This window comes from Lagenorhynchus albirostris, chromosome X (assembly GCF_949774975.1).
Source record: "Lagenorhynchus albirostris chromosome X, mLagAlb1.1, whole genome shotgun sequence".
NCBI lineage: Eukaryota > Metazoa > Chordata > Mammalia > Artiodactyla > Delphinidae > Lagenorhynchus > Lagenorhynchus albirostris.
The window spans coordinates 15,591,568-15,734,763 of record NC_083116.1 but is presented as its reverse complement, the minus strand read 5'-3'; the positions used below and the strand labels follow the sequence as shown (position 1 = coordinate 15,734,763).

Below are 143,196 nucleotides of genomic sequence, written 5' to 3'. Positions count from 1 at the left end.
AGTTTTATAGTTTTTTGTCACGTAGCTCAAGCACTTTTCTTATTAGATTCATGCCAAGGTTAGTTGGTGTCTGAGAGTTACTCGGTGGTGTGGAGACGCCCTCCACACGTTGGACACAGTGACCAGAACCCTTAGTCGGTGTCAGAGAAAAGGGGTTTGCTAGAATGGCCCTGGCTCACACAAACACGTGGTTTGTTAAGAGAAAGGATAAAGGGTGAGGGATGAAGGATGTTTGACCCCTGGAATGGCTACCTGGTCACGCATGGTATGAAGCTGCCATCAGTTACTAATCCAGTGAGTAAGTGGGTTCCCTGAGCTCTGGGAGCTGCTCTAGCAAATTAGTCAAATCCACAGAGAGAATCGTCAGTGTCCAATCTGTAGCCAGTCAGTCAGAAGCACAGTTAAAAACCTGGGCTTGTGCTTGCTGTCTGAAGTGGAGGGCAGTCTCGTGGGTCTGAGCCCTGACCTGTGGGATCTGATGCCGTCTCCAGGTGGATAGTGTCAGAGTTGAGTTGAATTGTAGGACACCCAGCTGCTCCTTGGTGGTGTGGGAACTTCCCCCCACAAACACACATTGGAATTGGGTCCAAAACCTTATAATGTGTTATCTAAGAATGGTTAATGCAGCTTGTAAAAAGCTGTTGCCTGTCTTTTTAAAAATCCCTGGAAAAAATTTTCACACAAAGGGCTAATTCACAGAGTTGTAAAGGGCATTGAGAATAAATAGAAGGAAAAGTTATAAAGCGTTTACTCACAATAACACGCATTCCACTCTGCTATGCTGGGAATTCCATTTACATATGCAAAGTTTACATGAACTTCTTTGGGATACAGCAAAAACCTTTGATTGTATTCAGAAAAAAGAAGAAAAAAACACCATGAAATAGCAAAAAGGAAAGAGAGGAGTCAAAGATTCAAAGTGAATGGAAACTCTTGGCCAACTAAAAAATTTCACACCCCCCCCAACTCTTTCTCTGCCTCCTGAGGCAAAGCTCTAAGGCATGTAAACACTAGAAATTAGTGTTTCATGCAAAAGCCTTCTCAGAGTATATAAAATCAGAACAGAGTTCTTAATGAATTAAGAAACTATTGAGAGAGCCCAGCACCTTTGGAGTTACTAGCTCCTCAAAAGCAGGACTGTGTATTTTACTTCTTTCAACCTGCCCAGAGCACAATGGAAAGATATTCAATAAATGCTAACTGAATTGAATCTTGATGAGAAGCAGACGACACCGTTCTTCGAACTATTAGTTCTATTTTATGGGGCTAGCTTAAAAATTAATCCATGTAGATGGTGACATTAAGGTCAAGAATATTCTCCGTCCTCTTCCTCACTCGATTTGTGATGCCTTCTCAGCTTATTGTATTCATTGTTCTTCCCTAAAATACAGAGACTGGTTATCCGAATTATCATAAAAAATTACAAACAAAATTGCAAAATTACAAAGTGCTCCTATTAAAAGTTTTAAAAAGTCATTTCATCAAGAGAAAAGACTTTAGTGTTCTCTTCAAGTCCAATAAAGGGCTTTGAGAAAAATACTGAGCAGTTTTCTTTGCTAAGGTCCAAGAAAGACAAAAGGGACCTAAAGTGAAACTCAGTTTGAACATTTTACTTATTCAACCTTCATCAGAAAATATTTCTAAGTGCCGACTGCATACCAGGCGATGTGACAACTAATTGTTCACACTGGGTTATCTGGGAAGTAGTATAATGTGAATCATTACAGATCTTTGATCTGCAGAAGCAAGATAGCTCTCTATCTTGGGGGGCTAACTGGAAAATAGCACATGGAAGTAGGTAAAACTCAAGGTGCCTCTGTCAATCTAACTCTCACTCCATGTTTATCATAAACCAAGAGGGAAAAATCTCAGACATTCTGACTTAGGAGGTGTTAACAGATCACAGTCTGTTAGGGAGAAACAAGCCTTGGCACCGCTCTGTTACCTGAACTTCCAGTAATGAAATTAAGTGAAATGAAACTAAGCATTAGTGAATAACTTAATTTGGTTCAGTGAATCAGCTATTACAGTTACTCCAAAATCATAATGAACAAAATAGCGAAATTTTTCTGTCACTTGGAAACCCGTGATGTACGAAACTAGATCAAGTGCGTTGCGTTCTTAAGCAACACTTAAAGTCTGGATGAAAGACATTTCTAGACCCACTGGCTTCCCTAAGGATCTCTAGATGTTTAGACTCTTTCAGAGCCGCCATGTGGGCCACCAGGGCAGACCTGGAGGACCATATTCTCAGGAATGAATCTAGGAGTTATACTAGGTAGGTGTAAATGGTTCCTTATCCTTTTTGCTACTCTGAATTTAATCTGGAATGACAGAATTAGGATCTAAAAGCAAACAGGCAAAATGGCATCCAAAGGTTAAACAAGGGATTGAACCTAACAAGGCAAGTTTGAAATGATATTGGAGAAGAAAGCTGAAAATAGGCAGAAATGGGTCTTATTCGCCCCTATAAGGAGCCAGACAGTTACTGACATTTTGGGAGGGACAGTTCATCATTAGGGCATTCAGGTTAGGGTTTTTAATGACAGTGTTAGGGATGAAGGCTGCAGGGGGCCCGATCAGCTTGTGGACCTTCTTCTGATTGGCTGGTGGAGGGGTAACAGGGTAATGTCTCAGGAATCTCAGTCAACCTTCTGGTTCCAACCAGTCTGGGGTCTAGATGCTCGTGGTCAGCATGTGGTCACCATCCTCCACTAGGTGGGAATGGTGGGAGGGTCTTAGTTTCTAAAGAACATCTCAAGATCTGCATCAGATTACTATCTCTATCCCTTCAGGAGGCACTAGGGGTCCTGTGACACTACTGTTCCATTCACTACTGGAGTCTGCTCTTTGGAACTGGGGAACACCTAGGATATGAAAGCCTTTCTTCTACAAGCAAGAAACAGGGGGACACGGAGGGGCATTTGTACCCAGGAAGGCCCCTCAGTGTCCTGCTTGGTTTCAAGCCAAGTTCAATTTTCTCTTTAAAATTTTTAATCAGATTTTATTTGGGAATTTTAAACAGATTCAATATTTAACATTTTCCTGAATACTTATCATTTTATTTTTCTTTTAATCGTCCAATGCAGAGAAAATGCAGTGGTGTTTTCACCAAGTCCATCCGGACGCCGTCTCCTCGTCCCCTGCAGGTGACCGTGTGTAGATGACTATGCTACTTTCCATGACCACCGACCGGGACGTGAAAGGGCTGAAGAGCACAGATTTCCTTTGGTTGTTAGATAGAAACTTGACTGACACATTCTGCTCCCAACCCTTCCATAAGGCAGGCCCCAGCTCTACGCTGGAGATGCAACATGTGGATGTCTTCTGCTCATGTATTTTTCAAGGGTTGATGGTTATTTTTGCCTGCAGACCCTTTACCCCTGCCCTCCTGGTCACTTCCCATGTGACTGAGCTGCCTCACCCCAGGGCCCCTCCCTGGGACAGCCTGAAGCAATGGGGTTTTGTATGAACCTCACTGTGGACGTGATCCCTGCCTGGAAGCTGCTGACCTGCTTGCTCTTCTTCCAGCCCTGAAAGCAAGGGCCCAGGTTTCCAAGAACCTGCAGCTGTTGGGAAAATTAACTCCTCTTTTCCATGGTGCACACATGCCCTTACTGTGCCAGGAGTGGTAAAAAACTAATTCCCCTAATTCTCCTCTTTGGTTAGGAATTTTCTCTTCCTTTCCCACTGGGTCTCTGAAGGGAGGGGAGGTGGCAATGAATTTGCTTGTGTATTTATCACAGTTGCAAGGCTGAGCTCTGTGAACCATTCATCTGGCAGGATGACTACACGTTAGGATCACCTGGAGAGCTTTAAAACCTTACCAATGCCTGGGCCAAACCCCAGACAAATGGGACTGGAATCGCTGAGGGTGGAGTTGGGGCGTCAGGAGATTTTAACAGCTCTCCTGGTGTTTCTAGTTTTCAGCCAAGGTTGAGATCCCCTGCTCTTAAGGGATCTCAAGAACTAACTTAGAAAGATCTAAATTTCAATCTCCATATCAGTGGTGTAAGATTACACTTTAGAACCCTCGTCAAAAATGTTTACAGAGGGACTTCCCTGGTGGCGCAGTGGTTGAGAGTCCGCCTGCCGATGCAGGGGACACGGTTCGTGCCCCGATCTGGGAAGATCCCACATGCTGCAGAGCGGCTGGGCCTGTGAGCCATGGCTGCTGGGCCTGCGCATCCTGAGCCTGTGCTCCGCAATGGGAGAGGCCACAGCAGTGAGAGGCCCGTGTACTGCAAAAAAAAAAAAAGTTTAGAGAATTCCCCTTCTTGAGCACCGTGTCTTTTTTTTTTAATTAATTACTTAATTAATATTTATTTTTTGGCTGCGTTGGATCTCCATTGCTGCATGCAGGCTTTCTCTAGTTGTGGTGAGCGAGGGCTACTCTTTGCTGCAGTGCGCAGGCTTCTCGTTGCGGTGGCTTCTCTTGTTGCAGAGCACGGGCTCTAGGTGCACAGGCTTCAGTAGTTGCAGCTCGTGGGCTCTAGAGTGCAGGCTCAGTAGTTGTGGCACATGGGCTTAGTCGCTCTGCAGCATGTGGGATCTTCCCGGACCAGGGCTCGAACCTGTGTCCCCTGCATTGGCAGGAGGATTCATTAACTGCTGCGTCACCAGGAAGTCCTAACTGTGTCTTTTTCTTGTCTCTAAACCTTGTAGGGGATTTTTGCACACCTCCCTTACCTTGCAGGCCTAGTCTTCTGAGATAGACACAAGGAGTATAACTAACCTAAGTTAATGCCAGGGCAGTGTCAGACGGGTAAGACATTCCCTTTTTCAATTCATTCATTCCCTTTTCCAATTTCACTCATTCCCCTTTTCAAATTTGTTATCAGTTTATTCCACGAATATCAAATTATGTGCAAGGAAGTATTCTCATCTAGTGTGGGATAAAAAAGATCCTTGGGACACTTCTGTGGTCTTCAAGGGTGCTTTTGGTCCAGATTTCTACAACTAGCTAAACCCACAGCAGTGTGTGATGGCTTGAGTGAGGTTCAAAAGTTTTCTACTTTAGGAGTGGTGGAGTGAAGATAATAAGTAGAATTATGACTGATAACATTATACGAGGACATCAAAATTTCAGGAATTTTATAGTTTCTAGAAAATTTATATTAAAAAAGTCACCCTTATACTATGACCTAAGAAGGTTTATCATTATTTATTTTACAATACTTCCCATGTAATTCAATATACCAAGTAAGCTAGTTTAACATCTCTTCCCCTCCCCCTCCTTTTTTTAAATAAGGCAGGAGAACATCCTTTAAGATGTTCCAAGGGCATTCTGGAAATCTCAAATTAGTTCAAGGGCAAAAAGACTTCATTTAGAATTTGAATTTGGGGAATTTTATCAAAAATATCAAAAAGGTTTGCACACTTGACGAAATAGGATCACAGACTATTATGAAACAATAATTATCCATTTAACCAAACTGACAATAAAAGATTTCAAAGGCAAATGCAGAAGGTTACATAATTATGAGTAAAACCAATCAAAGACCTGATAAAGCACAGAAAATAATTTTGATAAGACACAAAATCTTTGCTTTCTAGGCAGATCACTTAAGAGGTAAAGAAAAACTTTTAATAATCTCTTATCAGGATCAGACCAATAATCTAAAAAAACTTTGTCCTTTTACAGAGAGAGAAACTAATTTTAATTTTGTACCACCTTACTTTTGATATTAAACTCATTTTTTAACTTAAATACATTAATTCCAATCTTAGCCAGCTTGACCACACATAAAATTCCTATCCCAAGATTTCAAAAAATAAGGCTTCTGTAATTTTCTCTGTCTATTTTAGTTTGTTCTTCATTTTCTTCCTTCTCATTCTGAAATAACTGGCTTTTAGGACAAAATCACTTTTATTTCCTCAACAAAAATGCGTCTCCATTCCTTACACATTTTCTTGCCAAAAACACGTACCCTACTTTTCTTGCATACAGAGATATTTCCCTTATTATTTCTAGGAGTTTTGATTACATATATTAATTAGAATTTTTAACCCTTAGAAACCTTAATTTCTAGTGAAAACTAAGAAGTAAGCAATTGTGTACTGTCTGTTATACCAGCATTCTTTAGGTGGACAAATTTATAAATATATTTCATAATTTCTAGAAACATGCCTTTTCATGCTGTGGGCTTTCAGTGTAGCACAAGACATGTTTACTAATAAACCCATATATCTTTAGTTTCTCTGTAATAAGACAAGAAAGAGTAGGTAATTAGTGCTTCATTATTTTATCTTATTTGGAAATGATCTAGATATTTAATTACTATTCATCATTTAATCTAAATTAGCAAAAATTCTAAGGTTTCAAATTACCAAAGAGATGTGGAAAACTATTTTTAAGTACACATACCGTAAAACATAATTACTATTAAAAACTTCACCTAAAAACTCTTATCCCACTTACATTTATCTAAATTATTTGCTCCCAGCAGTTATGTTTAAACTACTCACGAAAACTTCATGAGTCATTAGACAGAGTCAGCTATCAACCTAAGCTATTTTTCCACAGACAAATTTTTGCAATGGAAATAACGTGAACTTATTTGCCTAACAAACCCAGATAGACTGTAAGTTGTTTATCTGCACTATATTGAATGCTGATAACTTTGAAAACATGTTTAATTAAACCAACAAACTTAAACTAGCTTTTATTTACCAAAGATTATTAGGGTTAAGTTGTTTTTGTTTTTTTAATTTTATTTTTATTTTTTTGGCTGCGTTGGGTCTTTGTTGCTGTGTGTGGGCTTTCTCTAGTTGTGGAAGGACCTGGGGGTGGTTTCCAGCTTTTGGCTATTAGAAGTAAGCCCGTGTGAACATTTAATTGTTTGCTGAATTATTTTTATGGTCGATGCTTTACAATCATGGTCAGATCATTCTGACACCTAATTCACTTTGGAGTTAGTGTCACTTGATCGTCTTTTCTCATTCAGGTTGTGAATTTCCTGGTTCTTTGTATGAAGGATGATCTTCCATTGTGTCCTGGACATTTTGGTGTCGTGTCAGGAGACACTGGGTTCTGTTGGAGCTGGGTACTGTAGCACAGGGGTCCCCAAACCCCAGGCCGAGGACCGATCCTGGTCGGAGGCCTGTTAGGAACCGGGCCGCACAGCAGGAGGTGAGGGGCGGGCGAGGGAGCGAGGCTTTGTCTGCGGCTTCCCACGGCTCCCATTACCGCCTGGACCACCCCCGCTCCCCCGTCCGTGGGAAAATTGTCTTCCATGGAAACCGGACCCTGGAGCCAAGAAGGTTGGGGACCGCTGCTCTAGCTTGCAGTGCCCCTGTTGAGGTTTGGCGAGCAGGCCCTGGCCTCCTGCCGTGGGCTGTGCTTGGGAGGACAGCATGAATTTCCAAGCCTCTGCGGTGCTGTTTTGGTTTGCTTGGTTTACCGCAGGCTGCTGGGGATGCTGCCTGGGGACATGGAAGGAGCTTCCCCAGGCCGGGCCACCTTGGGATTCTAGGCGGGGGAAGGGATTCCACCTGCTGCCTCCGAGAAAGGGATGCTTCTGGAGGCAGGAGCCCCCGCCAGTGGGCAATGGGGAATGTTTCCTGGGCCTGGGCTCTTTGTGGCCGGTGCCTCCCAGCAGTAGAGTGTCTCTTGGGGGCGGAGAGGGCAGGTTCAGGGCCAGCAGAGAAGCAGTGTGCTTGCTTGGCAGGCACTTTATTGTGATCCAATCCCCCCTTTGTGTGTCTTTGCACGGAGGAATGGAGTCTCAGCTGTGAAGGAAAGAATTTCCCAGGTTGGGTGCTCCTTTTGGTGACCCGTCCCTTGCCAGTGCCCCCAGTTACAAGATTTCTCTGTGTGAGGGAGGGGAGCCTCAGACCGGGTGGGGAGGGGAGTCCTGTTCAATGTGGAGGGAGGGCCCCTGGATGACAGGAGCCCTACAGCCAGCAGGGAAGGATGGCCGCTATTCCTTTACTGTGACCTCACCATTTGGGATATTATTAAGCCCCAGTTGCCTTCTCTTTTTAGAGTGTTTAGTCCTAAGGAGCAGGGACTGGGTTTGGGCGATGCTGTTGTCATTGTGATTTCCGTCGCCTTCAGCATTTTCTGTCCCCAGACTTCCTCTCCTTCCTCCTGAGGGAACCATGGAAGACAAAGTCATGATGGCCCCGGGTGGTGTGACAGATGCTACTGTCTCCCCACAGTGCCCTTCCCCCTCCTGAGTGCTCCTCTTGGGGGGCCCTTCCTGCCACTTGCAAAGGGTCCTTCTTCTGTCACCCACACGTGTCACCCCACCCTCCTTGTTTGTCTCCCCCCATCTCAAATGCAGGCCAGGCCTGCTCCCCTTCTCCCCCATGAAACCTGTTCTCGGCCCGACCATTTTGTCCCTTTACCCCCTGCCTCTTTTATAGAACTGTTCTTGATGGATCTGGAGCTGAAGGGGACTTTGTGCTCTTTCCGGTGACTATGTACTTCTCCCAGGAGCCATGGGGTGTCAGGGTCCCGGCAAGAGGGTCCTCTCCAGGGACACGGTACAGGAGATTAATGGGAATGTGGACTCAGTGGGTGAGGACTTCTTTTCCAGGGATGAAGACTGGGCTGTTTCTGACCAGGATCCTGTCCCTTAGACACCCACCTCCTGACATCAGCTCTGAGTTGGGCCAAGAAAGCTCCACAGGAGGTGTCCCTTGATGTGATGTCCCCTTGACTAGGATCAGTTCAGCATCAGCTAAGCAGCACAGTAGCCTCAGACTCAAGCCCCAGCCACCAGAGCCCTTTAGATTTTACATAGTTTCTCTTTTTTATTTTGTGTTTCAAACATATTAGCCAAGACATTACTATGGATGGGATCTGGGTGTTATGGGTTTAAATTATAAACCTTTAATTTTGTAGAGTTTTATAAAAGAAAACATGACTCAGTGCATGCTTTTACCACTAACCATATTAACAATATGTGATGAAATTTGTTTTAAGGGAATTACAACTTGTCTTCCTGGAACCTCTAGTCCTTCTCAAGAATTTTCTCTTTTCTTTGAAGCGTAAAAGCCATAGTAGGCTATAAGAAAAATTGAAGAGATCATTATATTTATGTCCATATTCGTTCTAAATGGCTAACTATATAATCTATAGATAATTTCTATTGAAGACAATTACAAGGGATAACTGGCAGATTAATATTAAACTCCACACGGTTTAAAAACCTTACTATTTCAAATAAAAAGGAAAAAGAAAAGAAAAAGAAAATGCCTTTATCCGACCGTCCTCATTGGTTAGTGACTCAGCTGAAAGGTAAGCCTGGGAATTGTCCAGAAGCAACAGTGCTCTGACTTCCCCTTCATTGTCCTAAAACATTCGGTTGACAATGCCTGACCTCAGGAACAGAGCTTTGAAGGAATCATTCTGAAAATGATTCTCTGGTGAAGCAAACATCTTTACTAGGTTTACAATCACAGACAACGCAGTGTCCTCTCGCACACTTCTGGGCAGCTTTACTTTGCAAATATGGATTGACCTTATCTTCTTAGAGTAATCTTCATTTGCATGTAAAAAGGTGGACAGGTGATCCTTGTTTATTTTCCTCCCAGGCATGCAGAGCTCTTGTCCCCTAGCCTGAGTGGTTTCTCACACTGATTTACAAAAGACGTCAATTTCATCCCCACTGTACAATTGAGCTACATACAGTTTCTCCTCTTTGATTCATACGGATAACTTCTGTCCAGATGGCTCAACACTAGGTAAACACTGAAAATTTGGAGACACTGACAACCCGAGATATTCGGGTTCTTAGAAAGAGGCCTTCTCCAGAGGACTATGCTAAGCATTACAGAAGATATAAGACGAAACAAGGTTCCTCTCCTTCAGGGAAGCATAATGTAGTAGCAGAAACACGGGGTATGCCAACAGGAGACCAAAATTGGTCTAAAATCTGCCACCGGTAATCCAAGTGACCCTGCGGACGTCGCGTCCTACATCTCAATTTTTTTATATGTCAAGGAGAGATATAAATGGAACCCACACCATACGGTTAAAACCTACCTAACAAGAATAAAATAATAATAGCTGGGAAGGAAGTGCCAGCGAACCAGACAAGGGATTTAAAAATATAAGGGGCTGTTATTCCTGATCTAGCGAGGGGTCTGACCAGGAGGACCAAAGGCCTCTTAACTTAAGGAGTCCCGGGACGAGCCTAGGGATGATTTTCGGGGTTGGTGGCCCTAACCAGGCGAACTTCCCGGGAGAAAGGGAAACCGACTGCCAGAACGCGACGCAGGAGTAATCTGGACGCCACTCCGCAAGTCGGGGGTCCGAGATCACAGCGTCGCGCGTCAGCAGGCTGCATCATTCCCAGGAGACGAGACGCCTATTGTGGCATAGCTAGGCCTCCCGCGGGCCCGAAACGCGGTGACCAGAACTCTTCCATTTGCATCCGGGGCTAAACCCGGGATGGGAAGGACCCGCGAGCCCTTCCGGACTCGCTAGGCTGCGACTCCCCAGACTGAGGGAGGGCGAGGTTGGGCGTGGCTGTCACGGAACCACCGGAAATGCATTCTTCCTTTTCCGGTTGGGGCCAGTCCACAGCCCGCGACCCCGAAATGGCGGGTTGCGGAATGTTCTCGGGCCGCTAGTGGCATTGGGCTGGGGACTGAGCTGCCAAGGCCCCGCGCTCCCGGACCCCGGCGTCTTGGCGCGACGCTCGCGGGGCCTCGCGCTTTCCCTGTCGACATCGCCCCCGGGAGCGCGGGAACCCGGACCTTCCTTCCTCCCCGCGGGGCGAGAGGCGTGGCGACTTCATAGCCGAGCCCAGAAAGAGGGAAGTGGCGTCCACGGAAGCCGGAGCTGGGTGGAGGTAATTTGATTTTCCTTCTGGGTTTGGTCAGGAGGGCCCCCGAGAGATGCCGGCCGCACGCGCCAGCTGCGTGGTGGCGAGCTGGGGTGCGGGCGCGCAGCCTTTTCCTTTTCGCGGTGGCGTCGCTGCCGGGCGGCGGGTCGGCCTGAGAGCCGGCGGGACCTGTTCTCAGCGAGGCCGGCACTCAGTCTCCTACAGCCGCATCTACTCTCTGGAAGCAACCTCTTTGTACCCTGTGTGCAGATATAACCCAGGGCTGCTGCTGAAGCACGCTCGGAGGCTGCCGGTGTGCTGAGTGCACGCGGGCGCCCTCGCGGTCGGTCCTCACATGTAGGTGTAGATGGGGGATGGGGCGTAAGGCCTACCAAGGAGCCCAGCGAAACTTGCCCGTTTCCGCTGGCTTATGAGCATATCCCTGGAGAAAGGGTCATTTCAGCTTCTTAGACATTAGTTTTGGCTGACAAAGAAAAACAGGACGTGTCCCTGTACCTCCTGAGCCTGTACAGGCAGCAAGGAACCAGCCAAATTATTTCTTTGAATACCGGTGACATCCTTGAAAGAACTTTGTTGTTGTTTCTGCTGGATCACCTCCGAGAAAATCAGACTCTCAAGGCCGTCCTCAGCCTTGCTTAAAGATCTCTATGACCCTGAGGAAGTGTAAAGTCAAGAGAAGGCTTACGTTTATAAGGACCCTTCCTGTCTCTGAAGAACCTTAATCGTCACCGTTTCTCCTTTCCTTTTTTATAGTTTGACGTTTGGGTATCTTGTAAACAAAGCCAACTGTCAATTTTTCCAGTAAAGTAAGCAAAAATTTTCAGACACAGGTACAAAGCCGCTCAGTGCCCTTTATAAGTCTTCCCCCCCAAAAACAATGTTGATGCCATCTGATTGCTTAGTGGGGGGATACTTGCTGAGAGGAATAAGGTTACTTTTTCTCTAATTACTTCTTTTCTGATCTGGCCGCCTCAGTTTCCTTTCCAATATTAGTATGAAAAGAGAATATCAAATGTTCCATGAAGCAAAGGCATCAGTCTCCATAATAGGATGAAGGGGCAGAGAAGTTGTTTTCACCCTGACTAAAGACAAAAAACTGGGGTGATCTATTACAATTTAGAGAAAGTCAAATATGCCCCATTTGTAAAGGTGGGACAGGAAGCACACAGATTAAGTATTGGATAATATCAAAGCTTGTTTTAGTGAATGGGTGCCAGTTTTTTCACCCATCAGCCTTAAAAAAATAAAGTGATCAACTGACTTTTGTCTTCCCTGAGCTGTGCTTTGTTTCAGAGTTGGGTAACAAAGGAAAGGGGAAAAACATGTCCAGAAGTAGTATTGAGTCATCCTGAGTGGCAGTTGATTTTAAAGGCGAGGCAGGACAGGAACTTTTCTGTTCTTTCTTCTCTGATAACTATAAATAGCAAGTAAATATGTGTCATGTGGCTTTCTTCTTGACGTTTACTTTTTTTTTCTGCCCTCCCTCAGTGACCTTGGGGAGAAGATCCACTCATTGGTTTTGTACCAAGCCTGACAAGGCCTCAGTTGTCAAAGGTGGCACCAGGAGGATGTCACACATAGGAGTAAAACTATTCCTAGAGCAAATGATGATGAGACATCTGAAGGTGAATGCATGCTTGTACCCACACGTGGAGGCTTTGTGGGAGACTAAGGGGTCTGTGAAAGAGAGCTCCAGTCAGAGTAAGAAATCCAGCCCACAGATGGACAGTCTTGGTCCTGAGAGCGCTCGCCAGCACTTCCGGAGCTTCTATTATCATGAAGCACCTGGACCGCTTGAGGCTGTCAGCCAACTGCAGGAATTATGCCATCAGTGGCTGAGGCCAGAGATCCACTCAAAAGAGCAGATCTTGGAATTGCTGGTGCTAGAGCAGTTCCTGACCATTCTGCCCAGGGATATCCAGAACTGGGTGCAGAAGTATCATCCACAGAGCATCAGAGAGGCTGTGGCCCTGGTAGACCGTTTTCAGAAAGAACATGGTGGAATAAGTAATGAGGTGAGCAGAAAGATTCCTTACGGGTACACTGAAATAGGGTAAAAGTCCGGGGCGGGGGCTGCTAATTGGATAATGGGATGGATTAGGTCATTCTTCTGTTGTTGCTTTAGAACAGTTAAGTGCGATCTGAAATCACAGACTGGCAGCGACAGTCAGCCTCCAGGTTTCGGAGTTCCTGGGAGTCTTTCCTGGCCTTCGAGAAAAGAAATGCATTTCGCCCTCTTCAGGGCCAGGGTGAATTGAGGGTGATGGGCCTGGTCTAGCATGGCTGAGGAGACAGGACTTAGCAACAGAGAAATAAAAGGCAAGAAAGACTTGGGGAAGGAGAAAAAAACCTGAAAGCATGGACAGCACTTAGAGATCAAAGGCAAGAGAGGGTAGCAACCGAAGTATAAATCAAACATCTCTGGGGAGACTGCAAAGGAAGAGAAGAGATAGAAAAAAGGGAAACAGGGATACGGAAAGAAGAAAAGTGCCAACAGAAAAATGGAGAGAAAGTGCTGAGGGGTGGTGCCCTCTGTGGTGGGAACACACATCTCAGGGCCAGGAGGAAAGAGCCCTGTGGCCTCCCTTAGTGCTCGGCCTTGGCCTTGCTGGTGAGTGGGGAACCAAGGTCTGTCCTTGGGAGATGGCAGCACACTTCCTTTCCTCGAGAGTCCACCTTGAGGTGTCTTATTACAACTGAAGCATATGGAGGAAAGTTAGAGTCCCAACTCTTCCCTCATTTTTTCCCTCCGCTGCATCCCCTTTCTCCATGAAATCGTTCCCTGGACATGGGAGGATTGGAAAATCTGACTGACAGGAAAACCTTTTTTCTTTGCGTCCTTATTTTGTTTTAGAGAAAACTAGAAGATACAAATCCACTAGGTCAAGGATCCAAGTCTAGAAAGCAAGAGAGTGGAGGCAGCAAAAGGACAGGCAGCCTACCCCACCCTGCTCGTGGCCTGAGCTGTGGCCATCTGTGGAGGGGTGGAGGCCGGCAGCAGTCACAGCTTCTCTCATTTTATCCTAATCTTCCCAGATCACATGTATAGTTCCTTGTGAGGAAACCATGGTGCAGTATCTCTTTTTAAAAATGACTTCCTGGGCTTCCCTGGTGGCGCAGTGGTTGAGAATCTGCCTGCTAATGCAGGGGACATGGGTTCGAGCCCTGGTCTGGGAGGATCCCACATGCCGTGGAGCGACTAGGCCCGTGAGCCACAACTACTGAGCCTGCGCGTCTGGAGCCTGTGCTCCGCAACAGGAGAGGCTGCGATGGTGAGAGGCCCATGCACCGCGATGAAGAGTGGCCCCCACTTGCCACAACTAGAGAAAGCCCTCGCACAGAAACGAAGACCCAACACAGCAAACATAAATTAATTAATTAAAAAATGACTTCCTTTAACGTTACACACTCCCCAAACCTGGGCTCTAGTCTTGTTTGTTCCTCCACCACCACCCCAAGGCCAAAAGTTCTTTGCTAACGAGGATGGGGATTATTTCTAGGTCACAGCCCATGAGCTGGGAAAGGAGGCATTGCTCTTGGGAGGAACAGCAGTGGCCCCAGGCTTTAAGTGGAAGCCAGCAGAGCCCCAACCAATGGGTGTGTTCCAGAAAGAATGTTGGAATACATACCGGGTACTGCAAGAACAGCTGGGCTGGAATACTCAGAAAGAAACCCAGCCTTTATATGGAAGAGGTGAGGAGCTTCATAATAATTCTCTTCTCCTGGGAGCTGTGATAGTAATTGGTTCAGCTAGAATGTCACGGAATTTTCCAGCTGCCCAGCCCTGCTGGCACTTAGGATGTCTCTCTGGTGGGAGTATAGCAGGCCAGTGGTGGGTGAAGGTGAGGGTCATTCTGTGGTACAGAAACATCCCAACCACAGAACCCTGGTATTTACAATGTGGACCTTGCTCCTTAGAAATCTGAGAGGAGAGGAAGATACAGCAGGAACAGGCGGGGTCATCTCACCCTTACAAGTTAAAGGAGAAATTGGGATCAGAAATGGACTGTCATTGGCAGAATGGGAAGATAATTGTACACCAGGAAAAAAGTAATAAATCTCCCACATTTCCTACCGTACACTGGAGGACCTGAGGCTTTCATTTTCAAACACCTCTAATTCTTGCCCAGCTCAGCAAACAATTTATTTTATGAGAGGAAAAACATAATGGATTTCCTTTTATTTCATGAAATCTGTGGAAAGAGTCAACTGGGAACCAATTCTGCGGAGTGGTGGATATTTGGTTCTTGTTTGCAAGGAGAAGGCCACTTCTGGCACAACACATCACACGCACGCACACACACGTGTGCGAAGATGAGCCATCTTTACCGAAGGAGTCCTATATTGTAGAAATTGCCTCAGGGTATTCATAAATAGAAAAGAGAAAGTTTTTCTGGCTCTTTCCCCCCACAGCTGTGCCTGCTCAACAGATTCTAGCCTTTTCTGAGCAGGAAAGCACCCCAAGCTGGAAGATGGCATCTGAGCTCATCCTGCCTGAGTCCCAGGTGAGCTGTACTTTCCAGCTTTTCCAGGCAGCCTGAACGTGACCTTGTCTGCTTTTCTCTGCTACCCATGACCCACCGTACCTGGCAGGTGCTCTGAGGTGCGTTAGCCCCAGGTGTTCTCTAGGCAACGAGGCTTGGCCCTGTGGGAATTGGGCACCTCCCAAGCTGTGTACTGATCTCTTTGGTGCCTTCCTTTTCTGCCATCTCACTTCTTTTCCCTTAAATATTATACTCTTAAGGTCTTCAGTGACTGGCCTCCCGTGTCATTCGGAGATGAGTGATAGGATGGCTTTTGTCGTGGCAAGTACTGAACTACAACTTATTCTCTTCTTTAGAGTCTGTTGACATTTGAAGATGTGGCCTTGTTTTTTACCGAGGAAGAATGGCAATTACTGGACCCTGCTCAGAAGATCCTCTACCATAATGTAATGCAGGAAAACTATGAGACTGTCATCTCTCTAGGTAAAGATTCTTCCTTTCCTTTGTGTAGAACTTGTGTAATCTGTCCCGTCCTCAGTTCATGAAAAATGAACTCCTGTGAGAAAGTCCCAGTGTTCCAGTGGCGGGTTGGTTCTCAGCTTGATGGTGTGGGGAAAAGGAAAGGCATATCCAGACCACCCGGAGAGCTTTTTACGAATACACATCTCACTTCTTTATTCTAGGTAGAGTTCTTAATCTCTCATACTCCTGCCCCGCCCTGCAAACCCACTCTTCCCATATCTTTTCCATGTCAGTAGCGGGCACCACGACTTACCCAGTTGCTCAGGCCCAAAACCTCTCAGTTATCCTTCTTTCTGGTCTTTTTGTTACACCCCCCCAGCCGATCCGTCAGCAAGTGCCCTGAGCTCTGTCTTCAAAATAGGTCCTGCAACGCCGTTAATCAACTATACTCCAGTATAAGATTAAAAAGTTTTTAACAAAAGGTGCTGAATACAACCACGTCTCAACCTCTTCTGCTCTCACCATCTGGTCTAAGCCACCTCATCTCTAAGCAGGTCTGCTGGAATACCACTGGACTCCCCGCCCCCTCCACGTCGTTTCCATCTGTCCTCCTTATAGGTTTAGTTCTTCGCTTCCTCATTGCATATCCACCTACAACCACAGTAAGAGTATAAAGAAGATGTGGAATCTAAGATTCTGCCCATTTAAATGTTGGGAGTAAATAAAAGTATAAAAGAGTCATTCACTTTTCCTGAAAATAGTCTGGAATTAAGATGGCAGTCCATGACCTCAAAGTTTTATTCTCAGAACATTATCATTGCACCCTAAACTTAAAGCGATCTGTTTAGCACAAGGGCAAGAACCATAGACCCGAGGTCCCCAAGAGTTCAAGGACAGTCTTAGAGAGTCTCCTTGAGGTAAGTGTATACATAGGAAGAGGAGAAGATTCCTTGATAGGAACCTTTATAGGAGCTTAACATTTTTAAGATTCTGTTCCTGTATTTTTTCTTTTTTTTTTGCGGTACGCGGTCCTCTCAGTGTTGTGGCCTCTCCCGTTGCGGAGCACAGGCTTCAGACGTGCAGGCCCAGTGGCCATGGCTCACGGGCCCAGCTGCTCCGCGGCATGCGGGACCCTCCCGGATCGGGGCACGAACCCATGTGCCCTGCATCGGCAGGCGGACTCTCAACCACTGTGCCACCAGGGAAGCCCTGTATTTTTTTAAATTAAACTTTTAATTGAGTTAATTGTAGATTCATATGCATATTTAAAATGTAATACAAAGAGAACCCATGTACACTTTACCCATTTTCCCTCAATGATAACTTTTGCAAAAGTATATAATATCACAACCAGGATATTAATACTGATATAGTCCACTGACCTTATTCATGTTTCCGTTTTCCCTTGTATGTGTGTGTGTTTAGATCTATAAAGTTTTATCACATGTTGAGGTTTGTGTATTCACCCCCACAATCAAGATACTGGACAGTTACATAACCACAAGGAGCCCTCCTGTTGCCCTTTTATAACCACACACATTTCCCTCCCACATCCCACCCCATCACCAACCTATGCCAACCACTGATCTGTTCTACAGTTTTTTAATTTTGCCATTTCAAAAATGTTATATGAATAGAGTCATGCAGTATGTAGCTTTGGGGGATTAACTTTTCTCATTCAGAATAAGTCCCTGGAAATTCATCTTAGCTATTGCGTGTATCGGTAGTTCAGATGAACTGATGAGAAGCATTCCATGATATTGATATGCCACAATTTGTTTAACCATTCACCCATCGAAAGGTATTTTTGCTGTCTTCAGTTTTTGGCTATTGCGAATAAAGCTGCCGTGAACATTCACGTACAGGATTTTGTGTAGAGATAAGTTTTCGTTTCTCTGGGATAAATGCCTTTAAGGGTGCAATTGCTGGTTCATATGGTAATTATATGTTTAATGCCAAACTGTTTTTCAAAGTTGCTGTACCATTTTACATTCTCAGCCAGCAATGGATGTGATCCAGTTTTTCTACATTCTTGCCGTTGTTTAGTAGTATCACCATTTTTTAAAAAAATACTTTTTTTGCCTTTCTGCTAAGTATGTAGTATTATCTCATTGTGGTTTGGATTTGCATTTCCCTAATAGCTAATGATGTTTTGTATCTTTTCATGTGCTTATTTGCTATCTCTATGTTCAGTGAAATGGCTTTTGCCCATATTTTAATTAAGTTGTTTTTTAACTGTTGAGTTTTGAGAGTTCTTTATAGATTCTAGATTCTAGTGCTTTCGTGGATATGTGGTTTGCAAGGAGTTTCCCCAAGGCTGTGTATTTTTCTTTTTATCCTCTTCCCATGGGCTTCCACAGAGTAAAAATTTTGAATTGTGATAACCAATTTATTTTTTCCTTTTATAGATTGTATTTTTGTTATCAAGGCTAGCAGTCTGACTAGCTATAGATCCCTAAAATTTTCTATGTTTTTCCTAAAAGTTTTATAATTTTACATTTAAGTCCACGATTCTTATTGAGTTGATTATTATATAAGGTATGAAGTTTAGGTTGAAGTTCATTTTTTTTGCCTATGGAGGTCCAATTGCTTCAGCCTCGTTTGTTGAAGAGACTGGCCTTCCTCCACTGAAATGCTTTTGCACTTTTGTCAAAGATCAGTTGGGCATATTTGTGTACATCTATTTTGTTCCATCGAGCTATGTGTCTATCCTTCTGCCAGTATGGCACTGTCTTGATTACTGTAGCTATACAATTTAGGAAGCCTTAATATCTATCAGGTAGAGTGATTCTTCCCACTTTATTCTTTTGTCAAGATAAAATTTTATTTTAGCTATTCTAGGGCCTGTTCCTTTCCATGTAAATTTTAGAATAAGCTTATCTATGTCTACAATAAACTTTGTTGGAATTTTGCTAGAAATTACATTAAACCTATATATTAATTTGAGGGGGAGTGATATCTTTACTATGTTGATCTTTCTAATCAGTGAACACAGTATGTCTATTTATTCGGGTCTTCTTTGACTTCTTTCATCAGCTTTTTGTAATTTTCAGTGTACAGATCTTTTGCATGTTTGTTACGTGTATGTAGAAGCTAATTTTCATTGGAGCAATTGTAAATGGTATTATTTTAAATTTGGTTTCTGCATGTTTATTGTTTTTGTATAGGCGTGCCACTAATTTTGTTTTGTTCTCTTATCCTGTGACCCTACTGAACTCACTTATTAGTTCTAAGAAGTTTTTTAAGTCTTTCACTATTACCTATGATGTTAGTACAGGTTTTTTTGTTGATACTCTTATCAGGTCGATATAATTCCTTATTTTCTGAGTGTTTTTATCGTGAATGGATGTGGGGTTTGTCAAATACTTTTCTGTGTCAGTTAATGGGATTATGATCTTTCAAAGCTCGTTGATATGGTGGGTTATGTTGATTGATTTCAAATGTTGAACCAGCTTTGCATACCTGCAGTAAATCCTACTTGATCATGGTATATAATTCTTAATTATTGTTACATTCAGTTTGCCAGTATTTTGTTGAGGATTGTTGTATTTAAGTTCATGGGAGATGTTAGTCTGTAGTTTTCTTTTTTAGTACTGTCTTTGTATGATTTTGCTATCAGGGTAATTACTGGCCTTATAAAATGACTTGGGTAGTATTTCTTCCTCTTGTCTTTTCTGGAAGAGATTATATACAAGTGGTGTTAATTCTATAAATATTTGGTAGAATTCTCCAGTAACACTATATGAACCTGGAGATGTCTTTTTTAGCAGCTTTTAAATTATGAATTCAGTTTCTCTAATGGTCAGAGTGCTATTCAGATTATCTATTTCATATTGGTTGAATTACGGTAGTTTGTGGATTTTGAGAAATTGGCCCATTTTTCCTAACTTTTAAAATCCATGAACATAAGTTGTTTATAGTATTCCCTTATTATCTTTTTTTTTTTTTTTTTTTGTGGTACGCGGGCCTCTCTCACTGTTGTGGCCTCTCCCGCTGCGGAGCACAGGCTCTGGACGCGCAGGCTCAGCGGCCATGGCTCACGGGCCCAGCCGCTCTGCGGCATGTGGGATCTTCCCGGACCGGGGCACGAACCCGCGTCCCCTGCATCGGCAGGCGGACTCTCAACCACTGCGCCACCAGGGAAGCCCCCTTATTATCTTTTTAATTGCTTCAGAATGTGTAGAGATATACCCAATTTCCTTCTTGGCACTGATGGTTTATATCTTCTCTCCTATTATTTTTGTCAGTGTTGATATAGGTTTATCAATTTTATTTTCTTTAAGAATAAGCTTTTTGTTTGATTGTGATTTCTTTTGTGATCTTTATTATTCCTTTCTTCAACTTTTTAAAATTTTATTTTGCTTTTTTTCTAGTTTCTTGAGTTAGGAACTTAGATTATTTATTTGAGACCTTTCCTCTTTTTTATTGTAAGCATTTAGGGCTGCACATTTTCCTCTGAGCATTCCCTTAGCTGCATTCCACATATTTTGATATATTTTAATTTCATTTTCATTTAACTATGTATTTTTAAATTACCCTTGAGACTTTCTGTTTGAATCATGGATTATTTAGAAGTATACTGTTTCATTTCCATATATTTTTAGATTTTTCTGTTGTCTTTCTGGTTTTGACTTCCAGTCTGATTCCATTTTTGTCAGATTGCCTTTTCTCACTCAAGCTGTGATTTTTTTTTTTTTTTGGTTCTAGGTGTGATGTGTTATTTTCTTTATTGCATCCTGATCATTTTGTCTGTTATGTTAGGAGAGTCTGGGTCCTATTTAAATATTTTATTTTAATGGGCAGTCACTCTGTTTTAATTTAGCACACAGGTTCTTTCCTACTTTTGTGGAGTATCTGTCTAGTGACAGTTTAGTTTTCAGAGCCTTTATAGTGTTATTGTGGTCTCCTTGGTTTATATGGTACTGCTAGGGTTCCCTTGCGTCCCCGCTGGTGCTGCCTGATGGTGAGGAAGATATTTACCTAGGCCAGAGTGTCTCTCAGTGGGAATCTCTGACCTGTAGGGATGAAAAGGCTTCCTGGGCCCGGCCACTTGTGGCTAGGTCCCTCTTGCTAGTTCTGCATGCCTAATTTGGTGTCTCCTCACTGGAGTTCTAGTGTTGTCAGAAGGTTTCCCATTCAGATTTGGGAAGGAATAAGCCTATCCAGGTAGCCTTCTGTTGCTAGGTTGCGGTTTGGAAAACACTAGATCTGGTTTGCCTTCTTTTTTGGGTGTGGGGATGTAAGACACCTGCTGTGTTACTCTTGTAGTTCTGGGGTCCCAAACCATTTTGCCTTCTTTTTACCACTTTTTAGAATTCTCTGTTCATTGTGTCTTGCATTCTTGAATGGGTTTGTTATTGTGCCTAGCAAGGAGGATCAGGGAGAAATGGGTCTATGCCATTTTGTCCAGATTGGACCAGAAATCACTTGTTCTTGTATTTTTTAAAAGCTGTCATCATTGATTTTTCTTTTCATTCCTGTAGTTTTCTTGTTCTGGGATCAGATGTCTGATTCTTCTGTTTATTCCAACAGGGTTAAAGCTCAAAAATGACACTGGAAATGACCAACCTATGTCTCTTTCTACATTAGAAATACAAGCATCAGGATGCAAAGTATTAAGAAAGGCCAGAATGAAAGTTGCCCAGAAAACAACGGGCAGAGAAAATCATGGTGGTACACACAGGGTACGGAAACGGCATCGAGCTTTTCCAGGGAAGAAAAGAAAGAAACTTACAACTTGCAGACAAGAGCTTCCAAAACGTATGGATCTTCATGGGAAAGGCCATGCAGGAGAGAAACCTTTTAAATGTCAGGAATGTGGGAAAAGCTTCAGGGTTAGCTCTGACCTAATTAAGCACCAGAGAATTCACACTGAAGAGAAACCCTATAAATGTCAACAATGTGATAAGAGGTTTAGGTGGAGTTCAGATCTTAATAAGCACTTACTGGCACACCAAGGAATAAAACCATATAGATGCTCATGGTGTGGGAAAAGCTTCAGTCATAACACAAATCTACACACCCACCTAAGAATTCACACAGGAGAAAAACCCTTTAAATGTTATGAATGTGGGAAAAGATTCATTCAGAACTCCCACCTTATTAAACACCAGAGAACCCACACGGGTGAGCAGCCTTATACTTGTAGCATATGCAGGAGAAATTTTAGCAGGCGGTCAAGCCTTCTTAGACACCAGAAACTCCACAGGAGAAGGGAATCGTGTCCAGTGTCTCCAGTCTGAAGAAAGCCAGCAGCTAGAGCTTGGCCCTAGAGGTGATAAAAGAATACAAAATGATGAGGCACCCAGTGATAGGAATCTATCATCAACAAAATTTGGGAGGGGCACATGTTGTGTTTCATAAAAAGGAATCTAAACTCTCTTTTATTCAGCATTGTATCCTCAGTGCCTCCTAGCACAAGACTGATCCATAATGACTTCTTTATAAATAAAAGAGTGAAATAGTTCTCATATATCTAAAGTTACCTATCTATCTATTTCTAACTATCTGTATCTGTCTGGTTACTCAGCTTCCCCACCCCCCGTGATCTAAATTCTTCAGGTATCAGGTGCTCAGCAAATATGTGATGGCCATGAGTCCTACTCCCATTCTTTCTCAGGAGAGACGGAAAATAAGAGTATTCAGGTCCTCTGAAGGGAGCTCAGAGAGAATTACTAAGTTTGAGGCAGTTTCTGTGGCTACCATTCTGGCTACACGAACAACCAAACCAGGGTTCAGGGAACTTCATTCTGGAATAGGAAGAGAGGGTTCAGTGTTTGCCCTGGGAGAAGTACCCCCATTCTAGTTGCCTCTCTCCTGAGCAGCCACTACTGCTGCAGTGTTTTCTGTCAAAGGAATTCCAAGCAGCACGCAGAGGCCTGAATGCCAGCACAGACCTAGGGACCCTGGAAGCACTTGATATCTTTCTTCCTGCTGGTCCTCTCAACACTGAGGCATTCAGAATGAGATGATGAAGGAGGTAATCGGGGCCCTCATCCAGGTGTCTGTAGAAGGCAGAGGGCAGTGGTGAATGGCCTTTTTTTGACTTTCACTACGTGGACTGGAAGGCTTTCAAGTTGATGCCACCCTGCTCCAGGACCTAACAGGAGGCCCATTTTTATGGCTGTTCAGCCACAGCCCCATATACATGGATGCTTTGCAGGAAGGTCTGGAGATGTGCAAACTGATTTACTAGAGTGGTAAGGAGAGCCACGTGGCCTCATGGCCTCGTAGCCTCGGTGAACATTGGATGTGAGGAGGGAGTGTCCAGTCAGAGCAGGGTGAGGCCTGTAACTTAGAGTGATGGCTCAGTGAGAGCCAGGTCAGACAGAAACTGGTTTGTTCATGGTGGTTCCTTTTCCTTCCCCATTGGCCTGAGGTTGCACAGTTGGCCCTCTATATCCACAGGTTCCACGTGCACAGATTCAACCAACCACGGATCAAAAAAATTCCAGAGCTTAGGAAAGGTAAAACATGAATTTGCTGCATGCTGGCAACTGTTTACATAGCATTTACATTGTACTAGGTATTGTAAGTAATCTAGAGGTGATTTAAAGTATATGGGAAGATGTGTGTAGGTTATATGTAAATACTGCACCATTTTACATAAGGGACTTAAGCATCCTCAGATTTTGGTAGCTGCAGGGGGTCCTAGAACCAATCCCCTGCAGGAGAGACAACTGTATCTCCTGAGAAGACGATGTGATGTCAAGGGAAGGGCAGGGAAGTTGGAAGACATGGGTTTATACCTGGGTCAGATCCTAGTTTAGGATGTTGGTCAAGCCTTCTATATACTTATTATTTCATAAAATTTTACTTTTTAAATGAAAATGGCATTTTGTTTCATATGAGATTTAAACATCAGACAAAATTCCATTGTTTCCATATTACCCAGAGATGACCAACGTTCACTTTTTTAGAATAGGTGTCTTCAGATAATTTTTCTCTTTTTTTCTTCTTTTTTTTTTTGGCCACACCGCACGGCATGTGTGATCTTAGTTCCCCAACCAGGGGTGGAACCTGGGCCCCGGCAGTGAGAGCGCTGAGTCTTAACCACTGGACCACCAGGGAATTCCCCAGATAATTTTTCCATGAAGAGTCCTTTCTAAGCTTGTTTACATGTTTATAAAATGGAGATAGTGATTCCTTCCTATCAGGGCTGCTGTGAGAATTAAGAGAGACTGGTGAGCATGCCTAACATTGGTTACAGAAGATGGTCCATAAACATTTGGAACAGTCTATGTTCACGGTCCATAAACCATGTTACAGAAGATGGTCCATAAACATTTGGAACATCTTTCATCTTGTTTTAAAAAATCAACTCTGTCTACTTATTCAGCTTTTAAGCATCCTTACTGAGTTTTCCATCATTTCCAGCTGTTTTTTTTTTATAAATTTATTTATTTTTGCTGTATGCAGGTCTCTCACTGTTGTGGCCTCCCCCGTTGCGGAGCACAGGCTCCGGACGCGCAGGCTCAGTGGCCATGGCTCACAGGCCCAGCCGCTCTGCGGCATGTGGGATCCTCCCAGACCGGGGCATGAACCCGTGTCCCCTGCATCGGCAGGCGGACTCTCAACCACTGCGCCACCAGGGAAGCCCTGTTTATTTATTTTTGCCTGTGTTGGGTCTTCGTTTCTGTGCGAGGGCTTTCTCCAGTTGTGGTGAGCGGGGGCCACTCTTCATCACGGTGCGCGGGCCTCTCACTGTCGCGGCCTCTCCCGTTGCGGAGCACAGGCTCCAGACGCGCAGGCTCAGTAGTTGTGGTGCACAGGCCTAGCCGCTCCGCGGCACGTGGGATCTTCCCGGACCGGGGCTCGAACCCGTGTCCCCTGCATTGGCAGGCGGATTCTTAACCACTGCGCCAGCAGGGAAGCCCCTCCAGCTCTTTTTAAAGCTGGCTCATGATGGTCAGAAGGGTAGCCTTCTGGTGTGACATTCCTTTCTAGAGATGCTCCTCTCTAGTCAGTGGTAAGCAATAAGCTAATGTCCCCATTCAGCTAGATACACTGCTAATGAGTAACAACCACAATATATTAGATTCCTTAAACTTGAGATGCTTGAAAAAGGAGGGCAAGTGATGGCTAGGGGTGGAATTTTTGTGGACAGTATTTACACTATTAGATGTATCCTCAAACTCATAAGAGGTGACTGTAGAACGGCCACTAAAAAAGAATGAAAGAGTTAATCTCACAGGAGGAAGTGACCCGGAAGGAAAGGAGACCATTATACTGCAAAAGGCTTGGAGAAGGACTGCCCCACCATCCCTTCCAGGTCTCTCTGTGATTGTGCCCTTGGAACTAAGGGGAAGTTCAGCTTCCTGCAGAGGGCACTTTCTGTGTGAATCCATGTTTGGTAGCACCCTAGATAGCTGGTATCATGCTGCCACGGAAAGGGCATTTATTTGTGTAGCTTTTTTTTTTTTTTTTTTTTTTTAGCCGCGACACGTGGCTTGCGCGATCTTAATTCCCCGACCAGGATCGAACCTGCGTCCCCCTGCAGTGGAAGCACGGAGTCCTAACAACTGGACCGCCAGGGAATTCCCTGTTTAGCATTTAGAAAGAAGAGATGGATTCAAAAGTTGAAGGAAGTACCGCGTGGATGGAGCCCACAGTTACTGCCCCTTCATGAGATTCAGCAAAGTTCCTGAAAACGGGTCAGCAAAAGGGCACTCTGTTTTCCCAAAGCTGCCATCCCCAGTTACAACACCTTTTAGCTTCAGAGCTCATCTTCCAGGTCCTCGTCTATGCTGACCTTCCCAGGAGAGGTCAGAAGCATGGAACATGGGTCCTGTTTTAGAGATTTTTTTTTTAAGGCAAGTGGCAGGAAGACCTTTAGATGTGAATGGGCAGAAACAGGAAAAGAATCGAGGATTCCTGGTTCCAAGTTCAGATACTCCAGCACCCTTTGAACACAGGGGCTCCAGGAAGAATGGACATTCTTGTCCCAGCTGTTGTGGCACAGGATGTAGAAGTTGGGGCTCCTAGCTGACTCATTAGTACCTCTTCTTCCCTATCAACCCTCTGCCACAGCCTCGCAGGGGCTCCTTGCTCATGCATCCTGACCACTCACATCAGCCCTCATCATCTCAGACAAAGAAGAGACGTGGGCACTAAGGAAGGAAATGGCAGGAGGGAATGGAGGGGAGATGTCATTCTGCTTCATACTCACCTGCCACCTCCCCAGCGTGTGGCTGAAAGACGAGAACTCTGATGCTTTTCTGAGGACACAACAGGAAGACATCACACAAAAGCCCGGGGGCTGGAGACACAGGCCGGATATTCACTCAGGGGACAGAACGGAGAGGCAGAACACTCTAACTTCAGATCCCACAGGCGGCGATGGCACTGAGGAGACGAAAGCTGACCTGAGCCAGGTGTGAGGGGTGTGGGCTCCTATCCCCACCCCTGTGCTCCGGCCCTCAGCAACTGAGGGACATCAGGGAAAAGATGGGCTGAGCAAAGAGGATGAGAAAGGAGCCAGGAGAGCAGAGGCCAGCGGTCCTCTTGCACTCTGATCGGTCTGCATTTGTGATGCCTGAGGTTGGGAGTCAAGGGGTCGGGGAGCAGGGGGCCACTGCCCGCTGTGGCCGAGACGCTAGGGCGTGTCCGCGTGTCCAGGCCAGATCTGTCCAGCCGCGTGCAGGGCCTGGCTCTTCAGCTTCTCCCTCCCAGAAAACAGCGAGGTGACTGCTACTCAAGAGCCTGTTGTTGGGGGGGGGGGTCCCTTCCAGCCCTTCCCCCACTCCAGCGGCCTCTTCCTCCTTCACTGCCTGGCTCCCTCTGCCATGGCCACTGCCAATAGTGAGTGTAAACTGTCCCACTGTTCCCAGAGGAACGGCCACGGTGACTGAGAATGGGCAGGCAGGGCGGGAGAGAAGAAAAAAGGAATCATGGTCTCATCTTTGTCAGGAGATTTAAATGCTCTCCTTGCTACCTTCTCTCTGTGTCCGTTGAAAATCATTATATGTTAGGTTGTCGGTCACATAAAGGAGGGGACTCCCTGCCAAAGTCTGTCCCAGGCTCGGCAGCCAGACGTAGTCGCTTCTAAGCCCTACCATTCCCGTGGCCGTCTTCGCCTCTCTTCCCTCCCTCTGTGCCCCCTGCTTCTTACTACCATCGTGGTGCCAGGCAAGGGATGCAGCTGTGGACAAAGTGACAGGGAGTCAGGGAAGCCCTCCCGAGGGTCAACAGTCATGAGCGTATGAGGGGGAGAGGGCGGGAGGCGAGGTGAGAGGAGTGGTGGTGAGCACCCTTCACCCTCAGATCTGGACAACCCGGGGGAAGGAGGGAGGGAGGTGGCCAGGCCAGCTTCCGGAGGGAGCTCTGCTCCAGGGTTGGGATTTAGGGGGGAAGTGGAGAGGAAGAGCCACGAAACACCAAGAAACATTTCCCTCGTCCCTCCTTAGGCTCTGGTATGGCCGTGTGCGACTTGGGGTGACAAGAAGGAACTGACTCCGACCCAAGGGCTGCAGACACCTCAGAGGAACTCGAGTTTGGTAGCAGAAGATGTCATGGCTGAGAGCATTCTCTCTTCAGGTAGTACCCATATATCTGCCATCCCCAGGCCTCCCTTGGGGAGGCTCTCAGCTTTCCTAAAGGGTGTTATTCTGGGTTTTCTTCTTCACCTCGTGCCCCATTCACTGGAGTGTCAGCACCTTATATTTTGGGCATTCCCCCTGTTGGAGCTGGTGCAGGATCTCACACAGAGTAGAGGTAGTATGGGCGAAAGCTGTCTGCAGATTTTTGTGTGTGAGAGAAATAAACCTAAAGGGATAAATGTAACCCCCTGCCAAGATTGAAAACTAATCATCTCAACTCTATACATTGTTTGCTTTTAAAATCCTTGCTACAACAGGGCAGCGGGAATGTGAGCTGAGAAAAATACAGCAGCATAGGGCAGTCTATATGGATTATACTCTGCTTTGTCCAGTCCCCACTCCCACAGATCCTGACACAGTGGGTGAAATCTTCCTGAAAATTCTCAAGAATGGAGAAAATTCTCAAGTCTTCAGGCTCAGTGGACATAGGCCTACCCAGGGCCAGGCTCCTAATGGTCCTTGTGCAAAGACTCTCCCCCTCCCCTGCCAAAGGGATCCAAAGCCTTTTCCACCCATTTTGCTGGCAAGGGCCCCTCTGGGAGCTGGGCATACCCACGGGATAGATCAGCACACAAAAAAACATTGGATTGGCCAAAAAGTTCGTTCGGGTTTTTCGTAGCATCCTATGGAAAACCCAAATGAACTTTTGGGCCAACCCAGTATATCAATATCTTTCCTTCAGTGGTCTTTGACCAACCTGGGAAGCAAGGCTTCCTCATCTGGGGGTCCATGGATGACTTCAAAGGGCCTTCAAAGTTTTGAGGATGTGGGCAATTGTCCAAAAAGCTAGCCCGTACCTTTTTGGGGTTATCAAAAGTCTTCGTGACCCCCAAGCATTTAGGCACAATTACAGCTGCAGTAACTTAAAGCTGTATCCCCGACTCCCTCAAGTCTTGTAGTGCATTAGGGCTGAAAGAGCCCTTGGAGAAGCCGTTAAATGGGTTAGGGTTAAATGTGATCTTAATCTGCGCTTTATTTCTTTCTTTTATAAATTTATTTATTTTTATTTATTTATTTTTGGCTGCGTTGGGTCTTCGTTGCTGTGCATGGGCTTTCTCTAGTTGCAGCGAGCGAGGGCTACTCTTCGTTGCAGTGCGCGGGCTTCTCATTGCGGTGGCTTCTCTTGTTGTGGAGCACAGGCTCTAGGCGCGCGGCCTTCAGTAGTTGTCGTGCGTGGGCCCAGTAGTTGTTATGCATGGGCTTAGTTGCTCTGTGGCATGTGGGATCTTCCCAGACCAGGGCTCGAAGCTGTGTCCCCTGCATTGGCAGGCGGATTCTTAACCACTGAGCCACCAGGGAAGCCCTGTATTTTTTAAAGTTATTTTCTAAGTGTTTACCCTGGGGACTACACTTGACATATTAAACTTTTAACAATCTAGTTTGAATTAATAACAACCTAGTCTCAATAGTATACAAAAGCTTTGCTCCTATACAGCTCAGTCCCCACTCTTGTAGTTATTATTACAAGTTAAATTTCTATTTATTGTTTCCATTAACATAGATTTGTAAGTATTGTTTTATGTGTTTGCATCTTAAATAATGTAGGAGAAACAGAGGTATTACAGAGGTATTACAAACCGTAAATATGATAAAAGTGGCTTTTATATTTACCTGTATTGTTATCTTTACCACTGTTCTTTATTTCTTCATATGACTTACATTTACTGCCTAGTATCCTTTCATTTCAGCTGGAAGAATTAACTTTAGCATTTCTTCTAGGGTAGGTCTACTAGCGATGACTTTTCTCAGCTTTTTTAAAATATGGGGATGTCTTAATTTCTCTTTCTATTTTTTTTTTTTTCGGTACGCGGGCCTCTCACTGTTGTGGCCTCTCCCGTTGCGGAGCACAGGCTCCGGACGTGCAGGCTCAGCGGCCATGGCTCACGGGCTCAGGCGCTCCGCGGCATGTGGTATCTTCCCGGACCTGGGCACGAACCCGTGTCCCCTGCATCGGCAGGCGGACTCTCAACCACTGCGCCACCAGGGAAGCCCTCTCTTTCCATTTTGAAGCATAGTTTTGCCAGATATAGAATTCTTGGTTGAGAGATTGACAGATTTTTTTTTCTGTCAGCACTTTAAATATGTTATCCCATTACCTTCTGGTCTCCATGGTTTCTTCTGAGAAATTGACTGCTAATCTTATTGAAGATTCCTTTTACTTGATGAGTCACTTCTTTCTTGCTGCTTTCAAGATTCTATCTTTATCTTTGTCTTTTTACAGCCACTGTGTCACCATGAGAGAGTTCTGAGTTGGGTGAAAAAAAACTTGCACGTTGTATCTGTCCTCAGGGAAACCCTAGACGGGTCAAAATAGACAAATACAATTCCTTGGGAACAAGGTCTACGCTGTTCCTCCAGAACAAGATACCTACATCAGGAATGAGGGCTGCTGTCTTCAAGACTATCACCATGGAGGGGAAGGGAAGGGGGCAAGGCTCAGTTAAAACACCACAAAGCCCTCCTGTCGAAGGCTTCTTTTTGTTGATTCAGCATTCATTTGGTTGCTTCAAACCTTTATATCCTAGAGTCTGACCAATTTAGTTCTGACAGTGTTTGCTCATTTTGGTGTTTCTGTGGAAGGACAGGCCCTTCAAATTCCCTACTCTACTACTTTTGTTGATGTCACTCCTCTGTATTCTACCTGTCTATTCTTGCCTGTTGTCTATTTTTTTTCCATTATAGCCCTTAACATATTAATCATAGCCATTTTTAAATTTTTTTAATTTAATTTTTTTCTTTTTGCTGTACGCGGGCCTCTCACTGTTGTGGCCTCTCCCGTTGCGGAGCGCAGGCTCCAGACGCGCAGGCTCAGTGGCCAAGGCTCACGGGCCTAGCCGCTCCGCGGCATGTGGGATCTTCCTGGACCGGGGCACGAACCCGTGTCCCCTAGCATCGGCAGGTGGACTCTCAACCACTGCGCCACCAGGGAAGCCCAATCATAGCCATTTTTTTTTTTCTTTTGCAGTATGCGGACCTCTCACTGTTGTGGCCTCTCCCGTTTTGGAGCACAGGCTCCGGACGCGCAGGCTCAGCGGCCATGGTTCACGGGCCCAGCCGCTCCGCGGCATGTGGGATCTTCCCGGACCGGGGCACGAACCCATGTCCCCTGCATCGGCAGGCAGACTCTCAACCACTGCGCCACCAGGGAAGCCCAATAGCCATTTTTAATTCCCTGTTTGACCATTCTAAACTCTGTGCCATATCTGAATGTTGTTCTGATGTTTGCTTTGTCTCTTCAGACTCTGAATATTATTTCATTCTAACATGGATTGTAATTCTTTGTTGAAAGCTGTAATGATATATTAGATAACAGGAACTAAGGTAAATAGGCCTTCAGAGTGAGGTTTTATGTTAATCTGCCTAGGAGTTGGGCTTTGTTTAGTGCTTGCTCTAACTGTAAGTGTCAGGCGCATCAATTTCCTCTAGCATCCTTATTTTTATCTCCCTTGTTGGCTTGGTTGTCCCTAAAAACTCCTTCTTAGAGTCTGGACCTTGCAGCCTTTTCCACTGCAGTGTAACAGTATAATAATCCCCTGTTACTATACTAGAGCCTGTTACTGTGGTGTCGTTATGTGGGGGGGAAGCGAAGTATTATGTTATCAATCACCAGATCCTATGGATTCTGCTTCCTTATGTTTTCCTTATCTCTTTTCCCTCTTCATCTGCTGTAGCACTATTTTTTTTGTGTGTGTGGTACGCGGGCCTCTCACTGTCGTGGCCTCTCCCATTGTGGAGCACAGGCTCCGGACGCGCAGGCCCGGCGGCCATGGCTCACGGGCCCAGCCGCTCCACGGCATGTGGGATCTTTCCGGACCGGGGCACGAACTCGTGTCCCCTGCATTGGGAGGCGGACTCTCAACCACTGCGCCACCAGGGAAGCCCTGTAGCACTATTTTAATTCAGGCTTTCACTCTATTTTCTGTCTAGATTAATGTAGTGGACCTTATCTTAATCAGAACTCCGTGCTTTTAGTCTAAGAAATCAGACTGTGCATATTAGTGCACAGAAATCAACCACCTTGTTTTCAATGGCTGCAGTGTAGTCCATGGAATGAACTCACCATGACTCATTCAGACAGGCCCCTATCGAGAGACATTGTATTAATCCCAATTTATATCTCGCTGGCAAGAGGGACAGGCAGGTTCCAGGAGGACGGCAAGAATGAAAAAAGAGAAAGTGAACACAGTCTCGTTTTTTCATTGAAGAAAGTAAACAAGGAAAAAGCATCTCGAAGGGTAGAATTCTTACTAATGTTTTGTTGAAAGAGAGAACACAGAGAGATCCTCTAACTTGGTGTTTCTAAACTATTTTCTGGGAGAGTGGGGCCCACAACACACTTGGATCAAATAAAATCTTTCTTGAAGGTCCACTATGCAAAAATAGTGGACAATAGGAGCTGCTCTGGCAGAAGGATGGGCTAAGCTTAGAGCCACCCCTACCAGCTTCCTGCAGATAGACTTCAGGTAATCTATGAAACCTAAGAGAGAGATAGGAAGTTATTGGTGCATGTGCTTTTTCACTAAGGAAATCCATAATCCCCATGGCCTATAATTTTCATTTGATTTTAACAAGGAACGCTGATATGCTAAAGTTTAAGGATCTGTTCTCTAGGGATTCAAGGGGCATATTTTGAAAACCAGTACTCTAGTCCAAATCTCTACCCATTTATAAATTAGAAGGCTAATAATGCTTGCATTTGGGTTGAATGGCTTATTTCGTTCATAGCTCTTGCTGTAATTGGAAATTGCTGTTTCTTTATGTATGGTGTGTGACCCCCCCTCGCCCTAGCCTGTGTGTTAAGCTCACTGGAGCAGGGATCTTGCCTATCATGTTCACTGTTAAACTCATGGAACATACAACTGGCAGTGTGAGGGGTACATAGGAGACTTTCAATAAATATTTGAGGTAAATGTGAATGAATAAAGGGCATTATCAAGAAAGTGAAAGAGCAACCCACAGAATGAGAGAATATATTTGCAAATCATATCTATTAATAGAAGCAAGGGTCTAGTATTCATAGCATTATTATTTGATGAGATTGGGGTGTTCCCTGGAAGGTTCCATTTGCAAACCTGATTTTATTTGTCCTGACTTGGAGTTAACCCAGGGTGAAAAGCCTTTCCTGAGGCCATTTGTCGAAAAGAAAGTTACTGGCAATTGGCTAATTTTATGGCTGCCTGAGGCTGTGGTACACTTGAGAAGGCTGATGCTTTTGCTCTGGCTGATCTTGAGTTTCTGTGTAAGCAAGAATTGAGACTAAAGTAGACTTGTAACCTGTCTACATGTGCATTGAAGGTATGACCTAACATGAACACAAAAGTTGGGAGACTTATTGATTCAAGATATTTAATAAAATCTATTTCCAGTTGTTGGTTCACCACAAAGGTAACTGAGAAGAAACTTCAGTGACCGCAAGTGACAAAGAATACAAACAGTAAAAATTCATTCGGGAAAGTCACTAAACAAACAGCAACAACAAAAACGATAAAACAAACAAACTCCCAACAACAACAAACCTGGAAGAAGGGGAAAATGTGACTTCCAGAGTTGGCACATTATAGTATTTGAAATGTATAATTTAAGCAAAATGATCGAGGCATGCAAAGAAGCAGAAATGTGTAACCAATACAGAGGGGAACAAAGCAGTTCATGGGAACTGTCCCTGACAAGGCCCAGATGTTGCCTTACTAGATAAAGCCTTCCAAGAGCTGTATTGAATGTGTCCAAAGGTATAAATTAAAACATGCTTAAAAATGAAAGGAAAGTAGGAGAGCAATATCTCACCAAACAGAGAATATTAATGAAGACGGGGAAATTATTAAAAAAAAAAAAGAACCGAGTGAAAATTCTGAAGTTGAACAATACAGTATTGGAAATGAAAAGTCCCTAGAGAATCTCAAAAGCAGATTTTTGCAGGCTGAAGAGAGAATCAGCAAGTGTGAAGACAGCCTAATGGAGACCATCCGGTTTGAGGAATGGAAAGAAGAAAGGATGAAGAAAAATGAATAGACCCTCAGAGCACAGCAGAAGTGATGCTTTATGAATTCCAAGGTGAGGTCATGTAAGACCATGGAGTGTGCATTTTATTTTTCACTAGGTATACAGTGGAGAGATTTTGTGCCCCAATTAAAGAGTCTGTGGCTACATTAACTTAATGCCTGTTCTTAATCTGTATGTTTATATTTACTTTGGAGGTAGAACCACACCGTTTTGATTACTGTAGCTTCGTAGTAAGTTCTGAAATCAGAAAGTGTGAGCCCTCCAACTTTTCTTCTTTTCAAGATTGTTTTGGCTATTCAGGGTCCCTTGAGATTCTATAGGAATCTTAGGATGACATTTTCTATTTCTGCCAAAAAAAATGTATTTAGGGTTTTGATAGGGAGTGCCTTGAACGTGTAGATCACTTTGGGGAGTACTGACATCTGAACAATATTAAGTCATCCAGCCCATTTACATGGAATGTCTTTCCATTTATTTCTTTAATTTCAGCAATGTTTTATAGCTTTCTGTGTACAAGTCCTTTGCCTTCTTGGTTCAGTTTATTCCTAAGTATTTTATTCTTTCTGATGATGTTGTAAATGGAATTGTTTTCCTGATTTCCTTTCTGGACTGTCCATTGTTAGTGTATAGAAACACAATAGACTTTTGTGCTTTGGTTTTGTATCCCGCAGCTTGGTGAACTCAGTTATTTGTTCTAACTGTTTTGTGGGGGAATCGTTAGGGGCCTCTGCTTTTTAACTGTCTTCATATACTATACCTTCAAGAGAGATTTCTTTGACCCAAGTGAACTGCAGCCTTTACCCATCCAAAAAGTAGCTTAGAAATACCCACCTAGATATATACCCACCTATCCGTCTCTACTTATAGTTCCAACATTCCATTTGTGAAACTCCTATGCAGCAAGATATTTTCTCTATTTACTTTCTTCTTTTAAAAAAAAAGATTGTGTTCACCTGCACTTTTCCAATGGCCTAATGGCAGTCTCACTGGCACTATTTCTCTCAGATCACTCATCCTGCTAGAACATGCAGCTGCCCATCACCCTGGCCAATGTGTTACAAATTGGAAACACTTAAGTGAATATCAACAGAGGCCTCCCTGAATAAACTATAGTGAATCCATTCCACAGACTACACTGAAGACACTGCAAACAATGTGATGGATTTCTGTGCACTAATGTGCAAAGATGGCCATATATATTAATGAATGAGAAAGCAAGTTTGGAAGACAATGTACATAAAATAATACCATTTTTCTTATACTGGAAAAATATTTTTATGCTGAAATATCTGCATAGATACCCAAGATATAAAAAGGGCCCCTCTAGAGAGTAGAATTGGCAGGGGTGGGGTTCAGCTTGTACTTTTCACTCTGTGTTCGCTACACATTTGATATTTTTCAGAGCTACTGAAAGTTTTATGTCATGCTAAACATAGCCCATGAATATACATATATTCAGTGTAAACCAAAAAATATAGCCAGCTAAATGTCAGAGGGGACCTTTGATGTTTTTCTCTGTAGCTCATATAGCCTTAACTTGTTAAAATCTCATTAACTGAGATATTTGCTGCACTGGGATGCAGAGGATTCAGAAAGTGATTGTGAAAAGCAGACAGTGCCCATTGAGAAACAAATTTGTGAAGTTTTCAAACTAGGATGTAACTGCGTCTCAAGCTCAAATAAGTGACTTTGAGCCATATGGAAGTAAACAGAGCACAGACCTACCTCCAAATTGTCAAAGACTCTCCTGTGTCTTTCCGTTGGTAAAAGGGAGGGTGGCAATTCGTGGACGCTGCAGTGAGAGATGTCAGCTAACAGCTCCGCAGCAGCCTCGCGTCGCAAACTTCACTAAGCCTCAGCCACCTCTGCGGGGCTCCAACTCCTCGAGCTCTGCTGGCAGAGAAGCTGCAGGGAGGTTCCGGCACCTGGAAGCCGGGGCCCTGCTGAGGGAATAATGCTTCTCAAAAGCTGTCTCTGGGGGCTTCCCTGGTGGCGTAGTGCTTGAGAGTCCGCCTGCCGATGCAGGGGACACGGGTTCGTGCCCCGGTCCGGGAAGATCCCACGTGCCGCGGAGCGGCTGGGCCCGTGAGCCACGGCCGCTGAGCCTGCGCGTCCGGAGCCTGTGCTCCGCAACGGGAGAGGCCACAACAGTGAGAGGCCCGTGTACCACAACAACAACAAAAAAAGCCGTCTCTGGCAAACTGCCATCCTGAGCAAACGCCCGGCGCACGGACTCCCGTGCAGTAGGCGCCTGGGGCGAAGCGCAGAGGTCCGGAAGCGGCCGTGGGGCTTCGGGGCCGCGTGAGACTGGCCTGTGCCTGCCCTTCCCTGCCTGCGTCTCCCCGACCCCGCCGTCAAATGGACTCGGAAACACTGCGACGTGTCTCCGGGAGTTGCTTGAGGGTTAAAGGACGTGGATGCCTCTCAGGCCCTGAGCCCAGCGGTTGGCACAGACGAGCGCTCAGCACCCACGGAATCAATGCAACCAGAGCACGGACGCCACCCTCCCCAGCAAACCTCAAGTTAACAGATGCCTGCCAAGAAAATGACGTCTTCTCAGTGTCCCCCGCGTCATCCCCTCGGTGCCAGACTCTGGGGAAGCTTTCTAGGGCTCAAAGGTGAGCAAGTTAAACACGGCCCCTGCCCTCCGACGGGGACAGGTACATGATTCCTCCACTTGGCTTCAAATACGCGCGCGTTTGTCAAGTAAAATCAGGGTCACCCTCAGATCGGGCCGATGCACCGTAGGGGAAATCTGGAAAGCCATCTGCTGCAGGAGCAGCTGGGGAAATGCAGGGTCGGGAAGCGCCCCCATGGGCCTTCTCTGCGAGGGTGCTGTGGGGGGCCAAGGGGACTGAGAGGTACCTGGTGGGAGCCCTGGCTGGCCGGGGCACTCCCCCTCCACGGGGTCCCCCTCCTCCGGAAAACGGCCACCGCCCTGGTCAGAGGCCTGAGCGTGGTCACCGCATCCTGGGCACGCGCCACACGAGATGATGCACGAGGCTGACGCCGCTGCCTCGTGGATGCCCTCTGGTCACAGCGACCTCTCGGGGCCTGAGCCTCCTGCTGTCTGTCCTCAGCCTCGGTGCCCCCAAGGGACCCTGCTTCCACCCTAGTAGGTGACACGGGCCCCGTGCTCCAGTGTGTGGGTTCATCACATGCAAGGCCCATCCCTGTGGCCGTCCAGCCAATGAGGGTGCAGCTGGCGGGCTCCTGTGGCGGCTCTCTGGAGCTATCCAGATGCGGAAGCAGCCTGTGCAAAGCTTCTGAGGCCAGAGTGTGCCTGATGTGTTCAAGGAAAAGCCAAGTGCTTGGAGCAGTGTAGGTGAGAGATAGAACAGTAGGAAATGTGATCAGAAAGAGAATAAGGATTCAGGCTTCTACTGTGCATGAGATCTGAAGTCCCTGGAGTGTTTGGATCCTTAGAGAGGATTCTGTCTTATGTTTTGGAAGGATGCCTGTGGCTGCTTGACTGTGAACAGGTTATAATGGGCTGAAGAGTGAAGCAGGAAGGCCAAGTAGAAAGGTACTGCTTCATGCCTGGGCACTGTGGCGGAAACTGTGCGCCCTTCATGCCCTGCAGAGGGAGACGGCAGAAGAGCTGCAAAGAGGATCATCTGATGGAGGAGATGGAAAGGGAGACGCCCGAGAACCAGGGGAGAGCAGTGTTCGGACAACGAGGGGAGGTCTATGGGGCGTGGGGGGCATGGTGTTGAGTGCAGGGGGCTGGAAATGTCTACTGGGCTTAGGTGATCACCAGTGGCTGTGGGATGGATTTGGGCAGCAACAAGTCACAAGGGGAGAATGGAGAGTGTGGTCTGTCCTTTCAGCAAGTGTCAGCATGAAAAAAAATGAGAGAGATGGGGAAGAATGAAGGCAAGGTTTTTCCTTAACGTACTAGTCATGGTTGAGCCTTTAGAGTGTGTGCTCTGTGCTGGTACCGTGCTGAGCACTTGACGTGCAGCAACTGATTTCATCCGCCAAGTTTTTCATGGTAGGTGTTATTATTATTATCCCCACTTTATAGATGAGGGTCCTGAGGCTAAAGGAAGTGGAACAACTTGCCTGAGGGTGCCAGCCAGGGGGAAATGGGATGTGGGCCTGAGCAGTCTGGCTCCATCATTGGTGCCCATGTCACGCTCAGCGGCCAGAGCCTGGAGACACCCATCCTTCTACTCCTTCCCCCTTCATTCCAGAAACACTCCCCAAGAGAGTGGTAAAGACCCCGGGGAGAGGGGTTGGTTGACAGATCAGGAGGAGGTCTGGGGTGTGTGCTAGCATCTTTCCCTGGCTTTCTGATCCCTGTAAGCTGTGAGTCGGTGTATTTGCTTCTTGCTCCAACTCTAGGGGCAGTGGTTTTCCTTTAACATCTGATGTATCTGAAAAGAGTTGTTGATTTTCAATTTGTTCATCTTTTTTCTTGTTATGAGGATGAGAGTCATGACTTCCAAGCTCCTTACTTGCTGGGTAGGAAACCTGGTTTTATTTTTATGTCGGAGAATGTTCTGGTTTTTAGGAGATATGTGCTAAAAAAAATTAGGAATGAGGTGTCATGAGGTTAGAAAATGTCTTTGAAAAGGTTCAGCATGTTGGGGAGGAAGAGATTTTCCTCTACCCTTCTAGCTTTTTGTGGCTGGTCTAAGAATTAAACTTTTTAAAATTTTAATTTTATTGGAGTATAGTTGATTTACAATGTTGTGTTAGTTTCAGAAGTAATAAGACTTAAATTGACATGAGACTGATTAACAGGAGAAAATCACAGAAAAGTTTAATAATGTGTATCCATGGGAGAGACCCCAGGAGAACTGAGTAACTCCCCCAAATGGACAAAACCTTCATCTTAAATACCAACTTCAGCTAAAGATAGAAAAGGATGTTGGGGGTAGGGGTTTGGAATGTAAAAGGGGAGGAAGGCATTTCACATGAAGATGGAAAAGCAAATGTTTGGTAAACAAATGTTTGCTGGGCCCTGCAGAGACAATGGGACCTGGGGTGGACTCTGATCTCTAAGAGTTGCCCCCCCAGACCCAGCCCATATTCTTACAGATGTCTCTGGTGATAGTTCTATTCTGAGAACAAGCCCTGTATCTAAATTCTTTAGGTGGTTAGGGGGAAAGTCAAAGTTTCTTCTTGAGTCTTTTGGACCTAAGAGACATTTTGGAGTGGCAAATTTTGCTCTCCTATGTGCACAGTGTTCATGGCAAGAATGTTAATGATAGTTGTGTTTAGATGGTGAATATTTGGGTGTTCATGGTGCTATTCTTTCAATTTCTCTGTATATTTAAAATTTTACATATCATTTTGAATTTAAAAATCAAAAGGAAAATAGGAATCTAATCATGTGAAGGAGCTTGGTAGTGACAATTTCCCTAAGGGAAATTGTCAGCCCGGTGAGGTTTGACATCCTTAACCGACAAGGTGAAAGAAACCAGAGGCACACAACATGGGGATTCTAACTCTGCCAGAAATGATCTGGGCCCCCAAGTTGTTATGATCTAACGGCTGGGAGGAACAGGAAGTGGACTTAATATCGGGTGGAATTATAGATTAGTTTCAAATACCCTGGTTTGTGTAGGGGCCTCAAGTTTTGCACTTGGTTTTCTTGGACCCCATCTAGAATGACCCCAGGCATCTGGCAGAAGCAAATGAAAATCCTCTCTGGAGTAAGCTGCTAGCATTCTAGGTCTCAAGTTATTCTTACAAATATATTTGAAACACAGTGGACAGCAGGAGTGCAAAAACACGTAGGCACAGATAGAAACAAGTCTCTGTGAATGCAACCCAGCAGAAACGGAGTCACTCTGCCCAGTTTGACAGGCACTTGCCAATAGGTTTTGGTTTAGTCTGTTCAGGCTGCTCTAACAGAATATCATAAACTGGGTGTCTTATAAACAACAGAAATTTATTTTTCATAGTTCTGGAGGTTGGGAAGCCCAAGATCAAGATGCTGACAGATTCGGTGTCTGGTGAATGCTCACTTCCTGATTCTTACACAGAGGTCTTCTTGCAGTGTCCTCACATGGCAGAAGAGAGCTCTGGTCTCTTCAGCTCCTTGTATGGGCACTAATCCCATTCATGAGGGCTCTACCCTCATGACCCAATCACATCCCAAAGGCCTCACCTCTAAATACCATCACACTGGGGGTTAGGATATCAACATCTGAATTGGGAAGAGGGGGAACACAAACATTCAGTCCATAAGTTTGTTTTCTTTACTCTGTGAAGGTCTCTTTGCCCCTAATATTTTATTTTCTCATTATCATATTCTGCTTCACAGCAAATAGTTTGCATAGTCAAAGAAGGAATTACTTTGATGATTAAAGGCTGTTTGAAAATGCAGATTTTAAGTAGGTAAACATCAGGTAGATCTGGGTGGGCCATATTCCAAGTCTGGCAAAATCCACTATTAGACAAATTGTAAAAGAGGCAGAGAAGAAGAAGACATTAGGTAATAAACTTCTAATTGCATATTAATTACATGTTGATCATATGTAATATTTACTATGCCTGGAAAGCATCTCCAAACGACTTATTCTGTAATGACTGAGTAATAGTGATGTGGTTAGTGCTTTCATTTGCAAGAGCGTATCTCCAATACTAAATAAGATAAGCCTGTTCTAAACTTTTAAGGTATAAGTAATATTTTAAAAATATTATACTTGATTATACTTACCAAAGGAACATTAATTTTTTATAATTCGTTTTTGAATTTTATTTTTTTATACAGCAGGTTCTCATTAGTCATCCATTTTATACATATTAGCGTATACATGTTGATCCCAATCTCCCAATTCATCCCACCACCACCCCACCCCACCCCCCGCCGCTTTCCCCCCTCGGTGTCCATACGTTTGAGGAACGTTAATTTTTTCCCTCTGTATTAAATATGGATTTAGTCTTTTACCTAAAAAGGAATTAATGTGATCAAAATGATTAACTTCCGGGACTTCCCTGGAGGTCCAGTGGTTAAGACTCCGCACTTCCACTGCAGGGGGCGCAGGTTCCATCCGCGGTCGGGGAACTGCAATCCCTCATGCCACGCTGCAAAAAAAAAAAGAAAAAAGAAAAAAGAAAGAAAGATTAATTCCAGCCATCACTGTTGATTCATACCTAGTATCCAATCAGTCTCTGAAACTTTTGCTTCTGTCCTCCTCATTGCACGGTTGCCGGAGTCAATGCGTTCAGGTGAATTTGGGGGAAGACCAGTAGGAGGCTCCACAAGAGCTGCAGGAGGTCCTTTCCTCAGGCTGCCCTGGTGTTCCAGAACCTCTGGGTCTGCATAATGGCTCATGGCTGGTAATCGTGTGTAAGGATGACTCCAGGGCAAGGTACACTTAGTCCTTGTACAGTTGACTTATAATTTGCACCTGACTATACTCAGCTGGCAGAAAAACACGGACACAGTGGGTTAATACTTCCACATATTTGGGGGGGGAGTCAACCCATAACCCCCTGTTTTAATTTATATTGGGCTGTATTAACTATTTTATGTGGGATTGAATGTCCAAGGGCTTGCATTTTGTAAAACCAATTGTGCCAAAGACTTTATCTTTCATTGAATCAGAGCATAGTTTTGGGTAATTTGACTATGGGGGAATTTATGCAAGGCAACAGTTCTGATGTACTTTATTTTGTGTTTGATAACTCTCTCCTAAAAGTATAATTGGTACCTTTTTAAGATCTAGTGAGAATCTCCAGGTATAACTGTATTCGTGTTCTAAGTCTGATGCTGATTAAGCCTATGAAGCTTTGCCAATTGGTGCATATCAACAGATACTAAAGTTAATTCAGAACCTCTCTTGTAGAAGTACAAAAGCCAGTTAGCATAATTTAATCTTTTGTTGCATAAATTCTTTTAGTAAATTTTGGATTTCCAATTGGGTAAAACTATGAACCTCTATTTTAGTTTTTTGTCCCCCTCACCATCCAGTGTTTTGCCTTTTGAGTAGTTACTGGATACTTCCAGGGTCCTCTGTTCTGCTTAACCCCAAATTTGGTTTAGATATCAAGACAGGTTATGCCTTACATGCATTAAAGCACTAGTAACAGGATCAGTACTCACATATTGAGGCTTTCTTGGGAGACCAGGGCAGCCTCCCCAAGTAGGTCTGAAAATGGCTTGAGTGAACAGGGAAAGGAAATTGACTTTGGGGCTTTATTATGCTTAGGAGATGGAGCTGCGGTGAGGGATTTTGCTTCCACTGGGTGGGGCTGGCATGGTTTGAACTTCTGGCTTGCATCAAAGGAGGGAATATATGTACCACATCTTCTTTAAAATGATGTGGTCCATATATACAATGGAATATTACTCAGCCATTAAAAAGAGTGAAATAATGCCATCTGCAGCAATATGGATGGACCTAGAGATTGTCACACTGAGTGAAGTAAGTCGGACAGAGAAAGACAAATATCGTATGATATCACTTATATGTTGAATCTTAAAAAAAATGGTACAAATGAACTTACTTACAAAACAGAAACAGACTGATAGACTTAGAGAACTGAACTTATGGTTACCAGGGGGAAAGCGTGGGGGGAGGGATTGGCTGGGAGTTTGGGATGTACACACTGCTATATTTAAAATAGATAACCAACAAGGACCTGCTGCATAGCACAGGAAACTCTGCTCAATATTATGTTTCTAAGTGGGAAAAGAATTTGAAAAAAAGTTGTAATAAGAGGGAGAAATTGGGAAATGTATTCCACAATGAATGCATAATCCATGTACACAAAATGCTAAACAAAAACTAAGAAAAAACAGAGACATATAAAAAAAGGAGGGAGTACTCAGGCTCTCTTACCAGCTTGCCCACATGTAGGGGAGAAGGGGAAGGGGTAGTAGTAGGGCTTTAAGTCTCTCAGCAAACATTAAAGCCGAAGTAAAACACGTTACTACAGACGTTTCCTTGACAAACTCTGGGGTAGGAGCAATTATGACCTTCACTTTACAGATGAAGAAATGTGGCTTAGATAAATCATATTCTCACAGTGATGGGATTTGAGCACACATTTATTTTATGTCAGTCAGTGCTTGTGTCTTTAACTGATATAAGGTAAAGTGGGGAACATTTGCACTAACAACAAGTTGATTTCCAAAGCAAGTGAGCAGAGTGTTCTTATTATGTCTGGATTCCTGTAAATTAATGAAAAATGTTGCACCAGTTATGTACAGTGTACAATTATCCTTTAAATTTCAGGATGTTACTGCTGGTATATGAATCCTTATTCTAGTTGGACATGAAGTTCACCTTTACATCAGTGCCTCGTACTGCATTAATGAAAATGTTCTGGCCTGAGGACACACATGTCCCTCTCTGCCACCAGCAATGCTGTAGACAGAGGCTGTAGGTTGGTGTGCCTGTAGGCTATGGAACTTCACAGTCTTGTGCCTGACTTGGGGCAATGACTCCCTGAGCACCATTAGTATCACCAGCAGCAGTGCTTCTGGCCTAGATGCCCATACTGGCACCCATCCTGGTCACAGGCAGACCTCGGGATCCCCAGCGCCAGCGAGAACTGGAATTGAGGTCATGCATGGCTGCAAGAGTAGTTGTCCTAGCTCTCTGGGAATATGGCACATGCCGAGTTATTCCAGCAATGCTTCTCAATAGCAGATGCTAGCAGAACTTTCAGGGATACAAATGGAATGTTCTCTCCTGAGAGAATACAAGTAATTTTATAGCCAAGGACCTGACCATCAGCGTGATGTGGAGACCAGCTCAAGACTCGGGAGCCCCAGCCCTTCTGATACTGCAAGGAGCATGAGCTTTGCCTCACTCCAAGACCTCTTCTTTGGAAATGGGCTGGAGAGGAGGGGAACAGTGCCACTGGGGAGATGAACTTTGAAGGGATTGAATATACAGTAGATCCAACCAAGACTGAGCCAAATCAAAGAGGTTGGCTGAGATGAGCACAGTGATGAATGCTAAGGTCATCTGAGCACTCCCTGCATGCCAGACACTGTTCTGAGCACTTTAGTAGTATCGTCTCATTCAATCCTCACAAACTCTTAAGGAAGGAAGTGTTGTCCTCTCCGTTTTACAGAGGAGGAACTTGTGGATCAGAGAGTTTAAGGGACTTGCCCGAGATCCCACAGAACGGGGATTGGAAATTAAACAGTCTGTCTCCTGAGCTTGTACTCCTAACACTTCTGTGTGCAGCATCATTTTCCTAATGTGGACAAATGGTACTCACATAATTATTACCGAGCAGGGCTGGAGTTTATCAAGCCAATTCATTTTGTGATGGCAGATAAAGATGCTACGTTAGCTAGATGTATCTGAGTGTTTTATCCCAGGAGTTGTTCTGATAAGCCACATTTCTCACAGCAGTAACAATTGGTCTGGAAGAGAGAGCAAAAAAGGGGAGAAAAATTCTTTTGCCCCTTCTCCCACTACCTTTCTCTAAGTCCCAGGACCTGATTCATTAGACACCAAGAGGAGTCATGGTGACGCACAATGGCTCAGAACACTGTGGCCACATGCAATGGCAAGATCTGACAGTGGCTGCCACCACCTGAGTTACTCCATGTTCAGGGCTGAATACACTGAATTAGAGGTGCTGGAAGGCAGGGCAGACATTACCTATGTTTGGGTACCACCTGTGTATCTGTTGCCTGGACACTCAGCTCTCTTCTCTCAGGCTTTTCCTTGACTTGAGCAAAATCTCTCCATTAAAACTTCTCCCATGGGAGGAATTACAAAAAGTGTCCTAACAGTGTTCATTGCATTTCAACAGGTCCACTGGGTAATGTCAGCGATTGTGGTCTCAAGATCCAATTACCCCGTGAAAGCTGCAAGGCAATTCAGTCCCAGGTAGGATTCTCTACACTTCCTTGATCTCTGGATCCAGCCTTGGCAATGACTCTCAAATGACTGCTTTTTGTTAAACACCAATTCACATAAATGGGGTGTTTAATTGTAGAAAATATGGTTGTGAGTGGTCAGACTTCTCACGCCATATTACCTTGTGAGTGTCCGATATAGCACAAGTATACAGTTAACATTAAAGTGTGTGACCCATGTGGATATTGTCTAGAAGTAGGACATGGATTTTTACAGGATGTTTTTACTAACAGTGAGGACAGGGCTTTGTGTTTCTTACAGTGCTGCTGTTTAAGGAACTAAAATGACTATTATGATGAAATGTGCCTTGCCCCCATATTGGCTGTCCTACTCAGTCTCACATAACAACTGAGGAAACTGAGACACGTATGTGGAAGAGGGATCCAGGTCACACACCCCCTTCCTAGAGTGCAGGGAAGGCTCAGTCATCCAGGTTTCTTCTCACCCATGTAGAACCATGTAAAGGCACTAAGATACTGTTTTCAGTGTTCAAAACAAATAGAAGGAGGGGAATTGTTTCTTTGTCTTCCACAAGGATCAAGAGGAGGCAAACTGAAGGGGTGGAAGGCGGGGGCTCTGAAGCCAAACAAATTGGGTTTACACCCTGGTTCTGCTACGCACTAGCTGTGTGACCTTGGGTCAATTACATGCCTTTCCCGTACCCCAGTGCCCTGCTCTGGGTAAATGGGCATGACAGTGGCACTCACCAAACCTGTTAAGACATGAAATGAGCCAGTGTATGTTAAGCCCTTTGGAGAAGTGCCTGGCAGGCAGACTCCCTGAGCAGACGTCTGCTGCTGCTGCTGTTGCTATTCTTATCATGAGTGTATTCCTGGTAAAATGGGGAGGACAAGGAAGCCTAAGAGACTGGAGAATGGGTGTCATCACCTCCACTTTCCCTCCTGAATGAGAACCTCTTAAAGCCACAGACAGGTAGAGAGTCTTCCCTGGCTAAGTCTGTGCTCTTGCCTTCAACTCCAGTTATAGGTTGGTTGACTGTTTGTTTGGGGGTTTTGATGTCATTCTTCTGAGCCCCTTCCCATGGAGAAAACAGGCTGAATCTGCATCAGTCTGCCTTGGTGTTTGCACCTGTCTGCGTCTCAAATGTATGCTTCTGAGGAATCTTGTTTTATTTAAATAATTTTACAGAATTGACTTACATTTTTACATTCCTATAGAAAATACAAGTAAGAATTACATTTATAGAGATCAACTAATAATCCATCTTCCCACTCCTTTCTTATATTCCCCCATCTTACACACCTACACCAGAAGAACTGCCATTAGCAGTTTGCTGTAGAATTTTCAGATCCTATTCTTTGCATTTACTTTTATTGATATAGATGACTCCGAAGAAAGACAAATGGGATGATAAGACACATTGTTTTTCGAGTTTCTTTCTTCAACTACCATTTCTTGGAGATCTTTCCAGGTCAGTACGTAGAGGACCCCTTTATCATTTTCAATAGCTGTAATTTATATCATATTATTGATATACTATAATTTATTTACATAGGAAATTGAAAAAAATGCCTTTGTCTTCTTAAGTGAGTGTCTCTTTAGAATAACAAGTCATTCAACCAGATATTTTGCAAAAAAGTAAGATTGGATACAAGTTAAACACAGAAGATATTATATACTTGAAGAATAAAATATGAAATAACAGAAATGATATGTCCATTTCACACTGGCCACAAAACACATGTGAATATCATTTTTTTAAACTAGAGGGAAATATGCTTGAAATGTTTTTATGTTTCCTGTTTTGAGACTAAAAATACCATTTCTTGCAGGATAGGAAAACTAATTATTGTCATCCTATCAATTCTTCCCAAAATACATCTATGAATTCAGTGCAAACATAGTCATGAACCTCAACAGGATCTTGCCATGAAATGAGCCGACTGAAGAGACTCTATGTGGAAACAGCCATGATGGTGAGCTGTTTCAAATATGAAAATCTACATTATAGATTTAGCAATTAAAACAGGAATCAAAAATTTGTCCATGGAACAGAACAGAGATTCTCGACACAGACCCATGTATATGACAGAATGAAAGAAATGATAAGGTTGACATTTCAAATCAGACTATGCCCCAAAGCAAGGTCTTATGACCACTGCTGGAAACAAGTGTGTGTGGTGGGGAGGTGGCCGGGGGGCGGGGCAAGAGGCCCCAGGGTCCACTGGATTAAGTGGGTTTCATCATCTCTTTCAGGCCACCTCGGTCGGTAGTGCTCTCTTCCTGAAGCCATCTGTGGCGTCAACCAGTCATGGATAAAGGAGCCTCTGAAGTCAGTCCCAGGACGCCCTACCCATCGTCAGAAGGATGGCAGATGAATACCTAAAACCCTCCCTGGCCTCCAAAAACATAATGAGTTTTTTACTCGGTAAGCAACTGGGGAGGCACAGAAATGATGTGGATTTGTCCAAATGGCTGTGGATGCTGACACGAGCTGCACCAGGATGGAGCTGGCCATTGCCAAAAAGTTGTATAACCTACCTGCTTATGCCTATCTGTAATTTTGGAAAATGAAAAAAAAATGTAGAGGACTTCCCTGGTGGTGCAGTGGTTGAGAATCCACCTGCCAATGCAGGGGACACGGGTTCGAGCTCTGGTCCAGGAAGATCCCACATACTGTGGAGCAGCTAAGCCCGTGCACCACAACTACTGAGCCTGAGCTCTAGAGCCCACGAGGCACAACTACTGAGCATGCATGCCACAACTACTGAAGCCCGTGCACCTAGAGCCCGTGCTCCACAATAAGAGAAGCCACTGCAATGAGAAGCCTGCGCACTGCAACGAAGAGTAGCCCCCGCTCGCTGCAACTAGAGAAAGCCCGTGTGCAGCAACAAAGATCCAACACAGCCATAAATAATAATTGTAGAATAACAAACTCTTCCCTTGTTTCACCTGTTAAAATAAAAGGTACCTGTCACTCCTTTTCATTTGATATGTTGTTATGTCGATACAGTTTTCCTGGGTTACACTGGAGAGGGGATTCTATTCCTCCTAACAGTCTATGCAGGGGCTCTCAGACACAGCGGAGATGGTGAGATCACACTGCATGTCAGATTTCTTCCATCTTTAATCTGAAAAAAAAATGGAATAGTTATGTAGTTCTAGGTCACTCAAGGAAGACATCCACTGCAAAGCAAGCACACTGCTTCTCTGCTGGCCCTGAAACTGCCCTCTCCGCCCCCAAGAGACACTCTACTGCTGGGAGGCACCGGCCACAAAGAGCCCAGGCCCAGGAAACATTCCCCATTGCCCACTGGCGGGGGCTCCTGCCTCCAGAAGCATCCCTTTCTCGGAGGCAGCAGGTGGAATCCCTTCCCCCGCCTAGAATCCCAAGGTGGCCCGGCCTGGGGAAGCTCCTTCCATGTCCCCAGGCAGCATCCCCAGCAGCCTGCGGTAAACCAAGCAAACCAAAACAGCACCGCAGAGGCTTGGAAATTCATGCTGTCCTCCCAAGCGCAGCCCACGGCAGGAGGCCAGGGCCTGCTCGCCAAACCTCAACAGGGGACTGCAAGCTAGAGCAGCGGTCCCCAACCTTCTTGGCTCCAGGGTCCGGTTTCCATGGAAGACAATTTTCCCACGGACGGGGGAGCGGGGGTGGTCCAGGCGGTAATGGGAGCCGTGGGAAGCCGCAGACAAAGCCTCGCTCCCTCGCCCGCCCCTCACCTCCTGCTGTGCGGCCCGGTTCCTAACAGGCCTCCGACCAGGATCGGTCCTCGGCCTGGGGTTTGGGGACCCCTGTGCTACAGTACCCAGCTCCAACAGAACCCAGTGTCTCCTGACACGACACCAAAATGTCCAGGACACAATGGAAGATCATCCTTCATACAAAGAACCAGGAAATTCACAACCTGAATGAGAAAAGACGATCAAGTGACACTAACTCCAAAGTGAATTAGGTGTCAGAATGATCTGACCATGATTGTAAAGCATCGACCATAAAAATAATTCAGCAAACAATTAAATGTTCACACGGGCTTACTTCTAATAGCCAAAAGCTGGAAACCACCCCCAGGTCCTTCAGTGGGTGACTGGTTCAACAAACTGTGGTACATCCATACCATGGGATGCTACCCAGCAATAAAAAGGAACAAATAATTGTTACACAGAAGGATGTGGATAAATCTCCAGTGAATTATGCTGAGTGGGACAAAAAAAGCCAGTCTCAAAAGGTTACAGACTATATGATTCCATTTATAAAACATTCTTGAAATGACAAACTTCTAGAAAAGGAAAACAGATTCGTGGTTGCCAGGGGTGAGGGGTCTGGGAATGGGCAGGAGAGGGGTGGATGGGAAGGACAAGATGTGGGTGCGTCTACAAAGGGGCAGCAGGAGGGCCCCTTGCAGTGATGAACTGTTCTGTATCCAGACTGTATTCATGTCAATATCCTGGTTGTGCCTTGTGCTATAGTTTTGCAAGATGTTACCTACCACTGGGGAAAGGAGGGAGAGGGGAGAGGAGACCTCTCTATTTCTTTCAACTGCCTGCCACTCTACAATAATGTCAAGATTAAAAGTTTAATTTAAAAGAGGGACTCTACTAAGAGATATTCCCCAGCCCCCTTCCAGAAAAACCCCAAACCACCATTTCTGAGGTCTTTCTCTCCGCACTGAGGAACCTTGACTTCAGAAACTCTTTCTTGTTAGCATCCATGCTCCACCCTCTCGGTGTCAGTGAGGCCATTCCACAGCCCTGACTGCTGACCCTAATATACAGCTAAAAGATTTGGCCACGCGGCTTGTGGGATTTTGGTTCCCTGACCAGGGATCGAACCCGGGCTCTCGGCAGTGAGAGCGCAGAGTCCTAACCACTGGACTGCCAGGGAACTCGACGGCTAAGTTTTGTTTGTTTGTCAGGGCGGGGGTCTTGCTCTGTTGCCCAGGCTGGAGGGCAGTGGCTAGTCACAGGCGCCATGTGGCTACTGATCAGCAGGGCAGTTTTGACCTGCTCCATTTCAGACCTGGGCCTGTTCACCCCTCCAGAGGAAAGCTGGTGGTCCCCCGCTTCCGGGAGGTTCCCAGATTGAAGCTGAACTTAGTGCAGACACGCGATCACAGAGCGCCCTACAGCCCGGAAGTCCAGGGCTCAAGCGGTTCTCCCGACTCAACCACCGGAGTAGCTGGGACCACCGGCGTGTGCCGCCGCACCCGGCCAGCTTACAGTTTTAAGCACTGACTACGTGCCAGCAGTGTGATCAAAATGTACGCGCTGCTCTCCCTTTAATCCTCAAAACAATACCAGAAGCCATTTTACCAAAGGGGAAACTGAGGCGCAAAGAGGAAAGTAACTTGTCCCAAGCCACGGAGCCAGTGGGCAGAGCCAAGATTCGAACCCCTGTGATCCAAGCTGACACTGGCTATTGCAGCAGTGACCTGCCTCCCTGTGGAAACAGGCCCTCTTCACTGTTCCCTCTGTGCGCTTGGGGGGAAATCTGGAGGATGGAAGTTCCAGACTAAACTACAAAGTCACTTGCCCGTGTAGGTGTACTCAGGGCAATCAAGAGACTCCGGGTGGGGAAGTACGACACCGTGATGTCCCAGTCGCGGCCACCAAACCGCACACAAAACATCTCTGTCGCACTCACTCACCTATTCCCTCCCCTCCGTCTCGCAACCTCTGTCTGCATGTATTTTAAAAGACTCACAGCTTCTTGGCAAGCTGTGCGGGTGCAGCTTCTGCTCGCTGTTGTGGATCTCCTGGGACAGGATAGTTGGCAGCTGCTCCAACACCAGCAGCGCCAGGACCTGCTTCATGGTGCGCATCTCAAGCCAAAGCCACCCAGCCGTGGCAAAGCTCCAGAAGCCTCCTGAGAGTTTCTGGGGGACCAGCGGCAGAACACATAGAAGCGCAGATGACACGCTTCCAAGCTGGGCCTCGCATGGCTCCAGGCGCAGAAACTACTCTGCTATCACAATGAGGACTACTTTTTGCTCCTGGGAGTTGGGGTCAAACGCAGACCATCTTGGTCCGGAAACCAGCTGCGACAGCTGGCGAAGGCGCCTGGCGCCTCAGCCAACAATACACGGAATCCGCAGGAGTCGGCGTACCCCTGGGGCCACCCAGTCCATGAGCCCAACTCCAGCCCAGGCGGAGCAGATTCAAGTGCCTTGGCCTCTGTAGGCTCGCGACAGCGGGGCGCCTGCCCCAGGTCTCACTTCCACCAGAGCCTCTGGGAGGCACAATCGCAGGCAGCTCTTTCTTCTCTGTCTTGGACCAACACTAAACTTTGGCGTCCAGAGACACACACACTCACAAACTAGCTCGGGACGAATGTGAGGACTACATCTCCAGAATGACATCATCGCCTCTGGCCTGGCCACAACTCGCGGCTGACCACCCAGAAGGGAAAATTTGACTCCAGGGGCGGGACCTGCGGACGACCAATTGGAAGACAAGAGGAGGGGCCATATGGGCTAACCTAAAGACCCAAGAGCCCTCTGGTGGCGGCCGAAAGCAGAGAGGAATGCACGGGGTAGTTTCGTCGAAGCTCGGTTCTTTACGAGAAGAAAATACAAAGGTAGCTAGGCCACTGTGACCCGGGAGCGGAAGATCAGAGTCATTATCCCCAGAAAAGTTTATTGAAATGCAAATTCTCGAGTTCATGCGAGATCCAATGAGTATGGGTGTCGGGGTAGAGCGCAGAAATCTGAATTTTTAAGATTCTCGCAAAAAAATTCTTCCTAAAAAGAGAGGTTTGAGAATCACTGATACAGTCATAACAGATTTAAGGATGTCCCCAGTCGCTCCGGTTACTCTAGGGCTGACGGGAGAGAAGCCCTCACTAGGATCTAGAACTGGAGCACGCCCCACCCAGTCCCCGGGAATCTAGAGTCGCTTAAGACCGGAAATGGGATCGCTTCCAAAAGCGGCCTCAGGCCGAGGGGAGACCAAGGAAACTCCCAGCCTCTCCCGCGTCAGCATCCTTAGGGGCCGAGATCTTTAGGCGAGTGGCGTGTAGCCTGCCGGGGGTTGTAGTCCGCAGCCTGGCCGCGCGCCTGCGCCCTGGGCAGCTGCCCCCGGTGAGCCTGGGAGAGCCGTGGGCGCTGAGGCGGTGAGTCCCGGAGCGGTCAGAGGGCGTGGCCGTCCCTGGGGCGCGGGCGCGGGGAGCGGGGCTCCCTTCCCGCTCGGGCTGCGCTAACCGGCCGCTTCCAGCCCCGGTCCGGGTGCGGGCACGGGAAGGAGCGACGGGCGGCGGGCCCCTGTCCGGCCCGGATCCCCGCCGCCGCTCCCTGCGACCCGGCCGGGCCTTCCCGGGCTTCTCCTGGGCGGGGAGCGCCCCTCCGGGCGGCGGGACATCCTCCCCGGGGAGCACGCTCGGGGCGCGCCGCGGCCCCCCGATTTTAAGCCGGTTTTTAGGCTTGTCCCCCTATCCTTTCCCCGAGTGCCCTCTCTTTACACCCTTCTTCATCCACGGGCCCTGTGGGCCGGCTTCATTCAGGAGGCTTTGAGGAGAAGCCATCAGCCCCGGGGTGGAGTGAAGTTTTCATCCGGAAGGGCCGACGGGGAGAAAGGCGGAGGGTCAAGTCCCTGGTCGGCGTGGTGGAAGGTTGGGGACCGTCCGCGGAGGGCTGCCCAGCTGTGAGGCTGGAGCGCATTCAAGGCGGGTCCATAGCCCAAACCAGCACGGTCCCTGGATGCCCTCCAGCGACGGTTAGGTGCCTTGGCGGGGTGGGGTGGGAGGAAATAGAAGCTTCCTAGGAAATGAGCTTTCCTGAGCGCTTCCTCTGTGCCAGGCACACTGCTGTTCCTTTCCCTGCGCTGGGATCCGCCTCAGGAACTTCTATGAAAGAGATGCCGTGATTATCTCGTGTTAGCGACAGAAGCCCTGGGCGTCAGGGACTCAGAGCTAGCATGTTATCACGAGATGGGTCTGCCGCTGAAGCCCAGGCTGCATCAAGATAACGGTGCTATGGGGGCAGTGCCCATCTGGCATGACTGGGTGAGATCATGAGCATATTTTTCCTTGTCCCACCACCCCAAGGAAGAGGACAGGTACATGAGGCGTCCTGGCAAATGCAGACAGAGTGCAGCCACAGCACACGGGACGGTGGGGGGAGTGGGCACCGGTGCTGAGACCTATGGGGACATGTACGTGACGGCCTCTGTGACCTCAGAGGCTGCACTCAGAGAATATGTGGATGTTTGGGACGTGAGCAGTGCGGGAGTCTGTAGATTCCAACCTCCTCCCCACTTCCCTCTGACGTTTACTGTGTGACTTGGGACAAAGTTATTCCGTCCTCCTCAGGTTCACCTCAGTCCCCTCATCTGTATTCAGGGCACAGTACTCCTAACGTTGGGTGAGGGCTAAATGAACCGATGCGTGTGGGAGGCTTAGAACAGTAGCTGGCACAAGGCGTGATGAATGTGACAGATGTTCTTTGTTATTAATGTAGAACTGATTCCTGCTGGCCTGCCCTGTTGCCATGTGTTTTGCTCATGAGAAAGTCACTTAGAATGCTGTTTCAGGATGAGGGTCACGGTGATGTTGCCTGAACTATGCATAACCTCCAGTGGAGAGGAATTAGGGACTGATTGGTGGTTTGCTGTCTTTGCAAGGCATGGCCCTAGCCAAGATGCCCATGGTTGAAGGTGACTAAGGGTTACTCAAAGGTAGATGGACTTTCATGGTTCTTCACCATTGTAAGTATTGCTCCTCCATTTCTTCTGTGGCCTAGCTATATTCAGAAACACAAGACATTTGAAATTAGGCTGGGACTGGGTTTAAAGGCCACTAAATCTGTAGGGGTTCACTGGGTCCATGGAATTCTAGAGCAGAGCTGTCCAATAGAACTTTCTGCAAAGATGTCTCTTTTTTAAAATTTTTATTGGGGTATAGTCGATTAACCATGTTGTGTTAGTTTCATGTGTACAGCAAAGTGAATCTGTTATACATATACGTATATCCACTCTTTCTTTAGATTCTTTTCCCACATAGACCATTACAGAGTACTGAGTGGAGTCCTCTGTGCTATACAGTAGGTCCTTAATAGTTATCTATTTTATATATAGTAGTGTGTATGTGTCAATCCCAATCTTCCAGTTTATCCCTCCCCCACCCCTTACCCCCCGGTAACCATAAGTTTATTTTCTACATCTGTAACTGTATTTCTGTTTTGTCCATAAGTTCATTTGTAGCCTTTTTTTAGATTCCACATATAAGCGATATCATATATTTGTCTTTGTCTGACTTACTTCACTAAGTATGACAACCTCTAGGTCCACCAATGTTGCTGCAAATGGCATTATTTCATCCTTTTTTATAGCTGAGTAACATTCCATTGTATATATGTACCACACAAAGATGTCTCTTGAGCACTTGAAATGTGGCTAGTATGAATGAGAAATTGAATTTTTAGTTTTAATTAATTTAAACTTCCACATGGGACTATTTTATTTTTACTGAGGTGTAGTTAATTTACAATGTTGTATTAGTTTCAGATATACAGCAAAGTGGTTCAGATATATATGTATTGGGTCAGCCAAAAAGTTTGTTCGGTTTTAAGTGAAAATAAAGGACACATTTTTCATTTTCACGAGAAACCTTATGGAACAACGTATTCACTAACCAAACGAACTTTTTGGCCAACCCAATATGTACATATATGTGTGTGTGTGTGTGTGTGTATATATATATATATGTTCTTTTTCAGATTCTTTTTCCATTATAGGTTATTATAAGATATTGAGTATAGTTCCCTGTGCTGTACAGTAGGTCCTTGTTGTCTACTTATTTTATATATAGTAGTGTGTATCTGTTAATCCCAAACTCCTAATTTATCTCTCCCCCGACCCACACGGGACTATCGAATACCATATTGGATAGCACAGTTCTAGAGAATCCGTGGATGGTCTTGAAGATTTTGTAAACTTTTTGAAATTGAATTTGCTGTGTAGTGTATCTTTCTAGAAATTGTCCATGACTTTCATCAGATTCTCAAAACCCCCCAAAAGATTATGATCTGCTTCTTTAGGGCTTTGGAGAAAAGTAAGCAAGTTAAGGGAAGTTAGTCTACCCTCTGGTAACCACTGCTGTTTCTCCTTCCTCATTTTGTCCCGTCCTCAGCTTGTAGGTGGCTCTGCCCGGAGGATAACACAAAGAAAGAAATTGGAATCTGCCGCTTCGGGACCCAGATAAATTGTACAGTGCTGGAAGTTGGCGATGGCTGTGGCCCTGGGTTGTGCAATCCAGGCCTCCTTGAATCAGGGCTCGGTGTTTCAAGAGTATGATACCGACTGTGAGGTCTTCCGCCAGCGCTTCCGGCAGTTCCAGTACAAAGAAGCATCTGGGCCTCATGAAGCTTTCAACAAACTCTGGGAGCTCTGCTGTCAATGGCTGAAGCCAAAGATGCGTTCTAAGGAGCAAATCTTGGAGCTGCTGGTGTTGGAGCAATTCCTAACGATTCTGCCCACAGAAATAGAGACCTGGGTGAGGGAACATTGCCCGGAGAACAGAGAAAGAGTTGTGTCACTGATAGAAGACTTACAGAGAGAACTTGAGATACCAGAACAGCAGGTGAGAAAAGAGGTTGGGATCTTGGGAATTAGACCAAAAGAAGTAGCAGAGGCAGCTGGGACTGGATCAGACGTTCTGTCTGGTGCCTCAGGATTTCCCTGCAGGGCTTTCCATTTTTTCCTTTCTGCTGGAATTGGCATATGTTTCCTTCTGCTGGAATTGGCATATGTTTCAACTATTAAACCCAACTCCACTTCTATAACAGATATTTGGTAATGTCCCCTTTACTGTGCTAAAATGAAATTTATAGATAATATAACCTCCTTATATACACCGAATTAGAAAAAAAATCAATATAATAAGTGCTCTATGGGCCAAATATTGGACAAAGCCTGTTTTTATACAACCCATGAGCTAGTAATGGTTATTACCTTTTTGAAGAGTGGTTTAAAAAAAAAGAAGAGGCAACAGACCAATACTACCCACAAAGCCTAGAATATTTACTGTCTGTCTCTTTACAAGAAAATTTTGCCAACCCTGAGTCAAGTAGAGTCTAGAAGGAATATAAAGGAAAAGGAGTGTGATTTCTTATGAATTAATAAGCATGTGAGCGTGCACATATTTGGGCTTGACTGCACCAAAACTTCAGGAGGTTGTCATTTGCTTGAATCTATGCACAGATACATTGGGAAGGCGACAGGCAGAACTTCTGACTGATGTGATACAGCTCAAACACTGTGAGCGGTGTTGCTGTTGGTCATATGATTTCTCAAAGTGGCAAACAACTCTTGGTCAGTCCAAACAATAAGTAGTATAGTCTTCATTTGATTTCCAAAGTAATGCTTTCCTAGAGCATTCAAGTCATGCTAAAATATGCAAAAATATTTTGTGTTTATATGACCAACAGGGTGAGGTCCTTGAAAGGTTCTTTTTACGTACATGAATGTTTGAGGGAACATTCCTAAATTGTTTGGGAGGTGGAACAATTCTGCCCTGTGAATTATTGGGTTGGCCAAAGAGTTTGTTCTGGTTTTTCCATAAGACGTTACAGCAAAACCTGAACGAACATTTTGGCCAGCCGAGTACATAGACTCCCACCTCTGGCTCGTTACATTCTGATAGCCACCACCTGCCATCATAGGCAAAATGCCCCATGGGGGCGGTGGCGCTGGCCTCTGTTCAGAACCATCCAGTGAAAGCCATAGCTGAGCACGGACAGAATCTTTGGGAGAAGAAAGTGTTTGTTGGTGGGCATTAGGGGCACTTCTGCCTGGTGTGTTGATGGGGTCAACTCTCCTTGGAGTCATCCAAGGGTCCCTGTCCCCCTAGGATAGAATGAATTTATGGTTTCCCTTCCTTTCTCCATCTTCTCGGTTTAGCTTACCATATAGATTTTATCTTTGTATGGTCTAGTCGCGCACCACCCAGAACAGCCACTAGCCAGGGGTGGCTCTGGGGCACTTGCAATGTGGCTAGTCCAAATCGAGATGTGCTGTAAGTATAACATGCACAGCACATTCCAAAAACTTAGTATGAAACAAAAGTCGGTGTAATATCTCGTAACAATTGTTTATATTGATTACATTCTGAAATTATGATATTTTAGATATTTTGGGTTAAATACTGTGTGTTATTAAGATCAACTTTACCTATTTCATTTTTTGTTTCATATGGCTGCTGGTACATTTAAAAGGACATGGGTGGCTTGCATTATATTGCTACTGGGCAGGGCTGGTCTGGACTTCAGTGACGGTTCTGGCATTTCCCCCAGCTCGATAGGCAGGAAATGCTCTTGGAAGAACTGGCACCAGTGGGAATGGCACACATACCGCCAAACATCCACCTGGAGTCACCCCCACTCCAAGTAATGGGACCTGCCCCGGAGGTCCCAGTGGCAGAGGCGTGGATCCCACAGGCAGGGCCGCAGGAGCTGAGCTTCGGTGCTGCTGGGGAAGGCCAGCCCTTTCTGGACCCTGGTAAGGCAAGGGTTTTATTTCCTTTCTTTGGTTTCCATTTTGAGAGCTCAAGAGCTCTCCAGGGTTGAGGTTGCTTAGAATACCGATAACCTGATGGAAACAGGCCACTCTGATCAAGAGTAGAAGGAGGAGGGACTTCCCTGGCGGTCCAGTGGTTAAGACTTTGCCTTCCAAATGCAGGGAGTGTGGGTTTGATCCCTGGTCAGGGAGGTAAGATCCAAATGCAGGGAGTGTGGGTTCGATCCCTGGTCAGGGAGCTAAGATCCCACCGGCCCCGTGGACAAAAAAACCAAAACATAAAACAGAAGCAACATTGTAACAAATTCAGTAAAGACTTTAAAAATGGTCCACATCAAAAAAATCAAAAAATAAAAAAGAGCAGAAGGAGGAAATATCTCTCTGGGGATAGCTGGGCACAAAGCACCTTCAATCGAATGGGATTGAAAACCCCTTAAGCTAATGACCCTGCTCAGGAAGCCTATTTTTCTCTTTTCAATTTTTTTTATTGTGGTAAAATACCCACGCCCTAAGGTTTGCCACCTTAACCATTTCTATGTGTACAGTTCAGTGGCATTGAATACATTTATAATTTTGTGGAGCCATTACCAATATCCATCTCCATAACTATTTTCATCTTGTAAAACTGAAACTCTAGACCCATTTAAACAATAACTCCCCATTTTTACATTCCACCACTGCCCCCCACTCCCGGCAACCACCATTCACCTTTCTGGCTTATTTCACTTAGCATAATGTCCTCAGGGTTCAGAATTTCCATCCTTTTAATGGCTGAATAATAATCCTTTGTATGTATATATCACATTTAGCTTATCCATTTTCCATAAACGTATACTTGGGTTGCTTCTACATCTTAGCTATTGTGAATAATGCTTCTGTGAACATGGGTGTAAAAATATCTGTTTGAGACCCTGCTTTTACTTCTTTTGGGTATATAACCAGAAGTGAAATTGCTGGATCATACGGCATTTCTAGTTTTAATTAATTTTTTGAGGTACTTCCATTCTGTTTTCCACAGAGACTGTACCATTTTATGTTCCCACCAACTGTGCACAAGGTTTCCAATTTCTCCACATCTTCACCAACACCTGTTTTTTTTTTGATAGTAGCATTCCTAATGGGTGTGAGGTGGTATCTCACTGTAGTTTTGATTTGCATTTTCCAAATGATTAGTGATGTTGAGCATCTTTTCATGTGCTTATTGACCATTTGTAAATCTTCCTTGGAGAATGTCTAATCAGGTCCTTTGCACATTTTTGATTTTTTTTTTGGTGTTGTTGAATTTTAGAGTTCTCTATATATGCTGGATATCCATCCTTTATCAGGTATATGATTTGCAAATATTTTCCTCATTCAGTGGGTTGCTACCCTGGGGTCTCTAGTACACAAGACAGAAAATCAGTCCCAGGCACCTTGGAGCTTCAGCTCCTATGGATGATTCAGATATGAAAATAGGACTGTAAAATGATGTATTGGAGGGAGTAGGATGCTATGGGAGCTCATAGGATTGCCACCTAACCAGCTTTTTGGCAGAGAGGGAAGGCATCCCTGAGGAAGGGGGATCTGGGTAGACACCTACAAGATGAATTGCAGTAAGCCTGCTGAGTGGTGGAAGTGGGGAGGGGAGAGGGCTTTGGGCAGAATGGGCAGCCTATGCAAAGGCTCAGAGGGGTAGAGAGCATGGCATATTTGAAGACTTCCTGCTGCAGTGTGAGGGCGCAGAGGAGAAGCAGAGGAGCCAGAGTTGCACTGAAGAGGCTGGAGAGAGAAGCAGGGTCCTGGATCTTGAAGAACTTTGTCAGCCTTGTTGAGAAGATATGCTTTATTACCAGGACAGTGGGGAACCACTGGATGTTCTTAAGTAAGGCAGGGATATACACAGATTTGCATTTAGAAGGTCACTCTGGCTACAATAATAGAGGGAAGACTAGAAACAGCTATCCTGCAATCATCCACCTTAGAGAGCATGATTTTCTGGTCTAAGATTGTGTCGGTGGTGGTAGAGAGAAAAAGACCAATTTGAAAGATAAGTAGGAAATAGAAATTATGGGACTTGGTGATTGACTGGGTGTTGGATGAAGAAGAAAAAGAGGTTAAGGATGGTATCCAGGATTCTGGCCAATGAACTGGGAAGATTGATAATATTATTCACTGACACAGAGAACAGAAGAGAGGATCAGATTTGGTAGGTCAATGTGAGTTTAGATTTGACCATGTTGACCATGTGGAGTTTGAGGTGTTTGTGGGTCTCTAGATATTTTAAAATAAAGGTGACAAAAAAGAAAAACCGACAACTACATATGTATGTATATTATGGTCAAAGCAGAACTATATAATATTGTCATTTACGTTCCAATCTTTACATTACCTATGGTCTATAGTCTGTTTAAAAGTTCTAAAAAATCTGTAATTTTGTATGTATGCCAGCAACAAGTAGTGAAACTTAGCTAGAAATATTTAATGATAAATGTTTTTGCACATGCACTCTCATTCCCCATGTTAATTTGCTCCTCTTAGCAACAGTCCCAGGTACAAAGATCACAGATGATGCAGAACAGCAATGTTGCTCTTGATTGTAATACTTTACTCTTTAAAGCACGGGAATGTCCAGTGTGTTCAACAAGGAAGAGATAGAATGAGTTAAACAAGTAAAATATACCAATTTGGAGGAGAGGAAACTACCCCTTTTTCATCACTGTTAAAGTGATATATTATGCTTTGCAAAATGATGCAAGACTTATTGTTCTATAATTTAAAGGTTGCTTATACTTTTACTGGTTTTTTTTTAAATGAAAACATCTTCGGTATATTACATGAAGCACATCATATTGTAGGCTGAGTGAGTGAAAAGCACAGGATGCTGGCAGAATAGAAGAAATTTCAAAGTAATGGAAGAGGTCAGTTGATTTTATATTAAAGTTTGGAATGTATTCCCTGTTAGCAAAACATTAAGTTGTTGGGTATATATAAAATGGAAAAAATATATGCATATACATACATATATTCACCTAATGATATTCATTTAATGTGAATACAGAGGGGGGTGGGAAGAGAAAATAAGAGAGAAAGAGGGAAAAGAACTTAAGTAGAAAATATAAAGAGATCTAAGAAATACATAAGCTTTAAAAAATCCATTATTTAAAAAAAAATCCCTTATTTGAATTCAAGCCAGACACGCCAGATGTTAGAGATAGGCAAAAATATTAGAATGTCTGCAATAAGAAAGAAAAGATGTGCTGGTCCTAAAAATATAAAGTATACCATGCTTATCTTTGAAAGTCTGGAGTTCAAAATTAGTACACCAAATTTGGAACAATTTTCATTTGCCAAAGCCTCAGATTTTTTTAATTTAACCGCATGAGCTTACACTAGGAAATTGTATACAAAATGTCAAAGGTCACATCTTTTTGGTGATGCAGGATATGAGAGATGAAAATTTAAAGTAAAAAGTAGGGCAAAAAATGCTGTCTGCAGAGCAACAAAAGAGTCTTGTAACTTAAATTTCTTTATACTAAATGATGTATCATTAGCTAATATCCAGCCCTAACAATAGTAATGATATTTCTTGGTACAGTGGAGACTTTATGACACAATGTTTGATAATGGGGCTTAATGAAGTCATTCCCTGAGCCTGGGATGGGGGGAACATTCATCAATCAAGCACCTTCTTTGTTAACCTCAAGTTGCTTTTTCCCTCTTTGTATTAGATAGCTTTTGCTGAATAACAAATTACCCCCCAAAATTTAGTAGCTTAAAAGAAAAAGCACTTATCACTTCACAGTTTCTGAGAGTCAGGAATTTGGGAGTGGTTGACAGGGTGTTTCTGGCTCAGAGCTGCTCATGTAGTTGCTGTCAAGATGTCAGCAGGGGCTGGCAGGAGACCTCAGTTCCCTGCTAAGCAATCTTCTCCATAGGCTGCCTGAGTGTCCTCACAACACAGCAGCAGATTTCCCCCAGAGCAAACGAATCAAGAGAAAGCAAGGAGGATGCCACAATGTTTTTGATGAACTAGTCACACACCATCACTTCTACCATATTCTATTCATTAGAAGAAAGTCACTAAATCCAACCCACACTTAAGGGGAAGAAAATTAAACTCCACCACTTGAAGGGAAAAATATCAAAGAATTTGGAGCTATATTTTAAAACAAGTATGCACCTACGCTTCCCTGTCCCTACTAGCCTTTTACTTTATACTTCAGTTTTTTTAGGTCAAAAAGTAGTTTTTAAATTGAAGTGTAGTTGATTTACAATATTGTGTTAGTTTCAGGTGTACAACATAGTGATTCAGTATTTTTATAGACTATACTCCATTTAAAGTTATTATAAAATATTGGCTATATTCCCTGTGCTGTGCATTATATCCTTGTATCTTTTTTTCTTTTTCTGCAGTCAATTTTTCTTGAGTAAATTTCTTCAGTTAATTAGGTCAAATAAAATATACCCATGATGAGTCTCTTGGCTATAACCATGAGGTGAGTTTAACATCCTGGACAACACATTATCATCACTTGGAAACTAAGGTCTAAGGTTCTAGACTATAGTCTAAAAGACAGAAGCAATGGTTAAATTTAAGGTAATAGACTTTGGTTTCTATTTGTAGGACCCTCTTATTTTATACCAACTGAATAGCAATTGATGTTTCTTCTATTGCTGTAAAACCACTCATCCAATGGTAATAGCAGCTACACAGACTAGTCTGCATTGAGGGTGAAGAGAAGAGCCCCCTGACAGAAGTAGAAATTAGAGCCTGCTTTCTGACTGCCATTCAACATTGATTCAAAGCCCTGGAGCCAAGCTATAAAATATACAGTGAGCATCCTTGTGTATATGCAGGTGTCAATAGGCTAAATTTCTAGAAGTGGGGTTGATTGGTTAATGGGTATTTAAAACTTTAATAGATATTGTCAAATTGTCCTCCAAAATTGTTGTACCAATTTATTTTCCCACCACAGCATATGAGAGTGCCAAATTCTCCTTGCCTTCACTTATTCTGTATCATCAAAGTGTTTGATCTTTGCTGTATAAAAGTCATAACTGTTATCACCATGTTAGCAGATAGAAGGAGGGCTGATATCTGTGGAAACCTTTTCAATAAGCGTCCAATTCATTCAGCATCTGTGATGGTATACTATGGAGTGTGTAAGAGTAGAGGATAGGAACTAACGTCAGAAGGGTGGAAGATGGGTCAAGGAATGGTCAGTAGCCTCCGCTGACATGGGTCATGAGCATAGGTTGGGAAATGCAAACTGGTTATAGTGTCAGGAGCAGGGCTCTGAGAGTCCAGGAAGTGGAGGCTGAGTGCACCAGAGGCACAAGGATCTGAATGTTATGTAGGATGTAGGACGACAAGGTGAGTGGGGGGCGAGGTTGGTAGATAATTAAGAAGTTCATCCAAGAAGAAGCTCAAGTATGAGCACGTGTTCTCTGTATCCAGAGATGGTGTAAGGTGCAAAGTTAGGTTATTGAGATTTTTCTTCCTTTCGAATATAGGCATTCATAGCTATAAATTTCCCTCTAAGCACTGGTTTTACAGTCCTAAGTTTTCATTTTCATTTCGTTTCCATTTACCTCAAAATACTTCTAATTTCCCTTTTGATTTCTTCTTTGACTGATTGGTTACTTAGGAATATGTTGTTCAATTTTGAAATATTTGTGAAGTTCCCAGTTTTCTTTCTGTTATTTATTTATAATTTCATTCCATTTTGATGGGAGAATATACTTTGTAATTGTGATCCTTTAACATTTTTTATAAATTTTTATTCATTTATTTATTTTTATCTTGGGGCTGCATTGGGTCTTCTTTGCTGCGCGCGGGCTTTCTCTAGTTGTGGTGAGCGGGGGCAACTCTTCATTGTGGTGTGCGGACTTATTGCGGTGGTTTCTCTTGTTGTGGAGCACGGGCTCTAGGTGCATGGGCTTCAGTAGTTGTGGCACGTGGGCTTCAGTAGTGGTGGCACGCAGGCTCTAGAGCGCAGGCTCAGTAGTTGTGGCGCACGGGCTTAGTTGCTCCGCAGCATGTGCGGTCTTCCCAGACCAGGGCTTGAACCCGTGTCCCCTGCACTGGCAGGCGGATTCTTAACCACTGCGCCACCAAAGAAGTCCCCTTTAACATTTTTGAACATTTGTTTTACGGTATAGTATCTCAACTGTCCTGTAGAATTTTCTCTGTGCACTTGAGAAGCATGTATATTCTGCTGTTGTTGGTTGGAGTGTTCTATAAATGTCTGTGATGTTTAGTTGGTTTATGGTAATTTTTAAGTCTTCTGTTGTTGATCATCTGCCTAAATTTCCTATCCAATAGTGCAAGGAGATATTGAAGTCTCCAACTATTACTATTCAATTGCCTATTTCTTTTACTATTTCTGTCCATTTTTCCTTCATGTATTTTGGTATTCTGTTATTAAGTGCACGTATGGTTATAATTGTTACATCTTCCTGATGGATTGATTCTTTTATCATTATAAAATGATTCTATTTATCTCTAATAACTTTTTTGTTTTAATGTCTATTTTGTATATTAATATAGTCATTCTAGCTGTCTTGTGGTTACTACTTGCATGATATATCTTTTTCCATTCTTTTCCATTCAGTCTATTTGTATCTTTGAATCTGAAATGTGTCTCCTTAGACAGCATATAGTTGGATTTTTAAAAATCCAGTCTGACAATCTCTGCCTTTTGATCGAGTTGTTTAATTCATACCATTTAATCTTATTTTTGATATGGTTGGATTTATATCTGCTATTTCACTTTTTGTTTTTGTATGTGTCTCATATCTGTTTTGCTCCTCTGTCCCTCACTTACTGCTTTCTTTGACACTAAGTAAATATTTTCAATGTAAAATTTATGTACTTTAATGAATTTTCACTATTTTTAAAGCTATTTCCTTAGTGATTACTCTAGGATTTATTATGTACATCTTAACTTATAATCAGCTTAGGATTTATACTAACAATGTCAGTGAGCTATAGAAATATTTCTCCTATGTAACTCTATTCCCTTTTTCCCCTTTTGGGGTGTTACTGTATTATATTATATCAAAAATGTTATAAACTCAACAATATCTTGTTATAGTTATTACTTTATATAATTTTAAGACTTTTAAAGGAGCTGGGAGAAGAAAGGAAAACAAGTATAAGTTATAGCTTTTGTTATATTAACATTATTTATCATTTCTGATTTTCTTCATTTTTCCTGTGGATTCAAGTTACTAACTGAAGTCATTTCTTTAGCCCAGTACAGCTTTCTCCTACCCACTTCATTTGTGCTGTTATTGGCAAATAGAATACATTTCTATATGTTATTTGCCCAACAATATACTACATACATACTGTTTTACATAATTACTTTAAAAATCTTTTAAGACAAGAAACAGAAATTTGTATTTGTACTATCTTTTATAATTAAATAATTACCCTTACTTGTGCCCTTTGTTTTTCCATGTAGATTCAGGTACTGTTTGGGATCACTTGCTTTCAGACTAAGGAACTTCCTTTAGTGTTTCATGTTAGGCAAGTCTGCTACCAATGAATTCTCATCAGTTTTTGTTTATCAGAAATGTTATTTCATATTCATTTTCGAAAGATAGCATTTCTGGATATAAGATTCTTGGTTGACAGTTTTTATTTTTCTTTGAACACTTTGAATATATTATCCCACTGTCTTCTGGCCTCTGTTGTTTCTGATGAGAACTCAGCTTTTAATCTTGCTAGGGTTCCCTTGTAAGTGGCAAGTCATTTTTCATTTGCTGTCTTTCAAGGTTTTTTCTTCTTAGTTGGCTTTTAGGATTTTTACTCTGATATGTCTGTTTGTAGATCTCTTTGTAGTTATTGTACATGGAATTTATTGAGCTTCCTAGGTGTGTATATTGATATTTTTAAATACATTTGGGGAGTTTGGGGCCATTATTTCTTCAAATATTTTTTCGGCTCCTTTCTCTCACTCCTCTCCTTCTGGTTCTCTCATTATATATCTGTTGGTGCACTTAATGGTGCCCCACTTTTCTCTGAGACTCCATTCATGTTTCTTCATTCTTTTCTGCCTCTGTTCTTTTCATAGCATAACCTCTATTGATATGTCTTCGAGTTCAGCAATTCTTCTGACAGTTCAGATGTACTCTTGAGCCACTGTAGTGAATTTTTCATTTCAGTCATTGTACTTTTCAACTCCAGAATTACCACTTGATTCTGTTGTCAGACCCAAGTTTTTGTGCCTGGCACACAGTGAGGCCAAACAAACAGAAATGTCGGAGTTTGGAGCAAGGAAAGGTTTATTGCAGGGCCAAGCAAGGAGAACAGATGGCTCATACCTAAAAGACCTGAACTCCCTGATGGGTTTCAGGGAAGAGTTTTTTTTTTTTTTTTTTTTTTTGCGGTACGTGGGCCTCTCACTGTTGTGGCCCCTCCCGTTGCGGAGCATAGGCTCTGGACGCGCAGGCTCAGCGGCCATGGCTCACGGGCCCAGCCGCTCTGCGGCATGTGGGATCTTCCCGGACCGGGGCACGAACCCGCGTCCCCTGCATCGGCAGGCGGACTCTCAACCACTGCGCCACCAGGGAAGCCCTGGGGAAGAGTTTTTAAAGGCAGCATTTGGAGTGAGGGCTGCAGGGTGCATGACTTTCTTCTGATTGGTTGATAGTGAGGTAGCAGAGTGATGTTTCAGGAATCTCAGTCATCAAGTTTCTGACCAGTCTGGGGTCTCAGAAGGTAGTTACCATTCTCCACCTGGGTGGGGAACCTTAGCTCCTGCAGAACAACTCAAAGATATGTATCAGATTATTTTATACACACACACACACACACACACACACACACACACGTATATCTCCCTCCCTTGAGGAGGAACTAGGACTCTGTTTACTGAACTATTGTTTCTTGACTGCTTTTCCTTTGTTTCTGCATTCCCTCACTTCCCTAATTAGTAACTGCTTGAATTTGCTCTTTGGAAGTCAGGGAAGGCCTAGGAGACTAAAGCCTTTTTCTACAAACAAGAAATGGAGGACACAGAGAGTCCTGCTTGGTTTCAATCCCCCCTTTGCATTGATACTCCTCAATCCTGAGGGGAACAGGTGCCAGACAAGAAAGGGAATAAAATTTTGGATAGAGGGGTTAATCATAAACTCAGCAGAGGAACTCAGTTTTAGGGGGACTCGATTTCAATTATTTTTTAAATAATTTCTATTTATCAATATTTTTAAAATTTAATTATTTATTTATCTTTGGGCTGCGTTGGGTCTTCATTGCTGTGCACGGGCTTTCTCTAGTTGTAGCGAGCAGGGCCTACTCTTTGTTGCAGTGTGCAGGCTTCTCATTGCACTGGCTTCTCTTGTTGTGGAGCACGGGCTCTAGGCGCGCAGGCTTCAGTAGTTGTGGCACACAGGCTCAGTAGTTGTGGCTCACGGGCTCTAGAGCACAGGCTCAGTAGTTGTGGTGCACGGGCTTAGTTGCTCCACAGCATGTGGGATCTTCCTGGACCAGGGCTTGAACCCGTGTCCCCTGCATTAGCAGGCGGATTCTTAACTACTGCACCACCAGGGAAGTCCCTGTTTATCAATATTCTCTATTTGATGTGATGTAATGCCATCATAATTTACTGTACTTCTTTAATCATGGTTTCCTTTAGTCCTTGAAACATATTCATAATGGCTACTTTGACGTCTGTTAAATTAGATATCTAGTCAATTTCATAGGCAGATTCTGTTGCCTGCTCTTTTTTTTTTTCCAGTGTAGGGGTCACATACATGTCTTGTATGTGACCTGTTCACATACATGTCTTGTTTTTTGTTGGAAACTGGACATTTTAGATTACATACTGTAGCAACTGTGTGTCCTTCTTCCCACTCTCCAGAGTTTATTTGTTTGGTGAGTGGCTGGATTATTTTAGTGAACTCTAGTTCACCCTGCAATATTAAGCATTTGATATTGCCCTCATGGAGCACAGCCTTGGGTGTGCGCATAGTCACCCTGGAATGACAGTAGTTTTTGCAGGGCTTTCTTTGGCTGTCTCTTGCCAGTGACCAGCCCCAGCTATTAATTACCAGCTAATTGCTCTGTTGCATTCAACAATGCCCTGGAGCATAAATTGCTCTGTAGACTAATTCAATCAAATTCAGACACCTTAGATGGGCTAGTTCCTGAGGTCAGTTTTTGAGATTTGTTCTGATCCCAGGAGGGCTCCTCCCAGCTGTCTCTTTCCCCAGTTCTCTTCTGCAAACTAGTCAGCCTACAGTTTAGTGTGTATATGCAATAAATCTATCACTCTTTCCAATTGCCTTTCATTACAGCCTCCACTCTTTTTGAGAGTATCCTTAGGCTTGAACGTCTCCTCTCTCTCTTGGAAATGAAGTCAGTTTCTTTGAGAAGACTTTAGGAGCTACCTCTTTTAAGGCCTGCTTGTCCTCTCAGGCCAAATCTCAGATGCATTGCTCTGGAGCTGGAGGTGGGGACAATATTGTGCTTATCTCTGAGTCACATTGCCACTTTAGGAGCTGAGCACTAAGTCTGAGCCTCAGGTCTCCTTGACTTGCCTTTCCAGGCAAGCAACCACTGCCTTATAATCACAGTTGCCTTACAAAACCACAACTGCCTTGCAAGGGCAATCAGGGCCCTAGTATTCTCAGCAATACTACACCCAAGGTAGATAGATCCTCTATCCCACCAGTGGAGACTGGGTAGATGAAAGGAGCCCTCACCTCTCAGCCACAGTGGCCTGGAATTTAGACTCAACTGTAGATAGCTAAGGGTAGGGTGACAAATGCTGGGGTCCTGCCCCTCCCAGGAAGATATCCCTCTGAATGGGAGCTGGGGGAAAGAGTGCCCCAAGCTCTTGGCTATGCCAGTCTGTAGTGGAGCTGGGAGAGGGACCAAAGAGAACAGTTTTGGTTTAAATACGTAAGACTCTTGCTGTTCTCTGTAAATTTTAGCAGATTTTTAAAAATATTGGGCTGGCCAAGAAGTTTGTTCAGTTTCTTTTAGAACATCTTATGGCAAAACCCGAACGAACTTTTTGGCCAATCCAATAGATGTTTCCTAATTTTCTAGACTTTGAACATTTCTTTGTTATTTTTAGTAATTTTCACCAGTTTCACTAGGAAATAGGTCTGCAAAGCTCCTCATGGTATCGTGTTGGAAGTCTGTCTCCCTCCCTGCATTTAGATTATAAATTAGTGTTTCACACCTAGGCCTTTGCTACTCTCTCTGCTTATTTCAAGTTTCAGTTTGCTCCTACTTTTATGTAATTGCAGCTTTCCTTTGATCTATGACCTCCATTTTTATTTGACCTCGGTCTCATTACCCTCTCATCCTATTCTTAGCTTTGAAACCCAAACAAAAACAATATAGTGAATTTAAACAGAATTTTATTCGCAACGTATTTTTGCTTCTTAATCTTAAAAGGTCCTTTTTTCCATGAAAATATAAAATAAGGTATTTTAGTCCACTTCCTCCGTTTTGATATGTTTTAAATTTTAAAGTTTCATCAAATTAACTTGCTGATATTATTTTAATGATGCTAATATTTAAACATCATGCTGCATTTTGATCTCAGATGAGCCACTTGCAACCCAAACTTGATGGCGGACCGGTTAACTTGGCCAGAGCTGAGGAAGGCGAGGAAGGGGCGTGGAGAGAGGATGGGAGTCAGAGTGGCTCTCCTCAGTGAGGAGAGGGTGGTAGGACACAGCAGAGCACTGAATGTAGAAACTTCTCTGGTTGTCCTTAGCTTGACAGTGAGAAACACCCTTTGATGGTTACTTGGGTTAATTTCAAGAGGATCCACTTCTAGTCTTCAGCTGAAACAAGCATAGAGACTGCTTTTCTGGTTGCTAACCCAGTCCGTTTCCATTATAATTTGAAAATCTCAACTGAAATTATTCCAGTAAGCAGTTGTATAACTTCTGGCTTTACCTCTCTCTCTTTACGTAGTACTCAATATCAGCATTTCTCAGTTTTAATGTGCCAAAACTTTATGAAGATTTACTTCATAGTTTGGCTCTAACCTAAATAAATCTATTATCAAAATAGATACGGTAGCAGTTTATTGTATTGATTTCTGCACAGAATTGATTTACTCCCTTTCCATAGGTTAGAAGAGAATAGCCTTGTTTTGTTCTTGTCTTAAAGAAAAATAAGACTCTTGCAAGAGATTCCAGATGACATAATAGTAGTTGAGGAGGACGTAGATATTAAGGGCCATATGTCCAAGATATCAGCCTCAACTCTGGAAAAATCTTTGGTGACCTAAACTATTATGCTTCTCATCTTTCTTCTGGCCAGGATATCCAATACCAAAACTCGACGTGAGCTTTCCATTGGAGCATAGAGAAGAGGCATGGGTGAAGGAACTACAAGATTCCAAAGAAATTAAGCAATTACTCGATTCCAAGTTAGGTAAGTAATCATTCGTTGATAACACAGAAGAAAGAAAAGAAAAAAATCAACTTTGAACAAGGTAAAGAGTTTTGGATTCTATTGTACTTAAGAATGTCTCTATTTCTACCAGTGGTTTAATATAACTCATTTTCCTTCATGTTCTTTTCAATGTGGGACACAGTGACATCTGCATTCTGTTTCTTCTCTCAGGTTTTGAGATCGGGATAGAAAATGAAGAAGCTACTTCAGAAAAACAGAAAAAAATGGAGAATATGTATCCATTTATTGTTACTTTAGAGGGGAATGCTCTTCATGGCCCCATTTTGCAAAAAGACTATGTACAGTTAGAAAATCAATGGGAAACCCCCCCAGAGGATTTACAGAGAGATTTAACAAAACTTGTAGAGCATCAGAACCCCTCAGCAGGAGAGAAACCTGAGAGCTCCAACTTGGAAGAACCCCTCAACGCTAGACCCCATAAGAAAAAGAGTCCAGGAGACAAACCTCACCGATGTTCTCAGTGTGGGAAATGTTTTGCTCGGAAGTCACAGCTTACAGGGCACCAGAGAATTCATTCAGGAGAGGAACCTCATAAGTGCCCTGAATGTGGAAAAAGATTCCTTCGTAGTTCAGACCTTTACAGACACCAACGACTTCATACGGGGGAGAGACCCTATGAATGCACGGTGTGTAAAAAGCGATTCACTCGGCGGTCACACCTTATAGGGCACCAGAGAACCCACTCTGAAGAAGAAACATATAAATGCCTTGAGTGTGGGAAAAGCTTTTGTCATGGATCAAGTCTTAAAAGACATCTGAAAACTCATTCAGGTGAGAAACCTCATAGATGTCATAATTGTGGGAAAAGTTTTAGTAGGCTGACAGCTCTTACTTTGCACCAGAGAACTCACACTGAAGAGAGACCATTTAAATGTAATTACTGTGGGAAAAGCTTTAGACAGAGACCAAGCCTTGTTATTCATTTAAGAATTCATACAGGGGAGAAGCCATACAAGTGTAGTCATTGTTCTAAAAGCTTCAGACAGAGAGCAGGCCTTATTATGCACCAAGTCACTCACTTTAGAGGTCTTCTTTAAGGATTGTTAAAGGAAACAAGTCCTACAGAGATTGACAGTAACTCAAATAACAAAATCTTAAACCTGCAGCATCCTGTTTGTCTTGGAAGAATTTTTTTGTTTGAGCTTATAAGAACAGCTTTTTTTTTCTACTTTAAAAACCCATCTTCCAAGTCATATGAATTCTAGAGTATCTATCTACTCTTGCAGTTTTCCTAGATTTGATTTATTCTGTCTCTACAACTCTTATTTTTTTATTACATTGAAAAATTTTGTGAACCAAGCCAACCGTATCATAGATGTAAGCATAAAACTAATGGCAATCCTTTTCAGGGTAGGGTCAACATAATGGATAATCATATTTATCTGACATATCTATTATAGCAACACTATAATTATTCTGCTGTCATTATTAAAGGTGATTATATTAGTTTAAAGCTTTATATGTGTCCCAAGTGGCAAGAAAGGAGACAGTGTATTTTATGAAATAATGAAAATGTGTTAGGAACACATGGATGAAGACGATTTCATTTGCCTGGTATGAACTGGGTTCTTTCCACTGAAAATTTTATTTTTGAGGAAATTAGAATTTTAATCTTTACTTTTGAATTTTGCAAAGGTGGCTAGTCTGCTTAGTTGCAGCCTGGGGTGATGCGGCTTAGAGCTGAGTATTGATTTGATGATTTATTTTGTTCCCAGAATAAGTCAGCTCTTTGTGGAAGAACCCATTTGACAGTTGAAGCTATACAAGTGGAATCTAATTTAATTTAGGTTGACTGAGGAACCAGTGTCCATTGCTTTTCACTCTCCTTTGCTATCCAGCTATGTATCTCTCAGTGCTTTTAAATTTTACCCATCCTTTAATTCAGTGTCTCCCTAAGTGTGTGTCATAGAACACCTAGTTATACAAGATAGTCTGCAAATAAGTTTGGGAATCACTTCCTGCTGTTTCTGCTTTGTAGATTCACAGCGCACATCTGCATATAAGAATTCTGAGAGGTCCTCTGGTAAAGGCGGAAAAAGCACCTCTTTTGGCTCAGTGTTTTACAATCCTGTTTGAGCCCAGAACCCTTTTTCATGTATACCCAGTAATGACCCACAAAGCTAGTATTCTGCAAATATGCTTTGGAACACACTGCCTTTAACAGATATTTCTATAGCTATCTGTATATTCTGATTGTTCTCAAGCCTAGTTATCTCCAGTTGTCTCAAGGGTGTTATGAAAAACTCTTTAAACTTATATGTTTTTTATGTAACACACACACATTATTTAAGGAGGTGAAGGTCACTAATTCAGATATTTATACGTTGCTCAGTGATTCACAGCCTCTTTGAATTTTACTTATAATCTCACACACACACATTGCTACTTATATAAATGTTCTCATATAATAGTGGTAATGACTCAAGTTCCTGTAGCAAGGGAAGAACTCTCTTTGTCAGTTAAAGCTGTTAATACATGAAAATATTCATTCAGCCTAGTTCCTTGTAAAATACAAGAAATAGGACATTCAAGTATTTCCCCTTTATGAGGATACCAGTCATCCTTTCCTTAAACTAGAATTACAGAAAGTATATTTTTTTCTATTCCATTGAAGTTCTTGGAAGTGATATTTAATAGAAGCATTTTGAGGGTATCTACTATGTGCCTAACTAGTCCTGTTCTAGGCTTAATGAAAACTAGTAAAGAAATTAATTCATAAAGAGTTTATAATATCTTTAGTTAAACAAGTGTTGGGAAACAAATGGAGAGCAATGCAAGAGAGTTTGTAGTTAAGTGCCAAATCATATCAAGTGCTAGAGCCAGGATGTGTCTTTCATTTTTGTCATCTAGGTCCCAGTATGATGCTGCTATAAGTTTGGGGTTAAAATTGAGATCCCAGTAGCAATAAACATGGAACATGGGAGGAGTCTGAATGTAGAGGTGAATAATACCGAATGTAATGGCTTCTCTTTTCTCTCTTGTGGAATTGCATTCAAACCAGGACAGTGCCTTAGAATGGATGTGCCCAACTGCTCTGTATCTATGCAATATTTTAATAAAGTGGAAATGTATGTGCCCTTCCTGCTTCAATCACATTAACTAATTGTTTGAACAACTTAGAGATGCTTCCCTGAGCAGTGGCAACAAGCGCCACGATGGACTCCTGCCCCCAACCTCAGTTGGAATCACTTTACTCCCTGCAACCATGGTGCTGGGTTCATGTACCAGTTTTAGCATTTAATACAATCAATTTAGCTAGTAGTGTTAGTTGCAATCATAATATGAGCTGTATCATCTATATCATAAACACACATGACTGGATTTTACAGGGTAGAGAACATCTATTATTCATTTCTTTGTCATAGTGTCTTGTATATAATAAGCACTAATAAATATTTGTGGCATTGAATCAAGAATTATGTGAAATAGTCCTTGGAAACATATCATAGTTAAAACATTGTGTGGATGTGCCTAATTATACTTCTGAGCATTTCAAAAAGATAAGGGCAAAATATAGTACGTACCTCCTAAGTATTACGAATAGCAAAACGCGGTACCCACCTCATAAGTACTATGAAGATTAAATGAAATATATTTTTTTCAGGCCTCACACAGTGTACACTTTCAATAAATATCCAGCATATCGTATCTTAAGTATTTGTTGTTTAATGATAAAAGCATTTAAGGCTATGGATTTTCCTCTAAATATGTCTTTAGTCACATTCCATACTTTTTATATATAATGCTTCTATTAGCCAGGATTCTCCAGAGAAACAGGTAGGATGGGTAGATGGATATATATATATATATATATATACACACACACACATACATATACATATGTGTATGTATTTATATATATATAAAATTCGATTTATTATAGAACTTCACTCATACAGTTATGAAGATTGATACTTCCCATAATCTGCCGTCTGCAAGCTGGGGGACCAGGAAAGCTGGTGGTGTAATTCAGTCCAGGTCCGAAGATGTAAGAACCAGGGGAGCCAATGGTTTAACTCCCAGTCCAAGTCCAAAAGCCTGAGAATGGGGGATGGGGGGAGAGCTGCAGGTGTAGGTCCCTGAGTCTAAAAGCCAGAGGTAGATAACTAATGAGAACCTACTGTATAGCACAGGGAACTCTACTCAGTGCTCTGTGGTGACCTAAATGGGAAGGAAATCCAAAAAAGAGGGGATATATGTATACGTATAGCTGATTCACTTTGCTGTACAGCAGAAACTAACACAACATTGTAAAGCAACTATACTCCAATAAAAATTTAAAAAATAAATAAAAGCCAGAGAACCAGGAGCTCCAATGTTCAAGGGCAGGAAAGGGTGGACATCCCAGCTGAAGAAGAGAGCGAGGGAATTCGCCCTTCCTCTGCCTTTTTGTTCTATTCAGGCTCTCAACAGATTGGGTGATGCCCACCCACATCGGTGAGGGCGGAACTCTTTACTCAGTCACGGAATGAATGCACATCTCTTCTGAAAACACTCTCACAGACATGCCCAGAAATAATGTTTTACCAGCTATCTGGGAATCCTTTAGCCCAGTCAAGTTGGCACATAAAATTAACCGTCACAATGTTATTATTGATGACTTCAAAATTATTTATCATCACAGTTTTCATTATAATTCCTCTTTGACCCAAGAACTATACAATATTGCTATTTTCCTCTTAATTTTTGGTTCTCCTGCCCTGTGATCGGAAAATGAGGTTCACTCTATTTCTACATTTAAAGTTCATTTAGGTTTTTTAAAAAGACACATATTTGACAGAATTTGCTGAGTATCCTAAAAACCCTAGAGAATCAGGATTCTATTTGTAAGGCACAAATTTAGAATACAGTCTTGGACCTCTAAATTACTTTAATGCCTTTGGCAATGCCCTTGGTGTGTGTGAAGAGGCAGTAACTTAGGGGAGATTGCCTTGCTCCCCGTTCGGCCCCCCTGCAATTTTGTACTCCCCATTCCCTTGGTAAGAGTTTTATTGGGTCCATTTTATGGATGTTATATGGCGATTCTTAACAGCTGTGCAGCTATCAAGGCTGGCCCTAAAAGCAGGAGGCTAAAAGACCTCAGAGAGACTTACCCTTTCCCAGCCAGGCTGAGAAAGCTCTCCCTCGGGATTCCACAGTGGTCTGTCCTGAAAGCAGCGAAAACCTGCGATGGGCACTTTGAGGTTTTTGCAACAGTGGCCCTGCTGAATCAGCAGGGATTGTTTCCCAGTGTGCTGGCGAGGTTGTCTAGGGAACATACAGGTGAATCAGTGCCCAACTGGCTCACCATCAGGTGGGTGAACAGAGACATGAAGATTTGCCCTCTTGCACCTGCATCACCATAACATTCTGAAAAGAAACCGTCTTAGGCACTTCCAGGAAACTGCATGCTCTTTCTTTCTGCAACCCTCTCTCATTTCTAGCCCAGTGTATAAACTGAACATTCTTAAAAAGAACCAAAGCTTACACTTAAGCCTTGGGCAGCTCCTGCTTCTTTTTGATTCCTCTGTAACAGATATGGAACAGATGAGAAGACAGCTCATCTCTTAGTCTTTCTTCAGCATTAATAATCAGCTTAGTTCCCCATTTCTGGAAATTCAACTACTGGAATTGGGGGTGGGGGGTTAAGTTCTCTCCTCACCAAAGTGATGTGTAAGTTAGTCACTATCTAGTCTTTTTCAGCTTGCATTGTCAAACAGGACTTCTCAGAGGTCTAGCATGGCCTAGATTCACATTTTTTAAGGATCAGAAGGTATTAAAATGTCATCTTTCCTCTGAGCGAGTGAAGCCCGTCACAATCTCCAACATGATACACTGATTTTCAAAAACAAGATTTTATTTCCAAGGATTACCTGGAAACCTGATTCATATATTAGAGAACCAGTTTACATTCATTAACTCCTGAGTCCCTGAAGAATTCCTCTAGATATTTTTTAGAAATAAACAACGTTAGTAGTCCGGGTTGATTGTATGCAACCACTTACTGCTGCACTCAGAGTTTCCTTTCAACACAACAATGATGAGTCCGTCCGTGGTCTTCCCTCTCCTGGATACTCCTACTGCTGTCTTAACCTTTCACTGTGGCCTGCATTTTGAAGTGCTTAGTGCTAAAGGGAATGTTACCGAAGTCAGGTTCGGCTGTTCACCACTTGAAAAGTCAATATTAAAGAGACAAGAGTTGGTTGGAAAGGAAATGTTGCTTTAATCAGGAAACCGGCTACCCAGGGAGAAGGTGGAATCCCAAAACCAACCCCAAAGACTCTGCTCAGTCATGAAAGTTTTTAAAGGGAAAAAGGGGAAATAATCTCAGTTAATCATTAAGGTAGAGGGTCAGATTCTTCGTCATTTTTCTGTTGCGTGCAGATCTGCTGACTCGTGATCTTCCTTTGGATGCTATCTTGTCCACGTGGTTCACCTGCAAATTTGCTAACGGGGAAATTAGGAGTAGAGGGTCAGTCATTCTTCAACTATTTAATTCTTCATTCTTACTCCTTAGAATCCAGGAAATGACTCAACACGTTAGGGAAGGCATGGTGTACATTCAGAAGAGCATAAGTCAGGAGTTAGGTTAAACGTTACCTAGTGATCTCATTTTTATAACTAAGGTCTGAGGGGAAACAGAGATAGACAAACAGAAAAGGGGCAAAAGAGCTGCTTACAGGAAGATTGTGCAGGATGAATAATATTCTGTACTTCACACCACACTTTATATCCCTTAAACCACTTGCTTCTTCATACTCCCTTTCAAAACACAATACCTTTCGGCTCAGTCTTACCAAAGCCCCTGCTCTGACTCCTACATACACTGACCCAGATTGGATGCCCCTAGAGAAGTCAAAAGCATGAAATAGAGAAGCCGGACCACCCTTCTTCATGCAACTTCACGCTTATCCTTCAACTACTCCAGCTGCTGAAGAGCTATAGAAGTTAAAGAAATCTCCCTGTGTTGTGTGTGCAGCACTTTGCCTGAGAGCGATTAAGTCAAGCCAGGCTGCTTCCCCTGTCCAGCTCAGCAAGCTTCGGGTTCCATTCAGACCTCCTTCTTCACACACTGAACTCTGAACAATAGAATCTCCAAGCTTCCGGAATTCCCTGGCAATCCAGTGGTTAGGACTCTGCGCTTCCACTGCAGGGGTCACAGGTTCGATCCCTGGTTGGGGAACTAAGATCCCGCAAGCTGCGGGGCGCGGCCAGGAAAAGAAAGAAAAAGAAAAGAATCTCCAAGCTTTGGAGTCTGGTTTTCCACTTAGAGAGCATTATCTTAACTTTCCCACACCACTACATTCCGATTCACCTCTCTAAAGGCCACTGAGATTAAGAGCATCAGCTAGCTCTTGGATTAATATATATAGCTGTACCAAGACCCATATACAAGGGGAGAGGTCACCCATATTGGTAAAGGTGGGACTGAAAGTTCAATTCTATGTGATGCCAGGAAGCCTCTTAGTAGAAGTCATTTGGTCATAGTAAAGGTGCACGTCGCTACTAGATTTAGCTGCCTAACAGCTTTAATATGGAGAAGTTGATTTACCCTCAAGAAAATGGCTCACTCTCCTTTCTTCTCTGCTAAAAGCCATTGGCTGTTGGTCGTCTGAACACAGCTGTCAGTTTGACCTTCTTGGAGGGGCACCAGCTTTGCCTCAAAGGGGCGTTGTTTACCACTCTGCATTCCACTCTACAAAATGAATTGCAAGGTTTCCCCTTGTCCGCACCTTATAGTGTGATGACGTTGCTCCCCTAAGGAGCAAACAATACATGCTTTAAAGTGGACTTGTAGGATTTGAGTGTCTTTCTTTTGATTTGAAACTACATCAGTAGTTTGGTTCAGGGTTTGGTAGTTGTCCTGATCCCAAGCCTGTGCCATCTTTGTTTTTGTTTTTTTCTTTAATTGGAGTATAGTTGCCTGTGCCATCTTTGTAACCTAACCTTTTCCTGCCTTTGAGGCAGCCCACGGGTATGTGCCCTCTTAGGCACTGAGGAATAGTAGGGGTTTAGCAGCCGGTCTGGAGACCTGATCTGGGAGAGAGCCAGGCATTCAGTTTCATCTACAAATGCCCATTAGGATTCAAAGTCGACCATCCTGAAAAAGGGTAAGGCCAGCATGAAGCTGGCCTTGGGATAAGTTCAAGTTAAAAATGAGATAAGTATAAGGGTGTTCAGTGGAGTAAGTTTAAGGTTTATTGGGAGACAATGAGAATGATGATAATACCTGGAACTGTTACTGGTCAGGAGACAAAAAACATTAAGACAAAGATTCGAATAATGTTAATGTCGTGTGTGACAACAGCATAAAAATGACTGCTCGGGGTCCTGGTTCAGCGGGGAAGCGCGGTTGCACGTCAGAGCTGAGTGCGGCCGACACAGGGCCGCCTTCACCGCGTTGCTGGGCAGTGGCACGCCTCCCAAGGGGCAGTGGGTTCCTCATCTCCACACCCTCCCGTCCGTAATCAGTGACCAGGGCTACTGCAGAAATCACATCGCTGCAGGATAAATGAAGAAGGAAACGGGGAAGGGGCAAAGCATTGATTGCAAATGGCAAATGTCTTAATAATGAACAAATGTGGCAGGAAAAAAAAAATAGAAGACAACTGACCATGGAAACAGTTGAATCCCAGCAGGATGGATCAGATTCTGTGTGACAGATTCTGTAACAGGTGTAACAGATTCTGTGGCAGAGTGAATCTGCTCATATGCAGACTCAGACTGGTCAAAATTCAATCCCTGGTTTAGCTCATGTTTCTGTAGCTGCGTCAGGCACCAGAAGAGGCTCCCCAGCTGTCACTCTAGTGTTGTCACCTTCTGGCCAAACGGTACATGCCCAGGGAATAATAAATGAGACACCACAGCCATCGGTTGTTCAGTCAGCACGAATACAAACTGTTCAGACAGCAGCGATTGCAGAGACAGATGAGTCTGCAGAATCAGAAGGTGTGATTGAATCTCGTAGAGGAATCCTTTCACGAAGACCCTTTATAGAAAAATACCGAATGAACTTTTCTCTGATGTGCCTAGTGTTCCCAAGATTGAGGAATAAAATGCAGAGGACCAAGGAATGTCCCCTAGCCTGACTACCATGGCAGTACCAACTACCATATATCAGACTAGCCAGCGCAATACAGTGTGTAAGATACAGTGTTAGGTTAGGCATCATTAATACCTAACCTGTGTATATAAAATTAAAAGTGAATGTTAAAGTGAGACATTTGCACTGGTAGCTGTCATATACTATTGAAAAGTAAAAAAAAAAATTATTACTGAATATAGAAGAAAACTGGGGGTAAAAATAAACAAGGGACAGTTTTTCCTATTTATATGTTATATCTACCCCTCATGAAAGTTTTCAACATGTTTTATGTTGTCTTTCTGATGCACGCAAACATGATAAGATGTAAATGTCTGTATTTCATTCTTGTTGGTTTTGTTACCAACAATTACATATCATACATACTAACCTAAAATAAGCACATTTGATTTCAAAATTATGTTTTAAATGTAATTCTGTTTTCACTACTTTCTATTGAGTTACTTTGTGCTGCACTTTTTTCCTAAAAGAGAATGGAAAAATGATCTACTTTTTAAAACTATAGCAATTGGACAGATCATTTTATTTTAAATGTTAAGCACCAAACAGATACAGTCACATTTACTTTTCAGATGACTTACATGAATTATATTAAGGTTCAGAGTGAGACAACAAGCATAAGTGACACCTGGAATAAAGTTAAGGTTCAGTATTTGGTAACAGGAATATAGATCTTCTATGGTTCAGCATGAAACAACACACATAAAGGGGACCGCTGGAATAAAGTTTAAGATTCAGGCTGAAACCACAAGCGCAAAGACAACTATTTGTTCAGTGTGAGACAAAAGCAGGAAATTTTCAATGGGAAAAGGTTATGGTTCAGTGTGAAAAAACAATCCTGAAGATTGGATTGGAATCTTCAATCCTCATTCTGCTGGAATGAGGTCAAGGTTCACTAGGCAACGCAAGCAATTAGATGACTGCTCAAATAAGATCACGTTTCAGTTTGGTGCAGGAAGCATAACAATGAATGGCAGAATTTATTCTTCAGTGTGAGACCAAAAGCATCCAGCTGACTGCTGAATGAGGTGAGTTTGGTGTGCGACGAGAAAGAAGATCACCAGGGAAATAAGTATAAAGCTCAGTGTGCCACAGCATTCCTGAACATGACGCTGGAATTAGGTAAAGGCTTAGAGGATGACAAGCTGGAAGGTCACTGCAGCAATAGGATAACGTTCAGTGTGACACAACCACCACGAAAATGATGGATTATTGTTAAGGATAAGAGTGAGACAAGAGCGTGAAGATGACTCCTGGGAGAAGGTTAAAAGGCCCAGTGTGAGATGCAATCAGAAAGATAAACACTGGACGAAGGTTATTCTTCAGTGTGGGACAAAATCTAGAAGATGAGTGCTGGAATAAACTTAGAGTCAATGGGAGAAAACAGGCCTGTTGCTGACTGCTAGAATTAAGGTACACGCGGTTCAGTGTGACCTGACAAACATGTTGGTGACTGCTTCAATAAAGGTTCAGGATGAGACCACCAACCTGAAAATGACTGTGGAAATATGGTTAGGATTGAAAGGGTGACGATGTGTATGAAGATGGCTGCTGGAATAAGGTTAAGGTTCAGTGTGCAACAATAAGCAAGTGGATGGATTACAAAAATAATTAGGCTTCAGTGTGAGGCAACAAGCAAGAAGATGGCCTCTGGAATAAAGGTCAGTTAAGTGTGAGACTATAATTATGAGGAAGACCACTGGAATACAGATAAGGTTTACTGAAAAACATCAAGCATGAAGCTGACCACTGCTATTCCGTTACTGTTCAGTATGAGTCAACCAACGTGAAGATGACCACTGATATAAGGTTAAGGTTAAGTGTCAAACATTGTCAGAAACATGATTGCTTGAATGAGGTTAAGGTTGAGTGTGGGATGGCAAACATGGTATGACTGCTGGAACCAACTCAAGATTCAGTATGAGACAAAATGCGTGAAGATGGCTGGTAGACTCATGTCTTGCTATGATGTGTGATCAAGCATTCAGTTGACTGCTGGAAGAAAGTTAAGGTTCACCAAGCCAACACAAACAAGATGAGTCGTGGAAAAGTTAAAGTTCAATGTGACACCAACAAACATTAGCACAGCCACTGGAATAAGATTAAGATTTAAAGAGTGTCAACAATCTAGAATATTACTGATGGAACAAGTTAAGGTTCAGTGTGACACAACTACCAAGAGGATGCCTGTTGGAATAAGGGCAACATTCAGGTGAGTTAAGAAGCATAAAACAACAAGGTCCTACTGTATAGCTCAGGGAACTATATTCCATATCTTGTGATAAACCATAATGGAAAAGAATATGAAAAAGAATGTATATATCTATAACTGAATCACTTTGCTATACAGTAGAAATTAACACAAAACATTGTAAATTAACTATACTTCAATTTAAAAAAAGATGCATGAAGGTGACTACTGGAATAAGTTTAAGTTTCAGCATATGTCTGACCACAAGCATGACGATGAATGCTGATAGAAGGCAATTATTCAGGGTTTCCCTGGTGGTGCAGTGGTTAAGAATCCGCCTGCCAACGCAGGGGACACGGGTTCGAGCCCTGGTCTGAGAAGATCCCACATGCCGCAGAGCAGCTAAGCCCATGAGCCTACAACTACTGAGCCTGCACTCTAGAGCCCGCGAGCCACAACTACTGAAGCCCACGCACCTAGCGCCCGTGCTCTGCAGCAAGAGAAGCCACTGCAATGAGAAGCCCGCACACCGCATCGCACACTGCAACAAAGAGTAGACCCCGCTCACCACAACTAGAGAAAGCCCGCGCGCAGCAACAAAGACCCAACGCAGCCATAAATAAATAAATTTATATTAAAAAAAAAAAACAAAAAACAAACGGTTCAATTAGAACATGACAAAAGACATTTCACTAAAGAAGACATACAGATAGAAATAAGCACATAAAATGATTTTCACCATTATTAGCCATTAGAGAAATATAAATTAAACCACAATGAGATATCACTATACACCTATCAGAATGTCAAGAATAAAAAATAGTGATAATACCAAATGTTGATGAGTATGAAGAGAAACTGGATCTATTCACAAATTGCTGATGGGAATGTAAAATGCTACAGCCACGATGGAAAAGTTTAGCTGAGTCTTATGAAACTAAACACGCACTTACCATACAACCCAGCAATTGCACTCTTGGGCATTTATCCCAGATAAATAGAAATTTTTGTTCACACAGTAACCCGTGAACAAATATTCACAGCAGCGTTATTCCTAATAGCCAAAAACTGGAAACTCTGGTGTGCTTCCTGGGTAAGTGGTATACAAACTATGGTACAACCATCCCAAGGAATACTAACTCAGCAATAAAAGCAGTGAACTATCGACACGACATTCCCAGCAAATTGGATGACTCTCCAAAGAATGATGTTGAGTGACAAAGCCAATCCCCAAAGGTTACATACTGTATGAGTCCATTTGTATAACATTCTCAAAAAGACGAAATTATAGAAATAGACAACAGATTAGTGATTGCCAGGCATTAAGGAGGAAGGGCAGGAAGGAAGTGGGTGTGGCCAAAAAAGGGCAACACAAGGGATCCTGACAGTTATGAAACTGTTCTATATCTTGAGTATGATGGTGGATGCATGAATCCACACATGATAAAATTGCATAGAACTAACACACACACACACACACACACACACACACACACACACACACACACACAAAGTAAACTGGGGAAATCTGAACAAGATAGATAGATTTGTGTCAATATCCTGATTTTGATATTGTACAGTACTGCAGTTTTGAAAGATGCTACCACTGTGGAAAACTGGGTAAAATGTACATGGGACCTCTCTATTTTTTCTTGCAATTGTATGTAAATCTACAATTATCTCAAAAGAAAAGCTTTAATTAAAAAATCAATTGCAGTTCTATATACTAACAATGAACATGTGGAAACCAAAATTAAACACACAGTACCACTTACAGCCACTCTAAAGGAAATGAGATAGATGTAACTCTAACAAAATATCTACAGGGTTGCTGAGTAAGTACAAAGAGGTAGCCCAAAGCAGTTCTTCTGTGGTGATGGAATATTTTTGTATCTTGATTGTAGTAGTGGTTACATGAATCCTGACATGGGATAAAATTGCTAGAGCTGGGCTTCCCTGGTGGCGCAGTGGTTGAGAGTCCGCCTGCCGATGCAGGGGACACGGGTTCGTGCCCTGGTCCAGGAAGATCCCACATGCCATGGAGCGGCTGGGCCCATGAGCCATGGCCACTGAACCTGCGTGTCCAGAGCCTGTGCTCCGCAACGAGGAGAGGCCACAACAGTGAGAGGCCCGCGTACCGCAAAAAAAAAAAAAAAAATTGCTAGAGCTATACATGCGTGCACACACACACACACACACACACACACACACACACAAATTAATGCAGGTTAGAAAAATGGTGAAAACTGAATTAGGCCTGTAGTCTAGTCAAGAGTAATATACCAGTGTCAGTTTCCTGGTTTTGATATTATACTCTGTCTATAGAAAATGCCACCATTGGGGAAGCTGGGTGAAAGGCACAATGTCTTTTTTGTTCTATTTGTGCAACTTCCTGTGAGTCTATAATTATTTCAAAATAAAATGTTAAAAATAAATGAGATGAGGCCAAGGAGAGGTTTCAGAAATGATTGGAGGAAACAGGTTCTGCAAATGAATGACGCTGGATCCAGTCTGGAACAAAGGGTTTCTATAAAGCATAAGTCTATATTCCTGTGCCCCTTCTTTTTCAAATAATTTTTATTGCATTATACAAGTAATACTTATAGATATACATATGGATATACATACATATACATGGAGAATAAAAAGTATGTCCTCCTTCCTACTGCCTTAACCAGAGTAAACAATGTTCCGTAATTTGATATATATCTGCCCTGGTGTTTTTTATGCATTCATATCCATGCATGGTTATATTGTTGATAAAATCATGATGCAATCCAATAACCTAGTGTCTCTCAAACTTACTTTTCTTCCTTGATCATGCAGGTAGACATTTGCTCAGTGTATATGAATCTGCTGGGTTCCTTAAACACTTATACAGAGGCTACAGAGATATTCAGTGTGATGGTGAACAGGCATTTTGAGAGAGACTATTAAGGTATTAATTTAGGCCAGTCCTCCTTGTGAAAATTGGGATGAGGTCTTCGTGAATCAGCTTCATGCAGACAGCTTTTTAAAAGTCCTGACCATAACGAAGCATGCGCATTTCAATAGTCTTGAAAACGTGACGGAGTTTGGATTGGATGTGGTTTAGAAAAAGATTAGACGAAACCACGAAAAGGCTTTAAAGCCCAAAGCAAGAAAAAGGCAATGAATGAGAGCAGATTAATACCTGAGAGGACCTTGTGCGGTATCCAGGGCAAAGATAGACTAAGAGGAGTGCTTAGAAATCACTACAGAGTGAAAGGTAAGGAAAACGAGGCAATGGAGCAATTCACGAATAAAGAAATACACATGACCAGCCAATATACCCGAAAGGAAAAAAATGCGCGTGTGGGTTTGGTGAAACTCCATAGGGCAGAGTTACCATAAACATGTGAATTCTTAGAAAAGTACAGTGGGTTGGCTGGCCCGGTTTTCTGTGGAGACAGGGAGGGAGAGGAGATGGTGTAAACGGGGCAGAGGGTTCAGGGTGGGCCTTCTGTGCAGAATCAGCCCAGCGGTCCAGACCCTCACGGCCTCTACTCCTCTGCTCTAGCGCATTCTGCAAAAGGATCCCAGGGCAGCAGCGCCTTACAACGCACTCTGGCCCTCTGGCCCTGTTCCTGGGAGTCGGGCAGAGGGCGGGGCTTGCCGGCGGGGCGTGTCCCGTGGGTGGGGCTGAGTCCGCGGCGGCCAATCTGTAGCCCCAGAAAAGGGCACGGCCACGCTAGGGGCGGGGTTAAGCTGGCGGCCGCCACTCAGGGAGCAGGCGAGGGGGTGGAGCTGTCTGTGGCGGTGGCTGCTGCTGCCTCGGGAGACGGCGGAGCGGGCGGGGCGGGCTGTCGCCTCCAGGCCTCACGTCCACCTGCCCACCCGCTCCCACTGCGGTCAGTCGGCGGGGTGTGCGCCGGGCCGAACCCATGGCGGCGTCGGCGGCCCTGTCTGCGGCGGCGGCGGCTGCCATGTCGGGCCTGGCGGTGCGGCTGTCTCGCTCAGCTGCGGCCCGCGGCTCGTACGGCGCCTTCTGCAAGGGGCTCACGCGCACGCTGATCACCTTCTTCGACCTGGCCTGGCGGCTGCGCATGAACTTCCCCTACTTCTACATCGTGGCCTCGGTGATGCTCAACGTCCGCCTGCAGGTGCGGATCGAGTGAGCGCCCGCAACCACCGCGCGGCCGCGACGGCAGGGGCGCCGGCATGAAGCTCCGCGGGACCCAGGGCCGCCGGGACGCGGCGGGGGAAGGAGAAGGGGCGGCCCGGGCCCCCGGACCCTAGACCTCGGCGGAGGTCACGGCCACCGAGCCCCAAGCCCCGGCTCTGGTCACCCACGTCGCGGCCGGTGACGAACTGCACAGAAACTCGCGAAACGGGCCCTTTCCATCGAACTCGAGAAAATTACTTGAGTGCGGCCGACCTGTTGCCTCACCTTGGGCGAAGTGGGGAGCAGAAGGAAGAAATTCTGCAGCAGGAACGTGAATGACTGGCCCTGACCAAAGAGGTAGGAGGCCAGAGGTTGGACTTCGGGCTGGAGGGAGGCGGTTGCCATGACATGTAGATGTCCAGGCCCCTCGGTGGTTTGGGGGAGACGTGGAAGGCGCCCGAGAAAGCCAGCCCGGAAAGCTGCCGAGCCGCGAGCAGGCAAGGCAGGGCGGGCGCATGCCCTCCGGAGTCCCTTGTCATATTTCCAAGATGGGGGTGAGAGGCGGCGGCCTCGGCATCTTGGAGGGTCAGCCCATCACCTCCCGGCCACGGCCCCAGTGGTGTCACCTGAACACGGGGGAGTGGAGGGAAATGGGCTCAGGGAGGCCCAGGGGAGGCCCAGGGAAGGCCCTAGAGGAGAAAAGATGCTGCTACCCTTGTCCTCTACACGCTGGGGGGCAGCCTGGAAGGGTGGCTGTGTTCTTGGCCAAAGCCCAGGTCTGTTTCTCAGCGCTTTGCAAACCGGCCCCCTGCCTGGTCTCTGCGGCCGGGGGACTGCTCTCTGCCTGCTGCTGCTGGCCCTGTTGCTCCCCTCTCCGCTCTCCTGGGGCATCCTCCAAAGCTCCGCATCTGCGGCCACGGAAGAGCAGGAAAGGTGCATTCCTCCCCGGCCCTCCCGCCATCTCAGCCACGCTCCCTCCAGCTCCTCCCCGTGCCCTCCCGGTGCCACAGCCCTGGACGGCCTCCAGCAGCCCCCGTGTCCCAGAGGATTTGGGAAAGTGGGGATCTCCTTGAGCGGAGGGCAGCTCTCAGGCTGGGGTGGAGGGGAGATGGAGAAGGGGCTTGTAGAGGAGGTGACACTTGGCGAGACAGGGACCTCTCTGGGTGGGGAGGCAGCTCTCAAGTCCCCATCTCTTTCTTTGTCTCAGGAACTGGTGTTATAGGAAGTGACCTGCCCCTTCTCTGGTCTTGTCAAGAGAGTGCCTAACCCTAACCCTGACCCTGACCCTAGAGCTGCCTGGGGAGCAGCCTAGAGAAGGGCCTGACCCACGAGGACAGGAAGGGACCAGGCAGAGACCCTGAGGGGTGGGGTGGCCCAGTGGTCCGGTTCTGGCGTGGGGAAGGAAGGACAGACCTAGCGACACTCTGCGGGAGCTCTGTCCTCCCCACCTACTGGGGCTCTGGGAGGGGAGCGCTTTGCCCTTATCACACAGGTAAGAAGTGGTGGAGCGGAATCTGCCTCTGGGCCTGCACTCTCCCACCTTCTTCTGGAAGACCTAGCAGCGGGATGGGGGAAGGGAGCAGAGGCTCCCAGGGGACCTAGAGACAGAGGGGCCCATGGTAGGGAAAGTGGAGTGTATGGGAAGTCACAGGGAAGACCGGGGGACAGTCTGAGCTGAGATGGGCACAGGAGAGATGAGTCCCAGCACCCCCAGCGAGCAAGGTCCTCACCCACAGAGCCGGACCTCCCCACCCTGCCGCAAATCCCACCCAAGGCTGGACCAAGGGCTCCTCAGTGTTGAGTGGCACAACCCTCTCAGTTTGGGTGGTGGGACGGGAGGGTGGGTGGCTCCTGGGGACCGTGTCACCAGGAGGGGAAGGGACAGTGGTGGGTGGGGTGGGGCTGAGACCCACGCCTGACCCCATGTCTCTGTCCCCAGGCTGGCCCCTGGGCCCAGCGTCTCACGGGAGAGTCTCCTCTGGATGGGCCTGCATTGGTCCTGGAGGCCTTGGCTGCGCTGCTGACTGACGCCCCAGGAGCGGTGCAGAGGGGAGGCAGGACAGACCCTGGCCCTCACCCCGCACCGCTCCCACGTGTGCTCGGGCGGTGGTTGCTCATGGTCGATGCACTCAGAGTTCCTGGGGCTGAGCACCCCAGCAGCCTGGTTGCCCCCAGGACAGAGCGGCCGAGCCTCACACCATGTGCCCTCCTCAGCTGCCCAGCTGGAGTCCGGGTCCCACGTGAGGATCTCTGCCTGCCTCACCCCGGGGCCGGAGGCTGCACCGCGGCCACCACGTGCCCCCCACAGATGCCCACCGACGGGGCCTGATGGCTTCCTTCCTTGTGCCAAGTCACCCGGGAGCCCTGGTCCTGGTGGCCCTCCTCCAGCCCAACTGTGCCCACCCAGGGCCACTTCTGGGAGCCTGCCAGCCTGCGAACTGCATCCCTGGAGCTCTGGGGACAGCCTCTGAGACTGTGCCACGGGGCTGCATGGGAGGAGAGCAGCAGAGGACGAGGGGCCTCCTTGGGGCTGATTCGCAGACGTGCCCCTTTCAAGCCCAGCTCTCACCCTCCGGGTGGCTCGATCCCCAGCTCCAGCCTCTTGCTGGGCCAGCCTGAGCGGGCTTGAGAATGGCACAGGGGAGGCTCTTCACTGGCCGCGTGGGTGCCCGTGTGTGAGTGCGCATGTATGAGTGTGTGCGGGTGTGAGCGCGTGTGTGTGAGTGAACGTGCGGGTGTGAGCGTGTGTGTGAGTGCTTGTGCACACACACGAGTGGCTGTGCGTTGCAGCGGGCGCGGAGCTGTTGAGCAGAGTGAGCTGTGCAGGGTGCCCTATCCTCCCTGGGCTCCGGGCTCAGCCGGAGCTGCCTGGGGCTGCTTCCCAACAGGGAGAATGCGCGCTGGAGGCCCAGGGGCCCGGGCTCAGAGACCCCCTCCCACCCATCGTGGGAGGGGCACGGCGGTGGCCCTGGCTGGGGCTGTCTGCGCTCTGAGGGGCTGGCCGTGGGAGGGGCTGGGGACGCGTCCTTAGCATGCGCTCCTGCCGCGGCTGTTCTTACGGTTCTGGCCCCGAGTCCTGAGCTGCTTCCGCTTCCCCACCTCTTCCTCGTCTCCCCCGCTGGGCCCTTGCTGCTTGACGGGCTCTCAGAGCACTTTATTTATTTGCCGTCTGTTTCTCAGGCAGTGGAGCTTTCACAATATCAGACACCGACTTGAATGAGACAACTTCCACTTTCCTGTGTGTGATGTACTCTGCACCGGGCAGCAGCGTCTGGTCAGAGAAATGTTCTTGCATCGGGTGTTGTCAAATCTTGTTGTCTGTCTCAGTTAAGAAGAAAGTCCTTTGAGTTCAATCAAATAAAACCTGGAGGCCTCCTGTTTCTGCCGCCTCGGAGGAGAGAGGGGCGGCGAGCTCACCCCACTCTGGTGGCCGGGAGCTGGGGGAGGGGAGCACCCCGAGGGCTCTAAGGGGGCGGGGCTGAGGGCGGGGCTGGTGCCGGGTCAGAAGATGAGGCGAGACCCGAGCTGACCCGGACCACTGCTCCCGTGAGGGGAAGGCAGCAGCACAGGCCTGGCCCAAGAGGTGGCACTTTGTCCCATTCACAAACTTTATTTGAATCAACTAACGCCTAGGCCTTTTCTTCATCTTAGAGGCTGGTGTTAGAAGGCGCGTAATTCAGCTGAACCCCGAGGGCGGGCTGCGGTAGGTGAGGTGGAATGGACTGTCTGCAGATCATTTCGTGTCCCCGAAGGCCCTTCCGCAGCCGCAAGTGGCAGGGTCTCCATCACCTCCCAGCTGGCCAGGTGGTGTCTGAGTTTCGGAGAAGATCAACCTCTGGGACTGGAAACCTGCCTCCCTTACTCCCACCTTAGACGCAAGCTGTCCCGGCAGAGAAGCCGGGGCGGGGGCTCTGAGGCTGCTGCAGGGGGAGGGTGGGCCGAGGACAAAGGGCTGGGGAGGGACGCCTGCAGGGGAGGGCAGCACCCGCCTCGGAGGAATGCAGGCCCATAGGACCCAGGAGAGGGGTGTCCTGAGGACTCGGGGTGTGGTCACACGAGGAGCGCAGCCTGGGGTAAGACACCTGTCGCCAAGAGCTCCGCAGGGGTCAGTGCAACTTGACAAGAGGGCCTCTTCCAGCAACCGCCACCCTAGGAGGGAGGGGTAGACCCCAGTCCCGGCCAGAGCCCTGAGCTTCCCGTCCCTTGGTCCAGATGGTCCTGTTCAGTCCCTGATGGTTCTGCACCCACTTCAGGGACCAGGTAGCCTGGCACAGCCAGATGGGAGAGAGGATCCAGCACCCAGGGGCCAAGGGACCATGATGAGGGAGGACCGTATTCCTCCGCGAGGGAGGCAGGCAGGCTGGTGCATCACACTCTGGTTAAGAGGGGCGCCTAGGAGACCAGAGACCTGCGCGCTGAGCCCAGCTCTTCCACTGACCACAGCAGAGCCCCAGGCCAGCCACGGGCACTCGTGCATTTTCAGAAAGGAGCCTTCAGGGTGCTGTGGGCCTTCAGTGTGAGGATGTCTCTTCAACAAATGGCCCCAGGTCTCAGCCAGAGCAGCCCTGTCACCATGAGGAAAGGAAATGAACTGGCAGGTGGTGAGAGCCTGCCGAGCTCCAGGCACCATGCCTTAACCTCATCATCCCCATGGCCACCTTCTGGAGGAGGTCACCACTAGGATGTCACTGAGGTTGAACCTCGAGCTGGCCTCAGCTCCTCACCCTTCCCCGCTCCTTGGGTTGCACGTTCTGCCCACTGTTCCCACAGCCAGAGCCCTTTTGAGGACGCGGCCTTGAGAGAGTAAGGCATCTCTGGGACTATCTGGACTGAATATGTGACTGAATTCCATTAAGACCTCTGTACAAACTTTAAAGATTCTGCCAGGTGGGTGGGGAGAGCTGCTTGTCTTGTGGCCTCAAGACAAGCCTCATCTGTAAGTTCGTTGGCTTAGTAACCGTGCCCCCTTCCCAGTCTGGAGTGGTCTGCTTCTTTCTAGGTCTCTCCTTGCCTTCTGTGTGCAGGACCAGTTTGCAAACCAGCACCACGGTTATCCCCATTTTTCGGAGAAACTGAGTCTCGGAGCCCAGTCTGAACTAGAAGCCCAAGCAGAAGCTGCTTTCCTGAGGCCCCAGTGCCTCTTGCAGGGGCAGGGAATTAGGCTGGAGGGGTGGTGCAAGGACACAGTCTGAAGGCGACCCTGGTCTTTCTGGGTAGGGGCCAGGGGACAGATAAGGAACCCAGGCTTGGGGGCGGGGCTGGGAGCCTTAGCAACGTGGAGCTCCCCGTTGGAGCAGCTGGGGCCACGCTGAGGTGGGGCCACCTGTCTTCTTGCGAACCTCCCACCTCTGCAGACTGACTGGGATCCAAGCAACTGAGTCAGGGGAGGGCGAAAGAGCAGCTGAGAGGGCAGTTCCAGGAGGGCCCGTCAGAACACGAGAGAGAGACGGCGTACAGAGTCCCAGCCCAGCCCAGTCAGAACACGAGAGAGAGACGGCGTACAGAGTCCCAGCCCAGCCCAGTCAGAACACGAGAGAGAGACGGCGTACAGAGTCCCGTCCCAGCCCAGTCAGAACACGAGAGAGAGACGGCGTACAGAGTCCCAGCCCAGCCCACCCCGAGGGAAACTGCCCAGTTTCGGATGAATTTTCACTTTGTGTGCATGTCCTTTATATACGTAAAATTAGGAACATATGACTTTTTTCACTTTATGACATAAACACTTCCTGCTCATCTTCCTGTGTGATGAAGTACGCTTCTGCTTCCAAAGCCACACAGTATCTCTGGTATGAAGCTCTCATCATGTATTTCGCACTGCCTCTTGCTTGCTTTCCTTTGTTGTTGTTTGTTTGGGGGGTTGAGTTTGAGGTTGTTGTTGGCTTTGGTTTGCTTTTGTGGTTTTTATTGGGTTTTACTGATGACGCGGTGACAGGTGTCCTTGTGGATAAATGCTGTGCTGCAGTCATGGTCGATCTCTTACCATACACTCCTGCACGTGGGCCGCAGGGTAGGCACGCCTCAGGGGTTTGACACCCTCCAGAGCAGCGGTGCCACGTTACTGTGCTCATGCCACTCAGGAGTGAGACTGTTGTGAGACAAGGGTGGCAATTGTGGGTCACAACACGTTTCAAAATCTGGTACTGCCTTTCCTGCCTCAAGCTGGGTGCATTTCTCTCTCCTCAAGATCAGTGTAATCTTTCATTTAACTCATCATTTCCCTCAAACTCTTCCTTTCCCATCATCCCCAGTTGATGGCTAGAATTAAATCCACTCTCCAGTTGTCCTGGGATAAAGTCGTGGTTCCTTTCTTTCTGCTCCTCACCTTTGCCTGTACCGAAGTCTCAAGACAGGTTTTGAATCTCTCAATTGGATAAGCCAAATTGTTTATTTTGATATTTTATTTTGCATGCCTTTCAACACATATCAAAATTACATTTTTTTCATATGTTCATTGGCCACTTGTAGTTTTCTTTTAAATTGTAGGGAGTAATTTTTTTATTGAGATATAATTGACATATAAATTGTGTACCTTTAAGGTGTACACATGTTGGTTTGGTACATTTATATATTGCAATTTGATTACCACCAGTAGTGTTAGCTCACACCTCCATCACATCACATAATTATCATTTCTTTTTTGTAGTATGAATCATTAAGATCTAGTCTCTTAGCAACTTTGAAGTTCATGATACAATATTGTTGACTATAATCGCTATGCTGTGCATTAGATCTCCAGAACTTATTCATCTACTTGTTGCAAGTGTGTATCCTTAAATAACTGATCCCTGATTTTCCCGCCTCCCAGCCCCTGCTACCCATCATTCTACTCTCTGTTTGGCTTTCTTGGATTCTACATAATGTAACATCATATAGTATTTGTCTTTTTCTGTTGTTCTTGTCTCACTTAGCATAATGCCCTCAAGGTCCATCCATGTTGTCACAATTGGAAGGACTTCCTTCTTTTTCCACTACTGAATAATATTCCTTTGTGTGTGTGTGTGTGTGTGTGTGTGTGTGTGTGTGTATCTCACATCTTCTTTATCCATTCATCCACTGATGGATAATTAACCTTTTTTATTTTTAAATAGCCACACCACGTGGCTTGTGGGATCTCACTTCCCCAACCAGGGATTGAACCCGGGCCATGGTAGTGAAAGCCCAGTATGCTAACCACTAGGCCACCAGCGAACTCCCCACTGATGGATACTTAGATTGTTTCCATGTCTTGGCTATTGTGTATAATGTTGCAATAAACATGGGAGTTCAGATATCTTTTTGATATCCTGTTTTCATTTCCTTTAAATATATACCTGGAAGTGGAATTGCTGGACCATATGGCAGTTCTGTTTTTAAAACCTAGAACCTAGGGACATGGAGTTGTCCTGGTGCTGAGGCCAGCCTGCCTGTGGTTCAGGGTGAAGTCGGGTGCTCACTTCCCTCTCCTGCCAGGGCACAGACAAGTACTCAACAAACAATAGAATTAATGCAATCAGCACGGATGCCACCTTCCCCAGCAAACTTTCTCAGTTTAATGGATTCCCACCAACAAAATGACGCTTTCTCAGTGTCCCCCAAGTCATCCCTTCAGTGCCAGACTCGGGGGCAGGTTTTTAGGGCACAAAGGTGAGCAAGTTCAATGTGGCCCCTGCCCTCCGACCGGGGACAGATCCATGGTTCTTCCACTTGGCTTCAAATACACAGGCGTTTGTGAAAAAAACCCAAATTCACCCTTAGCTCAGGGTGATGCACCGTAGGGGAAATCTGGAAAGGCATCTGCTGCAGGAGCAGCTGGGGAAATGCAGGGCCGGGAAGCGCCCCCGTGGGCCTTCTCTGCCCCCGTCTTCCCCACTTGGGATCAATGCACACAAGACGGAGCCGCCTCTGCCGCCCAGACCAGGGGTGCTGTGGGGGGACAAGGGGACTGAGAGGTACCTGGTGGGAGCCCTGGCTGCCTGGGGCACTCTCCCTCTGCAGGGTCCCCCTCCTCCGGAAGACGGGCACCGCCCTGGTCAGAGGCCTGAGCGTGGTCACCGCAGCCTGGTCACGCGCCACAGGAGATGATGCACGAGGTCTGCTTCTGTCGAAGCCACTGCCTCACAGATGCCCTCTAGTCAAAGTGACCTCTCAGGGCCTGAGCCTCCTGCTGTCGGTTCTCAGCCTCGGTGCCCCCAGGGAACCCTGCTGCCACCCTAGGAGGTGACACAGGCCCCATGCTCCAGTCCCTGGGTGCGCAATGTGCAGGGCCCACCTCCGTGGCCGTCCAGCCAATGAGGGTGCAGCAGGTGGGCTCCTGTGGCCGCTAAGAGGAGGTGGGCGGGGACATCCTGGCTCCTCCCATCATTGGTGAGGGTGCCAATTTGGTGGCCATAGGGAAATGGGCTGGGGTCTATGCCCTGTGTGTGCTTCAGGGGGATGAGGGGCTCCTCTGTGGGGTCCTTGGGAGGATGGGAGACTGGCATGGAAGGTGTGGCTTTTTAATCAGAGATACAGCCCTAGAAGAAGCTGGGGGATCTGCACCCTCCTCACTATGATTCTCTTTTTTCTGCTTCATGGATCACATCCTCTGTGAATGGGAAGTAGGGAGACCAGCAAAGGCCTGGTCTAAACCCCCTAGACATACATACCATGACCAAGTGGCATTTATCCCAGGAACGCAAAGTTGGTTTCCGTCTCTATCTATATGCTTTTCATGGATATTTCAAAAAAAATGGAATCATACGATATGTGACCTTTTATATCTGGCTTCTTTAACTTAGGATAATATTTTGGCAGTTCATTCACATTATTGTATTATCAGTACCTTTTTCCTTTTATGGCTGAATAATATTCCATTTTATGGATATATGACATTTATCCATTCATATGTTGATGGACATTTGTGTTGCTTCCACCTTTTGGCCATTGTGAATAGCCCTACTATGGACATTCAAGTACAAGTTTGTTTGAACACCTGATTTCAATTTTGGGGGTCCACATCTAGGAGTGGAATTGCTGGATCACTTGGTAGTTCTATATTTAACTTATTGAGAAACCACCAAACTGTTTTACATAGAAGCTGCGCCATTTACAGTCTCACTCAGTAATGTATGATGGTTCCACATGCTCTCTAACAGTTGTTATTTTTCTTTTTTTAATTTATGGCTATCCTAGTATGTGTGAAGTAGTATCTCATTGTAATTCTCATTTGCATTTCCCTAGGGTTAATGATGTGGAGCATCTGTTCATTTGCTTGGTGGCCATTTATATGTCTTCTTTGCAGAAATATTAAGTACTTAGGGATAAATTTGACAAAAGGTCTGCAAGACCTGTACACTGAAAACTACAGAAGAAATTAAATAATACATACATAAATAAATGGAGTGATATACCATGCTCACAGATTTGAAAACTCAGTGTTGCTGGATGTCAGCTCTACCAAACTGATCTATAGATTCAGTGCATTCCCAATAAAATCACAGTAGGACTTTTAAAAGAAATTGACATTGACAAAGTGATTCCAACATTTCTATAGAAATGCAAAAGGCTAAGGACAGCCAAAAAATTTTGAAAAAGAACAAAGATGCAGGATTTACACTACATTTCAGGACTTAGTATAGAACAACAATAATCCAGGCAGTGTGGTATTGGCATTAAGATAGATTTAGAGATCAATGGAACAGAACAGAGAGTTCAGAATATACTCACGACTATATGGACAATTGACTTTTGACTGAGGTGCCAAGGCAATACAATGGAGAAAAAGATAACATTGTCAACAAAGTACTGGAAACATTGGAAAAGCACATCTTTAAAACCAAACTTGACTTAAAAATTTTTTTAAATTTATTTATGTATTTATTTTGCTGTGCTGGGTCTTAGTTGCAGCACGTGGGATCTTTGCTGCCACGTGCAAAACTTGACTCTTAACTCACATCATATACAAAAATTAACTCGATATCATGACATACATATGAGATAAAACCATAATACATGCCACCTGCGAATTACTGCAGTTCAGTATTGCACTGCTGGGTGCCCTTTCCCCGATGCCAATTTTAATAAAAAGTTAGATTCTATCACCCTGGGGATCACAGCGGAATGGCTAAAGCAGAGGCTCTACAACCTCACGTTGACACCCACTCCCTCCACTCCCTTCCTGTGTCCCAAAACCTCTCTTCTCTTTCTTCTCTTCCCCTTATCAAAACTGGCTGTGCACGGGTGCTGTCCCCATGTCTGAAGGCCTTGGCAACACAACACCCTCCAGTGGTTTCTGATGTAGTTCACGGAATCCACCAGGAGATGGCGCTGCTCCACTAGCGCCGGCCAGCCTCGGGCTGGAGCGTGGAGCTTTCACCCAGCTTTGGCAGAATTCGCTTTCTGTAAATGAACAAACCATGAGGACGAGATATATAGGTTTTCGAGTTATACGAGGTGCAAGATCTTGGGCAAATAAGAACCTATGAACTGATTACGTGCTTCCGATTTCCATGCACGCTACAACAAGACTTGCAGATGCATCCGGCGGGCAGGGCATCCCAGTAAGTCACCAGGGACTTTTCAGAACACCATCAGTACTGGAGATGGGCCGTCCCATCTTTAAACCAGACGCACGGCGGCTGGAGCAGGCTTGGGAGGGGGAAACCAGCTGGGCTCGAACCCGGCGTCTTCAGGTTATGAGCGGTGTCACTTTGGCCAGGTCCTTCAGGCTCTCTGCGCTTCGCTTCCTTCAACTGCGAGATGATTAGTAATTCCCAGGTTCTCTGAGGAGTCGGTGAACTAACGCACGTCAGTCAGTGAACACCGAGCACGGTGGCTGACACGTGGGAGAGGTTCGAACACGAGGACTCGCCTTTATTAGTGATCAGCCTGATTCGGAGCTGGTCGGACGAGCTGCTCAGTCTCAGGACGTCAAAAGGCAGCACTGCGTCAGGGTCAAGGGCGCAAGCTGTCGTTGGACACAGCAGCTCTACCACTTAATCAGGGTGGCGGGATGGCCCTGGCCTCTCTGAGCCGCAGCGCCGTGACCGGTCCAATTGGCGTGGGCAGCACCCAGCTGGCGGGCTGTCGCGGAGTCCTAGGCGGCCGCGAGCGTGGGGAGGGCCTGGCTCGTGGGAAGGGCTGGGTGGGTGGCGGCTGCCGTGGGAACCCGGCCGCAGGTGCGGCGCCGCCGCGCACCGCCCGGAATCAAAGGTCTCCTTGCGCCCGGTCCGCGCCTAGTTCCCCCAGTTCTCCTCTGCTCGCCCTCAGCCACACAGAGGCGGTAGCCGAGCTCCAAAGGGAGAAAAGGAAACGGGAAACACAGGCGATTCTATCCATCAACATTTCCCCGGATTTGGAAAAGACAAAGCCACCCTGTGACTTTGATGGCGGTACTACCGCTGAAATCCGCAGTGGGCCTCCCTGAAGCTCACAGCCTGCCTCCGCTGCCTCCCAGCTTTGCTGGAAACGTCCAGAGGCCTAGTTCGCTGGAACCTTTAACCTCGCACCGCCTCTTAGAGCTGTCTCTCCTCGCCAGTGCCTCTGGGAGGACAACTGAAGGACAAGAGCCCGGCCACATTCCTGTCCCCACTCCGTCCTTCTTGTGACTTCACCTTGTCAGGGAGAAGCCGGCCTTGTAATGCTTTGTGCAGTTCCCTGTCCCTGCTTCCCGAGGTCGCTCCAAACCGGGCCCAGTTGTCCATTCAGTCCAGCCAGTGAGGCTCTGGAGCTTGTTGGTAGTGCGAAGAATTTTGAACCCCAGCATTTCAGAAACCAAAGATAGTCTTCAGGTTCGCTTGTAGTTGCTTTAAACAGAAGGCAACAAACAAACAAATCAACCAAACAGATTTAACAAAAAGTCTGGTTTGGTTCCATCGTCATCGCTAATAGTATTGTGTCCACCTAGAGGGGTGGGAGGGAGACGCAAGAGGGAGGAGATATGGGGATATATGTATATGTATAGCTGATTCACTTTGTTATACAGCAGAAACTTAGACAACAACATAAAGCAATTATACTCCAATAAAGATGTTAAAAAAATAATAATATTTATTGGACCCTGAAGAGGAACAAGGTTCTGGCCTAGGCACCTCATAGTACTGGATTCTACAACACTCTTTATAGACAATATAGATGAAACAGAGCAGCTGTGTCAGATAAACATAAGGCATTCAAGGAACAACCAAGTTTTTTTTTTAATCTTGAAAGCTTCCCCCCCCAATCTTTTAAATCTGGCTTCAAGCAGAGCAATAGAATAAATGTATTAAAATTATGCCAGAAAGATGGTAGTTGGAGGGGAGGAAGTAAGTTAGACAAGGAGAGGCATTTTATAGCCACATCCTCAATCATTTTCTGGGTCCAAGCTGTCCTCATGTCTTGCCTGGATGATGGCGACAGCCTCCTCCTACCTGGAAGCCTTTTGCCCCTCTACACAGCAGCAAGGTTGAGTTTTTTAAAACGTGAATCACGTTTCTTCCCTGCCTAAAGCCCTAGGATTCCACACTTAAACTACGCAGCAAACACCATCCTTGTGTTCTCTCGTGCTCCCCCAATGCTCCTGCTGCATGTGCCTTGGGAGGAGCTGTCCCTTTTGAACCCCGATCATCTCATGGGACCTCCTTCTTGTCATTCAGACCTCAGCTTAACGTGACATCTCAAAGAGGCCCTTCCTGACTACCCTCTGCTTCATTTGCTCAGTCCTTTGTCGCACAGGACTTATTTGAGATGAGTTATTGATCATCTGGCTCTCACTAGAGAGCGTGTATCCCAGGAGGGCAGCGTCCTTGTCTGTCCTGCCCCCCAGCTGTCCCCAACACTTAAACGGTGCCTGAGAAACAGTGGTTTAATGATGATCAAGATAATCCCACCACCTTTTCCCCTTTCCCTAAACATACAGTGATTTTCCACCTGGTTTTGTGACACTTCACGGTGACTTTACGCTTGTAAGTGGAAAAGGGAGCAGGATGTGAACTCTTGTACTTGAGAAACCTTAGATAAGTGCTTTGACTTTTTGAAACTTCAACTTGACTTACACTCTACTTACCCTGTGGGCTGTGAGGATTAGATAATAAATGTGAAAGCTCTTATGAACTGCAAAGCACTGTACTAGGCCACCATAGTCGAACTGCTCCCTCATTTTTTTTTTAATTGAAGTAGAGTTGATTTCCAATATTGTGTTAGTTTCAAGTGTACAACATAGTGATTCAGGGTTTGTTTGGTTTTTTTGCAGATTCTTTTCCATTATAGGTTATTACCAGGTATTGAATATTGTTCCCTGTGCTATACAGTAAATCCTTGTGGCTTATCTATTTTATGTATAGTAGTTTGTTAATCCCAAACTCCTAATTCACTCCGCCCCCCGCTCCTTTCCCCTTTGGTAGCCATAAGTTTGTTTTCTATGTCTGTGGGGAAAGGAAGCCAAGAAAAAAAATTCTTTTAAGTGATAGCAAGTCAACAGAGATCTGCCTACTGCACCCAGCTATAAAGCACAAATATTAAACAATATGTAAATGCATTGATTTTAAGGAGACAAAATTCCAATATGCTTTTAGGAGAGGGAATAGGTGTTGAACAGTGTTGAAAAACTTCTTTCAGTGGATATTTTCCTTTTTAAAATTGCTCTCTCCTGTTTGTCAAATTGCTGGGCCTTGAGAATTTAAAATGAGCTCATAGCAGCCTTGTTTTCGTGTTTTTCAGTCCTTCGCCTTCCCTAGAGTCTACACTACATGAACTGCCTTCAAACAGACAATAGTATTGCTTATCATCTTTGTCTTCTGTAGTTTTTTTAAACCTGGGATAGAATTTTTTGAAATTCTATTCACATAATCAATTACCCCAATTATTTTAAATTTCAATAGTGACTACAGAATTATGTTATAATGTAATGGAAATGTCTTGATTCTTTTAGACATTTGCGGGTTTTCATAGAGACAGCCTAGTGGTTCCAGCACTGTAAGCTCTGGGGTGAGGTGCCCTAGGTTGGAATTCCAACTGTCATGTTGGGAGGATTCAGTGAAAATCGTGTACATGCAATGCCTCAGACACAGTAAATGCTCAGTCATAACTATTCTATGGAATTTTGCCTCATCTTAGAATCTTAGATCAATAAAATGTTTAATGTTCTCCCAGATACATTCTACATGTGTCATTCAGTAGTTTAAACATCTTAACTTACCAGAAGCATAAAAAAAACCAAACACATAACTAGTTTTTACTGCATAATAATGTTAAAGTGTACTTAAGAGTTTTGAAGGACACTGTCCCGCATATGAGAAAAATCAAGTTTACCATGAAACCTGAATTATATGACATTGCAAACTGAAAAAAGAACTATCCCCAAACCTCCACTCACTCCTTTGTTTAACTTGCCATTGTATTCCATTTCAGTCAGAATAATCTTTATTTCAAAATATCATTTTAATTATACAAAATTATAAAAATCTAGCAAAGCCAGAGATATGGATAGATTTTCCTGGAGGTTCACATGTCAATTTTTATTCACAATCTCTTTTTCAATACAATTTACAACCTCATCCCCATTTCCAGTCTGATTATACAAATGCTAAGTGGCAGAAAGGTCTGGAATAAATATATCCAAAAAAAGTGGGGTGGGAGGGAGCTGTGAAACTAAGTTGCATTCAACAGGTTCTATGAGGGTGGGGTTAAGTGTCTGGGAAATAAAAAAGCATAAGACACATAAAATAAGCTACAAGGATATATGTAACAATACAGGGAATATAGCAAATATTTTATAACAGTAAATGGAGTATAACCTTTAAAACTTGTAAATCACTATATTGTACACCTGTAACATATAATAGTGTATATCAACTATACTTCAATTTTAAAAAAGAGTAAGACAAACTACTATATATAAAATAGATAAACAACAAGATCCTACTGTATAGCACAGAGAACGATATTCAACATCTTGTAATAAAGTGTAATGAAAAAGAATAAATATATGTATATTTATACATATATACATATATGTATAACTGAATCACTTTGCTGTACACCAGAAACTAACACAACATTGTAAATTAACTATAGTCTAATAAAAACATTATTTTTAAAAAGTAAGATATAGTAAGTAGAAGTTGGTGTTTTGTTTTTTAAAGATTTTTTTGATGTGGACCATTTTTAAAGTCTTTTATGGAATTTGTTACAACATTGCTTCTGTTTTATGTTTTTTTGGTTTTGTGGTCCCAAGGCCTGTAGGATCTTAGCTCCCTAGCCAGGGATCAGACATGTACCCCCTGCATTGGAAGGCAAAGTCTGAACCCCTGGACCACAAGGGAAGTCCCTGGAAGTTTTTTGGTTTTTTGTTTTTTAATTTTTTAAAACCATTTATTTATTTAGGCTCCTCCGGGTCTTCATTGTGGCATGCAGGATCTTAGTTGCAGCACGCGGGCTTCTTAGTTGCGACATGTGGGATCTAGTTCCCCGACCAGGGATCGAACCCGGGCCCCCTGCTTTGGGATCACGGAGTCTTACCCACTGGACCACCAGGTAAGTCCCAGTAGTTGGAAGTTTTAGCTAAAGTTCTTTCAATGTCTTCTTTGCCTTTTGCTCCAAGTTTAAGAATGCACGTGAACTCAGTTAAATGAAAGTTTCCCTTTTTGTCAATTGTCTCTGAACAGCTCATCCACTTCTTCATCTACCAACTGAACTCCCATTGTCGTCAGATCTCTCTTGGATAATCCTCCTGAATGGTGCCTACTGCTTCTTTATCAAAGCAAGCAAGAGCATTCTTCTGGATCTGCACCATTTAACTTCTCACCAAACACCGGGAGGAGCAAGGTGAAATTTATGGGCCCTGGGACCTCATTCATCATGGCATTGAGGTATGCATCAGCTGGATTCTTCCCTGGAGAAACAAGCACATCACTCAAGTTTTCCTTGATGAAACCATCTCTGTTCTGATCAATTACATTGGAGGCCCCTTTGAACACTTGAATCTGTCATTGGTCAAATATGGCAAACACATTGGAGGTGGCGAATTGAGGACATTTCTTGGTGGTCTTAGTCTTTGCCATTTTGCTCTATGTGGTGGCTGTTTAACTCTGGGAATCGGTCCTTCAGAAGTTGCAGTTAATCTTGTCCAAACTCAGTCCCATTAAAGCATGAATGAATATCCCAGTCAGCCACTGTAGAAGTCTCTTCAACAGAGCCCAAGGCCAGACACAAGAGCTGCCCTGTGCCTTGTTTTTTTTAAGTTCCTATCCATTGGATATGAAACGAGATTGACAAATTGCGGTACTTGTTGAATCTTAGTAATGGGTACTTGCGAGTTTGTTAGACTTTTCTTTTGAATTTGTTGTATGTTTGAAATCTTCCATAATAAAAATAGGTTAAATTATCCTATCCCCCCAAAGGGCTGCAATTCAATGGTTGTCAAGCTCTTAAAAAAAATAAACAAACTGACTCCTTTTATTTTTCAAATAAAATCTTAGGTGGAACCCTAATATGTAAAACAAATCAAAGGTGAGGTGCTCTGCCTGAAGCTAGGGTGTGGGGTGACTAGAGTCCTGCCTCTGGCCTTCCATCCACACCAGCAGTGAGAGCCCTTGAGCCACTTCTGTAATATATGCTTACTTGCTACTCAAAGTGTGGGTCAGGGCCCAGCAGCACGAGCATCACCTGGAAGCTTGTGACTCTGAGGCCTCCACCCCAGACCAACTGAATCAGGACTTGCACTTTCACAATGTGCCCAGTGATTCCAGTGCACATTAGAGTTTGAGAAGCACAACTCCGTGGTAGCTTGAGGCTGGAGAGGCTAAGTGAGCTATATTTTACAAATGAACTAAGGAAGGCTCACAACCATGTGCACAAAGCCACACAGCTAGTGGGTGGGAGAGCCAAGGTTAGCAGCCAGGTTGCCTGACTTTCAGCTCAGCCATTTCTGCACTATTCTTGTCAATTGCACCCTACGGCAGATTCCCCTCCGGTCCCAGGGGACAAGTTCATGCTTTGTTTCTGGGACCAAGCCCCTGTCTCATGTCCTTGCATCTAAATCCATGGCTTGCTTCCTTACCTAACATCAAGGTGCTCCAGAACTGGGGTCAAGGGGCTTCCCTGGTGGCACAGTGGATAAGAATCTGCCTGCCAATTCAGGGGACACGGGTTTGATACCTGGTCCAGGAAGATCCCACATGCCGCAGAGCAACTAAGCCCGCAAGCCACAACTACTGAAGCCCGCGTGCCTAGAGCCTGTGCTCCGCAACAGAAGAAGCCACTGCAATGAGAAGCCCGCGCACCGCAATGAAGGGTAGCCCCCGCTCGCCTCAACTAGAGAAAAGCCCATGTGCAGCAACGAAGACCCAACACAGCCAAAAATAAATAAATAAATAGATAGATAAAAGAACTGGGGTCAAACCTGGTCCCCACTATTCCTCTCTCCTGACGCATTCCTCACCCTGGTCCTTGCTAGAAACTGTCTTGGGAGTCTGACAGTCTGATAGGAAAAGGTCTAGGAGGGTAGGCATTTGGCACTGTGATGTCCCTAAGCTGGTGGGAATTCAAGGCTAGGATTCCAGTTTCTGGCAAGGACTGGCATGAACAATATGGGGACCGCTGTCCACTTCTTTGGACGTGTGGCCACCGATTGCTTCTGCTTCTGCTGTCAGGCAGGGCAGCTGCCGCATACAGTAAACATTTCAGCCTTGTTCCTTCTAAAGACCATTTTAAAATATAACAGATGCACCGAAATACTCTTTTTAAAAATTATACCTAATAAAATAATTTTATTTTTAATTTTTTAAATTTAAGTATTGTTGATTTACAGTATTAGTTTCAGATGTACAACATAGTGATTCAATATTTTTATAGATTATACTCCATCTAGCATTATTATAAAATATTGGCTATATTTCTTGTGCTGTATAATATATCCTTGTTGCTTATTTATTTTATACATAGTAGTTTGTACCTCTTAATCCCCTACCCCTATCTTGCCTCTTCCCCGCCCCTCCCCACTGGTAATTCCCCGCCCCTCCCCACTGGTAACCACTAGTTTGTTCTCTATATCTGGATACACCAGAACATTCTTAAATAGAAAGCCTTAGTTTCTTTTTTTTTTTTTTTCCACGGCTTGCGCGATCTTAGTTCCCTGACCAGGGATTGAACCCGGGGCCATGGTAGTGAAAACATGGAGTCTTAACCGCTGGACCACCAGGGAAGTCCCAAGCCTTAATTTCTTAATTCCTGATCCCAAAACCACTCTCACTGAGGCTGGGAATGCTTGATGTAGCCCTTGTCCTCGGCCACCCTGGCCTGGGTGAAACAAGGAGTAGGGTTTCATGGTGCTTGTGGTGTGTCCTGGCCCAGGACTGCAGGAATGGATTCCTCTGCAGAGCCTTGGCACCTTGTGACCAGCAGTAAGTAGGCTGGCACTATTTATTTAATTGGACTCTGCATACACATCTGAAATGCAACAATCTACCAGCAGATGGCGATGAGGAGGGAAGGAAACAAATCCCAGGACTTCTTCCTTCCTCCTGGGCTTTATTCAATGAAAACTAAACATCTGAGTAATGATGGCTTTGCCCACCGAGTAGAAGGAAAGGCTGGGAGGGCAGGGGAGCCTTCTGCCTAGTACTAGGGTATATTTTTCTCAGCATGAATAGGATGTGGGTATGGATCAGGGGAGAAGCACCCTACATTTTGAAATGATTTAGAGCTTTTCTGGACATGACTTGCTGAAGATGAAAGATTTACTGATATGTTAAAGAACTGCTGTGAACATTTCCAAAGCTCAAGTCCATGCACGTGTCCGGTTGTGGGAGTAAGAAAAAAGGCTGGAAAACTGGAATGTTCATGGGTGCTTTTTCTATACCTTTCCTGGCCAGCCTGATACTGTCTCATGTACAGTACCCATGAATGTAAAATGCATGACTTGGACTTCCCTGGTGGCGCAGTGGTTAAGAATCCACCTGCCAATGCACGGTACACGGGTTCGAACCCGGGTCTGGGAAGATCCCACATCCTGTGGAGCAACTAATTCCGTGCGCCACAACTACTGAGCCTGTGCTCTAGAGCCCGTGAGCCACAACTACTGAGCCCACGAGCCACAACTACTGAAGCCTGCGCGCCTAGAGCCCATGCTCCACAACAAGAGAAGCCACTGCAATGAGAAGCCTGCGCACAGCAACGAAGACCCAATGCAGCCAAAAACAATAAATAAAAATTTAAAAAATAAATTAAAAAAATAAAATATTAAAAATAAATTCTTTCCTCACCACCTGGCCACTTTCCAACAACTACCAGGAATGAAAGACTTCTGGTTTCTGTGGATCCTAGAAGATATTTGTGAAAACTAACTCCATTAGTGCAAGCCCCTTAATTGTCCTAGAGGAAGGGTGTCCACTCTGAACTGGGGCCTTGGCAGGGAAAGGGGCAGGCCAAGGAGAAGTAGGGCAAGAGTCAGGAGTCTGGGAACAGGTTAGCTGGGTCCTCTGCTCTGGGTTGAAACCAGACTGCTATTTTCATCTGAGGCTCAGGGTCCTCTTCCAAGATCCCTGGTTGTTAATAGAATTCCTTTCTTTGTGATTTTATGACTTTCTTGCTGGCTGTCAGTCAGCTGGGGGTCGCTCTCAGGTTCTAGAGGCTTGCTACAGTTCCTTGCCAAGTGGCCTCCGTACTTTTTTTTTTTTTTTTTTTGCGGTACGCGGGCCTCTCACTGTTGTGGCCTCTCCTGTTGCGGAGCACAGGCTCCGGACGCGCAGGCTCAGCGGCCATGGCTCACGGGCCCAGCCGCTCCGCGGCATGTGGGATCTTCCCGGACCGGGGCACGAACCTGTGTCCTCTGCATCGGCAGGTGGACTCTCAACCACTGAGCCACCAGGGAAGCCCTCCATACTTTTGTAAAAAGAGAGAAATTAAAAAGGCCTGGATAGTGATGGGAAGTCCGGAAAGGCAGGGTGAGGACGTCCATAAACCTGCTCCTCCATAAAAGCAAAGAAACGCTGGCAGAACTTGTCAGTATCCACTTGTTCAGAACTCTGGAAATTAACCAAAGGCTTGCAACACTCTGAGATGCTTCTATTCAAGCAAAACTGCTGAATCTCATAAGAACAGTGAGAACAACAGGCTTTATGGCTTTTTAACTTGGACTATTCCCATCCCCTTCTCCCCAGCTCCACAGGACCCTTAAAATCCAGCAGCCTCAACCATCAACCTGAAAAATGAACCAAAAAAAGCCCAAATGGAAACAGCCCAAATGTCCTTCCATTAATAGTGATTATCTATGACTGGGGAGTGAGATTTGAGAGACTTTTGCTTTTTTACTTTATAGCACTTCTATACAATTAAATTGTTACAAGAGTGCTACTTTAAAAATAAACAACAGTAATAAAGATAAAACAGAGGAAGAGAGGGTTCCTAAAAATGCTGTAATGATCGAGGAATGGTAGATGGAAATTGTACAGAACTCTTCATGGCTCTTTCTAAATTAAAACCTATATAAAACATTGACGTTCTTTTTATTTGATGTGCCGCCTTTAACATTTCATTTTAGTGAAAGCCAAAAAAAAAGTTTCTAAGAGCTTTTATAGACACAGATTTGACTTTCGCTTCCTGATTCTACTTTCCCTGTAAGGTTCTAAGTTCATCAACTGTAAATTCTCTTACCATGATGGTTTTCAGGGACGTAACCATAGCAAGTGGGGAGAGACTATGGTACAGGACTTTATCTGGCAAGCTTACTTTACTACTCTGCAAAAATAACTATGTGTTAACTCGGCTATAATCTTAAGAGCTAACCCAAAGCAATTATAGGCAGCTTTTTGTTCCCAATGTTAAAGCCCCTCCTGGAGACTGAAACTATTTTTGACAGTCAGTGCAGGATAATGTATCCCGCGCCCAAGAGGTACATTAATTAGCAGGAAGACTTCGGGTAGCCACCTACTGTGATAACATCCCTACAGTTCTCTAGGAGGCCATCCGTGTGAATGAGCCTAGGAAAAAACCCTGCCACGAAAAATGTCCCCCACCTTCCACTCCAGACATAACAATTATCCATGTTTTGTTTGAGACAAGGAAGTAACCTGCAGGGTTCAAATTCTCCCCATGATTATTAGAAAGTATCTCTGCTGAAAACTAGGATGTAACCACTGTGATCGAATCTCTTACCATTACCCGTTGACCTTGGATGGGATTCAGATGGTCTTTGATGGCCCTGAAATTGTAGGTATAATTTTGTGCTAATGTGAATTTGAGAGAGTGTCTGTTGCTTTCATCAGTTTCCTAAGGTGGCCTGTGGCCAAAAGAAATATAAGATCCACTGATCTAAGGGTTTCCTGGATTGAGACTAGAAGTAACAGACTGATGAAAGGCATTCCTTCTCCCCCACTTCCCTCCCCCCCCCCACCGCCCCGCCGATTCTTCAAAGACAGCTCTGAGTCTGGGGTTATCCCTGTACCTGCAGTTTCCTTGACACTATATCCGGGCAGAGGATGGAAGCCCTGAGGGGAGGGCTGGAGGAGGGAAAACATAACAATGACAGAATGGTATTTGCAAGCTCCTGAACTGAAAGGGTCTTCAGGGAGAAAAATCTGTCCCAGTCTTAGCCAAGCTGTGGAGCCTAGAGGAGAGGGAAGCTGGATGTTTCCGGATGTGAGGACCAGGCAATGAGTAATGACTGCCATGTTAAGAACCACCATAGTCCCAGTTTCTAGTGGCATCACAAGTCCAGAAATCTCAGTCCTTGGCTAACTGTGTGCACTTGGGCAAGACCCTTAAACTTTGGAGATCGTATTTTCTTCTCTGCAGACTGTGAATTTTGGACTAATGACACAAGCATGTATCGTTTTGAGTTTAAAATTTTGTTTATGTTTCCAAAACTTGGAAAAGCCTGACTTAGAAGCTAATTTGAACCAAATAAGATGTGACTAAGGTGATCACCTATATAGGGTACCTACCTGGGACCCTGAGATGCCTCACACCACACTAGAGTAGATTTTGATGTCTCAGTTGCTATCTTAGAGTGTTCGGCTTTGAATGAGAGGCCAGGAGGAAAAGGCAGGAGGTGGAATGATGCTCTGAGCTGCAGCCAGAAAATCGCTGTCCGAAGAGAACTACGTGCATGAATCCCTCTGGTGGCAGCAGAACTGATCAGAGGGAAACGACGAGAAGATTCTTTATCACGTGGATCACAAATAAACTTGGAGGCATGATTCTCAGTCAATCTATGTAGAGGATAACCACAGAGGCTTGCCTATTCCCTCCGAGCTCAAGGCTATATTTGTGGAGCATTAAATTTCAGAAGTAGTTGATGAAATATATAGGAACACTCTCCTATGTTACTGGTAGGAATGTCAATTGCTCTAACTCTTTTTGGAAGCAGTTTTCAAACATTTAGTAAGAGCCATGAAACTATTTGTACCTTCTGAAATTCCAATTTCGGACACTATCCTTAGGAAATGATCCAAATGACTGGAAATTCGTCATGCACAGATTGTCAGCAAGGTGCCATTGATCCTACTAGAATATGGGAAAATGATGCATAAAGTCTGTAAAACAACTGATGTTCACTGTCGTCTAACCTCTCCCCCCTTCCCCAGCCCCCAGCAGCTGCCTAGCACCCACATGCACACCCTTCTTTCCATTCATTTACTTGCAAAAATGCTCCTTATCATAATGTCACTATGTCACATGCGTTATGCCAAAGGCACTCACCCCCCTCTCAAAGGAGACAGCCCAAAGTCTCATCCTTGTTTTACATCGAGCTTCAAGTGCAGTACCTCGGGGTGATTATCCTCCTTCTTGATCCTTTCTGGATGCGGCACCTCATAATTCAAAGACCTACAGTTAAAGGATAACATTAACCGTCCCTAACAGTCACAATACAAGATGAGAATAAAATAACAGAATACCTGCAATACAATATCCATTTAGAAAGGGGGAGGGGAGAAATCATCCTCGGTGGTCCCCAAATGCTCACATATCTCACGTTCTGCTGGACAAGAGAAGCAGGGCCTCCCCACTCTGGCAAAGGTGTGAGTTTCTTAGGCGACCTTTCTGCTGCTCCTGGTTTCTGCTCTCTGGGAAGATCAACCTTGTCCATTTTTTGTCGTGGCCACATCTGAGGAAGGCACGGGGAAGCAGTCCCCTTCTGGGATGCAGCACCCACTTCCAGGTGGTAAGCTATGTGCGTGGTGGGGTAAGCACTCACACGTCCTTGATGGTGAAGCTAGAGGTTTCTCCAGCAAGATGACCCCTTTATCAACTGAGGAGGTTAGGCATCTCTTTGCTTCTGATCAATTCTATAGACTGATGACAAAAGCAGACAGTTACCAAGCACTAGATTCCAGACTGGGTGGTTTTGTCTCTTAGCATCAATCTGTGTTGGCTAAGCCCATTCCCTTGTCTCTGAGTTTAATGACCTCCTTGGTTTCTGCTTTAGGACAGTTCACAACAATACCCTGGGATGGAGAGGCCCCGTGAGGATAATTGGTATCTTTCCCAGGCCTAAGGTGTTTGGGAAAGACTGAGACGATCAGGCTCTGGCTCCCCCGAGGTCTCTGCCTTCACTGGTCCTACTTCACCTTGGGGCAAATAATTGGGCTTTGTTCACCTTGTACAATAGTCATCACTCAGCCATCTTGGAGTGTAGGCTACAGGGCTTCTATTAGGCGAGCTGTGTTTTCTTCCCTCTCTGCTTTCAGATGGATCAGTTTCACCACCCAAAATTTGTCTCTTGCTTGTAGAACCTTTCTGAATGCCACAAGGAGCAACTAAATCAACACCAGTATCTCGATCCTCTACAAAATCCCATAAGGCCCTAGCCTTACTAGGCACACAATTTACAAAAAATGACCACTTTGAGGCCATATAACTGGTCTGCCCATTTCCCAACTCAAGATAGAGAGCTTTTCACTGCCATTCACCCAACCTTGCCTTAGACAATTCCACATTATTTGGCTTGTTTCTTTTCCAGGCCCTACTTCTAGGGACCAATTTCTGCATAGGAACACTTTAGTTGCCTGTAACAGCAAAACCTAATTGCTGTGTTCTTGTGATAAATTCAGCTGAATGGGTGTCAAGTAATGCTGGCTTGTGAGATGGGGATGGAGGAGTGAAAATTTTCCATACTTCATTTTTAGTCTTTCTGATGCCTATCAGCGCTTCTTATGCCCCAATATTTGGGTAACTTGAAAGTGTCATGCCCTTCAGGCAATGGTCACCAGGAGCACACCTGCAGTCAGATGAGTTGGGTTTATTACTCACTTTGCTGTGAGGAAGAATGAACCCATGGAGAAACAACGAGGTCTTTCAGTAAAAGAAGTGTGATGGAGTTCTTCCAAGTATGTAGGACTGAAGGGTAAAGGGGGCCAGAAAGTGATATTAGCAAGAAAGTAATTGAAGGGTTGGACCTTGCAGTTCAGGCTAAATAAGAAGTCATGTGTGAAGGATAATTTTGAGGGCGGAGGAGAGGAGGACAGCAATCAACAATATCCAATACTAGGGAGATGACCAGAAAGAAAAAGACCATTTTGTCAAGACCGTGTCAATTGAATGATGGGGGTAGAAGCCAGATTGCAGTAGTTGAGGAGTACATAGGAGAGTAAGATGTGAAGGCAGAAAATATAGACAATTCTTTGGAGAAGCATGACCTTGAAGGAAGAAGAAAGGGCAATAGCTAAAGATGGACAGAGTCCAGGGTGCTGATTATGTTGGTGTTATTTTAATGGGAAAGACTTGAATTTGTTTAAATGTTGATGAGAAACATTAAAGGGTAGAGAAGGGGTTGAAAATAGAGAGTACAAGGGAGGAATGGAGGAAAGGGGTCAGGAGAGGATTCCTTCAAATGTTTGAGGGGCTACCATTTCCCTCACACTATATAGGTCCTGAAAATGCAGTAGTAATCAAAACCCAAAGCCCAGGTGGAGAGACTGGGCTCAGAAAGAGTGACCCCTCTTCCTCTGTGACAAAAAGAGAGGAGGCAAGGCTGGCTGCTGAAATGAGTGGGGTTTTAGTGGCTTGAAGGTAGAAAGCTGAGGGGCTTCCTGCTTTAAAACATCCATTTTCCCTGAAGAGTAAGAAGCATCTTTTACTGAGGGTTAAAAGTGGGACATGGAAAAATGTGATGGTTAATTTGATGTGTCAACTTGGGTGGGCCACACTACGGTGATATTTGGTCAAACACTAGTCTAGATGTTGCTGGGAAGTTATTTTTCAGATGAGATTAACTTTTAAGTTAGTACACTTTGAGTAAAGTGGGTTACCCTCCATAAAATGGGTGGGCCTCATCAGTTGAAGACCTTAAGAGCAAAAGACTGAGATCCTCTGAGGAAGAAGGAATTCTGTCAACTCAAAGGAACTGAGACTGTGGACTCAAGCTGCAACTTCAACTCTTCCCTGGGTCCCCAGCTTGCTGGCCTGCCCTGCAGATTTCAGACTCGCCAGCCCTCACAATCGTGTGAACTAATTCCTCAGAATCCTGATAGATAGGTAGACATATGTTTACATAGAGATATATCCTATTGGTTTTGTTGTCTGGAGAAGCCTGACTAATACAGAGAGAGACTGAGACTGCTGGCTTGGGATACAGAGAAGACTGCTAGATGGCATCCAGGACTGAGTTCGGGGTGGTGACCAGGAATTTGTAGTGGCCAGCACCCATCCACATGGTGGCAGGGTTTCCTCTTGCAGCACTCAGCAGCCCTCCAGTAAGAAAGCAGAAGGAAGGCAGGTGCAGTTGGATTGATCCAGGCTTGGAGTTCTTCTGGGGAAGTGGAATGAAAATATAAGAGGATACGGAGTCATTGAATTATGTACCACAGTCTGTTCTGGATCAGGAAGGAATTGAAGACAGAGGTTAATTGACTACGAGAACATGGAAGCGTCAGAGGACTGAAATCTGCTGAGATTAAAAACCAAACCAAAACAACAACAACAAACACGTATGTTATGTGTTGAATTGTGTCCACTCCAAAAAAGATACGCTAGGGGCTTCCCTGGTGGCGCAATGGTTAAAAATCCGCCTGCCAATGCAGGGGACACGGGTTCAAGCCCTGGCCTGGGAAGATCCCGTATGCCACGGAGCAATGAAGCCCTTGCACCACAACTACTGAGCCTGCACTCTAGAGCTCGCGTGCCACAACTACTGAACCCACATGCCACAACTACTGAAGCCCGCGCATAGAGCCCATGCTCCGCAACAAGAGAAGCCACTGCGATGAGAAGCCTGCACACCACAACGAAGAGTAGCCCCCTGCTCACCGCAGGCAGAGAAAGCCCGCGCGCAGCAATGAAGACCCAACGCAGTCAAAAATTTAAAAATTAATTAATTATTTTTTAAATATGCTGAAGTCCTAATCTCCAGTGCCTCAGAGTGTGACCTTATTTGGAACTAGGATCTTTATAGAGGTAATCCAGTTAAAATGAGGTCATTGGTATGGGCTCTAATCCAATAGGACTTTATACGTCCTTATAAAATGGGGAAGTTTGGACACAGAGACAGACACGTATAGAAGAAAGACAAAATGTAGACACAGGAAGAACATCATGTGAAGAAAGAGGATTGGAGTGATGTATCTACAATCCAAGGAATTGCCAAAGCTTGCTGGCAAGCCACCAGAAGGTAGTAAGAGGGAAGGAAGGAATCCCTTAGAGGTTTCAGAAGGAGCACGACCCTGCCAACACTTGAATTTCAGACTTCTAGCTTCCGGAAGTGTGAGACAATAAATTTCTGTTATTTTAAGCCATCCAGTTTGTGGTGCTTGTTATAGGAGCCCTAGCAGGCTAATACTAGCTATATGGAGAGTAAGGGAGTCAAAGAGCCTGACGGATCAGAGTTGAGTAGAGAGTAGACGCTAATTGAGTTCAGACCCCTGAAGCAGTTAGGACGTTTTGAGGGGATGTACAGAATAATCAGTTGCCCCAGAGTTTCTGAAAAACCCAGATTTATAGAGGGTGATACCAGGTAACTAGGGGGCTTCACTGGAGCCACTGGACTCTTTCTTATCTCAGCCCAAATCTTGCTGGTGGTCCTAGGGCACCCCAGAAAAAGCCAGGGGTTCAGAATGTAGCCTCCCCAAGGTAACCATTTGGGGATCAAATGATCACTCTCTTGCTTTCACCAAACATTGCTACAAGGGCATTTTGTGTGAAACTGTAATGGCAAACAGACTTTCGGTTCACCAGAGGGTGACTTCCTTTGGCCGTCACTAGGCAACAAATCAAGATGGATCCATCTGTAGCCAATTACATGCTCTCCAAAAAAGACACTTTCTTTAGGAAGCAAACCTACAAGTCCTGTACAATACCATACCCACAGCAGAAATCCTTTACTTTGCTAAAAGCACTTTCACCGTTTGGAGTTTCTTCAAAATGAAGACGAAAACTTCACGCCGTACACTGGCTTATACGTGTAGTTAAGACACTCATTATTGTATGAGGAGTGTCTGGTTTTGTTTTATAAAGCGAGGGTGGCAGGTGACCCATTTCATTGACCTACTTTCAGTCTAAATCGAAAGTGTCAACTAACACCCATCTCATGTCAGTTGCAGAGATCTGTCTTTCAAAATTGAAGTACTAAAGAAAAATATTACTTCAGGTTTCCTCATAATCAACAACAAATGTCTACTGGACATCGACTCCAAAGATGAATGGCACACAGTTCCTGCCCTCGGTGATATGTGCTATGACCTAGTTGGGGAGACAGTATATGTAAATAGAAAGATAATAATCAAAAGTAGCATAGAGATGATCTCATTTAATCCTCAGAAGAATCTTGTGAGGGAGGTACAATTATTGTGGCCATTTTACAGATGAGGAAATCAAGGCACACAGAGGTTAAATAAATTGCCTAAGAAAACATAACTATCACGTAGTACCTCCAGTGTTTGAGTCCAGGTAGTCTGGTTTCAGAGTCCACACTCTTAGAACCACATGACAGTAAAAATGAATGACTCTTTTAATGGCAGCCTCTTAGGTATTTTAAGTCTTGGACTAGGACAAGAAGATGGATTATTAAGAGAGAAAAGCCTTTTGAACAAAATTTCATATTCAGGTTCACAGGAGCTTTAAAATATGCATAGCTTTTTCAAAGTACACTAAGTTGTTATAAATAGAAAGTCAGCCAGTACTAATCAATTATAGAAATCATAGGTGAGTGCGATGAAGGCTCTGGCTTCTTGCCTTAATCATGTCCATCACTGTCCTCTAACTCCACTGTGATGGTTGGCCATCTGGCCACTTGAGAAAATACTACCACCAATAAGGAACATGCAACCTTCCATTTGCATTTAAAGAACAATAGCTATAATGACTATGTACAATAGCCAAGACATGGAAGTAAGCCAAATGTCCATTAACAGATGAATGGATAAAGAATATGTGGAATATATATATATATATATATATATAATGCACACACACACACACAGTGGAATATTACTCAGCCCTAAAGAGAATGAAATAATGCCATTTGCAGCAACATGGATGGACCTAGAGATTATCATACTAAGTGAAGTAAGCCAGACCGAGAAAGACAAATATCATGTTATATCACTTATACATGGAATCTAAAACAATGATATAAATGGACCTATTTACAAAACGGAAATAGACTGACAGATATAGAAAACAAACTTATGATTACCAAAGGGGAAAGAGGGAGGGATAAACTGGGAATTTGGGTTTAACAGATACACACTATTATATATAAAATAGATAAACAAGGACCAGCTGTATAGCACAGGGAACTATATTCAATATCTTGTAATAAACTATAATGGAAAAGAATCTGAAAAAGAATATATATATATATATATATCTGAATCACTTTGCTGCACACCTGAAACTAATACAACATTGTAAATTAACTATACTTCAAAAACAAAACAATGGCTCATGCATTGAGCACCATCATGTATCAGCCTGTTTGTATATATTATTTCAATCTTCATGAGAAACCTATGGAATTAGTATTATCATTACCCTACTTGATGTCTGAGGAAACTGAGGCACAGAGAGGTTAAAGTACACACAGCTAGTGAGTGGTGGCTGGGACTTGAACCAGGTCTGACTATGGTCTGTTCTCTTTTAAACACTGCACCCTAATCAATTCCATACAATATTGAACGAGAAAATTATGTCTACGCATCAACTGACTGTGCTATTTTATATTCCTATCAATGTTTATATGTCCATTCTGCATGCCTCTTTTTAGCTTATTTTGAATATCATTGCTCTAGGACTTACGGTCATTAATTTTTGTGGAGAAACCAGAACTCCCCTATTTCTATAATGTATGGCAAACTTCTCTAATTTGGGCTAACTCATTCAATTCATCCACTCTTTCTATTTAGGGGTGTGCAGGTGCATGTGCACCAATGTGTGTGTGTGTGTGCGTGCGTGTGTGTGTGAAGCAACAAGTTAGCTCAGCATATCTATCAAATGAAGGACCGTACTTATAACAGCCTTGCATTTCTAGATGCTATTGCTGTGAGAGAGCTACTACTGCTACTACTACTGCTACTACTGCTACACACACACACACACACACACACGATGTGCCTCAAGTTAGCAAAGTCATCCCCACCTTAAGGTCAGTTGGGGAAGTGGCCTTGGGAGCCCCCCATGCTGGGACTCATGTACAGGGAGTGCTGGGAGAAAATAATAAGTGTCTGACATAGAAAAATCAAACTTACCTGAGGCTCCCTAAGTGAGGTTGTAAAGTGCTCAGAGACCAGCTTCTCTGGCAGCCGCTCTTCAGCACCCACTGTCCGTCATCGTGCTCTGTGACTCCTTTCCCCTTTAAAACAATCTTGGCATGCATTTGAACTTGACTTTTTCTGGATTTGAAAAACAGACTGCAATGATCAGAGATGCCATTGTGAGGTGATTTTCTGAGGCTCCTGGTGATGGGGACTTAAAATGTTCTGTCACCATCTATTCTTCTCCAGTTCCACCACCTCCACCACAGCCCGGGCTCCCATTTTCTCCTGCCTGCTGGATCACTGGGTGGCCTGGATAACCACAATGACTCCCCGCTTCAATCCATCCCACATACCAGATACCGGAGTAATAATCCTTAAATATCCACACGTGACACTTACTCCTCTGAGCTACACTTTTCAATGGCTCCCCTGATTTCCAATAGCAGAAAGTCTAAACTTACCTGTTAGTGGGAACTCTGCTCAATGCTATGTGGCAGCCTGGATGGGAGGGGAGTCTAGGGCAGAATGGATACATGTATATGTATGGCTGAGTCACTTTGCTGTGCACCTGAAACTATCACGTCACTGTTAATCAGCTATACTCCAATATAAAATATATACATATATATATATATATATATTTGCTTTGAAAAAAAAACTTACCTGTTAGCCTATCCAGACCTTCCCCCATCAAGCCTCATCTCGGCCTCCACCTACTCTCACTTCCCGGACTCCTAACACGCCTCTTCTACTCTGATCAGGTCTGTCCCATCAGTGTCCCATGAACCCGGCAAGCACATTCATTCACAGGTTGTCATATCACAATGAGATGCTGTATTTGTTTCATTCAAAAGCATATTGGAGGCCTGCTCCGTGCCAGAATCTCAATCAGCTTCTAGATCACAGAGTTGAACAAGATGGTCCCTAGCCATCTGGTGGAGGTGACAGACAGCTAACCAGGCAATCAGATTGCAGCGTGATGGGTGGTGTGATGAGGGAGGTCCAGGGAGCTGTGGGAGCCCAGAGGAGAGGCCCCTAACCCAGGCTTGGGAGAGCAGGGAAGGACCCAAGTTCCGGAGGCATGAAGGATGAGTGAGAGCTCACCAGGCAAGGAGCTGCAAACGGGAAAAGGCATCCCCAGAAGAAAGAGTAGCATTGACAAAGGCCTGGAGAGAGATCCTGACCTGTTCCCAGAACTGCCAGTAAGTAGTTCAGCCTGGCTGCAGGGTTGAGAGTGAGGGCGAGGAGAAAGGGTTATGAAAGCACACAGGAGGAAGCATTCAGTCCTGTCCACTGGGTAGCCAGGGGGATGGGGGCTAGGCAATCAAAGAAGACGCCAGAGGCAGTGAGTTTGAATATGTTTCAGACATCTTTGCACTGTGCGTGCACCTAGCCCTCTCCTGGGCACACAGGAATCACTTAGGAATTAATTCTTAGTTGGACATCAGCCTCTTCAGCCGATAGGCCATATAACGTTCATTTTGGCCAAGGGATGCTGTATTAGTTATGCCTTGGTAACGAACAACGCTAAAATCTCAGTGGCTGACGTCGATAAAATTTAATTTCTTGCCCTCACAAAGTCCATTGCCAGTCCAGGTGACACTCTGGAGCAGCCTTCCCCCATGTGGTGACTCAGTGATACCTGCTGCTCTGATTTTGTAACACCTGTGTCTCTACCTACGCTTCCACGATCACTGTGGGAGGCAGAAGAGAAAGTGGAAGGGCTCACACCGAAAATTGAAATATGTCATGAAATATGTCACTTTGTCTCACAAGTCATTGGCCAGAGTGAGTGACATGGTCCCTCCCAACAGCAAAAGGGCATGGAGAAGTGGAACCTTCCAGAGTGCTCAGAAGAAGAGAACCAGCTCAACTAACACCGGCTAGGTGAGGGCGAGACTTCTCCTAAGCATATTACTTAGGATTATTGTGTGCTAAGTGGGTCTGTTGGCTTATTGTTTTCAGAGAGCCAAGTACCCAAATGTTTGGGCTTAGATGGTTTTGTTACAGTTGTTACTTTCCCTAGCTGGAATCTATGCCATCATCTGCTCTTGGGTTTGAGCCAACAATGCTAGGCTATTTGGCAAAGTGATACATTACTTGAGCCGCAGTATTAGTGAAGTTGTTGTCACCATCTGGAAAATGCAATTTGTCCATGGTGTGAATGAAGCAAGACAAAGAGGTAAGCTGCAGACCCAGGACAGATGCTCTGCACTCGCTAGGTATTTATTGCCTGATGAAGATCTTCTTCATCTATGGCTTTTGACGGGCAATTCGGCTGTTTCCTTGGATCAGGCTAGAGTTACACTTTTATCCATTTTTATCTATATTTCCTATATACAAACTCTATGAAGTAATATGTACCAGGCATATGTCTGGTATGTGCTCCCAGAGTGGGTACCTAACATGGCAGCTCCTGGAAAATGGCCCTCAGAACTTTCTGAAGACATTTGCAACTTATATGGAAGAATGATAGAGACCAGTTAACACTAGCTTCCTAATTCACTCTAAAGATGGATGCTTACCATATATGCATTGATTGTTGGAACAATAAGATATCATTTTTTGTCCATCATAGTAGGAAAGGTTTAAAAGTTTGATAATATTAAAGAGGATGTGGAAAAGCTAGCACACTCTTGCTGAAAGTGAAAATTGGTATAACATTTTCAAAGGGCAACTTGATAGTATCTATTAAAAGGTAAATTTCAGACCCAGTGATCCACCATTTCAAGTGCTAGAAATTTATCCTATAGAGACGTCACCACAAATGTGCAAAGATTTATGTACAAGGATGTTTATGGCAGTATTGTTCATAAGAGAAAAACAACCCAAATGTCTATTAATAAAGGAACTGAGAAAATATACAACAGTGCATTAAAAAAAACACCTAGATAGATCTAGTGTACTAATATGGAAAAATGTTCATGTTGTACAGATCAGTGAAGAAAGAAAGTTTAAAAATAGTATGGGACTTCCCTGGTGGCGCAGCGGTTTAGAATCTGCCTACCAGTGCTGGGGACATGGGATCAAGCCTTGGTCCAGGAATATCCCACATGCTGCGGAGCAACTAAGCCCATGCGCCACAACTACTGAGCCTGAGCTCTAGAGCCGCGAGCCACAACTACTGAGCCGGCATGCTGCAACTACTGAAGCCCATGCGCTCTAGGGCCTGCGTGCCACGACTACTGAGCCCGTGCGCCTAGAGCCCGTGCTCTGCAACAAGAGAAGCCACCGCAATGAGAAGCCCGGACATCGAAACGAAGAGTAGCCCCCGCTCACCGCAACTAGAGAAAGCCCGCAACGCAGCAACGAAGACCCAATGTGGCCAAAAATAAATAAATAAATAAACAAATAATAAATAAAATTTTAAAAATAGTATGAATAGGTTGTTTAAAAAATTGTTTTGTCTTAAAAAATGCTATTATACATACAAGAAAAATGTTTGGAAGAATAGATACCAACTCAACAGTCGTAATCTTTGTAGTGCTGGGACTATGGGATACTTTCGCTTTCTAGAATACTTGTATGGCTCTGTAATGATTTTGGAATCAGGAAATGACATTTTTTTTTCTAATTTAAAAGACAATGTAAAAACTTCCTCTGAGAAGACATATAATAGCATTCTTTGAATAAAACCTAACTTCTGAGAAAATCCTGGTTTACTCTATAGATCAGGGAGTAGATTTGACAGCACTTAACTTGACCAGTCATGTGTAACAGAGTAGAGTTTAGCAAAAGGCTCTGAGCAATTAAAGCTGCAGCATAATTACCAGGCATCAGAGCTTCTGATGGAACCCAGGCCTTTGCACTGTTGTCTTTGATCTGCTCTCAGGGCCTAATGTTCTAAGCACTTAACACTTTGGGGGATGAGAGCACAGTTCACATGAGACTACCTTCCTTAAAACCTTCCATGGCTACCAGTTGCCTACAGACTAAATCCAAATCATTTAACATGGCATTCAAAGCCCTATGCCATTTCCCAACCCTAAATTCCCAACCCAGTCAAAGGGCTTATACAGCATAATGTTTAAGAGTTCAGGCTTTAGATCTCCAGCCAGATCTAGGATTGAATTTTCTGCCTCAGCTCCCTTTCAACAAACCCTAAACTATTTGTAGCTCAAAGCCAAGTTCACCCATCCTTTCTCCATACACTGCCCTTCCCAGATCCCCATCAGAAAGCATTAAACTGTTTTCCCCCAAACTCTTGCATAGCTGTAACTGCACTACTTTCATGGTATGCACTTACACTATCTTACAGAGTGGTTTTTTTGTGATGACCTCCCTTAAAAAGGTCAGCCCAATGAAGTTAAACCCCATAGTGCACAGCATATTGCTTGCACATGCCAGGCTGATAGCAAATATTTACGGAATTGAATGAATAAACGAATGAATTTCCCTTTTAATAACCACCCGGCGAATTCATACCTGCTGCCAGCAGGTGGCGGTATTCTCCGTTGGCTCGTACCATTCAGCACACTGCTGTTCATCAGAGCCTAAAATCATTCTGCAAGTCGAGCAAATCCCAGTTTAAGATAGTTTGGCAGAGATGAAAGTTCTGAACTCAGGGTTAGGTAACCTGGCCTTTTAGCTCCATATCTGCCACTAACTACATATGTGACGTTCAAATCTGTTCCTTCACTTCCTGGATCTGTTTCCGTGTCTCCAAAATGAAGTAGTAGGATGGGACGATTTGCATAGCTTGACATTCTGTGATTTTCATACTCTGCAAACTCAAGATAACTAGAGGTATGAGATCCTTGGATAGTTGCCACCATTATTTCTCATGTATTCTAGAATGTTCTTGTGATAACAATATGGTCAGAGGCATTTCCTTAGAAGTCCTCTCCAAATACTCTTGCCTTGTTTGGATATAATGGGCTACACCAGGGCCTGATCATCCTGAGTCTCTGACTAGTGTTGACTCTCAGGAAGAAACTGGGTAATGATCCTTAGAAGTGGGGGAAAGAGGTGGATGAGGGGAGGAAACTCAGTTCAAGAACTGTGGAGTCAGCCAAAGCCTCTAATAGTGGGAAGAAACTCTGTTGCATGTATTTTGAAACTGCTTTTCTTCTGTATAAATGTGTTTCAAAAATCAGATTTTGGGGGAAAGGAGTAGTTACTTCTTATCATTACTATTATAATTCAGCTGTTTAAATTTTTTAAAAACCACAGTTCTACATCAATTAAGCACTGTCCCTGCCTTCCCAGTTGTGGAGTAGACAGGAGGCCTAGGGAAGTACAGGTGGGACTAAGGAGAAGAGAAATTCTTATTGTCCAGGTCAGGTTTTAAAGGCAAGAAAGGACAAGGGGCTGCCAAGTTATTTAAAGAAAAAGATGTACATAGACAGGGTTTTATATTTGGTTACCAGAGTTAATGGGCATTGCATTTAAAGTTTTGGTACTTATAAACTTGTCATAAAGAGATATATTCTTTTTTTTTAAATTTATTTATTCATTTATGGCTGCGTTGGGTCTTCGTTGCTGCGCGTGGGCTTTCTTTAGTTGTGGCCTTACGGGCTTAGTTGCTCCGCGGCATGTGGGATCCTCCCCGACCAGGGCCCGAACCCGTGTCCCCTGCATTGGCAGGCAGACTCCCAACCACTGTGCCACCAGGGAAGCCCAAGAGATATATTCTTTTGATAAAAAGTTGAACTTAGTGTAGAAGTCCGATTCTAGATCCAAGGGAGAATCTTCACCCTTGATGAAATTTGGAATAAGGATCTCCTCTGAGAGGGAAACTAACAGGTAGGGGAAAAAATGCTTCCTAATTACAAAGAAAAATTGCTTAAACTTTAGCTGAATCAATGATCTTAATGCATCTAAAGAAATGATGTCTTTATAGATGACAGCAGAGAGAGAGAGAGAGAGAGAGAGAGAGAGAGAGAGAGAGAGAGAGAGAGAGGTTTTTTTTGGTACATGTGCAGCATTAAGGGACAGAGAGAATGAATCTCATGATATTAAGTGAAAAAAAACTAGATTTCAACCTCTATACACAATATGATCCATTGTCCTTCATTGTAGTGTATACACACAGAAAATGAATGGCAGAAAATATAAAAAATGTTCATAGCAATTATGATGGAATGACAGGTGATAAGCAATTTTTGTTTTCTTCTGTATAATTTTCTGTATCTTCTCAATTCTCTGTGGAACTTGTAGAATCTTTACAATGTGAAAAGTGAAACGAACATCAAGGCCTATTATGTTAAGAGTGGAAAAGGCAGGTAAGGTTAAAGTTCAGTGGATCCTTGAAGCCCATCTTACTGCCCAACCCCACAGATTCCCAAGGGTAAGATATAGTCACAAAGATGGTCCAGGAAAGAGCCTACTTAGTACTGAATCACTAAGTAGTTACGTATCCTGCTAAACTGACCTGCATTACGTGTGAGGTGAAAAGAGCCCTTTTGCCCCTTGAGCTTAAGGAACTTAGGTCAGAAGCAGGCCTCAGCAGAACTAAGGTAGGCCTACTTTTTTCTCCTTGGTCCACCCTGCTTTCCTCTTTGGGCAAGGTCAAAGGTGCCTGCTCATAACAGGAGGTGACCCTGGTCTGTCATGTCATAACAGCCCAGAAGATGCAGGGGTTAGGGCAGTGGTCCCCAACCTCTTTGGCACCAATGACCTGCTTTGTGGAAGACAATTTTTCCACGGACCGGGGATGGGGGCTGGTTTCGGGATGATTCAAGCGCATTACGTTTATTGTGCACTTTATTTCTATTATTATTACATTGTAATGCATAATGAAATAATTATACAACTCACCGTAATGCAGAATCAGTGGGAGCCCTGAGCTTGTTTTCACTTGTCACTCACTGATACGGTTTTGGTATGAGTCTATAAGCAATGGATTTATTATGGTCTCTGTGCAGACAAACCTCTCTGCTGATGATAATCTGTATTTGCAGCCGCTCCCCAGCACTAGCATCACTGCCTGAGCTCCACCTCAGATCATCAGGCATTAGATTCTCATTAGGAGCACGCAACCTAGATCCCTCGCATGCGCAGTTCACAGTAGGGTTCGTGCTCCTATGAGAATCTAACGCAGCTGCTGATCTGGCAGGAGGCGGAGCTCAGGCGATAATGTGAGCGATGGGGAATGGCTGTAAATACAGACAGAGCTTCGCTCGCTCGCCTGCTGCCCACCTCCTGCTGTGCAGCCCGGTTCCTAACAGACCACGGACTGGCACCAGTCTGTGGCCCGGGGGATGGGGACACCCCTGGGTTGAGGGATAACGTGGAGAGAACTTGCTCCACACTGAAGAGCAGTCCCCAGTCCTCTTCTAACTAAAATCACTTTACCACACCCCCCCGAAAAATCTCCAGCCCCTAGTAGAGGGGGGGGAAGGGGAAAAGTAGGGGCTCTCAAACTTTGATGACAATCCCAGTACACACATAGCACACACTCACTCACATACCTGGAATAAAATATCCAGAGACAATACCTCCTTTTTTTTGAAGTATAGTTGATTTACAGTGTCATGTTAGTTTCAGGTGTACAGCAAAGTGAATCAGTTATACATATACCCATTCTTTTTCAGATTCTTTTCCCATATAGGTTATTACAGAATACTGAGTAGTGTTCCCTATGCTATACAGTAGGTCCTGTTGCTTATCTATTTTATATATAGTAGTGTGTATATGTTAATCCCAAGCTCCTAATTTATACCCCCCTCCCCCTTTGGTCACCATAAGTTTGTTTTCTATGCACAGACAATACCTTTTGATCAGGGCCGGCTGCCTAGGCATGTGACCTCTAAGGTAGCACAGGATTCCGTGCTCGGGCCCACATTTGATTTAATGTCCTGCTGTCGCTGTCTTGAAATTCTGAATAATTTGATTTTTGAACTTGTGCTTTGCAAGTGAAGTCAGGTGGAAGGGTAGAGCATGGCTGCGAGCAGACGCCATTCAGGCGGTATGTGTGGGTGCTGCCACCTCTTGCTGGCCCACTGGCACGTAGTGTTTTTGATGCCCTGTAATCAGGGAACTGCCCTGGCCTGCGACGCTTGGGAGTTCAGGACAAGGTGAGTGGGAGTTCAGCAAGGACAAGGTGAGTGTGCTGAGGAAGGTGGGGCTGGGGTGGGGGAGTAGTGGTGGTGACAAACCAAAGAGGCCCTCTTTTCCTCTCGCTGGAGAGGAAACTTGTTTCCAGCGCAGAAGGCATGCAATCGAGTTCTGAGAAACATGAAGGCCGAGGAACCGTATCACATCCTATTGTGTTACTTTCCTATATTAGCTAACCTCTTATGCTGGAAATGATGACAGAGAAGGAAAGCGGATGATAAGGCAAGGCTTTCCCTCTCATCGTCCCTTACTCATCAGTCAGCTGAAGGGAGGGTGTGGGTAGAAGTCTTGTGTGCGAAGAAGTGCAGAGTGAAGTAAGTCAGAAAGAGAAAAACAAATACCGTATGCTAACACATATATATGGAATCTAAAAAAAAAAAATGGTCATGAAGAACCTAGGGGAAAGATGGGAATAAAGACGCAGACTTACTAGAGAATGGACTTGAGGATACGGGGAGGGGGAAGGGACAAAGCGAGAGAGAGGCATGGACATACATACACTACCAAATGTAAAATAGCTAGCTAGTGGGAAGCAGCCGCATAGCACAGGGAGATCGGCTCAGTGCTTTGTGACCACCTAGAGGGGTGGCATAGGGAGGGTGGGAGGGAGGGAGACGTAAGAGGGAAGAGATATGGGAACATATGTATATGTAAAACTGATTCAGTTTGTTATAAAGAAGAAACTAAACACACCATTGTAAAGCAATCATACTCCAGTAAGGATGTTAAAAAAGAAAAAAACAGTTGAATTAGTTTTGTGCAGAGCCAGCCCATTGCTCTGGTAAGAACGACCTACATAATATATATGCATGTATGAGCTGTAGAATTATGTAATTTTGGTGATTTTGCATATAAGTTAGATGCTCTTACATTTGCGTTTATTTTATTTTTTAATTTTTATTGGAGTACAGTTGATGTAAAATGTTGTGTTAGTTTCAGGTGTACAGCAAAGTGAATCAGTTATGCATATACGTATATCCACACTTTAAAAAACTCTTTTCCAATATAGGTCATTACAGAGTACTGACATTTGCGTTTTAAACTGGCATTGCAAGACAAAAAGATGTAAGGGAAAATTCCCGTTAATAATGAAAAACATCTTTTTTAACTTAGGATGACAATCAATAGCACATGAAAAAATACTATGACAAGTGAAGCGGGAGGTTGTGGAAGAAAGGAAAAATGCTTATATTTGAACAACTTTAACAATACTTTTTATCTGCTTTTTGATAAGGGAGTCCCACATTTCCATTTTGCTCTGCAAACTCTGTCACCGGTCCTGCTTATAGTGTGTGAGGCCTTTTGATACTTGCTACTTTGGTCTCCTCTATTGGTTTTCAAATGATTTCCTGACCCCGAAAGGGTTGTGATGGGCACTTGAGAGAACACTGCATTAGAGGTTAGAGTGCGTGGTCTACATTCCCCCGAACATTTTTCTCCTCAACTAAAGCAAAGGGCTTAACAGCCAGGCCTGGGGTCAATCAGAGGTGGTATTGTTCCCCCTTGAGGGAGATAATCAAAGGTATCAGAAAGAGTCCTGCCAACATCTTCACAAGACTGCTTGATTCATTATCGCCATGGCTTCTAGAACCAATGAGATGGGTAATTTGGTGCCTCGAGGCCTTATTCGCATCTCTTTGATCTTACCTCACCTCAGAAGTCTCTGTAATCCATCAAAGTAATGCTTCAATTACGTTTATCCCAAAGCTATTCCAGGTACTAGGTCAAGAAGTCACCCTCTATTCTATTTCCCATTTAAAATCATGCATGATTCTATGATCCCAGTAAGGTCATCAGACAGGATTATACAATATGTGCCAGTATTAATATACTGCGGAGGGCACTACATTTCTAACAAAACTAATACTATGGCGTATAAAGCATAGCTTAGGAGTCAATTAGGTGAAGATACTAATCCCAGCTCTGCTCCTCTCTTAGGCATGTGACTTAACTTTTCTGAGTTTTTATTTCCTCATCTGTAAAATGGGAATATTAGTACCTACCTCCTAGTGTTACTGTGAGGATGAAGTAGTTCATGTTTACAAAGCGCCTGATAGGGCTTAGTAAATGATAGTTGTTGTCATTTGTATTTTCAACTGAGAAATTTAAGTAAAGTTACCTACAAATACATATTCCTTATAATACAACTTTCATCCTGAATTGTTCAGTCCAGCCAAAAGGTTCTTTCTGGAGTGTCTGTCCAGTGGTTCTTTTTTTTTTTTTTTCCCAATACGCGGGCCTCTTACTGTTGTGGCCTCTCCCGTTGCAGAGCACAGGCTCCGGACGCGCAGGCTCAGTGGCCATGGCTCACGGGCCCAGCCGCTCCGCGGCACGTGGGATCTTCCTGGACCGGGGCCCGTGTCCCCTGCATCGGCAGGCGGACTCTCAACCACTGCGCCACCAGGGAAGCCCTGTCCGGTGGTTCTTGATCAGGGGTGACTTCGCCCCACCAGGCGATATCTGGCCATGTCTGGAGACATCTTTGGTTGTCACGTGTTGGGGGAGGTGATATCTAGCTGGTAAAGGCCAGGGATGCTGCTAAACATCGTACAATGCATAGTACGCCTCCCGCCCACACACAACAAAGAATGATACGGTGCAAAATATCAAGAGAGGCGAGGCTGAGAAACCCTGCTCTGGTTGAAGCCTGGGTTAGCATCTGTAGGAAGGTACAGAGCTCCTTCAACGCCTCCACAATTGGATTACGCCAGCCCCACCACTCCAATCTTCCAAAGTTCCCAGGGCTATCAGAATACATGGCACGTGATGTAGTATCAAAGAATATCCATAATTATCTGAGAAAGTTATTAACACCCTCCTTTTTTTTCCAGCTTTGTATCTATATAAGTCCTGATTTTTTTCACATACTGTAACCAAAACAACATATGACAACCGACTCAACACAGAGCAGATATGTGAATCTAGCTGTCTTTTATTATACCAGACATTAAAGAGATTTTTAAAAATGCAAAACAATGTCACTTTTCTCCCTCATGTTTTTAGTTTTGGGAAATGTAAGGTTTTAAAGCAATTCATTTTACCAGTTTTGAGAAAAACATATACTCTCTATGAAATTAAAATCACAAATGAGACACAGCCTTTATCACCTACCTGGATTACCATCACATCTAGGAATCATTTTTCCGTAAGGAAACATATTCTAAATAAGAATCTAGCTGACTTTTGTCATCTGTTTTGTAGGGATAGATACAACTGGAGTGAGAATATGAGTATTCCTGGAAAATGTGTAACTGGAATTGTTTGAGATAAAAACAGAAGGGCATTCCCATAGAAAAGGTTAAAAGATTTTATGGAAAGGAATTGATAAATAGAAGGGTAATAAGAGGTGGAATTTGAAGTAGAAAATGATGAGATAAGGCTAAAAAGTGAAAAATGAATTGAAGCTGGACCTTGGTCTACTAATGAAACTGGAGACAGACTGAAAGTTAACTAATGAGAAACCATTCAAATTTTCATTAACAGGATGATGGGTGAACGAACTGTAGTGTATTCATACGATGGAAAGCTATTGAGCAACAGAAAGGATGACTCTCCACAACATTGTGATGAGAGAAAAAAGCCAGACACAAAAGAATATATACAGTATGATTCCACTTATATAAAGGTAAAAAAACGGGCGGAAATAACTGATGGGGACATGATTCAGGACAGTGGGTACCTACAAGGCAGTAGGGATTGCCTGGAAGGAGGCACAAGGGGACTTTCTGGGGTTACTTGGGTAATAGTAACATGGATGTTTACATTTCTCAAAGATCATAAAACTGTACACTCAAGGTCTGTGCCTTTAACAGAATTAAATTATACCTCAATAAAAAAATAAAAATAAGGTAACCAACCAATGGATCAGTAATGCTTTGAAAGAATCTGTCACTGATTTCACCTGAGATGCTGGTTTCTTTCCAACTGAAATGGTTGAAGCAAAGCTGTCGCGTCTTGTGGTCTGTTCTTGTGTGTTGGCATGTCTAGCCTTACGGGTACGTGCCCCTGTGTCCTAACAGGGAGCTTTATACGACTTCTCCTTCTTAGAGTACAGAGAGGGCTAGAGTGGGGGAAAAGACTCATTTTTCCAGCAAAAACATCCCAAATCATCTATTTCTCCCCCCCTCCGCTACTCCACCAGGGCCTCCCATGGGAATCCCCTGCTTCCCATCCTGCCCTGCTACAATTTTGGTCTAGACAGCAGCTGTGTGAATCAGATCACGCACTTCCCCCGCGCCAACCTTACACTGGCTTCCCACCACATTCAGGAAGAAACCAGGCTTCTTCCTCTCTCCCACAAAGCCCTGCATGAACTGTCCCCCCCTGCACTCCTCATTAGCTGCTCCGCCACGTGTTACTGTGTTCCAGCCTTCTTTCAGTTCAAAAGCACCAAGTTCTTCCTTGACACTGGACACCCACGTTGGCTATTGCATCTGCCTAGAAAGCTCTCCTCTGCTACTCTTTTTTTCAAAGTTTGCTTTGCCAAGGCCTACAGATCACACCTGATAATGCTTATCATTCCCAATTTGGCTGTGATTTTTTATTTATTTATTTATTTATTTTTGGCTGTGTTGGGTCTTCGTTTCTGTGCGAGGGCTTTCTCTAGTTGCGGCGAGCGGGAGCCGCTCTTCATCGCGGTGCGCGGGCCTCTCACTGTCACTGTCGCGGCCTCTCTTACTGCGGGGCACAGGCTCTGGACGCGCAGGCTCAGCGGCCATGGCTCACGGGCCCAGCCGCTCCGCGGCATGTGGGATCTTCCCGGACCGGGGCACGAACCCGCGTCCCTTGCATCGGCAGGCGGACTCTCAACCACTGTGCCACCAGGGAAGCCCCGAGTTCTGTTTTAGTTTCCCACTCCGCTAAGGATATACCGACTCTAGGAAATAGCCTTTCTGTTCCTATATAAGAGTTAACCCTCTAGCTTCCTCTCTCTGCTCCTAAGTGGCCCTGCAGAGTCCCTGCTTCCCGTCCCCAGAGTTCTCCAGGGGCTCTGAGCCCAGCGCTGGGCATCTGGAGGGAAAATGGCCTCACACCTCCCTCCGCTCCTTTCTTGGGTGTTCTGTCACTGTGATGTGGGGTCAGAGGTCAGAGGTCAGGCAAGTCCGCCTTCACCTTTGGCCTTGGGGGTCGGGGGTCAAGGCGGCCGGAAGCGCAGGGGCTTCTGGGAAGCGTCTGTGGCTGACGCGGCGCAGCTGTGGGTGCGGCGGTGGCGGCTTCTCCTCTAGCCGGGAAGCGGAGACGAAAGCCCTAGAATAAGGTAAGAAATGCACGCGGCCGCGGACAAGCTGCGCGGAAGGTGAAGCTCGCTCCTTAGGGTCTCAGAGCTGCACGGGGTGGCTGCGGTCCCTAGCCTGTCCTGTCTCATTTCCCACCAGGGAAGCCCGAGCCCGAGCCCTCGATGCTCTCCGGGATGGGGTTGTCCCGCTGCTGCTGTTCCAGTGACAGAGCAGCCCACAAACTCCTGAGGACAAATGCCTGGCCACATTTTTTTTTTTTTTTTTTTTTTTTTTTTTGCGGTACGCGGGCCTCTCACCGTTGTGGCCTCTCCCGTTGCGGAGCACAGGCTCCGGACGCGCAGGCTCAGCGGCCATGGCTCACGGGCCCAGCCGCTCCGCGGCATGTGGGATCTTCCCGGACCGGGGCTTGAACTCGTGTCCTCTGCATCGGCAGGCGGACTCTCAACCACTGCGCCACCAGGGTAGCCCTCCTCTGCCACTCTTCAACTGACTAACTCTCAGACATTTTCCAAATCTGCTGGAATGCTGCTTCCTCAGAGAGGCCTTCCCTGAGTCTTCAATCTGTTAGTGTCTCCTGTTATTCATCCTTACAGCACATCACATTCTTTTCTTTCATGGAACTTCTCATGATTTATAGGTATATATTTATTAGTGTGTTCATTTGTTTGGTGTGTGTATTCCCTACTAGAATGCTGTTTCTTTAGGGTCGAGGGCTTATTCATCAAGAAATATTTGGTGAATGAATGGATGCTTTCATCCTGCGAACTACTTTGAAAGGGTTTCATAATGGAGTACTTTGGAGGATGCTATGAAGACTGGATTAGTGAAAAAGACATGGGAATATCAGTAGAACTACTCTGGACAGAATAGAAAGAAAAGCGGTAGTGCGATAGGGCAGGGTATCTGTTGTTTCAGTGAGTGATTCTGGGGTGATTTCTCAGGTGATTCTGGGGCAGATGATCCTAAAATGGGGCTTATTCTTTAGTTGATGATACAAACACATAATTAGCACTGGGTGCTGGGGATACAACAGAGAACAAGATAGACAGTCCCTGCCCTCACGGAGTTCACATTATAGTGAGCAAATGACTGTCTAATACAATGCGCTTGGGCTGTAACAGTGGCTATTCCTACTGCGTCTCCACCCTTGCAATTAGGAGCCAAGCAAGGACCAACAAGTACGACCCTCACCTGATCACGTTGCTTCTTCCTGCCTTCTCACTGTTTTAGAGTGAATCCTGACCAGGTCATTGCCCTTCCTATTTTCACTGTGTTTCCCAACCATGAATGAACAACAAAACTGTTTAGAGAGCTCTTGAAAATACTGACATCCTGGGCTCTCCTCCCTCAGACGTTGTTCTAATTGTTCTGGGGTGTGGTCTGGGCATGTAGACTTTTTTAAATCCCCGAGGTGATTTTAATGTGTAGCCAAGGTTGAGATACTTCATTAGAAAGAATACTGCAAGACATAATAAAGCTTGCGTATCTGTGATTTTAACAAGCCCTCTGCCTTGCCTTAACACTTCAACCCTAACTGGAAGTTCTCCATGTGCAGTACTCTGAGTGCCTGAATGTGCTGGGGAGCTTGTGAAATGCAGACTTCTCGATTCTACACCCAGAGTCTGAGATGAAGCCCATGCGCCTGCATTGAAACAAGCATTCTCCATGGCTCTTAGGCACACGACAGTCCGAGAACCTTGGGTCTTAGAGACTGACCACTCCCACCAACAGTGGGTGCAAAGCCCTGTTCTAGGTGGTGTTGTGGATTACAGAAAGAAAGAGTACATTAAGGACCTCACAACCTAGTAGAGGAGAGGAAAGCTGGGTGTGGATAGCTGAAAGTCAAGATACAGTAACAGAGATGACATAGCAGAGATATTTAGGTAGAAAAATATTAAATTGCTGATATTCAAATATTTTAAAGATGGGGAAAACTTTAATAGGTCAAAATAGGGCTGGAACGGGGAGGCCCAGACACCCTCACCAGCCCCCTTTTCTGGTCTGGTGCATTGGGTCTCAGTAGTGTCAGGTTTTAAGGGTGGAGTTTTCATTTCTCTGGGATAAATACCCGAGTGGCATTTATCATGGGTAATATGATGAGGTTTCTTTAAAGTCTTTATTTTTGGCTGCGTTGGGTCTTTGCTGTTGTGCGCTGGCTTTCTCTGGTTGCGGCGAGCAGGGGCTACTCTTCGCTGCGGTGCGCGGGCTTCTCATTGCCGTGGCTTCTCTTGTTGCGGAGCACGGGCTCTAGGCGCACGGGCTCAGTAGTTGTGGCGCACAGGCTTCGTTGCTCCGCGGCATGTGGGATCTTCCCTGGCCAGGGCTTGAACCCATGTCCTCTGCATTGGCAGGTGGATTCTTAACCACTGTGCCACCAGGGAAGCCCTATGATGAGTTTTTAAGAAATTTCCCAACTATTTTTCAGAGTGGCTATGCCACTTCACATTCTCATCCACAATATGTAAGTGATTCAGTTTCTCTGCATCCTGGCCATCGTTTGGTATTGTTACTTTTTTGTTGTTTCAATTTTAGCCATTCTGATAGGCGAGATTTCATTGTTGCTATAATTTATATTTCCCTAATGGCTAATGATATTGAGTATCTTTTTATTTGCTTATTTTCCATCTTTGTATCCTCTTCAGTGAAATGTCTGTTCATGTGTTTTGCCCATTTTCTGATTGAATTACTTGCTTTTTTACTGTTGAGTTTTGAAAGTTCTTTATATATGCTAGACACTAGTCCTTTGTCAGATGTGTGGTTTACAAGTATTTTCTTTCAGTCTGTAGCTAGTCTTTTCATCTTCTTCCCAAGGTCTTTCACACAGCAAACTTTTTTTTGCTTTTTGATGAAGTTCAATTTACTGATATTTTCTTTTTTATTTTTGGCTGAGTTGGGTATTTGTTGCTGCACGCGGGCTTTCTCTCGTTGTGGTGAGCAGGGGCTACTCTCCGTTGCAGTGCATGGGCTTCTCATTGCAGTGGCTTCTCTTGTTGTGGAGCACGGGCTCTAGGCATGCAGACTTAAGTAGTTGAGGCTCACAGGCTCTAGAGCGCAGGCTCAGTAGTTGTGGCGCCTGGGCTAAGTTGCTCTGCAGCATGTGGGATCTTCCCAGACCAGGGCTTGAACCCGTGTCCCCTGCATTGGTAGGTGGATTCTTAACCACTGTGCCACCAGGGAAGCCCCCATAAAAATTCTAGAATAATCTTGTTTATATTTGCCAGAAATCTTGCTAAGATTTTGAATTGTGTTAAAGCTGTACATCAGTTTGAGGAGAACTGAAGTATTTGCTATGCTGAGTCTTCCAATCCATGAACACAATATTCTCTATATTTATTTAGGTAGTCTTTGATTTCTTGATCAGTCTTATGTAGTTGTCAACATACAAATCATAGTCCTTTACATGCTTTGTTAGATTTACACTTAATTATTTCATTTTTGAGCAATTATAAATGGTATTGTATTTTTAATTTTGGTGCCTACATATTCATTGCTAGTATACAGAAATGCAATTAATTTATATTCTATCTTGTATCCTGGGAACTTGATGAACTTACTTATCAGTTCTAAGAGTTTTGTGGTAGATTCCTTGGGATTTTCTACAGAGACAATTATATCATCTGCAAATAGAGACAGTTTTACCTCTTCCTTTCTGACCTATATGACTTGTTTCCTTTTCTTGCCTTATTACATTGTAGAGAACTTCCAGTACTATGTTGAATAGCCACAGTAAAAGCAGACATCCTTGCCTTGTTCCCCATCTTAGGGAGAAAGTATTTATTCTTTCCTCATGAAGCATGATGTTAGCTGAAGACTTTTGCAGATATTCTTTATCAAGTTGAGGAAGTTACCCTCTATTTCTATTTTCCGATAGTTTTTTAAAAATCATAAATAGTTGTTGGATTTTGTCAAATTTTGTCTGCATCGATTGATATGATCATGTGATTTTCCTTCTTTATCCAGTTATTATAGTGGATTACATTGATCCATTTTTTAAAACTACTGACCCGTCTCTGGAAAAAAAGTCATTTGGTTAAGGTATAGACTTGTTATATCTCTGGATTCTATTTGCTAATATTTTCTTAAGTATTTTTTTCATCTAAGTTCATGAAGGCTATTGGTCTATAATTTTTGTTTTTGTTTTTGCAACCTCTTTGTCTGGTTTTGATATCAGGGTAAAACTGGCCTCATAAAATGAGTTGAAAAAGTGTTCCTCTCTTCTATTTTCTGGAAGATGTGGTGGATTATTAGCGTTAATTGTTCGTTAAATGTTTGGTAAAATTCTTGAGTGAGATCATCTGGGCCAGGAGATGTCTTTTAAGGGAGACTTAAAATTACAGAATCAATTTCCTTCATTGTTATCGTGCTATTCAAATTATCTGTTTCATATTGGGTGAGTTTTGGCAGTTTGTGCTTTCCAAGCAATTGGTCCATTTTATCTAAGTTCTCAAATTTACGTGTGTAGAGTTGTTTGTAGTATTCTGTTATTATCCTTTTAATGGCTACAGAGTCTGTAGTGATATTCCCTGTTTCATTCCTGATATTAGTCATTTGTGTCATCTCTCTTCTTCTTCATTCTTGCTAGAGGTTTTTAAATTTTATATACTCTTTAAAAGAACCAGCTTCTCTTTTCATTGATTTTCTGTAATGTTTTTTCCATTTTCAATGTCACTGATTTGTGCTCTTTATTATTTCCATCATTCTTGCTTTGGGTTTATTTTGCTCTTCTTTTTCTGGGTTCTTAAAATAGGAGCTTGGATTACTAATTTGATACTTTTCTTTTTTTCTAACATAAGCATTTAGTGCCCCTTTAACACTGCTTTAGCGTGGTCTCAAAAATTATATGTTGTATTATCATTTTAATTCGGTTCAATGTATTTTTTAATTTACCTTGAAACAACTTCTTTGATCTATGAATTTATTTAGAAGTGTGTTCTATAGTTTCCCAGTGTTTAAAAACCTTCCTGTTATCTTTCACTTATTAATTTCTAGTTTGATCCCATTGTGATCAGAAATCAAACTCTATTTGCCTTCAGTTCTTTTACATTTGTTGAGGTTTGCCTTAGGGCCCAGAGTATGGTCTATCTTGTTATTATGTTCTATGGGCGCTTGAAAAGTAGATGCATTCTGCTGTTGTTGGATGGAGTAGGCTCTAAATGTTGATTAGACCCTTTTGGTTGATAGTGTTGAGTTCTTCTGTATCTTTGCAGATTTTCTGCCTGGTGGTTCTATCAATTGTTGAGAGAGTGTTGAAATTTCAACCATAACTGTGAATCTGTCTATTTTTGCCTTTCAGTTCTATTCTTTTTCTGCTTTACAAATTTCTCAGCTCTGCCATTTGATGCATACACAGTTGGGATTGGCTCTTTTATCATGTAATGATCCTCTATTCCTGCTACTTTTCTCTGTTTCATTGTTCCTGCCTTCCTGTGGTTTTTAAAACATTTATTAGAATTCTATTTTGAGTTATCGATAGTGTTTTTAGTGTATCTCTTTGTACAGCTTTTCTAGTGGCTGCTCTAGGTATTTTATTATGCATGCGTAGTTTATCACAGTCTACTGGTATCATCATTTTACCAGTTCAGGTGAGTGTAGAAACTTCATCTCCCTTTATGTCCCTTTCATTTCCCCCAACTATAATATAATGGTCTCAAATAATTGACAACCAGGTCAAGGTAGTGTTGTAGTTTTTGCTTCAAACATCAGACATAATTTAGAAAACTCCAAAGGAGACAAAAGTCTATTGTATTTACCATATTTTTTGTTCATTCTGTTTTTCTCCCTTCCTGATAATCTGAGACTCCTTTTATTATTTCCTGTCTGTTTATAAAAGTTTCTGTAAACATTCTTTCCCACTGGCATCATATTCTCTTAGTTTATCTTCATCTGAGACTGTCTTGATTTCACCTTCATTCCTGGAAGATATTTTTGCTGAAAACAGAATTTTGGACTGCCAGTTCTTTTCTTTCAGCACTTGAAAATGTTGTCACTTCCTTCTGCCCTCCATGGTTTCTGATGAGAAGTCTGCTGTTATTTGAATTAGTTTTCCCCTGTTGGTAAGGTGTCATTTCTCTCTGTTTGATTTCAAAATTTTCCTTTTGTATTTAGTTTTTATTGTGATTTATCTTGGCCTGAATTTCTTTGGATTTATCCTGTTTGAGGTTTGTGCAGCTTCTTGGAGTTGTAGGTTTGTTTCTTTTGCCAAAATTTTTTGGCATTATTTTTTAAAATATTTTTTCAGCTCCTCCTTCTTCTCTGTTGGGACTCTATTGACATAAATGTTAGATCTTTTGTTATAGTCCAAATGTCTCCATCATAAGAGTTTTTATAAAAGGAAATTTTTATTGCTCTATTTTCAGCTTCAATGCTTCTTTCCTCTATCCTGTCCATTCTGCTGATTGGCCATCAATTGCATTTTTTATTTTTGTATTTTTCAATTCTAAAGTTCTTTTTTTTTAACTTCTTTCATTTCTTTTCTGGGATTTTCTTATTTTTGTTTCAAATGTGTCCATAATTGCTCCTTGAAGCATTTTTATGATGACTCCTTTAAAAGCTTTGTTGGCTAATTCTAACATCTCTGTCATCTTGGTGTTGGCATCCACTGATTGTCTTTTTCCATTATGGGAGAGCTTCCTGATTCTTTGTATGACAAGTGATTTTTTTTTAATGGACATTTTTGTATTATGCTGTGAGACTCTGGCTCTTATTTAAGCCTTCCACTTTAGCTAGTTTCTTCTGACACTGTTCTGGCAGGGGAAGGGCAGACATGGCCTCTTTACCTACAGATGAAGGTAGAAGTCCAGGTTCTCCACTTGGCCTGCATTGACACCTAGGGTGACTCCTCATTACTGTTACGCAGGGATGCTAGTTCTGCCTCTCAGACTCTTCACTAGGCTTCCTCTGACTTCACCCTAAAGGGGGGTCAGGAGCCTTGTTACAGGCTGTGGAGGGTGGAAGTCTAGGTTCCACACTAGGCCTTCACTAGCATGGGTGGGTTGGGGCCACAGTCTTTCCTGTGGGGTTTGGCTGCAGTAGAGCGTTCATTGTCTGAAAGGTTTCTGTCTTGCTAGGCTGCCCCTCTCCTTGTCCTTTGGCTGGAGAGAGCAGGCTTTCCTTGGGGCTTTTCTGTCTTTGCCTTTTCTGCCTGTGTACCCATCCTGGGATCTAGGAGGCAAAAAGAAAACCAAGACAATTCACCATTGTTTAGAGCCTTGCATCCTCCAGGTTCCTACTCCTTCTGCCTTTTTCTCTCCACCTTTCAGTGTCTTCTTGGGTTTGTTTTTATAAAAAATGTCCAGAGTTTTAAACTGTACTTCGTGGGAGGAAGAGGGGAAAGCACATCTACTCCATCTTTCTGGAAATGTGTTTTGAAATTCAGAATTTGGGGTATTTTAAGATGGCAATTGGATGCACAGTGGTTCTCACACTTGAGTGTGTCAGAATTGCCTGGAGGGCTTATTAAAGCACAGTTTTCTGCCTGCATCTCTCAGAATATTCTGATAGGGGAGGTGTGGGGTGGGGCTTGGAAATTTGCATTTCTAACAAGTCCTAGCCAATACTGCTGGTTCAGGGACCACATTTTAAGACCACTCCCTTAGGGATATCTAGCCTGATTATTCTCCATTCTGGATGCCCATTAGAATCACCTGGTAAACTTAATTTTCAAAAAAAGCATGTCCAGTCATCACCTACCCCCCACCCCTCAGATACTTTTATTCCATTGGTCTGAGGTGAGAACTGGGAATCTGGTAGTTTTAAAAGCTTCCCAGACGTGAATGTTCACAGCAGCATTATTCATAATAGCCCCAAAGTGGAAATAACCCACATATGCATCAACTGGTAATTAAAATGTGTTATATCCATACAGTGGAATAATATTCAGCCATGAAAAGGAATGAAGTACTGATAGATGCTACAACATGGATGAATCTTGAAAATATTATGTAAAGTGAAAAAAGTCAGATACAAAGGGCCACATACTGTATGATTCCACTTATAGGAAAGATCCAGAATGGGCAAATCCATAGAGCCAGAACTTAGACTAGTGGATGTCAGAGCTGTGGGATTGGGAGAAAATGGGGAGTGACTGCTAATGGCCATGGGGTTTCCTTTTGGGGATGATGAAATGTTTTGGAATTAGAGAGTGGTGATGGTTGCACAATCTTGTGAATATGCTAACTGCCACTGAATTGTACTTTTTAAAAAGATTAATTGTATGGTATGTGAATTATATCTCAATTAAAAAACATTCTTCCTGGGTAACACCTAACACATTCCAACAATTGGCAGCATTATACTTCACATGAAGTTGCAAATGCTGACAGGAGTTACAGAGATTTTAAGTGTCCAGGTAAAGGGTTTGTGTTTATTTCTGTAGATCACAAATTTAGTTTTCTGAATATGTCTGATTAGAAGAATTATCTGAGAGCTTGTTAAAACTACAGAATCCCAGACCCCTTCAATGAAGATTTAGATTCTGGGTCATAATTAGATTCAGGTCTGGGGTGGTGCCTGAAAATCTATCAACAATACCCAGAATGATTTTGATGTTCAAACAAGTTTGGGAAATACAGTCTTAAGTGATGGGGAGCCATTAAAGGTTTTTTCTCTTTTAATTGAAAATTATGTTATTTTCTGAAATGTCTCCTTGTTTCAGCAGATTTGAATAGTGTTAATTTAATCAGAATTTTGATTTACCACAGATGTTTGCCAAAGAGCAAGGAAGTGTTCTTATATTTGAGCTACGTTAAACAATGGGAAATGGTCTGTGTATTTGTAAAGTCCATTTGATGTTAAGTCTAATTATGTCTCTGTAGTCAGCTCCCACAGTTAACAGATGTGAATTGATGTCAACCGTAGTTTTCTAACTGCTTTCTCATTGTTTCCTCCATCGTGTTCCTTTTTTCTTTTATCCATGTGTAGCACGTTTCTAACACTCACACCATTCATGCAGTGTTTTTCTAAGTGAAAAAATCTCTCCCTTTTCTGACAATAATAGAACAAAATTTTTAACTATAAAGAAAAAAACTAAAGTTCTCCATAGACTTGCCTACTTCACAGAAAGAACTATTAAAGCTGTGGTATATGTACTTCCAGACATTTTATGCATATACATAAATGTGAAATCATACTATGCCTTCTGTCTTTTTCACTTAATTTGGTAAACAACTTTTTAAAAATTAATTAATTTATTTTTGGCTGCGTTGGGTCTTGGTTCCTGCACGTGGGCTTTTCTCTAGTTGCGGTGAGCAGGGCCTGCTCTTCGTTGCGGTGCACGGGCTTCTCATCGCGGTGGCTTCTCTTGTCGCGGAGCACGGGCTTTAGGCGTGCGGGCTTCAGTAGTTGTGGCACGTGGGCTCAGTAGTTGTGGCACACGGGCTTAGTTGCTCCGCGGCATGTGGGATCTTCCCGGACCAGGGCTTGAACCCGTGTCCCCTCCATTGTCAGGGGGATTCTTAACCACTGCGCCACCAGAGAAGTCCTGGTAAACAACTTTTTAAGGATTTATCTACCTTATCAATCTTAATAGCTGTCCAGTATGTATGTATACACCATAATTTGCTTAATCAGTACCATTTTGAGAGACTGAAGTTATAATCCATTTTGTTGCTAATGTGATTTTTTTGGCCTTTGGAATAAAGATCTAAACATTTGAAAAATAAAACCATGAATGTACTAGGAGAAAATAGAGAACATTTTTTTATAATCATGGATTGGGGAGAGCTTCTTAAAACACAACAAACCCAGAAGCCATAAAGAATATGTCAATCAAACTTGACAGCAGAAAAGTTAAAACTTTTAACAGACACCATGAACAAAGTTGAAACACATATCGGGTGTGGAGAAAAGGGAACATTCTTGCACTGCTGGTGGGAATGTGAATTGGTACAGCCACTATGGAGAACAGTATGGAGGTTCCTTAAAAAACTACAAATAGAACTACCATACGACCCAGCAGTCCCACTACTGGGCATATACCCTGAGAAAACCATAATTCAAAAAGAGTCATGTACCAAAATGTTCATTGCAGCTCTATTTACAATAGCCAGGAGATGGAAGCAACCTAAGTGTCCATCATCGGATGAATGGCTAAAGAAGATGTGGCACATATATACAATGGAATATTACTCAGCCATAAAAAGAAACGAAATTGAGTTATTTGTAGTGAGGTGGATGGACCTAGAGTCTGTCATACAGAGTGAAGTAAGTCAGAAAGAGAAAGACAAATACCATAGGCTAACATATATATATGGAATCTAAGAAAAAAAATGTCATGAAGAACCTAGGGGTAAGACGGGAATAAAGACACAGACCTACTAGAGAATGGACTTGAGGATATGGGGAGGGGGAAGGGTAAGCTGGGACAAAGTGAGAGAGTGGCATGGACATATATACACTACCAAACGTAAAATAGATAGCTAGTGGGAAGCAGCCGCATAGCACAGGGCGATCAGGTAGGTGGTTTGTGACCACCTAGAGGGGTGGGATAGGGAGGGTGGGAGGGAGGGAGACGCAAGAGGGAAGAGATATGGGAACATATGTATATGTATAGCTGATTCACCCTGTTATAAAGCAGAAACTAACACACTGTTATAAAGCAATTATACTCCAATAAAGATGTTAAACACACACACACACACAAAACACATATCAACTGGTCGGATTAAATATTTACAACAGAATTAAGAGTCATACTGTATAAAAAGCACGTAGAAAGTATTAAGAAATATTGAAAATTCAATAGAAAAATGGATAAAGGATATGAGTCAATTCATAGAAAGGGAAATATAAGTGGCTCATAAATTCTGAAAAAACTATTCAACTGCGCCAATTAAATAAATATAAATTAAAGCAACAATGCAGAAGTATGTTTTATTATTAGCTTTGCAAAAATTAAAAATGATTAATAGTAGCCTGTTTTGGCTGGAGTGTGGGAAAATGGGCACCGACACAGTATTATGAGGGTGAAAATCGACACCACCACATGAGAGGGACAGTTTAGCGCTCCCTGTCAATCCATAATTGTCCACACCTTATGATCCAGTGGCTGCATTTTCTAGGACTCTAATCTACGGAAATGGCACAAGTCCATAAAGATATTTGCACAACAGTACTCATTGCAGCACTATTTGATAGCAAAATGTAGAAACAGCCAAATGTTTTTCAATAGGGAAATGGTTAAATAAATTATGGTGCAATACTGTGCAACTTTTAAAATGAAGTAGAGCTGCATTGTGCTGTCATGAAAAGATAACCAGGAAGTAATGTTGGGTAAAAAACAAAATTGTAAAACAAGATGTGTGCTGTGATCCTATTTTTATAAACAATGTTTTTCAAATGTATCTATCATGTATGTGTATATAACACGTAGCATGCTCTTTCTCTCACACGCACACACACACACACACACGCCTAGAATACACACAAACACTCACATTTACCTAGAAAAATGTCTGGAATGTAACATAGCAAATGTTAACAGTAATTACCTCTGGTGAGTGAAACATTCACTTTTTTGCACATGTCTGTATGGTAACAAACCTGAATTTGTTACAATGAACAAGCAAAGCATTATTTCTGTAAACATATGTATAGAGAGAATGTATATATATTTAGAATATATATATGCATACATATATTCCAGATGAAATTATAGAATTCATCTAGAAGGTATGTTTTTGTGAAAGTTGACAGTTTTAGAGCAGGGGTATGAAAATGAGGAGAGCTGGGCTTTAGTTTAATCTGGAGAGAGACAGTACTGAGGAAAAGGATAGATGGCAGAGACACTGTAGAAAGGAAATCTATAGGACCTGACAACTAATTACATGTAAGTGGACAGACGGGGGTGAGTTAAAAATAGCTCTGTCACTGAAAGAACTTGGAGATACCATTAACCTGGGTAGGGAAGCTAGAGGAGCTGATTTTGAAGGGAAAATTGTAACTTCAGAGTCTAGACAGATGTATTAGTTACCTATTTCTCTAAAACTTAGTGGCTTAAAATAACAATAATCATGCATTATCTCTATGGTTGCTGAGGGTTGGGATCTCAGGCTAGACACAGTAGGGAAAACTTGTTTCTGCCCCATGATGTCTGCTGGGAGCTGGAATCATCTGATGGCTCTTTCACTCACATGTCTGAAGATTGATGCTGGTGTCAGCTGGGGGCGTAGCTGGGACTGTCTGCCAGAATACCAACATGTGGCCTCTTCATGTGGCCTGGCTTCCTCACAACATGGTGGCTGAGTTCCAAGAATAATCATCCTGACAGAGAGAGAGAGAGAGCGAGAGAGAGAGAGAGAGAGAGAGAGAGCGAGAATCGATCCAGGTGAAAGCCATTGCCTTTTATGACCTTGCCTTGGACATCTCCCAGCATTTCTTAATATATATTTATTTATTTATTTGGACGTGCCAGGTCTTAGCTGCGGCACATGGGTTCTTCATTGCCGCATGCGGGATCTTCATTGTGGCATAGGGAATCTTTAGTTGCAGCATGCAGGATCTTTAGTTGTGGCATGTGAATTCTTAGTTGGGGCATGTGGGATCCAGTTCCCTGACCAGGGATTGAACCCAGGCCCCCTGCATTGGGAGTGTGGAGTCTTAGCCACTGGACCACCAGGGAAGTCCCTGGCCATCTCCTAGCATTGCTTCCACTGCATGCCATTGGCCAGTGCAGTCACAGCCCCCATCCCCAGATTCAAAGGCAGGAAGCATAGACCCCATCTCACAGTGGGAAGAATATTAGTAACATTATAAGATAAATACATAGATGTGGCCATCTTTGGACAATACAATCTCTCACACTCCATCATATCTTAAGGTGAATTAGACTATTAATGGCTCTAAGTAATGGATTATCACTTTCAGAGAGATTTGTATTTAGCTAAGGACCCCAGTAGTCCTCCATGGCTCAACCTAAGTGAATAAGTCATTGAAGGTGAGGAGGCTACCTCATTAAAAGTGGGAAGCATGATTCGAGGAAGAGTATTTTATCTTATTTTTTTGGAAAGACTTATTCTTTTTTTTGTTTGCTTTTGTTTTTAAATATTTATTTATTTATTTATTTGGCTGCACCAGGTCTTAGTTACGGCCCACGAGATCTTTAGTTGCGCCATGCAGGCTCTTAGTTGTGCCATGTGGGATCTAGTTCCCTGACCAGGGATTGAACCCGTGCCCCCTGCATTGGGAGTGCAGAGTCTTAACCACTGGACCACCAGGGAAATCCCCGAGGAAGAGTATTTTAGTCTTTAATATAAAAGGCTCAATATAGAAAGACAACATAAAATTAAAAAGTCTCAAAGTCTTTAATATGGCACACAAGGTTGTCTATGATCTGGTTCTTGCCTAATTCTTAGATTTAATCTTCCAATTATTCCTTAACTCACACCTTAAATACAAAGTATGTCAAAATACCAGGTATGCCAAATTTCGAGAAGTTCATCAAACACACTATCCTAGGTCAGGTTCCCTGGAAGCAGAGCCTGGGAGAAGGATCCAGGTCCTTGCAACTTACTAAAGGAGAGCTCTCAGGAAGAAGGACGAGAGAGAGAGAGAGAGAGAGAGAGAGAGAGAGAGAGAGAGAGAGAGAGAGAGAGAGAGAGGGCAGGGTAGTGCAGGGAATGGAGCTAAGCAAGAATGTGGCCTCATTTGGAGTCTAGCTTTGGCCAGATCCCTAAAGCTGTGAAGCACGAATGACACCACAAGGTGATCCCATTCTGAGGCAAGGGGGCTGTGTCATTGGCTGCAGGTTGGGGGAGGGGAGGCGGGCAGGCTCTGCCCACATGGCATGGAGCCTAACCTCTGGGCCCAGGCATCTCTCCCTCCTGAGGGGAATTTTCCAGAGCAGGGGGAGCAGCGGTGAGCCTCCAGCAGCTTGTGTTCACAAAAGGGGACGTGGGCTGGGCACCAGCAGGGGCCACCAGGCACAGTCACCTGTTTCAAGGCCTCAGAGCCTGGCTCATACTAGTCCTTTATCCTGGGATACAACTGCCTCTCCTTTTCTTCACTGATATCACTTCCTCCAGGATGCTTTCCATGATAACTAGCTGGCTACAGTTTACCCTTCTGGGCTTGAATAAAACCCTGTTACAACTATCTCTCTAGCTCAGTATTTATCACATTGTATTGAAAGTATCTGCTTACATAACCAGCCTCCCTCAGTGGAGGAGAAGCTCAGATGCACAGGAACCACGTCCTGCTCATCTTTTAGCCCCAGGCATTTAGCAGAGTGCCAAGCAGAGCAGGCCGAAGTACATATCCGGGTAACTGAACACCAGGTAAGTGACTTCCTAGGTGACGGTGCAAGGCCCTCCAGCTCTGCTATCAAGAGCTCTTCCGTCCCCACATAGTGGGGGGGGGGATGGAAAACCTGTCAATATATTTGGAACAAATTAAGTGATTTATGACAAATAAACTAGCTGTAAAGGTTCTTGCTACACCTAAGTACAAATACAGTTCTACCATTGTTACATTTTAGAATGTATGCGCTAACGTGGTTTAAATGCTGTCAATTAAAAAAAATAGCCTTAAGGAGAGGGAAGAATTATGAAATCTATGCCTTAGCAGGAATAGAAAAGTTTCTCTTTTTTATGAGTGGAAATAGCTTGGTGTAAGGGCTGTTGAAGAATTTTCCGCAACACTAATCCTCCCCAGAAGTTAAAAAAGAAACTAGAGGTATGTCATTGCCATGCGCTAACTAAGATGCAAAGGGCCTAAACCAAGGGAAAAGGAGTGAGATGAATTTGAGTTACACCTACAAGGTGAAAACTCCCCAGTACCTGATGGCCTGGTGGATGGGGGAGGGGCGGAGGGCTCCAGTTGGCTGTGGTTACTCCTGTGTGTGACGTGCCCCCTGGAGCTCCACAGAAGGAGTGAGGATGCTCTTGCCTTGTGAGTTCCTCACTGAAGTCCCATACCACAGGGGACATGGGGCAGTGGCCTCAGGGCAGTGAGATAGAAGGAGGGGGGCATCACAGAAGATATGAAAGGAAAAGAGGGAGATTCCACGATTGCCACCCAGAGGCTCCTACCCCCTGACTGGTGACAAGAGGTTATCCAAGTGGCAAAACCCGCTGGGGAGCTTGTCTGGGGGCTGCCCTGGGCCAAGTTTCATCATCAGCTCTTTTTATTTTTAGCCTACGCCACCTCTCAGAGTAACCAGGTCTATAAATGTCCATACCACTTGCTGTGCCTGGGCCCAGGGCAGAAGGGAGCAGCTAAAAAGCCTTGTGCCAGGCCTTGTACTGGAAAATTCGCTGCCCTCGGTTGGCAGATGCCTGGATCTCTGGTGCCCCAGGTTACCTCCTGGGCCACTGCCCTCAGTTCTCTGGGCATCCCACCATAGCCATCACCCCTCACCAGCTCTCCTCCAATCAGGCTTCCTGAGCACAGGCCAAATCAATAGGTGTCAGGAGGCAGATCACAGCAAAGCCAGGTCCCACACAATCCCACAGGATGGGTTATCCAAGGCCAGTCTGTCAGGGAATAAGAGAGCGCTCTCCCAGGCCTGTGGTGCTGCCTGGAGCTGGTGGACTCCCTCCCACCCTCCTTTCTCTCTTCTGGCCCCTCTGCACCCTGCTGGCGAGCTGCTCCCATGCTGGGCTCCTTCAAATGTGTTCAGGCTCTCAGGCACCCCGCACACCCCTCTCATTCTGATATTGCTCCTGCAGAGTCGGGGAGGGAAGCTTGGGCTCCGGCATTGGGCGGCTGACCACCTGAGCAACCTCAGTTTCCTCCCCTGGCAAAATGGGAAGAAAAATAATAGCCCTTACCTCTCAGGAAGGCTGCCCTGGTACATAGTGCTTAAG

General features: G+C 44.4%; 4 protein-coding genes, 2 long non-coding RNA genes and 1 pseudogene across 18 annotated transcripts; 5 read left to right on the top strand and 2 right to left on the bottom strand.

Moving 5' to 3' along the window:
• The first annotated feature begins 10,662 nt into the window (after positions 1–10,662).
• On the top strand, positions 10,663–22,219 carry ZNF75D (zinc finger protein 75D). Of its 8 annotated transcripts, none has more exons than XR_009538418.1 (5): positions 10,663–10,805; positions 12,288–12,814; positions 14,300–14,492; positions 15,640–15,766; positions 21,335–21,465. XR_009538418.1 is itself a non-coding variant. In XM_060137250.1 (4 exons), the coding sequence occupies exons 2-4, from the start codon at positions 12,368–12,370 to the stop codon at positions 21,985–21,987; spliced, it is 837 nt and encodes a 278-aa protein (XP_059993233.1). In that variant the 5' UTR covers positions 10,663–10,805; positions 12,288–12,367; the 3' UTR covers positions 21,988–22,219. The 8 variants fall into 8 exon arrangements, 6 of the variants coding, with proteins under 6 accessions (XP_059993233.1, XP_059993232.1, XP_059993231.1 ...); XR_009538417.1 differs by having other exon boundaries at positions 21,278–21,415; XM_060137250.1 differs by lacking the exon at positions 14,300–14,492 and having other exon boundaries at positions 12,288–12,424; positions 21,335–22,219.
• Positions 22,220–40,190: 17,971 nt separating this feature from the next.
• On the bottom strand, positions 40,191–49,966 carry LOC132513033 (uncharacterized). Its single transcript, XR_009538419.1, has 3 exons — positions 49,852–49,966; positions 47,119–47,278; positions 40,191–40,383 (listed from the first exon to the last, which is right to left on the bottom strand). It is a non-coding gene; the product is annotated as an uncharacterized LOC132513033 (long non-coding RNA).
• Positions 49,967–50,632: 666 nt separating this feature from the next.
• Positions 50,633–72,160, top strand: ZNF449 (zinc finger protein 449). 6 transcript variants are annotated; one of them, XM_060137109.1, is made up of 5 exons: positions 50,633–50,724; positions 54,271–54,720; positions 56,432–56,636; positions 68,929–69,042; positions 69,235–72,160. In XM_060137109.1, the coding sequence occupies exons 2-5, from the start codon at positions 54,367–54,369 to the stop codon at positions 70,119–70,121; spliced, it is 1,560 nt and encodes a 519-aa protein (XP_059993092.1). In that variant the 5' UTR covers positions 50,633–50,724; positions 54,271–54,366; the 3' UTR covers positions 70,122–72,160. The 6 variants fall into 6 exon arrangements, with proteins under 6 accessions (XP_059993092.1, XP_059993090.1, XP_059993094.1 ...); XM_060137107.1 differs by lacking the exon at positions 50,633–50,724 and adding an exon at positions 51,197–51,258; XM_060137111.1 differs by lacking the exon at positions 50,633–50,724 and adding an exon at positions 51,197–51,258 and having other exon boundaries at positions 68,929–69,103; positions 69,235–69,349.
• Positions 72,161–77,678: 5,518 nt separating this feature from the next.
• Positions 77,679–78,018, top strand: LOC132513049 (cAMP-responsive element modulator-like). The gene is made up of 3 exons (XM_060137265.1): positions 77,679–77,717; positions 77,760–77,819; positions 77,974–78,018. The coding sequence occupies exons 1-3, from the start codon at positions 77,679–77,681 to the stop codon at positions 78,016–78,018; spliced, it is 144 nt and encodes a 47-aa protein (XP_059993248.1).
• A 6,212-nt stretch (positions 78,019–84,230) lies between these two features.
• On the top strand, positions 84,231–88,381 carry LOC132513350 (small integral membrane protein 10-like protein 2A). The gene is made up of 2 exons (XM_060137591.1): positions 84,231–84,837; positions 86,420–88,381. The coding sequence occupies exon 1, from the start codon at positions 84,260–84,262 to the stop codon at positions 84,491–84,493; it is 234 nt and encodes a 77-aa protein (XP_059993574.1). The 5' UTR covers positions 84,231–84,259; the 3' UTR covers positions 84,494–84,837; positions 86,420–88,381.
• A 955-nt stretch (positions 88,382–89,336) lies between these two features.
• Positions 89,337–91,748, top strand: LOC132513491 (uncharacterized). The gene is made up of 2 exons (XR_009538483.1): positions 89,337–89,938; positions 90,062–91,748. It is a non-coding gene; the product is annotated as an uncharacterized LOC132513491 (long non-coding RNA).
• Positions 91,749–99,680: 7,932 nt separating this feature from the next.
• LOC132513048 (myosin regulatory light chain 12B-like) lies at positions 99,681–101,339 on the bottom strand (annotated as a pseudogene).
• Between the last annotated feature and the right edge of the window lie 41,857 nt (positions 101,340–143,196).

Bases quoted from the DNA above. Each gene is read 5' to 3' on its own strand.
- ZNF75D (XM_060137247.1), top strand. From the start codon at position 12,368: ATGTCACACATAGGAGTAAAACTATTCCTAGAGCAAATGATGATGAGA. The intron at 12,815-15,639 runs GTGAGCAGAAAG...TCTCTTCTTTAG, and splicing joins ATGGTGGAATAAGTAATGAG to AGTCTGTTGACATTTGAAGA. The intron at 15,767-21,277 runs GTAAAGATTCTT...TTATTCCAACAG, and splicing joins TGAGACTGTCATCTCTCTAG to GGTTAAAGCTCAAAAATGAC.
- ZNF449 (XM_060137109.1), top strand. From the start codon at position 54,367: ATGGCTGTGGCCCTGGGTTGTGCAATCCAGGCCTCCTTGAATCAGGGC. The intron at 54,721-56,431 runs GTGAGAAAAGAG...CATTTCCCCCAG, and splicing joins TTGAGATACCAGAACAGCAG to CTCGATAGGCAGGAAATGCT. The intron at 56,637-68,928 runs GTAAGGCAAGGG...TCTTCTGGCCAG, and splicing joins CCAGCCCTTTCTGGACCCTG to GATATCCAATACCAAAACTC.
- LOC132513350 (XM_060137591.1), top strand. From the start codon at position 84,260: ATGGCGGCGTCGGCGGCCCTGTCTGCGGCGGCGGCGGCTGCCATGTCG.
- LOC132513049 (XM_060137265.1), top strand. From the start codon at position 77,679: ATGGAAACAGTTGAATCCCAGCAGGATGGATCAGATTCT. The intron at 77,718-77,759 runs GTGTGACAGATT...ATTCTGTGGCAG, and splicing joins AGCAGGATGGATCAGATTCT to AGTGAATCTGCTCATATGCA. The intron at 77,820-77,973 runs GTTTCTGTAGCT...CTGTTCAGACAG, and splicing joins CAATCCCTGGTTTAGCTCAT to CAGCGATTGCAGAGACAGAT.